At 38.1% G+C, this 120,421-nt stretch overlaps 4 protein-coding genes, 1 long non-coding RNA gene and 1 pseudogene across 11 annotated transcripts; 5 read left to right on the forward strand and 1 right to left on the reverse strand.

Moving 5' to 3' along the window:
• Nucleotides 1-19,239: 19,239 nt before the first annotated feature.
• Nucleotides 19,240-22,156, forward strand: LOC118804072. Its single transcript, XR_005006959.1, has 2 exons — nucleotides 19,240-19,305; nucleotides 22,060-22,156. It is a non-coding gene; the product is annotated as an uncharacterized LOC118804072 (long non-coding RNA).
• Nucleotides 22,157-25,143: 2,987 nt separating this feature from the next.
• On the forward strand, nucleotides 25,144-34,615 carry fbxo45 (F-box protein 45). 2 transcript variants are annotated; one of them, XM_036564689.1, is made up of 3 exons: nucleotides 25,144-26,193; nucleotides 29,182-29,538; nucleotides 33,679-34,615. In XM_036564689.1, the coding sequence occupies exons 1-3, from the start codon at nucleotides 25,906-25,908 to the stop codon at nucleotides 33,862-33,864; spliced, it is 831 nt and encodes a 276-aa protein (XP_036420582.1). In that variant the 5' UTR covers nucleotides 25,144-25,905; the 3' UTR covers nucleotides 33,865-34,615. The 2 variants fall into 2 exon arrangements, with proteins under 2 accessions (XP_036420582.1, XP_036420583.1); XM_036564690.1 differs by lacking the exon at nucleotides 33,679-34,615 and adding an exon at nucleotides 29,799-30,595.
• A 6,183-nt stretch (nucleotides 34,616-40,798) lies between these two features.
• Nucleotides 40,799-48,522, forward strand: nrros (negative regulator of reactive oxygen species). The gene is made up of 3 exons (XM_036564695.1): nucleotides 40,799-40,930; nucleotides 42,480-42,588; nucleotides 44,887-48,522. Exons 2-3 carry the CDS (start codon nucleotides 42,493-42,495, stop codon nucleotides 46,840-46,842), a joined length of 2,052 nt encoding a protein of 683 aa, XP_036420588.1. The 5' UTR covers nucleotides 40,799-40,930; nucleotides 42,480-42,492; the 3' UTR covers nucleotides 46,843-48,522.
• An 8,574-nt stretch (nucleotides 48,523-57,096) lies between these two features.
• LOC118804065 lies at nucleotides 57,097-104,357 on the reverse strand (annotated as a pseudogene).
• On the forward strand, nucleotides 90,130-92,253 carry LOC118804081. The gene is made up of 2 exons (XM_036564699.1): nucleotides 90,130-91,162; nucleotides 91,335-92,253. Exons 1-2 carry the CDS (start codon nucleotides 91,036-91,038, stop codon nucleotides 92,219-92,221), a joined length of 1,014 nt encoding a protein of 337 aa, XP_036420592.1. The 5' UTR covers nucleotides 90,130-91,035; the 3' UTR covers nucleotides 92,222-92,253.
• Nucleotides 104,358-108,912: 4,555 nt separating the features above from the next.
• uba5 (ubiquitin-like modifier activating enzyme 5) lies at nucleotides 108,913-117,047 on the forward strand. 6 transcript variants are annotated; one of them, XM_036564684.1, is made up of 12 exons: nucleotides 108,914-109,203; nucleotides 109,357-109,402; nucleotides 109,485-109,574; nucleotides 110,166-110,215; nucleotides 110,388-110,474; nucleotides 111,244-111,328; nucleotides 112,037-112,141; nucleotides 112,678-112,805; nucleotides 114,400-114,535; nucleotides 114,729-114,807; nucleotides 115,729-115,835; nucleotides 116,610-117,047. In XM_036564684.1, the coding sequence occupies exons 1-12, from the start codon at nucleotides 109,052-109,054 to the stop codon at nucleotides 116,685-116,687; spliced, it is 1,143 nt and encodes a 380-aa protein (XP_036420577.1). In that variant the 5' UTR covers nucleotides 108,914-109,051; the 3' UTR covers nucleotides 116,688-117,047. The 6 variants fall into 6 exon arrangements, with proteins under 6 accessions (XP_036420578.1, XP_036420577.1, XP_036420576.1 ...); XM_036564682.1 differs by having other exon boundaries at nucleotides 108,916-109,203; nucleotides 110,106-110,215; XM_036564686.1 differs by having other exon boundaries at nucleotides 108,919-109,203; nucleotides 109,485-109,569; nucleotides 110,106-110,215.
• Nucleotides 117,048-120,421: the final 3,374 nt, after the last annotated feature.

Genomic DNA, 120,421 nt, shown 5'->3' on the forward strand with positions numbered 1-120,421 from the left:
GAGCAAAAATGTTTTCAATTTTAATATTTTAATGTAAGTAAATACAATGTGGTTTTATTCCAAGCAATTTTGAAGCAGTTCTATCAGTCCAGTCTTCCTGAATGTTTCACACAATGTAAAGGCCAGCTGCAGAGTTCCGCAGAAAAATAAAATTTGTAAAAAATGGAGATACTTGTTTTATTATGCATGTAGTTTCTCATTAAAATGAATTTATGCTGAATATTTGTTATGTAGCTCACAATAGTCCTAACACAGCACATTATTTACTGTTGAAATCTCTCATAGGGAACACTTGTTTTTTTTTTTTTTTACTTATATGACATATCCAAAATGTGAAAATATTAAATTAGCGTTACTTGCCTTTACCTACATGCTCTCATACACTGTTCATACCTTTTACTTGAAATATATAAAATGTATCACACAGACCAAATAATGTCAGTATTCATAACTTTTATTGTACATGCATGTGATGTCAGACAACATATACATCTATATTCATATTCATTCAAAAGCATAAAGGCACAACTGCAGAAAGTTTACCAAAAAAAAAAAGAACCCTAAGTAGATTATTAAAACTTCAAAAAGCTTGATGACATTACATATCAAATGACTACATAAACAAATATAAATTATATTATGGACACCTATATAATACCTTTATATTGCACTTAAACTCTTATGTTATATGTGGTCATAATAGAAAATACAAAACCCTGATTTGTTATAGTAAACTGTGGTCATATGGGTCTGTCTTGTGTTAGTCTACTGTAGTGATTTTAATATGTGGTAGTAAAGGTCAGTCTTGTGCTACAGTACAGTAGTGATATTAATATGTGGTAGTAAAGGTCTGTTGTGCCACTGTACTGTAGTGATATTAATATGTGGTAGTAAAGGTCAGTCTTGTGCTACTGTACTGTAGTGATATTAATGTGTTAGTAAAGGTCTGTCTTGTGTAAGTCTACTGTAGTGATATTAATATGTGGTAATATTAATGGTCTGTCTTGTGCTTGTATGTTTCAGTGCTATAAACATGTTATAGTAAAATTTACAATAGGGCCATATAAACATCTAAAACAAAGTATTAGTCTTTTAAGCTGAGCTCTATGGAAAATAATTACACAATGCAAGTGTCATCATCATCTGAGCTTTGAGAACTACTATCATAATGCTCATCGCTTGAAGTCTGCAGCAAGAAGTTGCTGCCATCATCTGATTCAGAAAAAATTTGCAGATATGAGTCTCTCACATGCTTCTGAACAATTTTAGTTTTCCACAGCCTTCTCCGGATGACACACAGAAGTCCTTTGGAACCTTCCTCTGTCAGACTCCACTGGGAATCTTAATAGCAACAAAACATACATCACACTGTGTAACACAAACAAATTTATATTCAACTGAATTTCCTGAGCATTGAAATGGCAGTTGCAGTAGTTAACTTTATGAAGTCATGTATGTATGCTGTATAATATTAGAATACACTGTCTTACTTTTCATTGTGTGATCAGAAACCAGGAGGAATGACAGCTCCTTCAGGATGGCTGCACGAGCTGTTAGAAACTTCCAATGTTGATCCATCTCCCTCACCAATATCTGCTTCTCTTCATTCAGTCTTCTCACAGCTATGATGTTGTCAAACACCATTTTCTTTGTCCTTAAATCAACAGAATCTAAAACGCATAAATGCAGGTGCAAATAAACTCACTGACAAAAAAAAAAAAAAAAAAACAAGCTTGTAACAGGGTTAGAGCAAGCGTTGCCCATCTTATCCACAAAGTGCCGATGTGATTGCAGAATTTCATTTCAACCAATAAGGAGCACACCCCATATAACAAATGAACTGTTTAGTATCTACCGATTAAATAAATGGAATCAGATATGCTTCTGCTTGATTACAATTAACTTTAACTTATCTGCCATCACACTGACATTTTGTGAATAAGAAGTGTCAGGGTTGGAAAAAAGTACAATGCATCTCTACTTGAGTAAAAGCTTATAGAAGTATATCTATATTTCTAATATAGTTCTATAAAAATACTTGCTTGGAAATATACCCAACTATCAAAAGTAAAAGTATTTTGAGTTATTACACACACTGTATAGTATTACTTTTATGAACAAGTTCTATAAAGGAGACTTGGGTGGGTGCAGACCTAAAAAACCGACTTAGCTGTTTGTGTATGCAGTCAGAAATCTCCTTAATGGAACATGTCAATCAAAATATTACACAGTAGCTACATTAAGGCAAAGTGCTTTCACATAAGTACATTCATAATCAAGTACTTTTGTATGTACTTTTAAATGAAGTATTATATTTTAGAAAATCTAGCCCACATGCTAGGACTGTCCAATCTTATCTGCCAGTTTTATTCCAATCAAGGAAGAGCACGTGATTCCTTTTGCTCATCATTTAGTCTTCAAACACTGATCTTGTGTGCTCTTAAGCTGCTGGAATGAAAACTCATAGCCGCAATTGCCCTTTGTGGATAAGACCGGACACCCTGAACACCCCTGCCATATGCTGTCTTACCACTGCATGGTAGTTGCCAAGGCCATGGTGTTTCTTGGTGGAAAACGGCATTCAGGCACACTGTTAGGTTAGATGGCACAAGGCTGTTGTACTGCTCCACAAGGGCAGCCAGAGTCCTCTTCTCCTCCCTGATTTTTCGCCGTATTCTATGTCGACCCTTATTGCTGTCTGAAAAATATGCAGTGTCTTTTGGCAAAAGAGTGATTCTTTCTAATTACATAATGTAGTATATCACTTATGTTTTAACTCCAAAAGGTTTGCATAAATTTGTAATTTTAAGTTGAAATATACCTGCTTGTTTGTAAAGACGCTGTGAGCGTGTCTTTATGCTTGCTACCAGGGCTTCAATTTTACTGCACAATGACTGGGGTGTGGCATCTTGAGTGGCAGTTGTTGCTACCCAGAATTTTATCAGACTTTGTTATTATTTATCAGAATTTGCTGATTATTGTTTGGTGACAATTATTTTGTAGCAGACATTATCTCACCTTCAGCCCACTCCTTAACATCATTAACCCAGTCTTCTAGCTAGCTCTCTGCAACTCCCAAATGGGCTTTCAGGGATTCCAGATTCTCTAGTTGACTTTGGAGAGCTTTACAAGTCTGCAGTGACAATCAAGAAATGCTTCACAATTACCAGCTCTTATTGAAAAAAAATAATTAACTGTAGTCATTAGGCTTACAGATAAATTGGAATACATCAATTCCTACATATAGGAAACAGGAACGTTTCTTATACCTACACTTAGTGGCCATTAAATCAGGTACACCTACTATATAGGGGAGTTTTGTAGCTTTACAATTACTGACCATAGCCCATCTGCTGCTACACAATTTATCAGCCTCCCTCTACCCCATCCAATGGAAAGGGACCAGGACAGAACCACCACTGACCAGATATTATTTTTGTGTGGCAGACCATTCTCAAAATAGCAGTGACACTGACATGGCAGTGTGCGTGGTGCTAATATGAGTGTCAGGCATGGTAGTGTTGCTAGGCTCTTTACACAGGTCAGTGTCACAACTGGTTGAGCGTGGTCTACCACAAAGCAATATCCAGCAAAGGGATAGAAAATAATAAATTGCAGATGAACAGATCTCAACAGATCTCAAACTTCACAACTACAAGGTGTACAGACAAGATAGGTGTGTCTAATAAATTGATCGGTAAGTGTACACAGTGTTTAAAAGCTCCAGTAGCACTGCTGTAATAGATGCTCATAAGTACATATTAAGATTTTCACTGCAAAAGGTTTTTACATCCATTTGGTGTTTTGGAAATAAGAGGTCTGAAAAGAATATCAGCTGACAAAAATCACGCTTCAGTCAAAAACTATTATTTTCATAAATAAGGTGGCATTAATCATAACATAGGACTGATATTTCTTTTATGTGTAAAGCCTACTCCCAACAAACTATGTCATGACAGAAAAGATATGAAAGTGGCGTTTAATGTGTTACAGAATGAAATAACTGTTTAGTATTTAACCAAACCGGAAGCCTCAAACAGATATGCTTCTAATGCAGACCAATAAACATCTGCGCAAACATTACTAATGTCTTTACCTTCTGATATCTCTGGGTAAGTGAAGAGGCCATATTTTGAAACTTCTGCTTGCTCCAGTTCAATGACAAGAGCGTCAACATGTCTGCGCGTCCTGCAAACACATTATCATCATCTAGTCCTGTGGGAGTTAGCAACACTTGTGCTCTTTCTGGTACTGTACATACTGGTATCTCGCCTGCTTTTGACATGTGTTTTGTAGTCACAGCAATCCTGGAAAGGAACGCATTACACTGTTCTACCTCCTCACCTAGTGTAGAGCCAGCATTTGCCTGGTAAGCCACACTCCATTTAACCTAGTTTCAAAAACTGTCCAAAATTAGTGACGTTGGTAATGATTAGCACAATGTTATGGAAAGGTTTATAGACCATTTCATTTCTATCACAGAATAATGTTCACTTACCTCACATTTTAAGTCATGGGCTTTGGCGTGAAGGACTGATAAAAAGGGTCTCATGTTCTGAAGATGCTGGAGTTCTGGACAATCTTTACAGACTCTCTGAAGGTAAGGCCAATATTTGCAGGTGACATCAGTGCAGAGACTACTTGCTAGCTGTTTCTGCAGGAACAGTGGATAAGCAAAAATTTCTCCCCTGTACATGTCAAGGGCAGACAGAAGCACCCCGTGTCTGCAAACTGCAAGCTCCAGGCCCTCCTCATCCACCTTGCTGTTGGATTTGTGAGCGATCTCTCTGGCCGCCGTCCAATCCCCATCCACAAACACCTTTTCCGGATACCTACAGATAGTGAAAAAAAATTGCCCAAAGTAAAGGGCAACAACAGATGTTTTACTGACAGAAAAATATCTTTATATTAGCAACTTTATAAAGTATCTTGAGATTACTTCTTTGACTAAACAAGTATGAGTCTCTTGATCAGAAGGTTCAAATGAAAACTACAAATTTTACATGTTTAGTCCTTTGGTGAATGTAGTCCACAAAACTGGCCACGTCCTGATCTTTCGAAATGAAAACACCTTCAAAAAGTGCCTGGTCTTCTGTTCTTAGGAAAAAAAAGTATACAGCAGTTTTTAATATATCCATAAAATTGTACTAAATATATTCAAAGTGTTGTATAAATACAGGACATCCACGATTTTTGGGATACCTTGCTGTATTCCTACAACGATAATGCTTGCGGTTTCCATCCACACACACAGCAAGCATATGAGGGGTGCAGGCAGGACAGATAAAGTTATCCTCCTTGCAGATTTTGTCGACCTCATAACATACAGCAACCCATTCCATAAAACTCTTATGGAAACTGTCTGCAGAGATCTTGCCCGTCTATTTGAACACAGTGAAATTTATAAAAATGTGCAATGTTTACCATTTCACACTATAAACAGATTTACAATACTGTAGCCTGCAAAACAAGTTGTAATCACTTACACGGCCAAAGCGAACTGTTCTCCGATCAAGCATTTTTAAAAATGCTTGACAAGACAAGCCTGGTGCTGCCATTTTCATTTCTTGGAAAGAAGAAAAGACATCCACAGTATAAATGGTGGAGAAACTGATTGTGGCAGGCCAGTAACCACTTTTTCGCAGATCATCAACTCCAGTGGTGCAGACAGACTGGCATTTTTCACAGGTCAGCTCTGGCATGTTGAGATTATATCTTCCTACACAATAGCAAAAAGTATAACAAATGTTAGTTATGCTGTAGTTTCCTTATTTTTGTAATATGCTGTAAGACACATATTGCTCTATAAAGTGTCAGAGCAAAGTAGCTAAGCAGGTTAATGATGTGCAGCGTATCATATTTAATCAGCTGGAAGTTATTAGCTACACTTACTTTGTACTTACCTTGCACATACACTCATTAATCTTTTACCATATAGGTGCAAATAAACAACTGAACAGTTTCATTCCAAAACGCTGTATATCCGTTTGTAACAATTTTGCATATAATGAGTGAAAAGAATATTGAAAAGAATATCAGCTGATGTATAATGGAAAACACATTTTTATTTCTCTAATAAAGATGATATTAATCATAATATAGCATTAATATTTCTTACATGTGTAAAAGCCACTCTGAACAACTTCTAATACAAACAATTTAATTCTTAGAAGTGGTCTATAATGTGTAATGAAACAATTACTGACTGTAGCCCATTTCTTTCTGCACAATCCTTAAACAGAAAGGGACATCATAGGACAACTACTGACCAAGTATAATTTGGGTGGTGGACCATTCTCAGCACTGATCCTCTACCCAAATAATATCTGGTCAGTTGTGACCTTGTCACCTGATGGACAGAGTAGAGGGGTTAACAGTTAGTCCAACATACGAGCTACAGTTAGTAGTGGAACCCTATAAAGTTATTTTCTATAGTAGGTGTTTCTGATAGTCACTGAGAGTAGGTACAAGGAACATGTTTCTAAATAGTCAATTTTGTATATACAGAAAAAACAGGTACTGTGTTATAAAAGGTAGGTGATTAACACTATGGTAAATTGAATAATAAGCCTGAGATAGAAAACATTTAAATGTTTTGTAGAATAAAAATACAACTAATCTGTATCCTTACCATTCATTGTGATAAGAGTGACCATCTTTCCCGTATGGACTTTCAGCGCCTCTGGTGGGCAACCACAGATTTGGTAAGGCAATGCCACAGGTAAAGACCGCACTGAAAAAAATCACAACAAACTTCCAATTTAATGAAAAAGAATACATAAATAAGAGAAAATAATTATATTCTACTCTCAAACTAGAACTTACCACATTGAGAAAGATGTTGATTATTGACACAAGTGGTTGGAGCCAAAGGGTGGAAGAAGCCTGATATCAATGCATCTCTGTTATGAAGCACATATCTAGTGTGTACCTTGATGTCACATTCAGCACAGAAGCATGCATGTGGTAAGCAGTCTCGACATCGCATGACAGCTGGATTAAACCCACACTGTTGACAGATGTATGATGCCACATTCTCTTGAGCCAGCATGCTGTTTACCAGACGTGGTCTCTCTTCCCTCCACCTTTCAGAGAACAAACTATTGCGTGTGCTCCAGTCTGAGGAAGCTAGAAGAGATGATGTTGGTGCTGCTGCTTCTTGCTCGGCATCTGAACCCTCATTACTAAGTGAGTACTGAAGGTCCTGCAGAAGCGTTTCTGCCAAAATTATAGAGTACACAAAAACAATGTTTGTATTAAGCAACATTAATGACATTTCACCACAAACCTCACCAAAAGCAGTGCTTGTGAGAAACCTTGGAAACAGCGCCATAACCAGGATCAAAATTTTAGTGTCTATTTTGCAGAAATGTGACCTACATCTCATAGTGAACAAAATAACTGCAACCATATTACACCTTTACACCAACCATAAGCTACTTCTTTAAATCTTTTTTTAACACGATCATGGCTCCTTTTTACCCACTCATAACTGTTATGCATCTTCTTCTTTCATTTATTCCACCCTCATCCCATTCGTCTATAAACTACTGTTCCATAAACTGATTTGACTCCAACCCTGTTAGGTTTATTTAAATAATGTTGAAACCTAGACTAAATCAAGTAATATTTTCAAATTTATTTAATTTCATTTTCCTTTCTCTGCCTGCTTGTCTTTTTCATCTCTGTCCTCACTGAAAAAGCACACATTAAACATACGTTATAGAAGTCTGTGTCTACCAAAACACAGCTAACAGGAAAGGCAGCTACTCATACAGTTTATGAGACAAAATACAGTCTAATGTACCTTCTGATTTGTTAATGTTAGCCACATGATCATTAATATGCTGGTTAACAGTGAACTTTCTCATGTCAGTTGTATGTTATGAGTAGGTAAAGAAATTAGTTGACTCTGACTAGACCGTATTATCATAATGGAGCTGTTTCTACATTTATTTTAATAAACGGAGGAAAGTGAAAACCCTTCTGAAACTATCAAGGTCTGGACTTCAGTGTCCTCATAGCTAGTTACGGTCATGCTTAGAAATGTCCTGTACAAAACATAACATACATACCAAGAGGCTCAGGTGCTACGGCCACTCCACCATTTGTCTCATTAGAAGCATGAGATTGAACGTCATCATCAGGTGGCTTACTCCTGTGCCCATCTGTACCAAACAAAGTCAAATTACTTATTTTTACAACTTGTAATGACTTAAATAAATTGCAATATCACATGAATCCTGAATACTGACCATGTTTTGAGAGGTTTCTGGTTGACCTTGGCCTCTGATATACTTCATTCCCATTACTGTTTCTCTTTCTCCATCTGACTTTTTTCAGACTTCATTGGTTCACCAGTATGAAAGGGGCCCTAAATATTTTGATAAGGACCGTGTTAACTCCATTCCTCAACTTTGTGAACATTTTATTTTTTCTGCCAAGATATATCACAAATCATACATTAGTATGTATGATTAAGTTAGCATTAAATCTTAATTTAGTCTTATTAACATTTTTTGATTGTTGAAACGTTTACTCTATTACTGCATGTTAATGTGACTATGTATGTTTAAAGTGCATTTATTAAAACTTTTTATACTGTTATAAACAGTATAGGATACAACATCAGTGCAATTTAAGAAATTTAAATAAAAATGTGAAAATTACCACTCCTGCCTGAAGCTCTCCAAAGTCAGTAAGACTCTTAAGTTCAGAAGCAACTGCTTCTGCCTGCAGGTGCTCAAGCAGGTCATCAACACTCCTGAGCTCATTTTCTACTTCCAGCTTCCAATCACTCATTATGATAGAGTGACTGACAGAATATATAAAAAACACAGACTAACAGACTTAAAGACAAACAAACAGGAAGAAACAACAAAAACAACACAGATATAAATACATAGGGCATTTTCTAACAAATAGAACAAAAAGGAAAACACAGACACAAAAAACGGACTGACAGATAGACGGACAGATGGCTCTTAAAAGTGCCTTTGGGTTTGGATGACTTGAAGGACCTGTTCAGAGAATTTAAAGAACAAAAAACAAACATTAAACATTTAGAATATACAAACACGTAGACACTTCGAACGTGCAATCAGAGTTTGCTAGTCTCTCCACATTAACTACGACCCCCTCAAAACAACACGTGTTGTCTAACCCTAAGAATGGTCTATAACCTCCCATATGCAATCGTTATGTGGTACTGATTTCATTGCACGCCTTCATACGTTATTTACATGCGCTATCGTTCGATAGAACTCGTGATTTTTCAAGAAAAAAACTACTGCAGCACTAGCTGGAGCTAGCTTGCTAGGTGCTCTTACCGAAGCTCTCGACGAAATGTGCGTGTGATCGTCGCAGGGAATGACGTTAACACGTCCAACGTGTCGCTGTCCGGCTAATTAAAAAAGTCCTTATTTTTAAAAAGCGTTCCGATTTTATTGCACTAAATCTAAGTGCAGTATGACTATTTATAATCCTAGAGCTGGGCACTGTTATTACTAAAGACGTTGTTTGAAAGAAAAAAGGGACTGCAATCGATTCTGGATTTGGAAACTTGTTTGATTGGCCAACGTTATTTGACTTTAACTTTAGTTTCCGCAAAAACGGCAATGATTTTTACACATTAATTACAATAGTTTACAATATTTAATGTTTCAATTGTGTTTCAAGGGGTCTATATGTTTATGATGCATCATTTTATAATTTAAGTAGCAGTACAGTCCCAGGCTGGTCGAAACTACGACTTGGTTTAAAGCAATAGAAGTCTGTCAGCCTACCTTGCACGTCCAAATGTGACGCTAGGGGGCACCCCCCCCCGCGTCAAGTATCTTGACCAAGCTGCGAATATTGACGAGCTAGGAATGAGAATGTGTTGTTTCAGCACAACACAAGCGCTCACGTGAACTCATTATAATGATTGTAAACACATATATCAGCCAGAAAATATTGTTTATATGTAATGGAACAGACTTTAATTCACATGTTGTTAAGAAAAATAATGACTGCTTAAACTTTGTTGACTACATCTGTTCAATAATGAAGTCATTGTTGAAGACGTCTCTTCACACTGAAAAGGCGTTTCCAGCACTGCACAAGCGCTCAGACGCTTTAGAAAGGCTAGAAACGCTATGCAGTATGGTTTTAACGTGAACTCATTATTATGATTATAAACACATATGCCTCCCACATAATATTGTTCATTTGTATTGCAACAGGCAGTAAATCACATTTTGTTAAGAGAAAATATGACTGCTTCAACTTTGGTGACTGCACATGTACAATAATGTAGTCCTGGTCTTAGGCGTTTCTTCACCCTGAAACGTCGATTTCACCACTCCACAAGCGCGCAAACGCTGAAGAAAGGCTAGAAACGCTATGCAGTATTGTATTAACGTGAACTCATTACAATGATTATAATCAGATAAGTCTGCCATAAAATATTGTTTATATGTAATTGAACAGGCAGAAATTCACATTTTGTTAAGAAAAATGATGACTGCTTAAACTTTGTTGACTACCTCTGTACAATAAAGAATTCATGGTTGTAGACGTTCCTTTACACTGAAAAAGCGTTTTCAGCACTCTGCAAGGACGCACCCCCCTATAACTTTTTTTCTGTTGACACAACTTTGATACATTTTTAGTATTACATATTTTGGACCGATATGTGATACCTGTATAAGTTTCGTAGATGTAATTATAGTGTAGCAAGATTTAAGAGAGGGTGCATTTTCCGGCAGGTGGATTAAAATGCACCCCACTTAACTTTTTTTCTTTTCACACAACCATGATATGTTTTTAATCACACATATTTTAGACCAATATGTGACACCTATACGAGTATCACAGATACAACCCCCCAGCCAGATCTAACAGAGGGTTCTTTTCCTGACAGGTGGACTCACTTGAAAAGCATCCTCTTGTAACGTTTTTTTAATAGAACTATGAAATATATTAGTAAAATGATCTTGTACTGATATAGATTTTCAGCAGCATTATTGCAGTTTAAATCCACTCCAGCTGTAATATACAAGGGGAAACCACTTTTCTCAGAGCTCTGGTTGAAGATGTTCCCCCTGTATTCTCAGTGTAAAGATGGTACAGATTGACTAAAACTTACTGAGTAAAATGATCTTGTACTGATATAGATTTTCAGCAGCATTATTGCACTTTAAATCCACTCCAACTGTAATATACAAGGGAAACCACTTTTCTCAGGGCTCTGATTGAAGATGTTCCCCCTGTATTCTCAGTGTAAAGATGGTACAGATTGACTAAAACTTACTGAGTAAAATGATCTTGTACTGATATAGATTTTCAGCAGCATTATTGCACTTTAAATCCACTCCAGCTGTAATATACAAGGGGAAACCACTGTTCTCAGGGCTCTGATTGAAGATGTTCCCCCTGTATTCTCAGTGTAAAGATGGTACAGATTGACTAAAACTTACTGAGTAAAATGATCTTGTACTGATATAGATTTTCAGCAGCATTATTGCACTTTAAATCCACTCCAGCTGTAATATACAAGGGAAAACCACTTTTCTCAGGGCTCTGGTTAAAGATGTTCCCCCTGCATTCTCAGTGTAAAGATGGTATAATATGACTAAAACTTACTGAGTAAAATGATCTTGTACTGATATAGATTTTCAGCAGCATTATTGCAGTTTAAATCCACTCCAACTGTAATATACAAGGGGAAACCACTTTTCTCAGGGCTCTGGTTGAAGATGTTCCCCCTGCATTCTCAGTGTAAATGTGGTATAATATGAATAAAAGTTACTGTAAAGACAAGTCACATCAGTACCATAACAGTCAGCCTCAATGACAATAGAGAAACTAACCTCCTAGGTGCACTGAGATATGTAGTCTAACAATAATAACACAGACTAATTATTGTGCTGTGTAATGCAGTTTATTTATTTCAGCAACAAATGTTTCAAATCTATTTACAGAACTTGGCGAGACTGATGAGGATATGGGACATAAATACACCTTAAAGTCACTTTAAAAATCACTAAAAGTCTGAACTACAGAATGTGTCTGCATGTGCGGTTATTAAATCAGAAATGGCGCATTAAATCCAGTTTATGTTACTCAGAGTAGCTGGAAACGGGGCCAAAACTAGCATTAGCAAGATAACCCACGTAGTGTTTGAGCATTAAAACATCTGTAACAACACATTTTACACTTTAAAACATGTTTAACTACAAGCCATTTTACAAACAACATGATAATTCGCTTACCGCGAGGAACCGGACGGAATAAAGGCACAAACACAAACGAATTAAGCCTATCTAAGCCCCGCAGAGGAGCGGCGACTGAAGACGTCATGATTTCAACATGCGCAATGAGGGGGGAACAGGGGGAACTGAATTGACCGTAGCACCGGAATAACCGGGTGAGGAGTTTAATGGAGGCATAATAGTAAAAGGTTTCAGGTGTTTAAAAGCAATGATTAAAAATAATTCGGCTAGGCTAAAAACAAAACTCCCTCTCTCTGACGTGCTTACTGTCGCCCGCTCTCATAGACCTCCCGGATGTTGGGAAGAGGAATACAGAAACATGTGACCTGGGGCTGTGACGATTATGACAAAAAGATGCGATGTGCTACTCTCTTTGCTGACTTATCCAAAGCTTTTGATACTGTTGGTCATCCACTGCTGCTAGAAAGATTGCACAGCATTGGCTTTAACCACAATGCTATTAAGTGGTTTCAGAACTACCTTTCTGGTAGACGACAGCGTATTGCCCTGGGAAGCTGTCATTCTGGTCTTCTTCCAGTCAGTAAAGGCATCCCGCAGGGTTCAGTTTTAGGCCCGTTGTTATTTTCAGTTTACATTAATGATATTGTATCCACAGTGAAAGAATGTAATGTATCTGTATGCTGATGACACAGTTTTATGCTGTACCGCAAACTCAGCACGGGTAGCCATTAAAAGAAAGTGCTCTGGTAACTCCCTTCAAGTCACACTCCAAAGCCACAAATTAGCCCTAAATGCAGACAAAGCTAAGTTTATGCTGTTTTCCAGACCTGCTCATATTGAAAATATCTTTTTAAATGTTTCTACTCTACATGGACCCATTATTGAAAGAGTAAATGAGTATAAGTACCTTTGTCATCTGGCTTGATGTGAAACTTGATTTTAAAACTCACATCAGTAAACTTGCAAATAAACTGAGGCAGAAGCTCGGATTCTTTTACAGACACAAATCTTGTTTCCCTATGCCTAGCAGTAAAAATGGTCCTCTCTATCTCTAAGAAGGGAAACACACTGCCTATTGTTTTTCTATAAGGTTCTTGTCAGTCAGATGCCAGAGTATATTACCTCCATGCTCACTGTAAAGGATACACGTTACAAAACCCATTCAGATGATTTTATTTCACTTGAGGTTCCGTGAGTTTTACTGAGCTGGGTGAAACTGCCTTTAGCTATGGTGCACCAGTGAGTTGGAACAAGGTACTCTAAAGCTTGACTCACTCGTTTCTCCTAGGATTTTTAAATTTTACTTTCCAATTATTTTAGTTGTGTTTAACTGTTTTAGTTGAATATTTTATTTATCTATTTATTTTTAGCTTTATTTTTCTATTTTACACACTATTATTATTTTTATATACACTCCTGATCAAAATCTTAAGACCAGTTAAAAAATTGCAAGAATTTTCACTTTGCACTATTGGATCTTAAGAAGGTTCTAAGTAGAGCTTCACAATGCTAAAAGAGGAAATAGGAGCAAGAGACAAAAGATTTTGAGAAGCCAATTTATTAAAAACAACAAGTTAACTGAAATAGGCTGTTCATCAGCTGATCAAAAGTTTAAGACCATGTCTCAAAAAAACTTGAAACCCCCCCAAAAAACAAAAATTGAAATGTCTCAGTAGTGAGTTGGTCCACCATTGTGGTTGATCACTTCAAACAATCGTTTAGTCATGCTTGATGCAAGTGTTTCCAGGAGGCTAGTGGGAATGTTGCTCCAGTTGTTGAAGATGGCTTCACGAAGGGCATCCACTGTCTGGAACTGATGTCCATTTTTGTAAACTTCCCTTGCCATCCATCCCCAAATGTTCTCAATCGGATTTAGATCTGGGGAACATGCAGGATGGTCCAAAAAAAGTGACGTTATTCTCCTGGAAGAAGTCCTTTGTCAGTCAGCCATTGTGAACTGCAGCATTGTCCTGTTGAAAAACCGAGTCATTACCACACAGACGAGGGCCCCCGTCATCAGGGATGCCCGCTGCAACATCTCCACATAGCCAGCTGCTGTTTGACGCCCCTGTACAACTTGAAGCTCCATTGTTCCATTGAAGGAAAAAGCACCCCAAATCATGATGGTGCCCCCCCCCCCATTGTGCCGTGTAGAAAACATCTCAGGTGGGATTTCCTTGTCATGCCAGTAACATTGGAAGCCATCAGGACCATCAAGGTTAAATTTTTTCTCATCAGAGAATAAAACTTTCTTCCACCTTTCAGTGTCCTATGTTTGGTGCTCCCTTGCAAAGTCCAAACGGGCAATTTTGTGGCGTTGAAGGAGACGTGGCCTTTGAAGACGTTTTTTGTTTCTGAAGCCCTTCCCTCGCAGATGCCGTCTGATGGTTATTGAGCTGCAGTCAGCACCAGTAATGGCCTTAATTTGGGTCGAGGATCGGCCCGTGCCCGTGGCCCGTTAACTTGTTGTTTTTAATAAATTGGCTGCTCAAAATCTTTTGTCTCTTGCTCCTGTTTCTTCTTTTAGCATTGTGAAGCTCTACTTAGAACCTTCTTAAGATCCAATAGTGCAAAGTGAAAATTCTTGCAATTTTTTAACTGGTCTTAAGATTTTGATCAGGAGTGTATTTTTACTATTTGTATTTTAACAGTCTGAATTTGTTTTGTGTTTTTTTTTTTTAACTCTTTAAGTTGCAATTTGAGCTCTGTGGCTAAGGCAAAAGTCTAGTATCCAAGACCCAGCCCTTTAACCATGAAGGAATAAACTTTGAGATGTGCACTGGCACAGGTCTAAGGTCTATTAATCAAAACTCACCCCTTAGAATTGAGACTACATTATTGGTATGCATGCGCTGAGGTCCAGGCAATGGTCCAGTACCCAATACCAAGCCATTTTATTTGTAAAGAATATATTTGAAATATTTGAATGGTAGTTTGGAGGCCCGACCCAGGGTCTTTTAATCAAAAACTCAGAACTGTAGCCATGGTTGAAAAGAAGTTGCAGTGAAAGCTGTGTCCTAGAGAAGTGTTTTTAACCCAAAACCCAGCTATTTAGCCTCAGAAAAAAAAAAATTTGGAATGGGAGCTCTGAGGCACAGGACTAGCGTCTTCTCTTCAGCTGACAACCCCTATGAATAGGGCCAAGAAATTTGAATGGGAGATTTAGTATTATGATGTATTGTGTTAAAAGATCCTAGGCATCCAAACTACCACTGCAGTTTCTTTTCTAATTAGACGTTCAAAAATATTTTTGGAGATTTGAGGCTCTGGTCCACTAAACATGAGCCAACCCATTAGAATAGGGACAAAAAAGTAAAACAAAGGGAAGAATACAGACAAAGAAAGCTCTGAGTTTCAGGCAAGGGTCCAGAATCAAATTCTCTGCCATTTTACCTCTTACAGAAAAGGGTCCACTAAGCAAGAACCAACCCCTTCAACTAGGGACTATAAAATTGGGATGAAAGCTTTGAGGCTCAGGAAATGGCCCAGTACCAAATACCCAGCAATTTCATTTCTAAATTAAGAGATTAGGGATGGGTCTATAATGTTGGAACTTGGAGGCCCAAGATTTTTAAAAGAAAAACACTGAGCTCCATGCCCAGGGTCTACTAACCAAGAACTAGCCACTTAGAATAGGGATAAATTTTTTTGGTTGGAATCTCTGATGCCTAGGCCAAACAACTTTTAACCATGAGTCAGCAAAATAGCCTTAAAAAATAAAATCTGTGATGAGAGCTCTGAGGCAAAGTCCAAATGTCCACTAACCAAGAACCATCCACTTAGAATCAAGACAGTTTTTTTTTAACCAAATCCCTGAACTGACACAAAAAGGCCAAGTGTCAATTTACCAAGAACAATCCCATTAAAGGAGGTCAAGGCTCAGGGCCTTTTAATCAATGCCTTGACCTGTAGCCATGATTGGAAAGAAATTGTGAGGATAGCTTTGAGAGCCAGGCACGGTTGAGTTCTCAAGATGACGCCATTTAGCCTGTTCAGAATAAAATTTGGAATGGGAGCTCTGAGGCCAAGTACCAGCATCTTCTAACCAACTCACAACTCCTTTGAATAAGGCAAAGAAAACTGAATGGGACTTCTAAGGCCCAGGCCCAGAGCCTCATATTCAAGACCCAGCCATTTAGACTATAAAGAACAAATTCTGGGATCGGATGCACAGGTCCCAGGTCCACTAACTAGTCATGCTTCCTCTAAAGAATAAGACTTTATAAGATACTACAAGCGATTTAGAGGAGCTTGTCATGGAAAAGAACAATATGCAGAATATTATAACCAAATCCCTGAAATCCCTGAACTGGTTGAAAAAAATGCAATGGAAGCTCTGAGGCCCAGGCAAGGGTCTAGTACTCAATACCCTGTCATTTTATCTCTAAAGAATAAAATTAGGGATGGGAGCTCTGTGGTTCATGATCAGGTTCCTCTAACTGTGAACCAACAACGTAGAACAGGGATGACAAATCTAGATGGGAATTCTGAGGCTCAGGGTCTAATATCCATGACTCAGCCAAACAGCCTTGAAAAAAAAAAAAAATCTGGGATGTAAACTGAGAGGCAAAGGCCAAGGGTCCATTAACCAACACGCAAACACTTAGAATAAGGTTTATAATATTGGAATGGGAACCTGGAGGCAGGCCCAGGACTTTTTAACCAAAATTATGGGTTGTAGCCATGGTTGAAAAGAAATTGCAACAAGCTCTGAGGCTCAGGTCCAACATCTTCTAGTTGACATAAAACCTGTTAGAATAGATCCAAGAAATTTGGATGGGAGGTACAGGCCAAGGGCCTCATTCTGCTCTTATTCTGAAAACCCAGCCAAGTTACCTATAAAAATTCTGAGAGATGAGATCTGAAAAATTCTGTAATGTGTGTTCTGAGGCCCTGGACAGAAGTCCACTAACTAAGACCCAACTCTTTAGAATAGGGACAATATAATTAGAATGAAAGCTTTGAGGCTCTCAGTAACCAACACCCAGCCATTTTATCACTAAAGAATAGGATTTGGGGTGGGAGGTCCATGTGCAGGGTCCAACAAGACCCAACTTCTTTGAATAGAGATAAGAAATTTAAATGGGAGCTCTGGTGACCAGGCCAAAGGTCCTTTACCCACAGCCCAGCTGTTTATCTTTGACAGAATAAAATCTAAGATGTGAACTCTGAGGCAAAGGCAACGAGTGCCCTAACCAACACCCAGCCCTTTTAAATAGAGACTACAATATTTGAATGCTTATTTATAGACTCATTGTCTTTTTAACCAGCACCCTGAACTGTAGCTATGGTTGAAAAGAAACTGCAGTGAAAGCTATGAGGCCCAGGTAAGAGTCTAGTACCCAAGACCCAGCCACGTAGCATTCAATGAATAAAATTTGGAACGGGAGTTCTGAGACCCTGGACCATTGTCAGCTCCAACTCACAATCCCTTTGAACAGGGCCAAGACATTGAATGGGAGCTCTTGGGCCCAGGTCCCATATTCAAGACCTAGGCACTTGTACTTTAAGGAATTATTCCTAGGATGTGAGCTCTGAGGCTTTGGTCCGTGCATTATTGACCAAGAGTCACCCCAGAAGAATAGGGACAAAAAATTGGTATGAATGATCTGAAGTCCAAGCATTGGTCCACAACCCAATTCTCTGCCGTTTGCCTCTAAAGAAAAAAATATTTGCTATGGGAGCTCTGAGGCACAGGCCCAGAGGCTTCTATTCAAAGAACCAGCCAATCTGGACCAGAAATTTTGGTGGGAATTCTAAGGCCTAAGCCAAAAGGTTCTAGTACTCACGACCCAGCCACATAGCCTTGAAAGAATAAAATGTGATATGTGAGCTCCAAGACCAAGGGTACAAAAGGCAAAATCAACCCCCTTAGAATAGGGTCTATAACTAACTTTATAACTTTTTAAACTAACACTCTGACCTATGATCATGGTTGAAAAGAAATTGTGAGGATAGCTTTGAGGGCCATGCAGAGGTGTAGTACCATGGATCCTCCTGTCGGAACAGAACCCCTTAGAATAGGGCAAAGAAATTTGAAAGTGAGGTCTGAGGCCAAGGCCCAGAATCTCACACTCAAGGCCCAAACATTTAGCCTCTAAGAATAAGATTTGGGATGAGAACTCAGAGGCCCAGGGTTCTGTTACTAAGAAAAAACTCTTACAATAGGGACAGGAAATTTTGATTGGAGATCTAAGGCCCAGGCTCAAGGTCTATCATCTACAACCCAACCATTTACCCCTTTAAAAAATAAAATCTAAGATGTAAGCTCTGGGCTGCTTGTCCAAGGTCCTTTAACCAAGACCATTAGAAAAGTGACAGTAATATTGGAATGGGTGCTTGGAGGACCATTTACTGTGTCATTCAACCAAAACGAAATTGCGATGAAAGCTCCGAGGCCAAAATAGTGAATGAAATGCTGTCTGAATGGCGTATTGCTGCCATCTAGAGGGTAGAGTGGAGTAATAACATTTTCTATATATCTCGAGCTAATTAGCCCAACAAAATGTTCTTGAGACAATTATCTCTAGATAATTATATCGGGATATATGATCTTTAGATAATTATGCCAAGAAAGTTATCCCGAGAAATTTATTTTGGAATAATAATCGCAAGGTGAAAAAATAATAATGGACTATTTAAACAAGTCCACCATGTCCTGTGGTATGATTATCATTTACGCTTGTTGAAAGTTGTTTCAGAAAACAGAAAGAGGAGTTAATAGGAAGATTAACAGATTTGTTCAGTAAAACTACATTTATGAGCTATGTGAAATTTTACATACAAAGTGTATGTCTTTGACCTCATTGTGTACTAAAAAATCTAAGAGAATAGTTCCAAGTTTTTTTAATGTGATGTCAGGGCATGAAATTCTCCAACAAATATCTTCCCTGGGAGGACTATTAAACCCTAATATTAAAACATTTCTTCCTCTGTTATCCTTATTCCCACTTCAGTCAACCTTTCAACGAGGTTCAGTTGTTCAGTTCATATATACTGTAGGTGGCAACAACGAGTCCCTGCGTTCAGTGTGACATAACGCAGTAAAAGAAGAACCAATTTAGCACGTTTGCAGAGACCTCTTTGAGCTGTAAGTTACACATTGTCTTCTATTTTTCCTGTTTCTGCTTACATGTTTTTCTGACGTACAGCTCTAATGAGAACCGTGCCGTCAGTTTCTTAGCGTTTTGTTGTCAAATAGGCAGCTGTAAGCACAGTTGAGTAGAGTGGCCTAAAACTCTTCAAGTACTCAGTTCCCTATTGCAGTAACCTAGATTTCTAGTCCAGCATCTATCAGCATAGGAAGGGAGGTTTGTTGGGCACTTATTTGCTATTTTTGGATAATCTTGAACTAAAATAAAAAGTAAAACAGAACAAACAGCAAAACAGAATTGCATTAAAAGGGTCAGCGTAATCAGTAGGATTTTTTAAATGATTTTTTTCTCACAAAATACTTAATTATAAGTTTTACAAAGTTGGAATTTAAGTGCATTTAACTTAATGTAAATGAAACCAGTCACAACAGGAAAATGTCTTGTTCATGACAATCCTGTTAAAGCATTGTATCCAAAATGTCAATAATTTCATTGTGTCCCGTTTATGGCCCTGTATCTAATATGAAAAAAGTGATATCTCCAAATGTTAACTTTTAATCAATATTTCATTCGCAAACAAGTTTTTTAAAGGAAAGATTTCAAAGGTTTTCAAAGATTATTAAGAATTTTAATATTTTGTCTGATATTTATTTGCGTAAATTATATAAATTTCATTGTTCTAAAGGCACTTAATACATTTTTACTAAAAATATTTCTTATCTTGTCTCATCTTGTCCTGTAATGTGACATCATGTCATGTAGTGTGACATAATTAAAAAAAAAAAAATTAAATGGCTTTTATGAAGGTTCAGTTAATCCAATCCTCATGTGTTTTAACTATAAAAAGAAAATGGAGCATTTTCATCGGGATGTTATCGTTTATAAGATAGTTCGACTACTGTGAACGATAACAATGGCTACAAGTAACGAATGGAATTGGAAAAACAGCTATAAATAATGCACACATGCAAAGTATTTATTATAGTTTGCATAAAGGGATCCTTAAACTTTGAATACAAATATAGATATGTAAAATTATTGTTCTGTATATTTTTTTATTTTACTGCAATTTGATGACACACCACAGGACAATTTGTATCTGGGGCTGTGAGAAAAGCTTATAAAATGGTAGAAAAAGAAAAATTATCTGATGAACACTAGCAGTTAAGGACAATTCAGAACATTAGAATTTCATAAAATTCTTATAAAAATGAGAAGCTTGTTAAAAAAAATCTGTTTCACCTCCATTTGTCAAGTACCCCTAAACAGCTGACACTGACAAAGTGCAACAAGTCAGTAACAAAGTACTGAATTATAAAGTAGCAGAGGGGAACTGGATTAATGTTAAATACTCAAGAAGAGGATACCATATCTCATACAATTTACAAGTGGAGCTTCATAATGTAGTTCTCAATTTCTCAAGTTTAACAAAATATAAGAGATCTTGCAGCCAACAAAAAAACAGATGGTGGAGTAAGTGATTTCCACCTGAGTAAAATAAGCCTTCTAGCTAATAGAGTAGCAAATGCCATTAAAACCGTTCTGTAGCTTAGAATAGATGGCAACACTCCAAACAAGATGATTACAGAATCAACTGGTACTTTCAGAATCTTAGAAAGAACTTGGAGTATATCAGACCAAAATTTATGAAGAGAAGGACAAGATTAAAAACATATGGATTGAAGAGGCTGGGGCCTGTTGACAAGACAACTTATATATCACTGTTGTCGGAAGAAAACCTTGTATCTCCATTTTTGACGTTTTTCAGTTTTTGACATAATTTGAAAATACCTGTTGTCCTTTACATCATATGTACATTTCATGATGAATTAATGGACTAAAAGAAATTACCCAAAATGGAAAAAAGTCTGGTTCCATTGACTTACATTAAAAGTAGAGTAGGTTTTTTCCTTCTGCTATAACCTCTTATTCTCCAGGGTATATTTTGTTTTTTCCATCTGAATTTACATGCCCAAATTATAAGGGAAATTATTCAGTAACTGCATGAAATAAATGTAAATTTTTATTTTATTTATTTAATTTTTTTTTGCTATAAGCTTCCCCTTTAAATTAACAGAAAATGTGTTTTATGATCATACACATATTGTTATATGCTTACAATTTACTGCTGAAAGCCAAAAATCTAAGACGCTCTTTGTATCTTTTTATAAAAATAATTTTTACAGAGCATATCACTGAAGAGACACCATCTGGGATTCAGTTTATAGCTCAGATTTGTGGAAAATGGGTCAACTTTCAGTAGAAAAAAAATTGCGAGTTCAGCTTCTTTTATTGTAAGGGTTTAAAATTACATTACCCATCTATTTGACTGGAAAGAAGACAGTTACAGCTCTCATATGACACCCACCTTTTGAATGTAGCTTATGAAATATGAAAGTTATGAAGAATATGACGTGTTTTGGAACCACCGGTGCTCCCACAGAGTTGAAAAGGGTAAAGTTGTCATTTTGGACATACAAGGTTTTCCTCTGACAATAGTGACATGGAATTTTTTTGAAAGCTTAACATTATTATCATTCCAGTGAGTATGATAAAGGATTTTGAATTGTATCAGGCCATGTCTGAGTTAAGAGGATAACTGAACACAATGCAAAATTGCTGCCCATATGTCATCCCCCAATTATTCATCAAGATCCTTTTCCCACTGGCTCTTAGTAGTACAGAGAGGATAATTATATACTGAAAATTTCTAGCGTACATATTTGATGTTACACCTTTCTCGTTTATAGCCGACCTTAGGAAAACGACAATGGTGGAGCTGTCTGGTTTAGTGAAGATGGCCTGCAAGAAAAGGACTAAGAAATATGTAAAACCTTAATTCTGTGGTCAGTGAATTATTTTTGTATTGATTTTGAGGTGTGCTTTTGATCATTGTCCTGCTGGAAGATCCAAACTATGGTCTAGTATAAGCTTCTTTTGAATTTATTTCTGCTGGCACTTAATGGTGTCTGTGGTAGCATGTGTCAGAATAATTTGTCCTGGGCTTTTGGAAGAAATACAGCCCCACAAACATCACAGATCCACCACCAGACTTCACAGTGGGGATGGAGTACTTTTCTGCATGGCTATCTTTGTCCGAGCCAAACTCAGCTCTGGTGTTTATTAAAGAAAACCTTTATTTTGATCTCATCTGATCATAGAACAGTTCCAGTAACATTTGGCTAACTGTAGGAGCTTGAGTTTGTTGGTCCTTGACAGTAGAGACTTTCTTCTGGTAAACCTCCCAGAAAACTTGTGGTTATATCCAGGGTGTTTGTGGTTTGAGAGATGTTCTAACCCCAAGAGCTAACTAATGTCTGCATCTGTGATCCTTGGCGATTCTTTGTCAACTCAAACCATCCTCTTCACTATGCGTGGGGTCAGTATAGACATACAACCTCTTCCAGGCAGATTCTTAACGTCTCCAGTTGTTTTAAGCTTTTTAATTTTCATTTTTAACTGTTTAGCTATTTTCTTGTAGCCATTTCTTGATTTCTGTAGGTCAGCAACTTTTTCTTGCACATCAATGCTGTGTTCTCTGGTCTTTCACATAACAATCGATGACTAAGAGAATTTGGCTTATGTTTGTATCTCATATATAGTCCCCAGTGACCATTGTTCCAATTCACTCAGGTGAACTTAAAAACATAAAATATGAATGGGAATAAACTTCAGTTAGATTTCACTTCAAAATAGTTGTGGCAGTTTAGGAAAAGTATTTTTTTTTAGGATTTAGTTTTTTTCTTTTAATAATTATATCTAAAATAGGTTAGATATTACAAATATTTTGAATGAAAGATCAAAAAGAATTACTAAGTAAGATTATTTTCTACATTTAGCTCATTAATTCCAGGGGTGCCAATATTTGTGGAGGGCACTGTATGTCAGATACCAGCATTAGCCAGCTAAAGTAGCTGTTTACACTCTGATGTTACTTGGTATTTGTTTGGTACCAATGTTTGGCAAGGTCATGTGCATACCTTCTAATGCTGCCATCTGGGTTTATGCTCCACCTTTCAGGAAAAATGGCTAAAAATAAACAGAAGGGCAAAAAACAGATGAATGTGTTTCAAATGGCTAACAAGCAGGTCAAGCCCAAGACCAAAACAAAGCCTATTAAGACTTCTTTAAAACATGTAAGTATTTCTCTGTTCAGGTGTGGATGTTTTGCTCTGTTGGTTTTCTTTGTAAGTGATAAATGAAATATGATAAATGAGAAATCATCTTACTCTCTTATCATTAGATAAACACCCTGAAGAGTGAAAAAGTGGAGAACCTGAATCAGCTCTTCTCAGCAATCCAAAGGAACGTAAAAAGTATTTCAAAATCTACAGCTCCAGAACCTAAAGAGAAAACAATGGTAACATGAAATCTTATTCCATTCATTGTGGCCTTTGATGAGGAGTTTGCTTTTGTGAGATTTTTTTCTGATATTCATGAATGACATAGTGTATTGCATAAATATGAATTATGTTTTTGAATGATTCCTAAATGTGGTAAGTAAACATTTTTTATGTGTGTACGTGCTTCTCTGATGTGCCTTGATTTTGCCAGGAAAAAATTATTTACAAAATTTATTTACTAAAATTTATAGTGTTGCTTTCTTGTCATTTTTGAACTTTATACTGACACAACAGGTAATATGTGAGGCATTCTTGGTCTGGCTCTGGAAGCCTAAGACTGAAATATTATTGAATTAAGGTTTTTAGATGAAGTCTGGTAACCAAACTGTAAAATTGCCTTACACAATTTTCCCGTGCATCCTTTAAGTAGTGGTATGAAAATACACTCAAAACCTCTTTAAAATGAACTTAACCCTTTATATTGACTGGCTGGAAGATAAGGGCCTAACTGTAATGAAAATTTTGAAACCAGTACTAATCTCAAGGAGCTAGAAACTCTAACAATAGTTAAAACCATATGATAAAATATATAGTATAAATAAATAAAATACACAAATAGTTTTTGTTAAACATTGTTTTACTGGCTATTAATGTCAGGTGACTGTGAACTCAACAGCAGAAACATATATAAATATGCCACATAGTCTTATAGCGTAACCCTATAACAGTTAAATAATACAAAATTTTGAAGAGACATCATTGTTGCATTATCAGTAGGATTTATTTCAGTGCAGATAAATCCAGGGAACCTTAATATTAGCCAGCTGTATTGGATAAACTGTCTGTTGGTTGAGCCCATCTGTGGTTTAACGTGCTAGTTCTAGTGAGGTATTTACTGATTAGTATTCATCCTGAAATGAGCTCTTATAATCCAGACAAATATCAGAGTTGGCTAAAAGTTTGTCTAAACATTTTTTTTCAGGTTGTTCGGGAGAAACCACAGGAAACTGTGAATATGGATGGTGCCATACAACTTTTTTCTAAACTGTAGGAAAATGAATGATTTTAAAGGGAAATGTTGCTCTGAGCAATATTTGCACAAAGAATGCAGGCAGTGGAAGAGCTGAACTGAAAGTGAGACCGGATATCCAGTTGAGTTGATGTACCAAAGAGCAACTGTGACATTTGGGCAAATACATTCAAATGTCATTGTAAATGTGTTAGGACACTGTAGGAAAAAACAAGGAGTGATATTAAGCAATTAGGGAGAAGTAAGCTGAATCTGTATTTAATACAATAAAATGTTAATGGCTGACAAATTAATTAATCTTCAGCTGCTGACAATAATTGTCATGTACGTTTAGAGAAAATTGGAATTGGGTTTCTCTTGCCAGGAAGTTCTGCTTAATAAGACTGTAATGGACATGTTAACTGAATAAAATATATAAGATAAGCTATTCTGCATGCAACTACTTTTTTGGGGGGGAGGGGGGTAATTTTTTGAAATGTGCATTTCTGTGAACCCTTGTACACACATCTGTTTTTGGTATAAATTAAGTGCACTGGTCTAATGTTGACCACATGCTGGTGTCGTTGGTGTACTGAGAAATACTGTTTGTTCATTAGTGGTCCTGTGGTCTGAAACTGATCAGTAAAAAATGGGGTAGGGGTGGCTGACGAAGTTTGCAAGACAACAGATGGGCTCTATTCTGTACCTGTACTGTTTATACAGTGGCCCCCAGTGAGCGGAAGTAAATGTCTTTCTAAGAAAGTGGGTGGTGACTGTATTATTTTTGATACATGGACAACTGCTTGTGAGAGTATCTCTGGCGCCATCTGTCGGTAAAAATGCCCCCAATAACAGGCGTAATTGTTAGGCAGGTCCTTACAGGCGAAACAAAACGTAAATAATGTTGCGAGCATTCTAAAGAATACTTGCCACGTGATGAATTTTCGTGATTACTAAAATTAGTAAGATATTAGTTGTTTTATTAGAGCATATGCAGATTATGTGGATTTAGACGCATTGATCACCGCATTTTCAATACAACACGTCCTGCCAAGACCTTTACAATAGTTACAGATTTGGTCGTCTGCCTGAAACCACACAACGTAATGAGCTCTGTTGTTTATTCTTGGTCCATTCATGTTTATTTTGAGCCGTAATTTGGCTTTGACTGGCTCCTAAAAGCCCGAGAGCAGTTGATGTTCGTGCTCTAAACGCTGTTAACAAGTCCCTCGCTGTCCGGCGACATGTCCGGCGTGGCTGGCGCTGGAGCGGCTGCCTCTGGCTGCGGTCCGACTATATTTGCCTCAGGCGGCTCGGGCATCGCGGCCAGGCTTCCCAGCCGAGTCCTAGAGCACATCTTCTCCTATCTGGACCTGTCGGACCTCACCAGGTGCTCTCTGGTTTGCTGGCACTGGAACAACTGCCTCGCCGACGAAAACAGCGAGGTGTGGCGGAGCCTGTGCGCCCGGTTGCTCAGCGAAGAGGCTCTACGCTCAGATATCCTCTGTAACCTGCCAACTTATAAAGGAAAGGTAAACACTGAATCCACTTTCTGTGGTGTAGTTGTCGAGCTTTGCATTGCCGCAAACAAAAAATGACTACTATATACATGGTCTAATAGATGTTAGCTATCTGGCTTGCTAGTCAGTATTGGGATGGTCACGTTGTCACAAGAAGACATGCCGTTCTTAAAAAACAAGTACTGCGCAGTGTATCGTTAACATGGTCTGCTTTGTTTTTGGCGTATTTGTGTTTTTTTAGCACGCTAGCTAGTAAGAACACTAGCCAGTGTGAATCTGCCTGTACTCAATTCAGCAGGAGTGGACAGTCCTGGTCTTGGAAATCTAGCTACCAGGCATGCAGAGTTTTTCTCCAGTCTTAATCCAACACCTGATCTAGATGATGAAGGCGTCTGGATATTAGAGCTAGGTGTGTTGGATCTCCAGGGCCAGGATTGGCAATAGGAGTTGGATCTCAGTCGTCATTATTGGGCAACTCTACAGTACAGTGTTTAACAGTCTTGGTCCGGGAGTACCTCTGTCCTGCACATTTTGGTAGTTCCTGCTCCAGACTCTTGATCCAACGAATCAGCTAATAAAGTAAGGGCTTTGTTTGTTTTAGAGAAAGAAAAATGTTTAGGACAGGAGTACTTCAGGACCAGGGTTGGGACACACTCATATAATGTATACCAAGGGTGCCCTGTCATGGTCCTGGAGATCTACCACCATGTAGTTGAGTTCAGGTGCAACCCAAAAAGCTCTAATATTCAGATGCACATGAAGGCCTTCACCGCTTTGATCAGGTCTATTAAATTAGGGTTGGAGCTTGACTCTGCAAGGTGGTAAATGTAAATAAAGAATGCATTTAAAAAAATATTCAGAAATATCTGTACAGCCATCCGTGTATCATTGCATGTATTATCTACAATATATTGTCATATCAATATTTTGAACACAGCCCTGCTGGTGTATAATGATGGACTAGATCAATCTTATCCGCAAAGAAGGACAGGTGTGGCTGTGGAACTACACTGTTAGAAATAAAGGTGCAGTGAAGGTACATTTCTTGTTCATCAAGATACAAACATTGTAAATGTACCCTCAAAGGTACAACAGTGGTTTTAAGGTCCAATTGTGTACCTTAAATATGTTTTTCCAAGTGAAAAGTACATATTTGTATATTTTCATAATCTGATGTTTTAAAACAGAACAATAAAATAAAAAGCCTGGAGATGGGACGGGGTGTGTGGAGTCAATACAGCTTAGAAAATATAATTTCAGTGGTTTATGGTACCAGTATGTTGCCTCACTAAAGGTACTGTGATGTACCCCTGAGGGAACCACCCAAGTGACCGTTTACTACATTTTTTCCTGAGAGTGTAAGCAGGAGCACACCTCTTGTAACTAATCATCTGGCCAATGAAGTGCGTCTCTACTTGAAAACCTACAGCCATACCAAGCCTTTGTGGACATCATTAGTGACCCTTGCATTGACTTTTACGTACACTGTACTCAGTCCAGTTAAAACAACTGCAGTTTTCATTAGCTTTAGCCCGCTACAAGTGATGCAAGCTAGGAATTCTGTTAAAGTTTCTGCAATCATTACTCTTAAAAGAAGGTTATATTTTTTTTCAAGTACTAACACGAAGTAATTTAACACTCTGAAAGATCATCATAATTGCAATCATGTGGTTTGAGTAGTGGTTAAGTTCTGGGAAGTCTGTGTTCAGCCAAGCACATTTTGCTCTCAAAGTACACAAACAATATTTTTGTATATTTAATGCTGCTGTTTTGCCCTTTTGATGCCTTAAACAGTGTCATAATTAGTCTTATAGGCCCCAGTGCAAATTATTCAATGACACCTTACAAAAATTACCTTCAGTAAATAAAATTACAATGTATGATAAGTTTATGCTCACAAGGTGTGCCACTCCACCATTAGCATCAAACAGTAACATAAATATTTGATTGACTTCCTATTTAAAATTGTAAACTTTAATTAAGGTATTATGTTGCAGGTTGTGAATGATCTATTTATTAACAGTTACAATGGATGGTATTCATTATAAAAAGAAGGAGATGAATCAAGGCTATCTGTTTAGTGTTTATGGATGCCAGCTGGTGAGATATTTTATTGAGAAATTGGGTCTTTCTCAGTCATGGATGTTCATTTGTGTAAGCATCTATTTGAGGGTCCTGGTTGCTGGAACACAAGTGTGCAGATTGGCACTTGCTCATTGTAATAAAATATTACATCATCAGATCTGTTGTTGCACTACTGTATCACAAAGATCTGTTATTTAAGCACATTTTTGTGGTATTTTATGGGTAGTTTTCTTGATATTTATGAATTCTAGAACTAAAATGTACACCTGGACCAGTGCAACATTGCAAGGATTTTAGAACACTGCTGTCTCTGCATAAAGTTAACGGTATAATAGTGATGATAGTGAAAACATATATTTTTTACCATTTCACAATGAATTGATGATTTAAAAATACGTTTTAGGCCAAAATCTTGTCTCAGATTTTTGCAAAACAATACCTCAGGCTTCAGACAGTGTTTTCCTAACCATTTCATGTAATAACTTTCTCTGACGGAGCATTTAGAGGCATGTGGACATCTGGTTCCCATCACCACTGCTGTGAAAATTCTGACTTAGTAAGAATGGAGCAGTTCACATCAAATCATTGTGAATGACTTTTTGACATCATAATTATTTCTGTGTGTAGAAATAAAAAAAATGGTTGAATTCCCCTTAGTCGTTCTCCACCTCAAGGTTTTAATAGCAGAATCAGAAAAAGTGGTATTGCACCATCTCTAGGCCCGCTACTAGCTTTTAGATGTAATCCTTAACAGGAAGATTAAGAAACGTCTTAGAATGTTCTGCATGCAGTCTTTATTGTCAATTGCTATTTGCTATATGCTGTTTCTAAATTAGAAGGATAATGTATGTGGATGTGTTTGCCTGGAAACCTGAGAACTATATCCTTTCCTGCTGTTTCTTTCTCTATGTACAGCTGAAGTCCTTCCAGCATGCTCTGAGCTCACATGACTGCTCTAGGAACGTGTATGTGAAGAAAAATGGTTTTACCCTCCACCGCAACCCTGTCGCCCAAAGTACAGATGGCGCTCGTGGTAAGATTGGCTTCACGGAGGGGAGGCATGCCTGGGAGATCTGGTGGGAGGGGCCGCTTGGCACTGTGGCAGTGATTGGCATTGCCACCAAGAGGGCGCCCATGCAGTGCCAAGGCTACGTAGCCCTGCTGGGCAGCGATGACCAGAGCTGGGGGTGGAATCTGGTGGATAATAACCTGCTTCACAACGGCGAAGTCAACGGCAACTTCCCACAGTGCAACAATGCGCCCAAATACCAGGTAAGGCAGTCTAATTGCCATACAGTAGGAATTTTTTAGATTTTCTTTTTTAGATTCTTAAAGAAGTTTATGGTATAACCCTTATAACTGCAGTGATAGGAAATTTAACGGGTGTTCCAGCCTTAACTACCATTTCATATGTTATTTGTAATGTTGTACAATATACTGTAGCACAGTGTTGCGCTCTTCAGGCTCATTGATTTTGACATGATTCACAGTTTTGTACAATTTTTGTATTTTTGTCTGTTCTCTCTCTACAGTGCCCAGCATGCACTAAACAAGTACATCATACAACCCATGGTGATAAAGAAATGCACTGATGCACTGACTAAGAAATTAAGATGTAACATGATGTGCGCTCATCAGCATTGTCCAATGAGAATATTGTGTGTATGGAGAACACATTACATGTAGTAAAAATTAACATTACTTCTTGCAAGGGCAAAACAGTTCCATTTAACTAGACTATGCTACACTGTTTTATGTATCAAGTTGTAAACAGTTGGTTTGTTAAACTACACTTATCATAAAACTGTTGGCAAACAAGACAAGACTTTTCAAGAATATTTGAATTTGAATTCTGAAGAATGAATGTAAGCTAATTATAGTGCTTCGCTAGCAATCTTGTTTCTCTTAAGTTATGGATTGTACTGTGGATGTTAAAGAGCATAATGTACAGGAATTTGGGGGTGGGTTTTAGTGGGGGTCTGGCCATGTTTACAGTGGGTTTCACTGGCACATGGTGTATCCTTGTTAAGAGGTTATGTTGGGTCCTGCAAGACTAGCACCCTAGCAGAAACATTAGCTGTCTTGCTTCCTTTTACATTCGCCAACTAGTGGGAAGAAAAGTCACAGCTTGCCCTTTTGTGTCCACCCAGAAGTACATGTTAAAAAAAAATTCTTCGACCTTCAAAATATATCATCAGAAAGGGTTTTTCTTAGTCTTTAACGAGAAAATCTCACTCTTAGGACCACTGTAGGAGGCAAATAGACATGTTTACAACAGATTTGTCCACCGTTTCAATACCAGTTTTAACAAGCCCTTGTCCACTTGTACTCGTCGGCCCAATCCCATTTCTTCTTTTTACCCCTACCCCTTGTTTTCGAGTGTCACCCTAACCCTGTGGAACTGAGTTACAAGGGGTAGTGGTTGAAATCTTGCTCTACGAAATGGGGAAACCCTCAAATTAAAAAAAAAAAAGAAATTGCTTCATTAACAGGCTGCTAACGGTGCTCTGTAGATGACCCAGCCTGTCTTCAGTGATAGCAGAGGAGGGAAAATTTCAGCGCCCTCGCTGCTGGGCTTGAGTTACATTTAGGGCATCATATGCTTCAAAGAGGACAATTATTTATTATTGCCCACTGCTAATTCTTTGGTGATACGAAGTCTATTCACCGGCTTCTTGTTCAGATTTTCCCGTTTCACCTTAAATGGTGCAGCATTTACATTCTGGCGCTTCAGGCGTCAATACTGCTGGACTATTTAAGGTGGAACGGGAAAGTTAGCTAGCTAGCTACTGAGACATTAGCATGCTAATAGCGATTTTTTATGCTTGTTATGAAGAAAAGGACCATAATACATTGAAACGCCATTAAACTAAGATAATACAATGATTATCGTGATTTTTTAACAGAGAAAATTCTCACATTTGTGGATTTCTTTGGTCGCTCGCTCAGCCATCTTGCCGGTTTTTATGTTTTTCCTCATAACACTCTGTTTGGAGTGTGCCTCTTAAAAAAAAAAAAACCTCCGTTTGGAGGGCCATGTAGCCCTAACACTTCGCCCTACCCCTCTACCTCAACAAAAATTGGGACACCCTAACCCTATACGTGAACGCGCAAAACAAAGGGCTAAGTGGTAGGGGCAAGGGGTGAAATGGGATTGGGCCATCGTTTCCCCTCAGGCAATCCCTTGCGTCATCTTAAGGACTGTTCTTTTACTTCTTTAGCTCAAGTAAAGGATGTCATCTTAAAAAAAAACATTTTGTTTTACAAAGTTTGCATAGCGAGCTCGTTTAGGCCGAACTGTCAAGGAGGAGTGCGTTTGTTTAAGTAATCCGCACCTCTCTGTCCCATCCTCTTCTTCTGCCACGAGAGGCCTTTTGTGTAATGTAGGTGTGATGCACATCTAAGTAGAGTGTTGAAGTGAGGGCAAGTTGAAAAAGAATCGAAACAGGGCTGTAGCCATTGTAAGATTTTTAATTTTGGCCAGAGTTCCCCTTTAAAGACTTTAAAGACTTTGGTGTGTTTTCTAGTCACTCTACCTTGGCTGATCATTTGCCACAGTTCTGTTGTCTTGTTTCTGAAAATGTTTTTTTCTAATTTATTCATACAGCATATAAAGAGTAAAAAAAATATGCAGAAATGTGTTGTCTGTTGAGGATGTGTTAACTTATTTTCACAAACATGTGAATTGACTAGGGATATCCAAACATTTTGCATACCACTGTAAATTCTTCTAATTAGCTCACAAAATATCAACTACATTTTCTAAGACAAAAAAAAATCTTTTTTTGCATTAATGTTTGTTTGCATTTATTCTGTTATATAGTGTTTTTACAAGTAGAAACACACTTACTGCCAAAATAGATGGTTTTAAGCAATTTGCTTAAGCATGTAGGACTTTTGCACAGTACTGTACAATGAAACACCTTGAAAATAATCATGTCACCTCCACAGTTGGCCAAAGCCAAGGGTGGGATGACACTACCAGATCTTATAGGTTATTTTCAGGCAGCACAATTTGGACCATTAATGAAATGGCATGATGAAAGCTATAGTGCAAAAGTGAAAAGGCATGGAGAAGACAGTAGAACAATTTCCTGTTCAGTCCTTTATCAGCAATATAAAACTTGCTTATAAAGCGAATAAAGTTATTACAAGATTTAATAGATCCAATAAGTTCCCATACACTATGTATGTGGTTTGATTTAATAAAACGGTATAAGTTTGAAAAGCAAATAATACTTACAAGCTGGTTTGCTTGTGATGAGAGATTTAAACCAAGCCTGACTGACCAGAGTTTCAGAAAATGGGGATCACTGCAGTATGTACAATTGTCAAGAATGGAAATGTGATGAGTTTCCCAGAATTAAAGAAGAATTACGGATTAGGAGAGAGAGATTTTTTTTTAGATATTTGCATCTAAGAACTTAAATACAAAACACACAGACTTTTAAGCCTTTAAATACAGTGGTAGATGCTGTAGTGAAGACATACAGTGGGACAAAATTTAAGGTGATGCCCCAGCTTTACTGCAGCCTGAGGGAATGTCAAACCTCTACCAGAGAGCTACGAATTTATATTACAGAGAAAGAACGGACAAAACTTGTGTAACACACTTGTGTAACACATCACACGACCACATATTTAAGGATATGGAAAGAATTGGAACAGAAAATTTTAACCTGCTGTTTTATAACACCTGAAATATGCTGGAGGATGTGTGGGAGTAAGGAGGCCAGTCATACACACATCTTTTGGAAATGTAATAAATTGGGAAAATGTATATGATGTGGTTAAAAACATTCTGGGCTATTCAGTTTCCCACGAATGCAAAGTTATATACCTTGGAGATTTAAATGATCATGTTATGGATAATCACAAATATTTAACAAGAATACTTCTGATAGACAGCAAAAAAGCAATAACACGAAATTGGTGTAAGATTAAACTTCCTTCTGCAGAACAGTGAATGAAAATTGTTTGACAAATTTATATACCAGAAAAATATATACTTAAGTGAGAGTATCAGTTACATTCTGGCACCTAAAATTAACTGCTGCACCATTTAAGGTGGGAACAAACAAGAAACAAGAAACTGGCGAATACAAAGCTGACTATAGCTTTGCAACATTTTTTCTTTGTTTGAATTAATTTATTGATGTCCAAATAAATCGTGTTCAGTGTATAAAGGACGTGGGTTTATGGCACTGGACTGGATTTAAATTAAAAAAAGGAAACCAGGAGACATCAGGTCACATGACCACAAATTCATTTTGTCCAATTACTGCTTTATGAATGTTGGTTTAATATCTGCAAATTGACAAGGCATCATCACGTGAATTTTTCATGGAATTCTCTTTTCAGGACCATGTAATATGAAACCTTGATGTTATGTGCTGTTCTTTTTTGTTGCAGATAGGGGAGAGAATACGTGTGATTCTTGATATGGATGACAAAACACTGGCTTTTGAGCGAGGGTTCGAGTTTCTGGGTGTGGCATTCCGGGGGCTTCCCAAGACCTGCCTTTTTCCTGCAGTTTCAGCTGTGTATGGTAACACTGAAGTTACTATGGTCTACCTGGGAAAACCTTTGGATGGCTGAAGAGCACCTCGGTGCTACATAGACATCACAAGTGCCAAGGAGATGTTCTACAGGGCATAAAAAATATCTCTGAGCAGTGAGTGAAAGTCAAGCCTTCTGAGTAGAAATCTGCATTTTTACGAAGGGCACAATGAATGAGGCTCTCCACAGCACGCATCCATGGATTCTGCAGGTCTTTGGATACTTTTCCTGATAGCTAAAGACAGTTGTTTTTAAAACTGATTTTAACCTAATTTGTGAAAAGACACTGGGCTCTCATAATCATTGTTAATCAACCAGATTAGATGGCAGGTACCCCTAGTCTTAATTCTAACTGTAATCCACAGTCACAGAATGCATTTGTAACACATTGGTGTTACAACACAGTGGTGATGGCCTGTAAGTACTCTGTTGATACAATGAGGGGACGGCTTTAGAATTTCACTGTGCGCCACAAACCCAACAGATGTGTAGGCAAATGACATGCCAAAATAATGTTATTATTACCTCTATACATTTTGACCATTTGGAACCTAAGAGCAAGGCTGCTTCACTAGAGGAGTTAGTATTTTGCATGCAGTATAGTCAAAGCTGTCTTTCACCATTGGTGTTTGTGCAGGAAATCCAAAAGAAACCTATTGTAATAATGTTACTGTACTGCTCAATTGTGATGTACTAGTGTATGATATTTATTTATTAGATTTTATCCTTCGTATGATTGAGATCATGGAACCTGTAAATAAACTGTATGGTGCCAGTCTGTAAAAGTGTACTAGACAGTTATACTTTTTGGGAACATATGCTTTTTTTTTAAGGCTACTTACAGAGGGACTTCATAACACGTACATAAGAGGCCTTATACTAAAGTACTGAACATTTGTTCCATTTGTAAGATGAAAAAGCCTTCTTAATATACTGCATTAGTTCCATGGAAGATCCTTCAAGCTAAAGTGATACAGAACATATACAGAAGATTAGCACTGAAAGTCATCACTTTATCTTGAGGGCATCAAATCTTCCATCATACACTATATGGACAAAAGTACGTGAAACCCCCTCCTAATTACTGAGTTCATGTTTTACAGCCACATCCATTGCTAACAGGTGTATCAAGCACATAGCTATGCAGTCTCCATAAACAAACATTGTAGAATGGGCTGTACTGAAGAGGTCAGTGACTATAAATGTGGCAGTTACTTAGGATGCCACCTCTGCTACAAGTCAGTTGTAAAATTTTGGCCTGCTAGATCTGCTTCAGTCAACTGTAAATGGAGTTATGAAATACATTTGGGAGAGGGACTTTGCTCAAAACTTTCACAAACCGACTTGTAACGTCCTCACCATGATCTTGGCATCTCATTTGTGAACTCTTGGTCAATTCCATCTGAAGATGCAAGAAGACTTTGTGTGAGACTCTGGATGACCAGTTATCATTCTTAGCTGCAAACCTAACTTGGTTATGCAGATTTTAGAAAAGCCACACAGGGGGTTGTTCAATCTCATGTCATCTCAAGCTTAACTACTGCAACTCACTTCTGGCTGTTCTTTTTATGCAGGCCATCAGGCCCTTGCAACTGATCCAGAATGCAGTAGCACAGCTGGTCTTCAGTGTTCTTAACTTCACTTATGTTACTCCATTGCTGTATTTCCTTCACTGGCTTGTAGCAGCCCCTATCAGATGTAAAACCTTGATGCTTGCCTACAAAGTCAAAAATGGAAATACCTTGAGCACTTCAAGATTCAAGTACGGCTCGCCTTGGCCCGCCATTCATCAAAATGCTAGGAAAACAAGCATCAAGAGTCTTTTCTGTCCTGGTACACAGGTGGTGGAGCGAACTTTCACTGGCTGTCTGAACGGCAGAGTCCCTCGCTGTCGTCAAATACAGACTGGACCCATCTCTTTGTAAAGTACTTAATACTTATCTCGCTCTTCTTGAAATGTATTGTTTTGCACTTGCACTTATGCTATGTTCTAATTCTGTCTTTAGCTCTCTTTCCTTGTCAGTAGTTTAGTTTCAGTTTAACACAGGTTCAGCTAAACCATTGACTTCAGGGATTTAACACGCAGCTGTGCATTAAATTAAACCTGACTGCTCTGTCAAAACAAGCCCAAGCATACCTGATCTTCCGCTTAACTTTCACTAAACCAAATGTACTTGTCATGATCAGCCAAACAAAAACAAAACACTCCATAAAAATGACATTTTGCTATATAAAAACTTGCAGTTTTGTCAGTATATATTGTCATGTTTTAATTGCACACACAATTAATTTCACCTTAATAAATATGAATAATTTAATATGAAAAAATTCAGGATTTTAAATATAAAGATCAAAAATTGTCTTTCTGCAGTTCATTTATACTTATAGCTCACAATAACTACTTTACAGCAGTGGAAATGACACAAACTCTGTGCCTGTCCCTTGGGCCTAACTGTGTATAACGCTGTGTCTTTTATTTCCTTTACTCACATTTAAAATACATCAACTACAACCAAGTAGATGTATCCATAGCCTTTTTTTTGTAAATGATTAATCGACAAGAGACTTGTACAGTACTCCACGATTTACCAATCGACTGGGCTAAGCCTGCACAACTGGCCCACTTTAATAGTACATGGATCCCACACTGAAGATATTATAGACAATGCATTCTGCTTAGCTGTCTTTGCAATTCATTGTGGTGTCTTGCTGAACTTCAAATGCCCTGACCTTCATTTCTCTGAGCTACTGACTGTTCCTGAGTTCCCTCTAGCCATCTCCATCTACTGTGACATCCTCTGTTCAGCCTTCCCTTCTAGGCGTCAGGAGTTACATGACTACCTCATGATCATTCTGGATCTAGCCGTCCACTTATATGAATATCACCACCCATTTTCAGCCTGCACTGAGAAGACCAAAGGCCTGTCCACTTCACTCGAGTTCTTAGCCATAATCTTGGGTTCCCTTTGACGACATCAAAGTCACCCAGAACACCTGCATAAGTTTCCTAGGGCTCCCCTTCTCTGTCTCAAGCTCAGTTTGGGGCATGGTCCGAACTCACAAAGTGCTACTATTGTGAAATGGAAGCGTCTAGGAACAACACTAGCATAGCCACGCAAACTCAGTGTAGGGCAGTACACGATAAAAGATATTTTAGACAATTATATCTTTCCAACTTTGTGGCAACAGAGGGCAACAGAGCCTTGTCCTGTTCGAACATGACTGTGTACAAAGTGAGGTCCATAAAGACATGGAGGAACTTCTGTGGCCTATGCAGTCCCCGACCTCAACCTCACTGAACAACTTTGAAATGAATTGGATCGTCAGTTGTAAACTAGGCCTTCTCATCTAATATGACCAACATGCCTGACCTCACAAATGTTCTTTTGACTGAGTGGGCACAAATTCCCATGGACATACTTCATACATTCCACTCCTTGTAGAAAGCCTTCCCAGAAGACTGGAGGCTGTTAGAGCTGCAAATGAGGGATCAACTCCATATTAATGCCCATGGGTTTGGAATGAGATGTGCAACAAACTTGTATGTGTAATTGTTAGGTGCCCACATTCTTTTGTTCATACAGTGTATATGATGTTTTTAATTAGGCTTCCCCTTGTAAATTCAATTATATAGGAATTATCCTTCAATAACAGTGTTAAAAATGGAACAGATATCATTCACTGAAGTTGTCTGCAATACAATTTACGTCATAAAACATCTGATGTCATCCTGTGAGTATTGATACAAGCTGTTAAAAAGTATTCTGTTTAAATTAATAATTCAGTGCACTTATATATGCAACAGAATTCCTATGTAGGTAGTCTTAACCATTTGTTACCTAGTTTTTCAGGTCTTCATTTTCTTTTTGCCTTTAGAAACATGGTTCAGGAACCAAGCTGCTAAGCAGATATATAGTGGAGCAGCTGTCTATGTCTCAACCACCACAAGGGGGTATCTACTGCCCATTCATCAAATGGCTTTTCTGACAGCTTGCTCCGTACAGCCACTGGGCAGCTTTACTTGTGGTCATTCAATGCATTCCATCAGTCTATGCTAAGAGAGGTGGAATTAATCATATTTAAGAAAACAAGTTAAGCATTGTTTAATCAACTAACTTTATAGGTAGGTGCAATGTATTCGGTTAATGTGCTGAAACTCTGCACTAGCACACTGAAAGGCAAAAGATTGATGGTCCATGTGCTGCTTTGGGGTTTTGCATTATTCATGATTTAGTGGTCAATATGTACACACTATTAATGAAAATAATATTTTTTTCTGTTAGATTGCTAAAAGTCAAGTGCAGATCACAGAAGAACAAAATAATGAACACCCTGGATTAAACCTGTTTACTTTCACAATCAACCAAATCTTTTTTTATTTCTATCATTTTTTGTCAAAGAAAGTTAGTTATAAAGCCATGCAGAACATATAAGCGGCAGCACTGGTATTCAATTTTCTTAACACTATAGGAAGTGGATGGTGGCATGTTATGTTTGGATTCATAGACAGAGCTCTAAGAGCAAGAACCGCATAAAGAATCACAATTAAAGGCTCCAGATGGTTTAGCAGTGTATTGTTTGTAAACAATGGAGCAAAAGCCTCTTTTGCATTGGCTCATAATTGCATTTTGAAAATGTGATACCTGAGCATGCCAAAAATTGAGAGTAAATAAAAAGGAGACCTTCAGAATTTTCTAAACTGCTGTTTTAAAAGCAAAAAGGAAGCATTTCAGCAGCATACTCCCATACTCTAGGCATGGCCTAATGATGGTGTTACACACATCAACAAGATCTTCAACAGGAACCCCACTTCTTGTCAAGAGTGTGAGGAAATGCAACCGCTTAAAAGCTTTTTTCACTGCCTCTTCAATATGAGAATCTCCACTGACTTGATTGTCGATTTGTTTTAATTTTGTTTTTTTATTGTGTGCTTAACAAAAATTTACCTCCTGGGGGCTTCCATGGGGACAGCAAAATGGCTTTAAGGTGTGCTAATTAGCACACCTTAAAGCCATTTTGCTGCCCAGTATTATCCAACAGTTGTGCTGTTTTCTATTTCCACATGGTAAGACCTGATAAACTACAAAATGTAACCTTATAACTTACCAGGGTCTACTGGTTGTGTTACTACCAACTGTTGCTTTCCACTTTACACTAAGTAAAACAAGTATGGCTAGCCATCAAGCTAATAGGTAAATAATATTTTTTTGACAAATATTTGGTGGTGAATGTTACAATATCCATTCACAATTCACACAGTAACCCAAGCACATGATGTTTTTGAGGTTGACTTAATTTAGTTGCAATAGCATCTAATCAATTCATTTATATTTATGTCCATTCTGATCATTCATATTATTTGGATGGTGTTTTCAATTAAATTAATGCATCAACTTATTTAATCTACACACTTAAAAATTATGATTTCTAAAGGGGTTCTTTAGTAAAGAATATAGTTCTATATTGAACCATGAACATTTTGCATGATTAAAACATCCTTTGCATTGTGAAAGTGTTCTTCAGATTGATGGAGAATGTGTTGTAGATGGTTCTATATCAAACCTTTTTGAACAGGGTTCCTCTATTGTGTTATCTTTGACATCATAACAATAGGAGAACCCTTTTTGGTGCTATATGGAACCTTGCAATGGGTTCTTCTATTGTTATGATGTCAAACTTAACATAATAGAAGAACCCTTTTCAAAAAAGGTTCCATATAACCATCTACGACATATTCTCTATCAATCTGAAGAACGCTTTAACACAAAATTTGTTGAAATATTTCTGTGCCCAATCATGGATAATACATTTTGTGTTTACTGAAACGCACAATGTGTTAAATCATAAAACAGTATGACACAAAAAAAGTGTTAAAACACAAGTGTGTTGTTATTCAAGTATAGAACCATCTTCTTTACTAAAGAACCCTCCAAGAACCATGTTTTTAAAGAGTGTACATTTTTGTTAAAAGTCTTCAAACGTGGAAAGCAATTTTTGCATTATATCTTACTTTAACAGCATGTATTGAAAACAATAATCAAAATCGTTTAACAGGTTCTCTGAAAGCAAAACAGAAAGGTTGTAATGGAAAAACATTGAACTCTTTCTCAGTAGCAGTTAATCACGTCTTCTATAACTGTAAATTCTATTTATTTATTTAGTTAGTGCACAACCGTCCATTCTAATAATCCTCATAATTCTAATAATAAAATTAAGCTTTGTTCCATCTACGTTTACTGTTACTGACAGGCCTTAAAATAGCTGATTTTCTTTTCAAAGCGTAGCGCGGACAAAGCTGCCTAAAAGACAAATTACTCAAGTACAGCGACAGAAATGTTCTTTGTTTGCACCATTGGTTAACACGGTAAAAACATGGTGCTGAACGCGACAAACGCGAATGTTTTCACGCCGCCTGAAATGTGCGATTACTGATGCACGAAGGCAGCAGAAAACAACCTCTTGTAAGCAAAGAGAGTGCAACTTTTCACAGGAAGGGTGTGAGCTCTCCGTGGTTTCCTCTTAAGTAGTATCTGATGAGCGAAACCAGTAGTGGGTGGTATGGGTGTGTTCCTTACGCAGGCTGTTGTGGTCTGCTAAGTAAAACAAAATTAAGAGTATAAGGATTTAAAAACAGAATTACGACTAAAGGAATTTAAGAGCTGTCTTTAATCTCTATTCTTTAAACGTTTTATAGCCATACTTTCTTCACCACTGCACGTTCATTCATGACCAACGTCATGACTGTCCAGTGTCTCACATGGCCCAGTATTTATAACCTTCATAACCTACATGCAGCGTTGATAGGCAAGACTGTTTTGTTGTGACACGCTCTAGCAGGCCCATTTGTGTAGAATGTGTTTCTCTCTGCATCTTTCTGACCGTGCATTGCGGAGCCTCTATCTCTGCAGGCCACATGTGACTCGGCTTCCGTTGCTTTCTTGCTTCCGCAAATAACTAAAAGGGGTTTGCTTGCAAGAGGTGCAGATGTTAAAGCACTTGGTTTGTCCGAGGGAGCTGGTCAAACGCACTATTTCGCGACGAGAACGGGGAAATGGTGTACAGGGAAAGGTGCAGCTGCGCGGACGACGCAAAGCAGCCCAGCGGGGTAAGAGCGCGCGCCTTCGGACTCCATTCACCTCCATTCAACCCACAGTACAGCAGTAGCGGTTAGAGAGGCGCGCAGGCGGCAGGGCACGCAAGCAGCCCCTACAGCAGGAGGCTAAAGCAGGGGCTGTCCGCCTGTAAAATGCATTTAAGTGTGACCGTTAGTAAACAGGCTAGTTAATAGACACTCTGGCAGTGTTGCAATACTGCTGTGAATCTTGGCTGTGTCATGCAAAAGACGTGGATTTAAAATTTGCCTCTTCAGACACATCTAGGTCGAGTTTAGCTTCTGAACACTTTTTGTTTGAGCTGTTTAGTCGTTGTGCTAAACGAGGTTTGCGCGATAAGATCTGCAGTGTGCTGGCTCTCCAGGGCTATTCCCGCAACCCTGGGCTAATAGCTTAACCCTGTGACGCATGCGCAGTAACGTTAAATGTACAGACGTTTGTGGTAATGTAGTTTAGCCTGGTCTTTTTGGGTATGAACGCCAGCTTAGTGATTGCATTGTGGTTAAAAAGTGAAAACAATAGTGTGACTGAAAATAGTTTTCCAATTTTCCAGTGGTATAACTTGTCATCTTTTCCATTGTGCCAGTCTTGTTTAGGGTAGCATTAAAATGTAGCCTACGTGTGCTACATCTAGTGAATTTGTACTTTTCTGTGATAAGTATACGATAATACTTTTATACTCAAGTGTATTCGTGAGGAACGAAATCTGACTCTTACTCGTCCATTTAGTAATTCACAGTTAGTTCCCATTTCATTTTTGGGGGTTATTTTCATTCTGTTGTGTCAGTTCAGCACTTGGACTGCTTTGCTCATAACCATCATATTCAAGTTACATTATTTTTTTTTATGCCAAAAGGACCCCATAAAGAGAAAAACAGAACTTCAGTTTGTAGCTGATAGCTGTTCAACTCCAGTTCTATAAGGAACTCTGTTGGACTGCCTTGAGTTTTTGACCACATACATTTTTTTTTACTTTTTTTTTTTTTATTCCTTTAAAGGTTATTTTGTTTTGTTTGTTTTAGTAGCTATTTTTACTTCTAATTGATTCATTATTTAACTAAAATAACATTTCTTGTTCATGAGTCTGGTTTAAGGCTGCTGAACTGTACTCTGAATGTGGTTAATTTAAAGAAATGTGCAATAAATTGGAATCTGTTGCCAATGCCAAGCTCAGTTATCGTACAGGTTTAAGAGGGAGGGATTTTGTCACTCACTTGGTATTAGGGCTGAATCTTAGCTAAAGGCTGACTCGCGATAATACTCTTAACAATAATAATAATAATAATAAGACTCTTAACATGTGTAATAAAAGCAGTGCTAACGTAGCCTAAATAAACAAGATGATCCTAACATGAGAAACTTTAAATAAATGGTTGTAGCGGGGAAAAAACTGGAAAAACAATGTGTGACTGCAAAATTAGATGCCTGCAAGACAAAACAGAAATGCTCCTTGCTATCTTTATTTGTTTGCCCCAAGTCTCTTGGGAAGCAGTTTGACTAGCATGAATACAGCTCTAATACTTTCTTGTTCCTTCTTCTTAGCGAGTATGATAAGATGCCGGTCCTCAGTGTTCTCTCCACGCTGTTGTACTTTATATCAATGCCTGTGCCTTGGGCCCTCGGCCATCCACACATCACCCCCTGCAGACTGGTAAGAAAAACATGGAAAATCAGACATAATGGTTTGATTTGACAAGAAAACAATAATGAAAACATCAAAATTAGACGTAATGGGAAATAAACAATGTGCAATATGACAATATAGTCATATGCATAAGTTTGGATGCTCCCGGTCAAAGTAAATGCTTTGTTAATTTTCTTATTACATGTTTTCTTGTTGGTTTTATTGATTTATGTTAAAAATGTTGATTACTGTTTATTTGCTGACTTTAACACACTGGAAAAACAGACAAAAAACATAAATATGGCCTGTAAAGTTTTTTTTTTTAATGATAAATATAAATAGAATTAAATAACTATACATAAATAGATATTGTGCTCTAAAATTGCAGAAAAGTGTCACATTTAAGTTTGTTCTATGTAGAGATGTTAAGTGTTAACTTATTTTCAGTTAGAAGATCAACAAAACATATAACTTTACCAGGGATTTGCAAACAGTTGTGCATTATGTATGTCATTTTGTCATTATAACAATAATTCATGATACACATTTCAGAATATGTTGTTGGTATATTCAGTACATCTAGAACACTGAACAAGAACACTGAGATCAATCATAGAGAGCCAGTAAACAAACACAACAAGTGTATATTAACTGTATAAGCGGAATTGTAACAAGAGGTTGAGGCCCATTATAATATAATTTTATTTTATTAATTTATTTCTACCAATTGTTTTTTTCCTTTATTCATCACTGTACTGTAAAATTGCAGTTCTACAATTTTGTTGGTGCATTTTGTCTGTTCCTGCTGGTTCACAAACTTCAGAAAAACAAAAAATCATGATACATTTTGTATATTTATTTATATTTTGGCCCTATTGTATCCTTGGAAATTAATAGAATAAAATCGATATATATACAATGCTATGCAAAGGTCAGAGACCACCCTTTTATTTCCAGTCAGAACATATTAAGTATTAAACATTTATTTATTTTTTTATTCAGCATCAGGGAAGCATGTATTCAACAGAATTTACACAAAAGCTTCAACACCTAAATATAACATTACATTTTTCAGTATTTATGCGACCACACTTTATTACAGCTTCCTTTCTTTTTTCCAGTCTTTTCTGAGAGATTTTTTTCACACCTCCAGTCTTAGAAAGTGGTTGTTGTAAGTTCTTAACCTTAAGTTATTAATCTCAGTTATTTAAATTACCTAAATTTAGATTCATCAGTCCATGAAACTTTACTCCATATTTCAGATGTCTTAGAAAGTGGTTGTTTTTCGGCTGTCAGTTCTTAACCTTCAGTTCTTAATCTCAGTTATTTAAATTACTTAAATTTAGATTCATCTGTCCATGAAGCTTTACTCTATATTTCAGATGTCCAGTTTCAGTGTTCTAGTGCAGATTTTCTTTTCTCAGTAATGGCTTCTTTACAGTCAGACACATACCAATGAGTTGTCTTCTCCTAGTGGAAGGTTTGACAGAAACACAGATTTTCTCCTATCTCCCAAAGACTGTTTCTCTGATGGTCACAGTTTTGGTCGTCTATCAGATTGTCTTTAATATTTTTATTTCCAACTGCAGTTTTGGAAACTGTTTTGGATTATCTTATATATGATTTCCTCAAAAATATCTCCATAAAATTAAAACTTGTATGTAATGCCCATTTTACTGGAAATTAACTAAATAAAGGGTAGCCTTTGACTTCTGCACAGTATACATATGTAATCAAGATATATGTTTGCTTAGGTTCTCAGATTTTGCAGTTAAACATCAGGTACAAAAAGTAGTGCATTTACATTTAAAATTCACTCTGGAATAAGAAATAATATAGAGAAAGTTTTGAGGCTTGAGTCATTGGTAAACATCACTGATGGCATTACAAAGTCAATTAATGTAAAAATGTAGCAAAATGTTTTCATGTTTTTCAGTTAGTGTTAGGGTTTCTTTATTTCTGTAGTTTTTTTGTTTTTTGTTTTTTTTTTATTTTTACCCAATTTTCTCCCCAATTTAGTCGTGTGCAATTCCACCCGCTAGTATTTCTGTAGTTTTAATTGTAATATTGTAAATACAAAGTAATTTAACTGTACATTGTGGTACAGTAAAACCAAGCAATATTTTGAAAAGTGTATTTAGAAGTAACTAGATGTGGAACAGTGACACTTACTAATAGTGTTACCTAAAACCTCTCTTAAAGTAATATTTCAACCAATGTATACTGGTTGAATTTGGTTACTTTTGATGTCTATTTTGAGATTAAGAGCCTTTCCATTGTTCATGTTGTCTCTCATTCTCTCTGTTTCTCTCTCTGTTCCTACAGAGTCAAAGCACAGCTCTATGTAACAGCTACGGGCTCTCTTCTGTTCCAAGTGACTTGCCACAACAAATAGAAGAGCTGTTTCTAAATCAAAACTTTGTCTTAACGTTACAGAATGATTGTCTCTCACGGTATGCTTCCCTTCGCCTCTTCAGCTGCGCAAGCAACAGTTTAAGGGCAGTTGAGGAGAAAGCTTTCTCCAGTTCCCCACTGATAGAGAGCCTCAATTTGGCCAATAATGAGCTCCACAATGGGCATAAGCAGTTTGCTCAGTCTCTGAGCTCTTTGACCAGGCTAAGAACTCTGGATTTATCTAGTAATGGACTCACAGAGGATATGGTTTCTGATCTGCTACAAAACCTCACGTCTCTTGAGTTTCTGTATCTTTCTGGGAACGTTCTGCTCAGGTTAGACGAATCCACATTTAGAGACCTTTACCAGCTGAAGGAACTGAATCTAGAGAGAAATCTGCTGTTTGAAATTGATGGGGCATTTGATCACCTAAAAAAGCTCCAGCGGCTTAACTTGGCCTTTAACTCTCTGCCATGTTTGGTGAAGTTTGAAATGACCCAGTTGGTGATGCTGAACGCCAGCCACAACCTTATTGAATGGTTCATAACCAATTCAGACCTCACAGAGATCTTTCAGCTGGAGACGCTGGATCTGTCCAACAACCGGCTCCTGTTTTTCCCCTTCCTTCCCACTCACAGTCGCATTAGGTCATTGCTACTGTCCAATAACCAGATTAACTTTTATAGTCATCTAGCAGTGAACAATTCTTCAAACTGGACCACTAATGTTGAGTACTATAACATGGGCAGAAATGCCAGCAACATTACAGCAGACCTCTGGGATGAGAGCCTTCATGGAGATATCTCATCGGTGCAACTGTTGGATCTCAGTGGGAACCAGCTGAGATACTTCCCTGAGGGATTCCTTCAGAAAATGCCTCACCTCTACTGGTTGAGGCTGAGAAGAAACTGCTTAGAATCCCTCAATCTAACAGCAGAGGGTATGCCAGCCACTCTATATGAGCTGGACGTAAGCAACAATAGACTTATGGAGCTTCACGCCCAGCCAAGTTCAGCCAGTGTACTTAATAACCTTACACATCTGAACTTGAGCTTAAATGACATTCAGAGGCTTCCCCCTAGAGTCTTCAATACCCTTCCCAGTCTCAGTACTGTGGACCTTAGTTATAACACAGTAGGTATATGTCATTCCGGAGAGGTCAGTGACTCTGACTCTTCAGCTTGTGCTGTTTGGACAAATCATTCTTCCTTGAAACAGCTCTACATTGCTGGATGTAGCATACAAAATCTGCCGCCTTTGGTTTTTGAGGGTACACCATTGACACACTTAGAACTATCTAACAACCCAGACTTGCTCATTGGCCAAGACTGTTTATCAGGTCTCAGTGGAACCTTGCAGCACCTGGGATTGAGCAACACAGGTCTGCAAAACTTTGACTTCTCACCATATAAACATTTGAAATTTCTCAACATCTCCAAAAACTCAATATGGGAGCTACCGAAATCTCTATTGATGTTGAACTTGAAGCTTCTGGACTTGAGGAATAACATGCTATCCACCATCCAATCTGAACATGCGACTGCGATTGCAGAAAGGGTTCAGATTGTCTATGTAAATGGAAATGCTTTTAATTGCTGCCAGTTAGAATGGTACAGGACGTTTGAGGAATCAAAAGCCCTCCGTGCTGTTGATCTCTCAGAGGTTACATGTATAGACCTACACCGCCAGAGCCGAAAAGCCATGTTTTTTGACTCTGTCGATTGTGGCAGCCACAGCACAGAGGAGTCAATTTTCTGGTACATTCTGCTCTTTTTATGTGTTTGCCTGTCCCTGGTGGGCATCTCTGTCATTTATTTACTCACATACAGGCCAAAAGTGCTGCCTCGTGCAATTAAAAAGAAATGTTGGAGGCCCACGCCATACTAAACAAACACAGCCAACACAGAACTGGTTGAGTAAAACTACAGATGTTGAAAGACCCTGACTTTTTGTAATAAAGCAATTGCAAGTTATGTTTTTAGCTAACATGAGAATATGATTGTTAGCCTTTGTTACCAAATGTAAACAGAACATATGAGTATGTCTTACATGCACTTTTTGTACATTTTATATTCATTAAAGTCATATTTTACACTCTAATAATTTTGTTTTAGGAACCACATTCATTAAGATTTGGTTTTAGGCCTACAATAATGTACCTATATGGTTTCCTAAGTAACACAAGACAAACTGGATAACATTAATAAGTCTCTTTTAAGAAATATGTGAATGGCAGATTAGAGTCAACATGACTCAGGAATTATAACATATTTTCCTCCATAACATGACGTGTTTCAGAGTGAAATGCGGTATAAGGGAGGGTCTCCGAGCTAAATGAGAATTTTACTCGATAATGAGGTGAAGGTAAAACACAATATTTTTAGTTAATATTATTTGTTCCCAGGTCAAAAAAGGCAGCGTCCCAACTTAGCCATCATCTTCATCAAAGTAAACCAAAGTTAATTGATCTGCACAAAATTCACTGAAATTAAGCTTTTCTTTCAATTCAAACTGTAATTATATCATGTAAGCACTGATTCTTATATTTGGTTGGAGTTATTACACACCATGTCGAGCCAAAATCAGATTTTTACTGGATCATATACAAACAAATAGTTAGCAAGAATAAAGTTAAATAAAGAAAATGTTCTTTACTTTAAGCAAGAAAAACATTGTCATTTGCATACCTGTGAACTATTTGTGTAGATCTGTACACCTCATTAAACAAGGTCTAATATATTGCATTCACAAAGGTTCATTAATATTGTTCTAAAAGTTTGATTATTCCAAGCCAGGGACTGCCAATTCCCCTTGCCTCTGGTCACAACATTTAAAATTTTGGACACTTAAAAATGCAGAGCCTGTGCTTGCTTTTTCACAAACTTTTTTCACACATACAGAATTTTTTTCACACATACAGAAACTTCTAATATTAAAAACAAAACAACTTTTCACTAGGCCTGGGCAACATCTAAAACTACTTGGCATAATATTGTTAAACACACAAACAGACTTCTTAAGCACACATGCTTATGCATATGCATTAAATGATTTAATAAAAACCGTTAGATAAATCATATTAAATATGCTGAATGCTTGTTAATTGTAAATACAATGTACATGTTTCTATAGTTCTGAATTTTGGCCCAATTAACCATTAGCTTGTTGTAGTGTTGTTGTTGCTGTGGGCCAGTGCCAATTTTTTTATTACCTTTGTTCTACCCTTGTTCCAAACATTTCTATATACTACTGAATTTTAGCTTTTTAAACACATACAAACCTACATTTATAACTGCAGTTAACCTGAAAGTAGCACAGAGAATTATAATTACTACAAATGGATGTTATGGTATTTTAAAATCTATATATACAAGTCAAGTCTTCCTAGTTTCTTTTACTGGTATAGCTGTAGGCCGCTAACTCAAATAAATAAGATTATTGCATTATCGCATGTAGTTTGCATTTTCATTTTTCTTCAGCCATTTCTGATGTCAGGTAAACCAAGGCCAGATGAGTCAGAATTGTACTGGGAGTTTAGATCACTTAGGTCATGCGTAACCATACACTGCGGTTTGATTCTTAACCAGTTAAAATTTGCCGTCAAATTGTCAGTGTTCTGACACTTGCACTACTTCATTGCTTTTGCATGCCAGAGAAAGGCACTGTGGCATGACTATATATATACTGTGTGTGTGTATATATATATATATATATATATATATATATATATATATATATATAATGTGTGTGTGTGTGTGTGTGTGTGTGTTTGTGTATATGTATATATATATATATATATATATATATATATATATATATATATATACACACACCGTATATGTGTCTACGTGTGAACGTTAAATCATATGTGCAGAAGTTGTGTGTCGCAAACAGTTGCTGAAAGCAGCAGAGGAAACATGAAATTTCCTGTTTTGATGAGATCTGTAGCAACTGCCCAGTTCTAGGTCTCACAAAAAGAGTGGTGGGGTTGAGGTTTTGCTCCATGCTGACTTCTCAAGTGGCAGCTGCAGTAGAAGGCTACTCTCCATCTTTTTCATCTTGTTACTTTAAACTTGTCACCAAAAGCTCTGTAGATTGCAGCTTGTATGGCTTACTCACTCAGCAGAAACATGCTTCTGTGTCTTTGGAATAGCACCTTCACGCAAAGCCTTTATCATTTATGTAGAGGTAGGCTGTGTGATATGTAATACCAACATATTTAGAAAGTATATATTTAAAAATTGCAATTTTTATTTCCTTTTTTTTGAAGTAGCACTTCTGATATATCAGTTGGCCAGAAAAATTAGGACATATAAACAACCCAGTATGAGATACTTATTTTATTTTACATTTAATTATATGACAGCAATACTGGTGACTTGAACATAAAACAACAACGTATCCAAACCTGAACCTCAGCATGAGAATGACTTGTTATAATACAAAAAAACACTTTTTTATAAACTACTTAAATATAGGAAAAATAAGAGGTAATAAACAGAAACCAAAAGTGCAAAGAAAATAGCTCCACCACCCTACAATATTAATTTTATTTAACCCTTGTGTGTCGTGTTCGGGTCTGTAGGACCCATTTTCAATGGTTACCAAAAGAAAAAAATATGCAATTTATTATCATTTCTACCTCAGATTCCTTGGCCTTTGCTCATTTCAGTGAAGAACATATAAAATAATACTTCTTTAATGACTTTACACTGTACACCCCCCTACACACATTTATATTACATGTGGTGGTCGGGTGAATAAAGGTGTGGGGGTGCTGTGTCACTAAACTCTCTTCTCTTCATACATGGTCTGCTGTCTGTGTCGTGTTTATATATGTGTGCATGTGTGAGGGTGGACAACATGGACAGGCTGCTGACTGGCTACAGCTGCAAAAGGAGAACCCTACGCTGGGCACTATTTTAAACTCCAGGTATTTTTACATAAATTGTTATGGCTCCAGGGAGTTAACAACTGTAAAGTGACAGTCATATTTGTCAGTCAGACACTGTTCAACTAAAAGTTCATATCCAGCGGGAATTTTTAGCACCCTAATATTGGTACCATATTAGCCACAAAATTGTCTTTTTTTTTTTTTGCTAAAGATCTCTGTAGTCATGCCTATATTAAGAATTTGTGGTCCTGTAGTAAACAAAAATGCCCCAAATCCAATGTATTTTATTATACATACAGTTTCACAAATCTTCCGAATTATGATGTCGTTTGGCTCTCTAAATACATACATGCATACATGTTACAACCAAGTTAACACACCTGTGCACCAAAATGATGAGAATCTAGAGATTTTCTGAGAAAACATTTACAGCAGGGTGTGATATTAGCAATTTTTCAGAAAAAAAGAGACTTTTTCTTATAGAGAAGTTAATTTTTGTTATAGAGAATACCAGCTTAAACCCTAAACCCCTGCGTTCCTGTGTGGGTATTACACCAACTACAGGATGACAACATGAATTGAGAGGCTATACCTTCAACGACATAGCCCATCTTTACACTCATGCTGTTCTGGTATTACATTTTAAATACAGTGCAAACCTTAGAGATCACCCTTTGTTTATTTAATTTCCAGTCAAAACAGCAATTAAGTACAAGCAATTTTTCATTGTCAGAAAGAAAAAGCAGAATACATATTTAACAGGAAATTACACAAAAGCCCGAACAACTAAATATAATGTCAAAATGTTCAGCATTTAGTGTGGACACCCATTACCTTTTTTTCTGTCAAGAGACTCGCTTTCAGTTTCCAACTGAAAACTGTAGCAGTATCATTCCACACCTCCAAAGTTCAATCTCAGAAGTTAACTGCATTTTCTAGAGTACTTCTACAATCCATGTAATACCAAACACATTCAATGATGGTGAAGTCTGGGCTCTGGGGTGGGCAGGCCATTGTTCTGAAAACACCAACAGCTTCTTTGTTTGATTTGTAAATGTTATTTTCTTTTTTCTCAGTAACAGCTTCTTGACAGCAACACATCCTTTCACTGAAGTGTAGCTTAAGTTTCTCCTATCTCTCAAAAATTAAAAAAGTTTGAGTATCAGTTTTTTTTGACTGGGAATTAAATAAATGAAGGGTGGTCTGACTACTGCACAATACTGTCTGGTTTTTTACTCATTACCTATACTGTCCTAGTAAAAGATATGTTGCTCAAAAGCCTGTTACTTAAAGGTGCAACAATGAATCAGGCCATGAAAACACTGCTTAAAAAAAAAAAGGATGTGACCTCTGTCCTGGTGGTGTGTCACACAAGGTGGTCCAATGTGGCCATGGCAAGTATCCACAGAGACCAAAGTGAGGCTGCAGTGTCAAATTAAACAAGGCCTCAAAGGTGATAAAAGAGGTTAAACCACTGAACCTAACCCATCTCCTTTCCCTATTCCCTCCTACACATCCTTTCCTGCTGTTTTTGTGGCTAATGTCAGATGAAAAGCAAAGAAATGTGACATAAAGAGGCCAAATTAAGCACACAGCCTTAAAGCATGGGAACACTCAATATAGTATGTGTGTTTACATTAAGCATCTTGAAAGCAGAGCGTGCAGGCTAAACCAGAGTGTAACCAGAATACCACTGTGGTGATACTCTGGGTCATGGCGGTTTGAGCAAAGAGAGAAAGAGAAACTGGAGTGCTCAGGCAGAGGCCGCAGCTGCCACCCACTGGGTTGAGCCCTTAATAGTGAGGGTTTATTTTGGGTCACTTTCAACAAAAAAAGTGACAGCCCCTGTATCTCACTGCTGACACCAGGAGTGGCTTCAGGCAGGTTCATAACATTAGAATGTGAAAAGTCATTTTCACAATATGCAGCACTGTACTTTTACAAAAGGCAGAAAAACAGTACAATGGCTTTTTAATTCAAAGTTTGCAACAATAAACTACTTAAGAAAGAACAGGAAGAAAACAATTCATGATTATTTATCATTGGAGATGATGCCATAATGGGCTAACATCAAGTCAGGTTCTTCAGCATGCAATTATTATACACTGGTTGTTGTTGTTTACAGGCTCAATGTAATTGGTCTGTATTATCACACACACAGTTGTTCACTGTTTAAGAAGTACCAATTCAGAACAAGCCTACTGCGATGTAATGTATCACAACATCATGATTATCTTGTCCACCCCTACTTCATATATTAATAGATCTATTGGGTGAAGACTTCATGAAACTTGTGACCCTTCTAGTTTATTCCTTTTAGAAACTGCACTGATAGCTCTCACAATAAAGTCACATGGAGTCATGAGATGTTGGTGGGAAACACAAACTGTTAAATGGTATAAAAAAAACTGCTGAAATGCAAACAAGCGGAAATGTAATTCCATTGGTGAAACTGAAACATGCTTTTGTTCAGGTTTGACTTTTCACTAAGAAAAAAAAAGGACGGATTTGAGTTCCACAGTCAGTATTTAGGATAATTTACACTGTGAACCAAGGCTCAGTGCCCTTGATTTTGGTTAACAGGGTCCTTAGTGCATCAGAAATAACAAGCAGTTCCTTTGTGACTTCAAAATGAGCTAAAGAGCCTCACCAAAGTGGCATAAAAATCTTATTTGAGCTGGATCTGGGGAGGTATTGTAATTGATGTAAGTGAACAGAAACACTTTCTGATGTAGGGGACATAAATTATATGATTATAATCATATACTGTAACTATTTACATATATTTTTGTTGTTATCTTCCACATTTGAAATATGATGATGTCTGGACATTATTTTTAGCACTTAATTCCCCACGCTACACAGCCTTCTGAGTAATTTTAGAATACACAGCTCTGTTCATAATTCTGGACACATCTAACACTCATCTTCTTAGTATCCAACTAACTGTTCTGAACAGGCAAATATGTCTCAGTCTGGTTTATCTGTGGGAATTTGGGGGAAAATATACCATAAAAACCATACAAATATACCATAAAAACTTAATTAAATGGATATTTTATCCTAGAGGTCACCATCCCTGGTTCTGGAGATCTCCCTTCCTGCAGCCACACCAGCTCCATCTAGTTAACTTATTCAGAATTCCTTAACTGGCAGGCTCAGATGTATCAGTATCAGGCGCTTGCCTTTTTAATTCAAAGTTTGCAGCTGCAGAGTTTGCAACTGCAGAGTTTTGTTCCAACCTGCATCTAACATGCTTATGTTAGATGCAGGTTGGAACAAAACTCTGCAGGAAAATAGATCTCCCGTGAGAGGGCTGCTGTCCACTGTCTTATCCTGTACGTCAAATGTCTCATAAATTACATTACAAATTCTCCTGGTAAAACTAGTCCAGCTTGAATAGTGCATGTGTTCACTGAATAGGTTTGCATAAGTAGTTGGTTTTCGGTTGGTTCAGACATGAGGAGAGAGTGTTCTGAGCGGAAGCTGACCAAGGCCTGCGCTCACATTAATATTTTCAGAAAGGAACTGAACGTGGCCCCCTCACCATGTGAGGCTGAGCAACAGACACCAGGGTTGGACGGCTTACAGAACCACAGCACAGGAAGTGAACAGCCTGCATAGCTCTACTTCCACTTAACCCTCTTCTTGCTGAAGGGCAGAGCCACAGGGAACTTATTCTGAATGCTATAGCCATGAGTCAGATGTTAAAAAGTTTAACCTCTGTTTTCAGCCACCATCTCTTTGAAGGTAAATTCTGATCTATACAGAATGATCTAAAATAGCATTTAAAATGCTACTGAAATTCTGGAAGATACATGTAAAAAAAACAAAATATACATGATACAAATAAAATTCTGAATGTGTGAATTAAAATGTTACATTATTATAAAGAATAATATAATGCATATGAATGAAAGGCCTGACATCTACTGGCTCATAAGGGAAACAACCAAACAATATGTGGGTCATTTCAAAACTACTGTTGAACTATCACCTTGACAATTTGAAATTCAGTCACACACAAGAAGCTGATCATTATTTCTTTAATCTATAATGATTTTTTAATTTCCTTTTTAATACTTTTAATACTTTAAAAATAAATTTTACAGTCTATTTAGGCCAAAAGATATTAGACAAAACAAATAAAACATTGGTGCACTCTTAAAGTAAACATACAGTTCATGCATGTACTGCAAGTGTAAACTTGCATATCAACCATACAGCCATGAACTAGTCAAATAAATTAGAAGAGTTTCTTAGTGCTCACTCAATCAGGAGTACAGCTTGGGAGTCAATCAAAAATAATTTCTCTGCATGCAGCAGTAATACATTCCATCTGTTTAACAGAAGTTGTTTTCAGACTGCATAGCAGAGTGGGATCATCTAGGAATCAGGACTAGGACAAGAAGCACTTTGTAGCCTACCTATTTTTAAAGGTCTATTTTAAAGACGTATTTTAAAGGTCTGACTGAAAAGGACGTCAAAAAATCCTGAAGAGTAAAAGTAGTAGGTAACACTAATTGAAGTTGTCCCAGATGAGACCAGACATAAGTAGACTGGGTTAGAAATTCAATACTTTTATGCTACCAACTGAATTCCAGCACTGCAGATTATTGAAAAGTTTCTTGTCATTTAATACTAAATTTAAGACCCTAAATAGTTGGTTTTATCAGCATCCGTGAGCCAATAAACATGTTTTTTTCCACAATTCTCCCAGTAGTTTTCAACCTGTGGGCCGTTGGGTGTCTTTTATATATTTTTTAAACTGCATGACATCCTTAATATATAGACATTTAACCAAACCAAAAATGTTAAATATGACAAATATTAATGAAGTGATAATATTTGAGCTCAGTGATTGGTCTGGCAAAATAATGCATAACCAACATGGCTATCTAGATACAATATATGGACAAAAGTAATGGGACACTTACAGGAGCTTTCATAATATCCTGTTCTATAACCTCATTTCCAAAGAAACTGGGACACTGTGCAAAATGTAAATAAAAACAAAATACAATGATGTGCAAATCATTTAAACTCTAGATTTCATTGAAAATAGTACAAAGACAACATATCAAATGTTGAAACTGAGAAATTTTATTGTTTTTTGATAAATATATGCCCATTTTGAATTTGATGCCAATAACACGTTCCAAAAAGTTGGGGTGGGGCAAAAAAAGCCTGGTAAAGTTGTGTAATGCTAAAAAACCAACTGGTGTTTAATTGGCAACAGGTCAGTAACATGATTGAGTACAAAAAGAGCATTCTAGAGAGGCTGTGTCTTTCAGAAGTAAAGATGAGGAGGGGTTCACCACTCTGTGGAACAATCAAATAGTGCAACAGTTCAAGAATAATGTTTCTCAATGTAAAACAGCAAAGAATTCTTGCTTTTCATTATTTACGGTACATAATAACATTAAAAGATTCAGAGAACCTGGAGAAAGCTCTATGCAAGGGACAAGGCCAAAAAACAGTATTTGCTGGCAATGACTTTTGGGCCCTCAGGCAGCACTGCATTAAAAACATGATTCTCCAGTGGAAATCACTGCATGGGTTTAGGAACACTTCTGAGAACCACTGTCTGTGAAAACAGTTCATCACTACATCCACAAATGCAAGTTAAAACTCTAAAACGCAAAGAAGAAATCATATATAAACAGGATCCAGGAATGCTGCCACCTTCTCTGGGCCCGAGCTCATTTAAAATGGACTGAGGCGAAGTGGAAAAGTGTCCTGTGGTCTGACAAACTTTGTTTTTGGAAATCAGCTTGTTATCAGTGCACAGTTCAAAAGCCAGTATCCATGATGTTATGGGGGGGCATTAGTGCACATAGCACCGGTGACATGCACATCTGTGAAGGCAACATTGATGCTGAACAACAGATACACATTTTGGCAACATATGCTGTCATCCAGACAACGCCTTTTTCAGAGAAGGCCCTGTTTATTTCAGCAAGACAATGCCAAACCACATTCTGTGTGTATTACTGCAGCATGGCTCTGTATTAAAAGAGTCTGGGTGCTAAACTGGTCTGCCTACAGTCCAGACCTGTCACCCACTGAACATTTTACGCATTATGAAATGAAAAATACTGCAAATGAGACCATGAACTGTTGAGCAGCTGAAAAGAATGAGAAAACATTTCACTTTTCACAGCAACTGGACTCCTCAGTTCCCAAAAGCTGTGTTGTTAAAAGAAGAGATGATGAAGCATAGTGGTAAACATGCCCCCATCCCAACTTTTTTGGAATGTGTTGTTGGCATCAAATTCAAAATGGGCATATGTTTTTTCAAAAAAAAAAAAAAAAATTCTCAGTTTCAACATTTGATATCTTGTCTTTGTAGTAGTTTCCTTTAAAAATATGGTTTACTTGATTTTCACATCATTGCATTCTATTTTTATTTCCATGAGTTGCAAAAGGCTGAGAACCCCTAATCTAGACTGCTGATTGGTGCAAATTGCATTCTGTGCATGTTATTCATTTCAGCACTTCTTCAATAGTCTACAATCTGTTGCAGTCAGTAAATATACCTGATTTTAGCACCTCAGTCTCAGTTCTGGTTTAAGTCACACCCACTTCTAATTTGTAATTTAAAAGAAGGTATAAAAAAAAACGCATTGTTCAGGAATCAGTGCTGAAGTGAAGGTATCGTATTAGTTGAAAAATTCTGAACAATACCCAGCCGGAATAATGTAGCCTCTGAGCTGAGGCTCTTTAAACTAATACAATTCTAATACTAATACTATAGAAGTCTCGGAAGTTTAAAATAATAGTTGCCATTGAGTTCACTAAACCCTAGTCAGAACACAAAGAGTGAACTAAATTAAAAATTTAACATTAACACTTATTATTGGGGGGTTGTGTCTATAGCTGAATTTACCCTCAAATGCTGTCCAGCTGGTTGTTTTAGCTTTCAAAGTAAAAAGAAATTACAGTCTAGTACACTGTACAGTCCTAATGCTAGTATTGAAAGCTAATACTGATAGACCACTATGTCCTGCTTTACATACCTGAAAAGCACCACTTGTAAGGCACAAATTTTAAGACACACAAAACTGGAACTTATGGTACTCAAAAACCATAACTGTATAATAATAAAAGTCTCAGATGTGCTTTCTTAAAATAAGGTCAAGCATTAAATGCTTAGGATCTAAATAGGTCCATTCTCTTCACCTCTTTATCACAAAAGGTCTATGAAATGTATCGATTCAAGATCTGTTGATCTGAACTACGAACTAAAAGCAGTGGGTAATGGTAATATGTTTTCTTTGTGACTTTTAAAAGTAGCAGAAGAGATCAGATGAGATATGCCATAAAAAAAATATGAGGCAATGTGGATACTATGGCTATTACGAACCAGACTGAATAATCACTTCACATTCCAACCCCACTTGCCAGCTGAAAGAATTTCTTTGAAATGCTCTAGACCTGATAGTCATCCTTATGACTCTAGAGAGAAGTTAAAATAGAGTGTTGGCAGTAATTGGAAGCACTTGCAAACATAAGCACTCTTACCTTGCTGGGGATTAATATTCATGACATACTGTTGGCACATAAGCAGTTCAAACATAATTGCATACATGCATTAAATATGGTACAATCACATCTGAATTATATGCAAGGTTGTTTTTTGCTGCTGCTATTTAGTTCCTAGTTCAGCATCTCTAAATAGGTTATTGGCACTTTGCCCTTTTGATTCCCACGCTCTCCCATCAGTCCATGCCTGGGACGCTACTCACTGTGATCACCTGAGGAAGATAAGAGAGAGACTGTCACCACCACAACTATTGATTGACATACTGAGTCATTTTGTGGTTCACTTCATGTAACACAGTGGTATTCAGAAACTTTAGTGTTTGTTATTTAATTCCATAGCACATATCCACTTAAAAAAGACCTTAAACATCCCAGTCAGTACAAGCGACACACAGAAGCTCCTTCCGGCAGCATGCACAATGTATTTTGACTTTGTACTCATCAGTATGAACATAAACATATTTATTCAAAAGCATAAACAAAGATATGCTAAAAAATGTATATGGAAAAAAAGTATTCAGGCACTACAAATTAAAGGAAGACTGTCGAAAAATCAAACTTACATGATTTCTAAGTACCCCAAATGTAGTCGATCAGCCAAGACATGTTTGGTGTCCAAATTTTGTTTCTTTAGTTCATAACTGGATCCTCTAGACCAACAATGCTAGCAAACACTGGAAGGAAATAATCACCAAACGTGTTTCTGCACTACCGTGATGTGTCTGTTTTGTGAATTTCCTGGGTTTGTTGTCTTGCTGAAATGTCCATCTTCTCCCCTTTTGTGGCTTCTCACATTAATTTCTCCTCTAATATGTCCTGGTACATCAGTCCTTTTATATTCCCTTTCTATGTTGTGTAATGCCAAAGTACCATTTGCATACAGCAACCCCATATCATGATACTCCCAACTTCACACTTCTTGGGGCCATACACTACATTGTTCTAAAAGAGGTCAATTTGTCTAAATGCAAATTATGTGCAAATTTGGGGTCTAGAAACATGAGGTTTTACTTAAGGGCTGGGTATTCACTCTTTGGATCCAGAAGTTCAACAGTGATATCTGCTTAAATTCTGACATCAAGGTCTGATCAGATGATAAATCAAGCAACTTCTCTTGTCCAGCACAGGTCAAATCCTCAGGCATTCTTATGATGTCAAGAGTGAAGGAGTTCCTGATCCACCTTGGTGTGGTCTCAACAAGAAAATCCTCCAAGAACTGTTCTTACAGTGAGACAAGGTGCACAAGAATCACATAACAAATAGCAGAATCAAGTTGCATGTTGTGTGATCAATGGGTTTTCCAAAGTAGGGAAAGCAGAGGTATCATTTTCCTTGACTTTATTAACAAAAATCTGCAACTTTTTTAATACCACTGATTTTGTCAGACACTTCAAAGCGTGTTAAAGACAGACCCTGCATTCCCAGGTTAAACTCATTCAAGCGTGAGAATATATCAGCCAGATACGCTAATTTTGCCAGCCACACTGGATCTTTCAACAGATTTGCCAAACGAGACTGCTGGTCATGCAGAAACGTGTGCCTCAGAGTGCAGTTCGAAGAGCCTTGTGAGCACTTTGCCTCTTGATAACCATCTTACTTCAGTTTGTAGCAAAAGCTGCACATGTTCGCTGCACATTTTGTCACAAAGTGTACTAACCAGATGTGAACTCTCTGGTCTAGCCTTTATAAAATTCACAATTTTTAAAGCAGAGTCTAGAACAGATTTTAAATCCTCAGGCATTTTCTTGACTGCAACTGGTAGCAGCTTACAGAACAAAAAGTCTTTGTGCGACATGCCTTCAAACTCATATCTCATGTAAACAAGCTAACTGGCTAAATCTGCAACATCTGCAGACTCATATAACTGCAGTAAAAAGTATCTGCTCATTTTAATGCCCTCTATCAGCGTTTGTCTGACACTATCTGCCATATCAGCAATTCTGCAAGTGACTGGGTCATTTGAAAGGTCGAGCTGTTTAGCAGCATTTTTTCCGCACATAATATGTGTCATCTCTGTTGCCAGTGGTAAAACTTCACCAATTGTGTGGGACTTACCCGCTTTTGCAATCCTCAAGCTTGCATGGTAGGATGATTCTTGGGCTTTGGAAACTGAGGTGGCAGTATTCCTTAATATAGAGTTGCGCTGCTTCATCAGATCTATAAGTTTCCTTTTAAAAAAATGTACAGGTTTATCCTTTAAGTGTACAGGTTTAGTGTTCAAATGCTGTCTTAAATGTGCTGGTTTCATGCTCTCATTGCTGAGCACACAACGCACAATGCATTGTGGTCTTGGTTCTTCCTCCGTCCCACTATAAGTAAATCCCAAACCTAGATATCTTGTGTCGTACCATCTTGTAGTTGTTTTCACTAGTAGTGCTGTCTGTGTCTAAATTAGCATCCATGAATTATCCTCCTCATGCTCAACAGGTGTGTTTGATTTACCAGGGTTGGGGTCATTGTTCCTGGAATCTGCTATCTTCAGCCATGACATAATAGGTGATTTATTCGAGGTATTCCCCCCGCTACACAGCTGCACAACATGAGACCAGTCAGCCTAAAGGGGGCGCTGTTACGCAGCACTTGGCTTTGAATCCTGATTCCTTGGGTCAAATCAAACTAATTTGTAATTTGGAACTTTTTGCTCCGCCCACTTAGATTTCTTGCAAAACTACATATGTGAAACTAGTCCTTTGCGAACTAGTCCTAGGATTTTCACTCGATTCTCATGTAAACAACATGGCTGCCATATGTTAATGTGACCTTCTAATGCCTATGATTCAAAATAATTGATAATTATTTGGAAATTCTCTAACCCGAGAATCCTTCATCCAAAAAATTTTAGACTTGAGACTTATTCAGTAGGAGATTATGAGGTAGTGTATCAATTTTGGCGCACATACATCGCTGTAACAGATGAATAACTGTTTCTCAGCCTCAGTCCATCCAATCAAGCTCAACTTTTGCGTGTGGCATCTTTTAGACAGGCTATAAGTAAATCCAAAGACAATTTGATAAATTTAAATTTACGCTCACCATCAGCCAATCGGCTTTCAGCAGGCTTTTGACAAGGTTAACTTTGACCAATCATTACAAAACTTGAGTGGTGTCACTATGCAGGCACTTTCTAACAGCCAGTGAAGTTTCAAAAGATTTGGCCACTGGGGGCGCTATTCATGAAAATCAATTAATTATTACATGTTACATGTACATATTATTTTTGGTCAAAAACTATGTTACTCTAATGTATTACAGTGTTCTGAACAAATTTCCAATTACAAGTTCATTAAAAATGCATAGTGTTTTTTGTAATCACTAACTGTTTGAAAACTATACTTTTCAAATTAGTCTCTGGATTTTGATCATTAACTTTTTGAAATTGGTCTAGAAATACTCTGGGGACTCTTGAGGTAAATAATTCTCAAAAAATGAAAACTTTTTTTACTCAACATCGTGTCGCTCTATCTACTAATTGCTGCGGCTATGGCATTGCTAGCTTAAATTGCTATAACTCCTCAGTCATTCGTCGGAACAATTCAAAACTGTAAGTAATTGAATATAGTGAGACTATGATGGGGTCTGCAAAATTTTGTCCAGATTGGCCTTTAGGGGGCGCTTTAGCACTCAAAAACACAAAGTCATTACAAATGCTATTAGAATGTTATTACAAAGTCTACAGATAGACACTTGGTATCTTTTGATTCAGTTCAATAACCCAAATAACTTTGTAATTACATTTTATGTCAGAAATTGGACTGCTTGTCTGGTATTTTGGTTTATTTGTTCACAACTACAGCTTATTATACAAAGGTAAAAAGGTCAACCTGAAAAAAAACTTTCTTTGTTGAAGGTTCCTGATTAATAATCATCCCATATCTCTTGGATGTTCTACAAACCATTGTAGATCACTACATATGAATATAACATATTGTGTTTAAATATCACTGCTCATTGTTTATGGCAAATTAAGGCCTTTTGATAAACTGACCTTCTTTCAGTTTTTTTTCTCTCTGCAAATAAATAAGGCCCAAACAGTATTAGGCCTTGGTGAACCCACTCATCGCCACTTGCGGATGTATTTCTTTGCTAGTTAGGAGTGAGATGGTTAGGGTAAGAATATCGAGGTCAGGGTCAATCTTATCAGAGGCAGAGTAGGGGTGGGTCTTATTGTGGGTGGAAAAATGTAGTCCAGCAAAATAAAAGTCTTTCTGAACTGATACTGTTGGTCATCATTTACAGATTTTTTTTTTTATTTTAAGACCCTGTTCTTTGCTGATTGACTGCATTTATGTTAAATGGATAATTGTGTAAATTTGATTTTTGGTTAAAAATTGCAAGGTATGAGAAGTGAGAGCACCTTCCGAGCTGCTTCTGGAGGTCAACCATGTACCGAAAACACTGTGCATAATATGTGGTCTGGGCCTCCACAAAGTCATTCAAGCAGCGAAGGTGGTGGGCCTGTGTAGGATAAACACAAAGCTACAACACTGGGACACAAAATAATCTTTTACTTTCAATACAAGCCTTGTGTTTTGAGTCACAAAGGGACTGAGTGAAATTGTGCTTGGAAGAGAAACACACAACAAAAGCTGAGCCTCTGGGTCATGGGTGCAGCACGTACATGTGTGCTGCTGACTCCCTCCATGAGAAGCCTTGTTATCTCGGCCTGCCTGTCAAACTCACTCTGTGTCATCTTCAAATCTAGCTCTGCCTGAGAGAGAGAGGGAGAGAGAGAGAGAGAGAGAAAGAGAGAGAGAGAGAGAGAGAGAGAGAGAGGGAGAAAGAGGGAGAGAGATAGAGATAGAGAAATGAAGTCAGATGAAAAGTAAAATAAGACCACAATAATGCATGCATTATACAAAGAAAGAACACCTTACCACATATTACTCACATGCCAAACTGTATATATAGTGATATAATAGCAAATGTAATTACATAAACAGTAAGGCTGCAAACTATATCATTAAACAACAAACATGATTTTTACATGGTTAAATGTATAACATGATTACACAGATTGGTATTTTGGGTATTCATGTGAAGGAGATGGCTTTTTGTTATGTCATCTTATACTATGATTACATTGCCATTTGCAGTGGCAAACCATGGCTATTACAGCTAGGCCTTCAATCTGCACTCTATATGTGAAAACTCCCTTAAAAGACAGAGGAAAAAAACACTTCTTCAATAATGCTAACTTCTATTTGTGGCCCAGTGGGTTTCTTGTTGTTGCCATTGAGCTAACGGTGATTCACATCAGCATTTTCTGGCCATTCTTTGAAGCTTCTAAACAACATTCTATGTTTTATTTTAAGCTTGTGAAAGAATACATACTAAGATGTCTGTGTAGCAGTTTGACTGTAAATCTTTCAGTAGAGAAATCAAATATAGTCCTGCTGCCACCGTTTTTCATTTCTAACAACCCACTTACTGAAGTTTTGTATTCATGGTCAGTAACATATCTAGGACTTACCATAGATATGTCCTAGGTTGCTTTTATTTTCCCCCTCACAAAACTGGTTCCACCCTTTGGATATCAAAACATGATTGGTTCATTCTTCTATCACTTCATAATTAAGCTGGCGGTTAATCTAAGGCAGCTGTCTCCAACCCTGGCCCTGGAGAGCTACTTTTCTGCAGAGTTTAGTTTCAACCTGTATCTAATAAGCTTCCCCACCTATTACTTAACTCCAATACATCTGATCCAGCCAATCAGGGACTTGAGAAGACATTGATTAGCTAGAGCAGGCGTGGCAAATTGTCAAGTCAAGTCAAAGTTTATTTATATAGCGCTTTTTACAACAGGAGTTGTCACAAAGCAGCTTCGCGGAAAAATCTGGGTCCAAGACCCCATGAGCAAGCCAATGGCGACAGTTGCAAGAAAAAACTCCCTAAGAGCAAGAGGAAGAAACATTGAGAGGAACGAAGACTCAAAAGGGGAACCCATCTGCCTCTGGTTGACACAGGATAGGAAACAGTGTTAGTATAAAATATTAAAATACAGAAACGGGAAAAATAGGTGAAGCAACGGTTATAATTAGATAGCTTGAGTCTGTGCAGCAGCAGCAGCATCAGAAGTGTCAGTTCACGCAAGTGAGGTTTGTGCATTGTACAGTGAGAAGCTCCATGGTATTCAAACTGGTCCAGAAGGCTGATGAGCAGTGGGCACCCGATCAAGGCAGAAGAAGCACAGACCGCACAAGATGGGCAGCTGTTCAACTCGGCAAAGAAAAAGAAAAACACACAGAGAGTTAGTTCTGTAAAGAGTGACTGATCACAGTTTACAGGGTTAACAGAGTGCAGCAGAGGCTCCGGCAGATCTAGTTATTACAGCCTGAAACTGAACAGCTGCCCATCCTGTGTGGTCTGTGCTTCTTCTGCCTTGATCAGGTGCCCATTGCTCGTCAGCCTTCTGGACCGGTTTGAATAACATGGAGCTTCTTGCTGTACAATGCTGTGCAAACATCAACTGTGTGAACTGACCGGCAGGTCTAGTTATTTCAGTCTAACTAAAAGGGAGAGCCAGAAGGTAACAGAGACATGAGGGATCCCTGTGATGTCAGTGCCCCTCCGCTCCACCGTCAGCAAACCTGAGTGAACATGTGAGAGCAGTGGGACGACAGCACCAACACTCCCAGTTTACCATAATACTCTATGGCTGCGTTTACACAGCAGGTAAAAGTGGCCCAAATCCGATCTTTTTACTCATATGTGACACAGATGTGTCATTTGTGTGGCAGTGTGAACAGCAAAAAATGCATTGAATCTGACATTTTCAGACGCAATTTGAGACGCTTTCATATGTGGTACTGAAATCCGATACGTATCCGATCTGCGGCAATGCGACTCAGTCTGAACAAAAAGTTGGACTAAACAAGTGGGTTTTTAGCCTGGACTTTAAAGACTGAGGCTGTGTCTGAGTCCCGAACACTGACTAGAACATTATTCCAAAGTTGGGGGTACTTTGTATGAGAAGGCTCTACCCCCTGATGTAACTTTACTAATTGTAGGTACTAATAGTAAGCCAGCACCTTGTGATCTAAGTAAGCGTGATGGTTCATAATAAGAGAGAAGTTCACTTAGATACTAAGGGGCAAGGCTATTTAGACCTTTATATGTTAGTAAAAGAATTTTGTAATCAATGCGAAATTTAACTGGCAACCAGTAGTGGTGCAAAGATTATTCGACTTAGTTAACTAAAATCAATGACCAAATTAGTTGGCAACTAATTTAGTAGTCGATTAGTTGGTGACGTCATTACGTGTCTTTCTCATGCTCACTAGGAACATTTTGACATTACCGCTCACTGGAGAGTTAACAACAGCACGATGGCAGCCTCAAGAACAAAATCCTCAAAAGTGTGGGAGCTAAACTCTGAAAAAAAGGTTGCCAGATGTGCTATTTGTAAAGCCGATCTTACAAGCAGGAGCACATCCTCCATGTTGGAGCATCTGAAGAGGAACCTCTTCGGCTCACTGAATGAAAAAGATTCATCTTGGTAAGATACGCCATGTCCCAAACCGCATATTAACACACTAAATAGTGTGTAAAAATAGCACATATTCAATTCAACTCATTAGTGTAGTGTGTGAAGTACAGTGTGAAGTGTGTGGTTTGGTATCGCAGATAGTTGTGCTAGCGAGCTAGTTAACGCTAATGTTAAATTCTGTCTTCATGTTATGAGCTGAGCTGTAACATCTATTGTAATGAATGTATGTTCTCTGGAATCGTTAATGACTCTCACAGGAGCACAGAGAGATGCTGACTTTCCTCCGTTTCAATAAAGACCTGTGACTGTAGAATTTAGTTTTAGCTGAGCGTAGACAGACAGCAGAATGCACAAAACACTGTTAAAATGTAACATTTAAATTTAGATTTATTTTTTTATTTACTTGATTAAAGAAAAACGGATTCAGTTTTGTTATATTTTATTGCTGCTATTTTGCACATCCTTGGTTATAAATGTTGACAGGAAAAATATATTGGAGTTTTTTTTGTATCTTTTGTATTAGCAGGAAAGTTTATTAAAACAGTGAATTCTTGAATGGTATTCCTCTTCATTGTCTTCATTGTTAGTTAGCAAATGCATAAAACAACCTCAAGCTAAATTTAAAAGCTAATAGCTACATAAAAGTTAATTGGTAATGTAATGATTCATAATCAGAATAATCGATTATTCGTTTCAGTAATCAATCGATTATTCGATTATCAAATTAATCGTTTGTTTCAGCCCTAGCAACCAGTGTAGCGTTGATAAAACTGGACTGATATGGTCAAACTTTCTAGTTCTTGTGAGAACTCTGGCTGCAGTGGACTAAATTAAGCTTGTTAAGGCTTTTGCTGAAACATCCAGACAGCAGAACATTACAGTAATCCAGCCTTGAGGTAATAAATGAACTAGCTTTTCTGCATCCTGTAGAGACAGTGCATTTTTTAATACAGCAATATTGCGAAGATGCAGGAAAGCTATTCTAGTAATATTTGTTATATGTGCATCGAAGGACAGGTCAGGATCTATCGTCACACAAAGATTTTTTACAGATGTACCTGATGCAACTAAAAAAACTATTAAGTTTAAGTGTTAAATTAGATTTGTTTCTAGCAGCTTTTGGACCAAGAAGAAGAACCTCTGTTTTATCTGAGTTGGGTAGGAAAATGTTACACGACATCCAGTCTTTTATGTCTTTTATACAGTCTTCAATCTTGTTAAGTTGAAGTTTAGCATCTGCCTTGGCTGATACAGCGGGTGAAATAAGTATTGAACACGTCACCAATTTTCTAAGTAAATATATTTCTAAAGGTGCTATTGACATGAAATTCTCACCAGATGTTTGTAACAACCCATCCAATCCACACATGCAAAGAAATCAAACCATAGATATCCATAAATTAAGTTATGTGTAATAATGTGAAATGACACAGGGAAAAAGTATTGAACACATGAAGAAAGAGAGGTGCAAAAAGCCATGGAGTAGCCATCAGTAATTAGAAAGCAATCCTGCAACTTTGCAAATTAATATCAGCTGGTTCAACTGATGGCCTATAAAAAGGTGTCTCATTACCAAGGAGCCACACAAGAAACATCTCATAATGGGTAAAAACAGTGAGCTCTCTCAATACCTTCGCAACCTTACTGTTGCAAAACATACTGATGGCATTGGTTACAGAAGAATTTCTAAACTACTGAAGGTTCCAGTGAGCACTGTTGGGGAACGCGGAAGTGGAAAGAACATCACTTCACCATAAACCGGCCACGACCAGGTGCTCCCCGCAAGATTTCAGACAGAGGAGTGAAAAAGATTATCAGAAGAGTTGTCCAAGAGCCAAGGAGCACTTGTGGAGAGCTACAGAAAGACCTGGAATCAGCAGTAACAATTGTTTCAAAGAAAACAATAAGTAATGCACTCAACCACCATGGCCTGTATGCACGCTCACCACGCAAAAAATTTAACTCTTTGGATGCCATAATACACACCATGTTTGGAGGTCAAAAGGCACTGCATATCACCCCAGAAACACCATACCAACAGTGAAGTTTGGAGGTGGGAACAGCATGGTGTGGGGCTGTTTTTCAGCATACGGCACTGGCACGCTTCATATAATTGAAAGAAGGATGAATGGACAAATGTACAGAGACATTCTTGATAAAAATCTGCTGTCATCTACCAGGATGATGAAGATGAAACGAGGGGGGACATTTCAGCAAGACAATGATCCCAAACCCACAGCCAAGGAAACTCTCAATTGGTTTCAGAGAAAGAAAATAAAGCTGCTAGAATGGCCCAGCCAATCACCTGACCTAAATCCAATTGAAAATCTATGGAAGGAACTAAAGCTCAGAGTTCATAGAAGGAGCCCATGGAATCTTGAGGATTTGTAGAGTGTTTGTGTGGAACAATGGGCCAAAATCACACCTGAGCAATGCATGCGACTAGTTTCTCCATACAAGAGGCGTCTTGAAGCTGTCATCACCAACAAAGGCTTTTGTACGAAGTATTAAATAAATTTCAGTAAGCATGTTCAATACTTTTTCCCTGTGTCATTTCTCATTATTACACATATATTTAATTTATGGACATCTATGGTTTGATTTCTTTGCATGTGTGGATTGGATGGGTTGTTACCGACATCTGGTGAGAATTTCATGTCAATAGCGCCTTTAGAAATATATTTACTTAGAAAATTGGTGACATGTTCAATACTTATTTCACTCGCTGTATATATAACTGTGTGTCATTGGCGTAGCAGTGGAAATTGATGCCGTGTTTACTGATAATGGTACCCAGTGGTAGCATATATAATGTGAATAATATAGGTCCTAAAACAGAGCCTTGTGGAACACCATTCTTTACTTTTGCAACAACGGACGATTCACTGTTTATATTTACAAACTGGTAGCGATCAGTGAAGTAAGAGCTGAACCAGGAAAGAGCTATTCCTGTTACCCCTACAAGGTTTTCTATTCTATCTAGTAAAATAGATTGGTCTATCGTATCAAATGCCGCACTAAGATCAAGGAGGACTAGCAAAGATACAGTTCCTTGGTCAGAGAATAATAAGATACAAATTTAACTAGTGCTGTCTCTGTACTATGATGTGGCCTAAAACCAGACTGGAAGTTTTCATGTATATGATTCCAAATGCAAATAGGAAAAAGATTTGAGATCTATAATTGATAGCTTGCAGGGATCAAGATTAGCTTTCTTAATCAAAAGTCTAATTTCTGCTAGTTTAAGAGTTTTTGGAATATAGCCAAGGCAAAGAAAGGAGTTTATTATTGACAGAATAGGCTTGGTTATTTCTGGCCAAATTTCTTTAAGCAAACCTGTAGGAATTGGATCTAACATGCAAGTAGAAAATTTTGCAGAGGAAATAATTTTAACTAGCTCAGTTTGTTGAAGTAAGGTAAACGATTCCAGCCTCTCTGCAGTGGCTTCAGTGTACTCAAGATCTGGATTAGCTTTGTAAGGCAGCAGGTTTGTAGAGGTAACTGTGTGTTCTAATTTTTTTGCCAGATTTTTTCAATTTTATTACTGAAGAAATTCATAAAATTGTTGCTGCTGTAGGCTGATGGCATCTGGGGTTCAGTAACTGTTTGGTTCTTAGTCAATTTAGAAATAGTGCTGACTAATAATCTAGGATTATTCTTATTATTTTCAATGAGAGAGGAGAGATAGGTTGAGCATGCTGCAGTAAGTGCTCTTCTATAGTCTATAAGGCTATCCCTCCGGGCGAACTGGAATACTTCTAGTTTAGTCAGGCGCCGTTTTCGCTCTAGCTGTCTGACACTACAGGCAATACCATGCTCAACTGCTGCAAGTTATGATAGGTTCAGTATCACCATCACTGCTATTTCGAGGCCAAGATAAATGTTTGAGTAAATTGTGGGGAAACCGTTTATAGACGCATGTGATTTAAAGAGCCTTAAAATGAAAAACAGGTGATACACTGTTACAATGTAGGAACGTTCGGTATGCACATAATGAGACGATACCTCACAAAGAAGATACACTAAAGCCCGAGCTTGAATACTAAACTAACAAATACATGCAATGAGGAACAGGTGTGTGTGATCAGAAGTCCAGTGAAGCTGAGCGCTGATAGGTTGACCGTTTGGAGGCAGCAAGGGGTTCTGGGATTTGCAGTTTGAGGCGGCTGTGTCAACTGTAGTTCCAGCCGTGCCGGAGGGAGGCATGACTTGGACAATTAGCTACACAATATACATTAGTCCATTTTATAGAAAAACAACATTTGCTGGTTAAAAGTTTGCTTGTTTGAATGTTGTTTTTTGATGTGTCCAGAATGAACAGATCAGTAGGAAACTGTAACACTGAGAGCTGTCAAGAACGTTGAGAACTATGTTATAATTAAAACAATATCCAGAATTCATCATATTTCAAAAGTAAATATCAACTCATGGCAGATATTTTGACAAAAATGAATGTAAATAGATAATTATAGCATATTTATTATCTAATTCACTTCTTGTTCACATCTAAAGATATCTTTTAACGATGATTTTGTAATATTTAAATCTGAAATGCTTTTGTGTAGGGGAACATTATAACGTCCTTATAATGCTCATATTAAACATTACTAAACTAGTAGTTGATAAGTAACTAGCCGCTTAGTTCTATGTTATTAAGCCATAACTAGGGTGAATTAAGCATTTTCCAGAGCACCTGAAATGCACTGATTAAGACTTATCAAGCAAGAAGTTGGTAATTAACCATAATCAAGATGCATAGTTGAACCAAGACAGGTTGATATGTTAATATTATGTATTAATTTCTATATGTTTATGTACACATGTAATTTGAAAGAAATTATAAATCTTTATCTACCCTTGGTCTTGACTTAATAAGAGCTTGAGACAATGCTTAATTCACCCTAGTTACCACTTAATAATGTAGAACTGGGGAACCATTTAATGAGTAGCAATCAGCTTGTTAAATTAGTTACCAGATTGTAGTTTGTTAAGGCTTGATAAAGGGATAATAATAATGGACATCTAAAAATGTTGCACAAAAAATTATCTATAATACACAATATTATAGATAATAATGCTTAATAATGCAGTGATCAGCAGCCAGTTAACTACCAACTACTGGCTTAATAAAGCTTACCCAGTGAAAGTGTTCTGGAAACTGTTTAATTCTCCCTAGTTACTGCTAATAATGTAGTAATAAGCAGCCAGATAATTACCAACTTCTGGCTTGTTAAGGCTTAATTCGAGCATTACAAGTGCTCTGGAAAATGCTAATTCGCCATAGTTATTGCTTGATAATATCCCCTTATAATTATGCGTTTGTTACCTTTAAATCCACACTGTATAGGCTACTACTGTATATGACTGACTAGACTTGGGGAAAGTAAAAAGTGTCCACTTAGTAGGCTAAACTATTGTTTTAATCTGAACTCCAATGGCAGTAAAGGAGGGAAGTAATGGTGGAGACCATCACATCAATTGGAAAAGCAGTTTCACTACCAAAAAGCAGCTTGTTAAGTTGATCTCTGGAACTTCACAAGGAACTAGACAGTATTTCAATTGCAGAAGTGTGTGTGATGTTTGATGTGCCCTGAAGTTCTGCATGTCCTGGTCATGAGGAGATCATCTTCAAACTGTGCTTACTTCTGTTTTGAAAGTGGAACACAAGCAAACGTTCAGTTTTGAAATGGCTTGGAGCTGTTGAGCAAACATGGAAATCCGCTAAAGCCTTGCAGGCAAAACAAAAAAAGAGGAACCTGGTAACAAGCTTGCCAATCATACTCAAAACAAGGTTTTAAAAGGAGCTTAATCAGCAGCTTAAAATAGGGAACCTAAATGCCCTTATGTTGGCTTGAGCAAAAGACAAGCTGAGTTGTGGACAAAGGCAACTAACCTTCAATGATTTTACGTGAAGAAAGTTCATGTTAGAAATTTTGGCTGCATAGCCACATAGCCACATCTCCTGGTGAGGGAGTGGCACTAAAAGGCTAGAATGTAGGGCAAATCAAAAGCATAACACTTGAGAGTTGCATTTCATTTGTTCAAAGGAAAAAGGCTATCACACTGAGTTTATCATCCAATAGACTGTCCATATGACTGGTGATTTCAGGTCTCAAATATGACAAGAGGATCCTTAAAAAATGGATCGTTCCAGTTCTAAAATCCGATTGGCTAAGCCATGTTCACGTCACAGTGAAATACTTGATATACAAAGACCTACAGTCACCTCACCACATCTGAATTCTTTATTAATGCACCAAGTTATAAAAAGAGCTGGCCTGAGCTGGTATTCAAACATTTTTATTTGGATAACTGTGTGGACAAAAAAACGCGGTAAACAGTTAATCTTATTAAGTAATTATTTTCCCACTTTATTTAACCTTTTATTTGGCAGTGATGAATCTCCAACCCACATGCTATTTCTGGGTTTGCCCCTGTATCCACTTGAGAGTTAACTGTCTATAAATTTCCGGAAAAAATGTTGCTATTATTATTATTTGCTAACGCTTTCAGGAACATCACTGATAATGTGTCCAGAAGCTTTAGCATATACACTACTACATTTAGTACTACCTTTTACTACTACTAATAATAATAACAACAACAACAATAAAATTAAAAGCAACTCTTTTTTTTTTACTGGTAATTTGAGACAGTCCCTACCTGCAGAGCATATGCAGGAACTAGAAAACCGATTGTTAGGGATATTCTTTGATCAATTTCTTAAATATTTTTCTTTAATTAATTTCTTTAATCATGCGCATGAGGGTGCCAGAGTGCAACTTGTTCCAGTAGCCCTACTTAATCCTGCTGCTGGAGTCTATGGCGTTGACTCCTCGACTGTACTTAATTTTAACCGGTTGCGCCAGAGCCGTTGATAAAGGGATATAGCACAGATTAAACCATTTTAAATATAGTTTACACAATTTTTGAGTAGCTACAGATTACAGTGCTATGAAGTAAATCCATGTTTTAGTTGACCCTGACACCCAGACGTTGGAGTCACAGACTGCCCCCTTGCTCATGTGAATATATTGGTATTTTCAACAACAATTACTAGGAGGCCACCTGACACAGTGCTAAAGCAGGCTACAACTGACTAATTTTTTAAATGTCATACTGCTTTTGTTGAGTGTAGCCTAGTTAGTCCCATAAAAAAGCTCAAAAGCTGCAAGCTACCGACTTTATGTTGATTGTTGTTTAAACTATGCACATGAAATTTAAGCTAGCTCCAGTTAGGATATATATGTTTGTTTAACTTTGGTTAATAATATGTGGTAAACCTACATATTAGACTATGTTATGTTACTGTCATCTGTGTTAAATTAGACTGTGTTTTTTCATTAAATAAAGCCTGAAGCCTTGTTTATATAAAATGCAGTGCTGTGTTTTATTTTTTTTATGGGTCATGTCCATGATTATAGTATTGTAGCTTTACAGTGAATCACCAACTAATAATATTCAGCTGTTGATAAAAAGATTTAACTAAAATTTGCATCCCTCAGAGCAAAACCCAAACCCCAGCAGGTGAGCTGCTGTAATCCTCCCAAATTGGAGACATGATCTGCTGCCAGTGGGAATATGTGTGGTGGTAGCCATTTTAGCTGCCACCCATTTGCACAAAACATCAGACTAAGCAACAAGTTCTTCATCCATAAAGAGTAGGAAGATGATTCGTCTCCCTCTCCTGTTCAGCTAGTGGCTATACAGTCACTGGCATGGTGCAGCGGAGCGAGTTCTCTGGGCGCTCATTTCACATTAACACCTGGTCCACCCCAAAGCAGTAGGCCCACCACTCCACGCAACCACCATCATACATTACTTTAGGGCTGGCTCAGCTCACCTCACCATGCCGCCGGATCCTGTCGGTCCACCGACACCCCCGCTCCCCTTCAACCACCCTAATAACAGATGACTATTATCAGGAACATTAAACACTACTCAGCTGTCACCCACTCCTTCTCAGACACTAAGGTCTGTGATATCACGCAGCAGCTCCCCAGCCTTTTAGGTAAGTACCATTCTGTCCATAATATTGTTATACATATTGGTTATAATGATGCCACAGATCAAACCTGTCTCTCCACTAATATGACTTATTGACAAATGTATTTTTTTCTGCAATCCTCCCAGTCTACATATATGATGGATCCACCACAACAGACTCGGTTCACAGATTTTAAGCCACAATGTATTCTATGCTGTTCTTAACACTTGTGTAATGTTTGGGTAAAACAATGGGGAATAAAAGTGTGGAGGTGCTGTGTTCCTTCACTCTGTTCTCCGACACGGCCTGCTGTTAGTGTGTGTGTGTGTTTGTATGTGTATGTGTTTGTATATGCGGATGTGTGTGAGGGTGGACAACATGGACAGGCTGCTGACAGGCTACAGCTACTAAAGGAGAACTGGTCACTTCTGATATTTTAAACATATGGTAGTTTTACATAAATTGTTATGGCTATATTGATTTACAATAATGCGGTGGGTCCACCAGACCCACTGAGTGACAAAAACATGAACACCATACAAGGGTTAACTTTGGATAATTATACAGTCCTAGCAACGCCTGCTAAAATATTGCTGTAATTATCAGTAGTCAGCATTGGATCAGCAACACAATTATAAAAAAAATGCTATGCAAACAAAACATTTCGACTTTTATATAAACCCAGACAACCTTATCCCCAATGAGCCATCTTTGCTATGTCTCTGTGGAGAAGGGGGCGTGGCCGAGCGTCAAATGCGGGACGGAGAAGCCGGTCGGGCTGAACCAGCGGGCTAAGTAGCTGATAATGTTCACCTGTGCTTTGTTTCTGCCGCCTACTGAAGGAAGAGATCGCCTATAAGTAGGCTGGCAGAAACAAGGCACAGGTGAACATTATCAGCTACTTAGCCCGCTGGTTCAGCCCGACCGGCTTCTCCGTCCCGCATTCGACGCTCGGCCACGCCCCCTTCTCCAGAGTCGTAGACCTTGCAAGTCATAAAAAAGTTGATGTAGCTCTTATAATTTATGAAGAATTGACAGAAAAAGAGTTGCTATCTACCCAAGAGATAATATACAAGCTAAAATTCTTATTCAGTCTCTAAAAAAATACTTCCCTCTATGAGAGATGAATTATTGTCTTAGGCAAATGTTTAACACTAGGAATTCAAATTCCTAGCCCTGAAAGAGTGCCTAAGACAGAATAATTCATATGTCATAGTGGGGATCTACAGGCCTCCACCTGCTCCTTTTTCTGCAATTGACGATAAAGCTAAACTGCTACAGAAATGCTGATCCTTGGCGATTTTAATCCCAACTGGTTGACTAATGCATTCAAAGTTCACCTTGATCAACCTAATCTCATCTAAGTGACACAATTACCGCCTCTGTGTTTTCAATCTTGGTTTTAGTGACCACTGCCCTATTGGATGCATTAGAAACACTAGCATGAAAGACATCGACATGGCACTAAACCATTTTAGTGAAACATTCCTTAAAATAGTTGTTAAGCTTGCTCCTTTTTAAAAAAATTCAGAATTAAAGACCAATGTAGTCCGTGGCCCCTGGACAGTCCTGAAATTTCTACCCTGCTTAAAACAAAGCTTGGATCTTTGCCAAACGAATTTGGGATCAAGCCTACTGGCTTACCAAGTTTCTCCCCCCCAACTGTCAGAATTATTGTATGAATTACTGACACAGAGCAACAGAGGCTAGAATAGAGGAGTTTATTTCTGCCAGGCTCCTAAACTAATATCTGACTCTTTTCATATTATCAAGACCACTTTTTTTTATTATGATGTCTCTGTGGAGAGCTGCAAGGTTTTGAAGGACTCACAGATTTGCTAGCATTTGCTCATTTAGTGCTTATGTTGCAAATGAGACAGTCGTTACTGCTGTGAATACAAAGGTTTGAGGGAATCAAATCCTGAGATTTCGAGCTTTCTAACGGTCTACTGCAGTACTATATTTCTAGATGTTTTGATGTATAAAAATGATGCTACAAAGGATCAGCCATTGCCACCACAGACCAGCAGAGGGCAACTGCAATCCTAGGAACTCCAATTCTGAGAAGCCTGTGGGCAGCTTGGCGCCATCAAGGCACACATGCATTGTCAAACTTAAACTAATGGCAAACGGCATTGCACCTTTGTAGAGAGGTGACCGGTAAGGTACTCGCTGCCTTTCTCTGAATGAAAAGAGAAGAAAAAAAAAGAGGGCTAAAAAGAGAAACTGCAAAACTGCACAAAAAGAAAGACAGCTATAAAGGCAAACTGCCCCAAAACTACTAAGACAAAAGGAGAGCGTAAACAAAAAATGACTCATTTGAGATCTGCCTTTGCTTGAGCACACAATTTCAGCGTCTCCTTTGTTTGGTTTTCCCCGCCGTTTTCCCACTCCAAGTCTTAGGGTGGTAACGCTTTGGGCTGCCATTAATCACGTCCACAGTTCAGTCTCAGCTAACTGCATATAAATTTCATCTACACCCATCATTATTACTTATGCCATTTATATTCCAATAATCAGTTTAAAATAACTATATTAATAATTTAAAACGAACCATTCATTCTTAGTTAATTTAAACCCTTTCTCATGGGGTTTCCTCTCTGTGCTTAGGTACGCTCTCTTACCAACCTGTGACAGATATATAAAAAATGGAAGTGAACACTTCGACGGAAGTGTGCTGGTACCGGTACAGTGATCTAAGAAAAGGTTAACCCTCTGCAAACTACAGGAGAGGATACATTGGACCCCTTCTTTTAACGCCTGGTGGCACCAGTCATTTTCATACGTTACATACATTTTTAATCTTTCCATTTTAACTGGCAAAACAGATGTCATTCTGCTAGACTAATTAATTTGTCTAATTTGTAATTGTAGCCAAAATCTTAGAAGCCCTAGTAAATTATCAACTCAAGTTATAAGGCAATCTCTGTCCTGTGCAGTTATCAATCTGGTTTTAGAGAAAAACACAGCACCTTATCTGCTGTCACACTTGTTTAAATTGCATTTTTACTGTCATAGACAGAGAGAAGCATTATGCTACCCTTTTCATTTTTCCCAATTTTTCAACAAAGTTGGCCATTCCCCACTTTTTTAAAAACACTACAAAACATTGACTTTGATGCCAAAGCTACAAGCTTCGCCCAGAATTATCTTTCTGCTAGGCACCAGTGTGTGGCCCTTGGACACCATAAATCTGATCTATTGCCGGTAACTTAAGGTGTTCCACAAGGCTCAATTCTAGATTGTAAAACGTTACATCCAACAACGTATTGTTTAAATGTCTTTCTTTACTCTCTTTTGCATACACTTCCGCTTTCTTCAGCTCCTTGCTCTCCTGTCTATAATAACCTTCAGGTGTTGCTGCTGATGGAGGTGCAATGGCGTATGCTGATTGGCTCTGCTGAGATTGGGGCAAAAGCTCATAAGCCTGGTGGCCAGCTTCCTCGAGGCTCCTCCATCTTCCCTTGATGTTGTCGCCTGACCAGCCAGACCAACAGTTCCAAACAGTTGGGCCTACTCTCCGTGTAGCTCTTGTTGCTGTCTATTGGAGAGATCAAAACCAATGTTTTGTAGACTTTTTTAATAGTAGGGAATGATCAACTGTATCAATGGCTTTAGAGAAGTCAATGAAAATGGCTGCACAATGTTTCTTTTTATCGATGGCCCTGAAAAGATCGTCTAAGACGAGAGTAGCTGCAGAGATTGTACTGTGCTTTTCTCTAAAACCAGATTGGTACTCTGATAAGATTGAATTTCTATGCAGAAATGCCTTGAGTTGATCATTTACTACGGTTTGTAAGATCTTGGCAAAGCATGACAGTTTTGAGATGGGTCTATAGTTATTAAGATCAGCAGCATCACCTCCTTTGTGAAGTGGAGTTATATGTGTTGTTTTCCAGATACTGGGAATTCTGCTTGATAAAATAGATAGATTAAAAATATGTAATATGTGCAATATGTTCTAAAATAATCGGGGTCTCAAGCCTTAGAAAAAAGGGGTCCAAACTGTCCTCTCCTGTACTTTTTTTAGTATTGATGGTATTAAGTGCTTTGGCCACTAAGTGAGGAGAAAAAGGGTGAATTGTAAAGAGACCATGCCTTACAGCAGAGGGTGTATCTATTTCATTGAAAGGTGCTTCCATGTTAATATTATCAAATAAATGTCCAGCGGCTGCAAAGTGAGTATTAAATGCTTGGCAAATCTCTCTCTGATCAGTAAGCTGTTGATCGTTAATTACAATATGATTCGGAATGGGCATTGACTTGTTATTGAGCAAATTAATTGTCTTCCGGAATTTAGAGGAATTTGTAGCTGAGTTTATAAATATCTGGAGGTAGAATTCTGCTTTAACTTTTCTGATGTAAGAAGTACATTTATTCCTCAGCTGCCTGAAGGTAAGCCAATGGTCTCTGTCACCATTTTGTCTAGCCTGGGCCCATGCTTTATTTCTTGTATTGAGCAAGGAAGATATATATGAATTGAACCAGGGGTTTGATCTATCTCTGATTCTCATGTTTTATAGGGAGCATGCTTATTTACCACTGACAGGAAAGTTTTGCAAAAATGGTCTAGCACTACATCGATATCCGGGATTTCAGAAGTGTAGTGGATGTCGCTGAGCACCAGATTATTTAAAAAGGCTTGATCATTAAAATGTTTAAAATTTCTTCTAACCACCATCTGAGAGCCTGACTTTATTGAACTGGTGCTTCTAATGCATCTGATAGGGCAGTGGTCACTAAAACCACTAAAAACACCTATAGAAGTAATTTTTTCAGGTCTGTTGGATAAAATTAAGTCTATTAGTGTTGACTTGCTGGGATCATGGAAGTTAGGTCATGTTGGCTCTGTAATTAGTTGTGTTAGACACACTTCCTTCAGGTGATCGGATGCATTAGTTAACCAGTTTAAGTTAAAATCACCTAGGTTTAGCATTTCTGAGTTGATGTATGGATTTACAAGCTCAGCTAAGTCATCAACCGTGTATGAGGGTGTGGAAGGAGGTCTACAGATCCCAGCTACCACGAAACTGTTATTGCGTCCTATGCACACTTTTAGAGCTAAGAACTCAAAACATTTATCTTTGGATAATGAGAAGTTTTTACTTGAATGACAGATTTGGTGTAAATAGCCACTCTGCCACCCCTTGCGTTCCTGTCAGCTCTATGTAGATTATAACCAGATAGAGATAGTTCTGAATTAGATACAAATTGTTTAGCCAGGATTCTGTCAACACTACAAAATCAGGATCGGCTTGTAAAATCAAAATTTTCGAATTATCCAGTTTACTGAGCTGACGAAGGCTTCTAATGTTTAAATGAATTATGCCCATGCCTTTTCTGTGTTTTAAACTAATAGGATCTGTTAGTAATTATGTTGTAAGCATTGGGGGATCTGTGAGGTGATTTGGGGATGGAGGGGTGACAGGAATGGCTTAATGCTGATAAGATTAGCTGGGTTAACAAAGTAGTTGCCTTTCCGCTTTATTCCCTTGTCTGAATGTCTAATCCTAGGTCGAGTGCTAATAACTACAGAGATAGCTGAGTGATTATATCTAATTTCAGGTTGTCATTTCAGGTTAAGAACAGAGTAAAACACATTGTGGCTTAAAATTTGCGAGCCAAGCCTGCTGGGGTGAATCCCATCGTTCCTATAAAAGGATAGACGGTTCCAGAAAAGATTAAAATTGTCAATAAAACACAATTTATTTGCTAGACAAGCTTCCTGGAGCCAGCTGTGCAGGTTTAACAAGCGGCTAAAACGACCACTGCCTCTGCCCAGGGAGGGGATTGGACCAGAGATAAAAATCCTTTTGCCACAGTTTTTGAGGGTATTAAATAGCTGTGAAAAGTCTTTCTTCAGGAGCTCAGTTTTTTCATCTTTGATGTTGTTACATCAAATGCCTTTCCTTTATACCTGTGAAGAACATCTGTTACAGTTAACATGTTGCATTGTCAGAAGTGAATCGATAAATCCCTGCCAAAGGGAATTAATACCAAACTCTCTACCCTATACTCTATTATACTCTAGTAGTTATTTTGATTCTTGAATTGTAACCCTGTTTCATTGATCTAGGTTATTGTGTTGATCTTTGATCATCCACAAGTGTGTTCATTTCACCCATTTTATTAATTTTTCTTTTTCTTTTGTCTGAGAAACATGCAATCCATATGTTTTGTAATCACAGTTAATCTTATATATCTGCTTTTCTTGCCAGTCTTCTTGTAGTGATATTAGAAGTAAGATTATAAAGTTTGTAGCTTGTGTGACTGTATACTTTAATCATAGTTTCTGCCAACATATCAACAGAAATATTGATGATAACGTACTCACTTATTTTACTCTGAGCCATTATGTAACTGTTCATTTAAGCATTGTTTAGAAATAGTAGTGTAACGTATAACCTCAAAATTGTCTTTTAACAGTGTAATTCTTTTGTCTAAATAGTTCAACAGGCAGGAAAACAAAGAAAAGTTGATCCTGAAGGGAGCGAGACAGCCAACATGTAACTTTAAAGAAACTACAAGTAAAGGCGCCTGCTCTGCTCTTTTTGCACTTTAGCTAAGTTCTGCAGATCTTAAATGTTAGTTGTTTGTCTTGTCTTAGTTCGTTTTGTTTCATCTACTCAGTAATCTTAAAGTGTTGTAACTATAAGGTTAGACTATTGAAAGCTGCATCTAGCTGCGTTTGTTTTTCAAGTTTCGTTAATTCATTTTGAATTGTCTAATTGGCAACGACAGGTTGCTACGAACCTAGTTTAAGAACAGAAACAGAAAAAAAACCACTGAAATCCACCTCAAGAGCCTGCTCCAGCCACTGCCTGCCTCCATCACCAAGCAGAAGACCTGCGTTCCTCACCGGAAAGAGGCCCCACACATTACGGGAAGCCTGCCTTGCCAGCGTGGTCCGGTCCAAAGCGTCTGCCAAGGGCTCGCACCTTCAGCAGCCTCGCTTTTTGACCTGCAGACCCTTCCCAGCCAACAAGAGCCGAGGCTTTGCCCTTTGACCTGCGGTCCCATCTCCAGCCCATGCCAGCAGCGGCCTCTCTTCCTCAACACGACACGCGCATAACCACAGCCCTGAGGCATCCAGGTCGTAGATTCACTCGCACTGCCCTTTGGTGGTCTCAGTCTCACTGTGATTTTGTTTTTTCATTATTCACACTTAGGCCAGTTTTACGCCAGTGTTAGTGTTGTTCTGCTCGCTGCTCAAAAACCACATAATAATGAGTCATGGTCATTAGGCTTACTGTGAAGTAACTTCTCCATACGCCACTCATTCCTAGTAAGCCCAAAGCAAGAATTAAGCAAGGTTTACCACTCTGTGAAAAACAGGTTGTCCATGATCTCTGGGCACTGCATTAAAAACAGACTCTCTGTGTTGGAAATCACTGTATGGGCTCAGAAACACTTCTGAAAACCACTGTCTGTGAAAACAGTTCATTGCTGCATCCACAAATGTTAGTTAAAACTCTAAAACGCAAAAATCATGTATAGAAAAAACATATAAACAGGATCCAGAAACACTGACACCTTCTCTGGGCCTGAGCTCATTTAAAATGGACTGAGGGGGAAATGGAAAAGTGTCCTATGGTCCGACAATTCCAAAAATAATTTCAAATTTGGTATCATGTACACTGCATCCTCCGGGCTAAAGACCACTCAGCTTGTTATCAGCACACAATTCAAAAGTCAGTACTCATGATGGTATATGAGTGCATTAGTGCACATGGCATGGGTGACTTGCACATCTGTGAAGGCACCCTTAATGCTGAAGGATATATACATGTTTTGGTAACACATGTTGCCATTCAGACGATGTCTTTTTCAGGAAAGGCCTTGCTTATTTCTGCAAGACAATGCGAAACCACATTCTGCATGTATTACAACAGCATTGCTCCGAATTAAAAGTCCGAGTGCCAAACTAGCCCGTCTGAAGTCCAGACCTATATGGGTCAGAATCTCTAGGCACCTCAAGATTCGATTACGATTCAGAGGGCTGCAATGTGATTACAAAATGATTATCAATGCATCTTGATGCCTCTTTTTTTATACAGGATTTCTTTTTTTTCACTGTGTGACACCTTGGAACTTTTAAAGCAAAGTATTTGTAATAGTTCATAATTAATTTATAAAATGCGCCACTACGGTAAAATAAGATCCTGTGGCAATGGGTGCCCACGCAGATTACAGCTATTCTACCTGTTTTCTTCAGTGATTCTATAACTTCTGTTTTGGTCTTGTAGAGAGTGGGGATTGCTGTGTCAGTAAAATACCTTCGAGACGGGACGCTGTATCTCAGCTCCAAAGTGTGCAACAGAGTGCGAAAGCCCTGGTTCTCAACAACTGAGCACAGATGCAAATCCTTGGCAATAAAAGTTGCGATAGAGTTTGGAGTTCACTTCGTCCTTTCCGACTTGAGTGGAAGCTTTGACATCGCTTGATGGTCCTCTTGTTGGCAGCAACTACAACGGGCGGAAAATGGGTGTAAACATGTAATATGGTTTTCCCCCTCAACTCCATAGAAGCCAAAGTGCTTCCATACGCTAGCTCAAGGGTCAGCAACCTGCGTCTCTTATACCGGCCGGTTGCAGTTCCACATCAGAATTAGATTTCTAGGTAAAAATAAAATAATCCTCCTTTGCAGTAAATAAAGCTCTGCTGATCGTTCAAACACACTTTTAACAATAAATGATCTTAAACGCTGGAATTAATGTAGCCTATAACTGCTAGTTCACCTAGCTAGTAGCTAACGAAAAGGCAAAGAGAAAGATTTAAGATTAACATTAATAAATGGGAGACAAATAGACTTATTTGCATTTATAAGCACTCCAGCTGGTTTCCTGGTACATTTAATCTGCAACGAGAAACTGTCAAACACTAAAAAAACGTGCAAAATGAAGTCAGTTTCTCGTTCTCCAGCTTCTTGTTTGAATTTTCCCGTTCCACCTTAAATGGTGCAGCAGTTACATTCTGGCGGCTCAGGCACCATTTAAGGTGGAAGGGGAAAATTCGAACGAGAAGCTGAGTTCAGCCTCTTAAAAAGTAGAACATTAAGAGACATTTTACAAGAAACTGTTCTACTTTTGTGGAAGAGTTTCCAGCTGGTGATGCAAAAAAAGTTGAGCTAAAGCTTGAAGCAGAGCAAAGTAAGTCTGTGTTTTTGTTTGTATTATATTCTTAGCCTAAACTAGGATATTAGCATGTACTGAGACACATGTACAGCCAAGACGGTAAAATGGACTCACAATGTTGTGGCTCCCAAGGTGGTTTGATTTTTGTTGAAAGGACAAAATGACTTAACATTTGGGTTGCCGACCCTTGCACTAGCTTTTAATGTAGTGTGCAGGCCACAGACTGCAAGTTTCGTCTTTTGCGTTGCGTCAACGTTACGTTACGTCTATTAAAATTTAGAAAATTTTTGACATTTGTGAATTGATTCAGAATCGTCCATGTCCGCACTGCGATGCATCTAAGAATCGCCCCCACCCCACCCCTACAGACCTATTACCCACTAAAAATATTTGGTGCATTATGAAATGAAAAATACGGCAAAGGAGACCCCGAACTGTTGGGCAGGTGAAATCCTAAGTTAAGCAAGAACAGGAAAACATATGACTTTCAAAACTACAGTAATTGGTCTCCTCAGTTCTCAAAAGCTTACAGAGTGTTTTTAAAAGAAGAGGTGATGAAGCACGTTGGTAAATATGTCCCCGTCCCAACTTTTTTGGAACGTGTTGTTGGCATCAAATTCAAAATGGGCCTATGTCTTTCAAAACACAATAAAATTTACTAGTTTCAACAGTTCATATGTTGTCTTTGTAGTATTTTAATTTAAATATAGGGTTTACATGATTTGCACACCATTGCATTCTGTTTTTATTTACATTCTGCACAGTGTCCCAACTTTTTTGGAAATGGGGTTGGACTAGTATGACTCGTAGCTTTTCAGGTTGTTCATAACCTTAGTGTACGTAAAAATACTTCCATATGTGACTTGCCATTTCTTTATATCATCCTCCCATCCTTCTGTGATAGACCTTAGTTAAACATTGTGCTCAAACACTTTTGTTATTAGCGAGCCTAGGATTTAGTGCATATGTGTACGGATTGCTGAAAGTTTTGCACATATTTCGCGCAAGGCACAATGGGGCTTAGGAAGACTGTGAATTAGAAAGTGCATACGTAGACACACCGTTCAAGTTTCATGATGATTCAAGTTCAAGAGTTTTATTGTCATATGCACAGCAGAAACAGGCAGTTACACTGTACAATGAAATTCTTACTTTGCTGTTCCTCCATTCACCAAATATAATCTTAATATAATCTTAGAAAAAGAAAAATAGAAAAAAATAGAAAATATAAGAATAACACTAAAAACAACAGTAAAAAGTACAGTTTTATGTGCAAAGTTACATGTGCAGCGGTTCATAAAGTGGTTGGTAAATGGTAAGCCATTCAAATGCTTGGTAATTGGCAAATGGTAGGTTTTGCATATTACGCAAATAGGCGGAGTAGGCGGAGATAATAAATCCAAAAAAATTTGGTCTCTAAAAATTGATTTAGGAGTTAAAAGGCCAAATGCCTCACACTGAACTACAGTGCCCCCTTACCCCGACTGAGCTCATGCCATGAGTAGCAAAAGGGACTAATACCTGCTGGCCAAGTTATATGTCTGTATGACTTCTGATCTGGGTGATTCGTTTTAGTGCAGAATCAGAATAATAAGAAAAATCCTACATTTCTAAAAAAAAATCCTATACATTTCCAATAGAGTCCAAGCACATATATAATAATATGTGCATATATAATAATAACAACAACAAATAATAATAATAATAATAATAATAATAATAATAATATCAACCTACGAGCTACAGTAATAGCAAAGAAAACCTAAAATAACAGTAGCCTACAAAAGCTTGATTTTTTTTAATGGAAAAAAGTGTAAGAACAAGGCTAATTACAGAAAAATTACAGAAATGATTAATTGTAGTTAAACCATACAACATTTATTGTTCTCCCTATGACTAAGAGACACTAATATCTGCTGGCAGCTTTTGAAATGAGAAAAGTTAACCTAATGTAACGTAGTGTACTCAGCCCGAAAATAATTTGAGGCCGCAAATTATGGGTGGTGGTCTTACTTGGATTTGGCTGCAGTATCACTTCGGTCTGCTTCAAAATCTTCTCTGTCCAGTGTTTGGTGTATTCTGCTCTGGTGAGAAGATTTTCCAAACGCGCATCCAACTCACAGTTTTTCTTCTGTAAACTAGAAGAGTAAAAACAAACGTTAAAACATATACATCTGCCTGTGTTGCTAATGACTGTGAAATTTTGTTGCTCTCCACTAAAACAAGCACTGGTGGAAATGATTCTAGGCCTGTCACAATTACTACAAATTGGACTAATCACAATTGTCTAAAATGATTGTTATTATTGGAGACTGTCGCAATCATTTAAACTGACTGCGATGCTTTTCTACAGCTGTTAGATTTCATTCATATGCTGCAACAAGCAAATTGTGAATTGGGTGCGTTGGGTGGAGGCAAATAAATGTTACAAAAAAAACAAAACAAAAAAAGAAAGCAGTAAATGCATTCATAGAGACACATCAAGGGACTTCTCAAAACAAAAAAAGTTCTAACTTCTAACCAGATGCTCTAACAATTTTAGAGGGCAACAGTGAGTACCATTTGTTTATGTAGCTAATTCTAACATTTTAGCATGTAAACTAGCAGAATGAGTGGATTTATTATTTTATTTATATTAACACTCTCAGAAAAAAAAACAAAAAAACATAGCTTTTCTTAACTATAAAAAATAATTCTGTGCAATGTAATTTGTGTGATTGTGAGTATGTGCACAACAGTATAGTGTATCATTTTGAAAAGACAATCCATTAGCTACTAAGTAAACATGGCTAGGAAGCAAGTTGGCAAATCTTGCCTCTTTTGGCCACTTTAGGCTTGTACATTAATAGTTGTGTACAATAAAAAAGTAAAGAAAATTAAATCTTTAACTGCAATTATGTATAACACAATTACACAATTACTCCACCCCTAAAATTTCATGATCGTGACCTTTCAATTCCAATTTCTACTCCATTTCTATTTAGATTTCTTTACAACAAAACTGGTAAACTGCTGATTTTTACATTTATTTATTTATTTATTTATTTATTTGTTTATCTACTTATTTATTGTTACTGCAAACAATACAGTTTAATGCCCTCTTTACATACTTTAGTGTTATTCAGACAGGACTGGTGGAGCTCTTGCATCAGCAAAGATTCTAGCATTTTTAGAAATAACCCCACGGTGGGAACCAATGAATTTTTGTTCACCTATAAATTATGTAAGCCATTAGTAATCTACACCACACCTCTGAGCAAATCTATTACACATGCATATGCAAAGCAATATTTATCCATGTATTGACATTAGGGGTGCAACGATTATTCGCCTTAGTCTACTAAAATCGATGACCAAATTAGTTGGTAGCTAATTTAGTAGTCGATTAGTTGGCGACATCATTACGCGTCTTTCTCGCGCTCACTAAAAACGTTTTCACATTACCGCTTACTGGAGACTTAACAACAGCACGATGGCAGCGTCAAGAACAAAGTCCTCAAGTGTGGGAGCTAAACTTAGGAAAAAAGTTGTCAGTTGTGCTATTTGTAAAGCCGACCTTAGCTGGCACGGGAGCACATCCTCCATGTTGGAGCATCTGAAAAGGAAACTTGTCGGCTCACTGGACAAAGAAGATTCATCTCGACAAGATACGCCCTGTCCCAAATCGCATACTAGCACACTAAATAATGTGTAAAAATAGCGCATATACCACTAGAAGTGCACTCATTAGTGTAGTGTGTGAAGTCCAGAAGTGTGTGGGACGCGGCGATAGTTGTGCCAGCGAGCTGGTTAGTTAATGCTCATGTTAAAAGCCGTCCTGCTTCATGTTATGAGCTAAGCTTTAACATTTTCTTTTTCGAAATGCATGTTCTCTGGAATTGTTAATGGAGTTGGAACAGAGAAGCAAGTAACTATTATTCACAGCGACCCTATTCACATTCCAAATAAAGTTTACAGTTTTAAACACTGCATCGTTGTCTTAACGTCGAGAGCACCGGTGCATTCAAATTCGGTGAACACAAGAGAGTGTTTGAAAAGAGTTCTCTGTTCTCTGCGAACGTTTAGCACCACTCGTTAACAGTTTAAGGAGGTAGTTCTCCGTGAACACACAGGGTAGCTGGACGAAAGGTTACCGATGAAATGAAGCGTTTACACAAAATCGTTAAAAGTTAACCGTTTATAAAGAACAACTCTGCCACAAACATTCGCCACTTTCCCATCCGCTCCATCAGAGCGCATCTTCTCTGCAGCGGAACACTCGAGACACTCACAGGAGCACGGAGAGATGCTCACTTTACTCTGTTTCAATAAAGACCTGTGATTGTAAAATTTAGTTGCAGCAAAGTGTAGACAGACAACAAGATTGCACAGATCACAGACTGCACAGTTTAAATTTAAAATTTAAAATAGATTTTTTTATTTACTTGATTAAAGAAAAACTGATTTAGTTTTGTTATATTTTATTGCTGCTATTTTGCGTTTGACAGGAAAAATACATTGGAGTTTAATTTTTTAATCTTTTGTATTAGTAGGAAAGTTCATTAAAACAGTGAATTCTTGAATGGTATTCATCTTTATTATCTTCGTTGTTAGTTAGCAAATGCATAAAAGAACCTCAAGCTAAATTTAAAAGCTAACAGCTACATAAAAGTTAATTGGTAATGTAGTGATTCATAATCCAAATAAATGATTATTCGCTTCGGTAATCGATAGATTATTCAACTATGAAATTAGTTGTTTGTTCCAGCCCGATTCACAACAAATAAAAAACAAAATTCCACCTAGTGCACCATTATAGTAAAAATAGTATATTAAAATAAAAAAAACAGAAATCTCAATTCCAATGAAGTGGTATAGCAGTTTAACTTGAACATGTAAAAAACAATATATGTTTCTACTTATTAGAGTAACAGCATTACAGTAAAAACTGAATATCAAAATAATAAAGTTGCTTTGTACTTTTTGTTATCAAGGAAGGCCAGTTCTTAAAGTGCTTTTATTGGAGCTGCAACAGTTTTTCCTTTCTCTCATTCAGTTATCTACACTCTCACTTCAAAATGAAGTAATGACATCGGGGAAACATAAGCTCACTATGTCTGTAGTAAAGCTAATAGCACTCACATCTGATAGAAGACCTCATATGTAGTCATGAACCTTGTTATAAAGCTTCAGTATGGCTGTGTCTGAAATGTAGTGTCGAGAAGGTAGGGCGTAGTGTGGCTCCAAAAGACGGCAAAAACCTGTGTTTTCTACCACAGCGATAGGCTGGTAATCCAAAGCGATGAATTTGATTACTCTAATCTTTTTGGCCACTTCGCTGTCTCGATAAAACCTCTCTGTTCTTTTAAAAATTTGCTCTAGTGTGTGTTGCTTTGGTGCAGCCTTTGCCTGAGTTACCCAAGTAAACTCACCTTATTCCACTTTTTAAGTAAGTGTTTACTTTTTAGGTTCCATATCAAATTGGTAGTATTGAACGTAGCTCTGTTACTACCACCCTGCGAAATGCTCACATTGCATACATTACACAGGGCTGTTGGACAGGTTTCGTTCTCCACTTTAAAATATTTCCACAAGGCAGATTTTAACAGCGTCCTGCCACAAACTGTGCTCTCCGCTACGACACCCATGTGACCGCTGACGTAAAACAAAGGATTGGGCATAGATTCACGCTCAGTAAAGTGGATACCGATTAAAAATGCTTGATCAGCCCCAATACCAATCTTTGAGATCAGATTGGGACATCCTTAAATTTGGTTGAAAAGCAATTGAAATAAAAAAAAAAATCTAAATTAGTTATTTGATTACATCCATGTTATTTTATTAGATGAATATAAAAGTTTAAATGAATATAAAATATTATACTATAGTGTTATTCATTCCAAGGGAACTGCAGTTGTGCTATTATTTTTCCAAGAACACTTTTAGCTACCATTAATTAAATGTCCTTTTGTGGTGTGCAATTCTCACCATAGATCAAAGTAAACAAAACAATTTACCAGATTTGTATAGACACAGTGGTTATGGAGCTACTGACCTTTTTTGGCCCGATGGAATCTATTGTTAAAGGAAACAATAAAATATGTTTTTAAAAGCACTGAAACGATTTGGAGGAAAACAAATACGTGTAAACAGATGTAGGTGTGGTCTAGAAACGCATAATTTTTTTTTCAGATTGGAAATCCTGTCTCAGTTTTTCAGTATTAACACAAAAAGAGGGGGTACGATAAATGTCACCCTAACCGCAAAAGACAAGGTGTGCATCACTCTCTGTGGTCGTACTGTCGTGAATACGTCTTTACTAACTTCTATAGTCTGTTCAAATGTTATTAGCACCGAAAAATAAAACTAACTTTACTGTGTTGTAGGGCACAGGCATCGATTCTACACTCATATAGACCCATTTGATCTCCCAAGACCCCGTTAAGTCCACTGATGTCTGGTAGAAGTAGGGATTTAGCGCTATCGTAAGTAATTACAGCACGCGATGGAAGTGTTGACTTCTGCTGGCAAAATTGTTGGTTTCTTGAATAACAGGAGTGGAGACTTTGTCCAGGAAAAAGAAGTTTAATACGCGCATCTTCGTATCAAGCAAGTCTAACTAAGATTACAAAACGATGGACTTATAGTCAACCATGTAAACCACACCTTCTTGTTGTCCCTTTGTCTAAACGACCCAGAAGCCCCCTACTTGATGGGTGACTTGCTCTACCTTTGTGATTAAAATAGAGGTGTTGAGGCCCATCCAGGAATTTACAGTCCCCCCATCTAGGAGCCAGGATGTCTCAGAGATATCCCTACAACAAATGGCATTGCTAGATTGGGGAGCTATAGATAACCAGATGTAAAATAGGCTAACCATTGGAGGTTATTACATGACAAAGTGACTACTCTCCACAGCCCCCACACATCACCCAAGAGAGACATACAAAATGCAAACGAGATTAACACAAAAGGCAAGGGAACAAGAAGAAAGTTCAAGAGAAGTTACAAAGTTAATAAAAATAAAGGAAAAGACAAAGTTAATAAAAAATAAAAGGAAATAATATTTAACAGAAGGTTTGATTTACTTTTTCCATCTATTGTTTCAAATTGTTTATTTCAAAAAATCGAACGTCAGATTCAACAATTAACTGTCAAATTAACTTAATTGTGTACTTTAAATACAGCAAGAATCAAATCAGCAAACAGGTCTGCTACTCACTCTAACCACTCACTAATGGAGTGGTATAAGTTACGTGGATTTGTGTTTTGTGGTGCATAAAACACAAGTAGGGCTAACAGAAAATTAGAAGCCGGCTGCAATCTACTCACATGGTTGCTTATAATATTGTATTTTATGTCATGATTTTGTGATGCTTTCATTTTGAAATGTCATTAGACTACAACATGTAAACATTGTGAGGATGCTACAACAAGTTTGCTTCATCTGGAATTCACTTGAATTGGTTTGATTGATTTTTCTGAACCATGTCTCTTGATGTCTCTTGCAAAAGTCGTTATACTTCTTAGACAGCTAAAGCTAACTTTGTACAGCAGCTAATACTGCCAGAGATTAGTTCAAGTTGTCGTGTGACACAAAATATCAGCTAACTTCAAATAATCCCACGTTAGTAAACTGTCACTAAGCAGACAGATCCGTAGGCAATTGTTTACATAGGTATACATACCTAGAAATGAAGTGAGTGATTCTCTGAGGCAATACGTCTGCGTGTCCACCATGTTGGAGCGGTCAAGGTCCGCTTGTGAACAAATTCACTTGTATTGAGAGGTGATGAGTTCTCAGGATTAAATTGGCCACAATGTCCTTACTTACTGATTTTCACCAAATTAGTTTTGTCCTCAGACATATATTGATAGAGGTTAGTAGTTATTAACCCCGGTAAATGTCAAAATGATTTATGAGTTATGCATGACGTCACATGTGAAATGTGTAAAGTATTTTCCCAGGGGTATGGTGTGTGTGTGTGTGTGTGTGTGAATGCTTTTTGATAACTACCCGAGGTTTGCCCGGTATGATGCGTGGGAATAATTTTCAAAAGATTCCCAGGATGTGTTTTGGAAAAAAAAGATTCCCAGGATGTGTTTTGGGAAGATTCCCAGGATGTAATGGTATGACGTAGTTGTTGTGTTTTTGAGTGACAGTAGCAAGTGGGGGGGCCCGTTCTGCTAAGCGTGACTAATAATTGAACAGGTGTCGTGGTGTTTTTCTCCTCACAATACTATAAAAACTGGCCGTAAAAGAGACAGATTGGTGCGGAGAGTGACTTTTCTGCAAAACCATCGTCATGGATTCTCCAGACAGATCGTCTAAGGCTCAAGCCGGATCTCCGATCTTGAATTCCTTGAGCAAATGGCGCTATCGCACATTCATTCGGGACAACTTACAAAAGCGTGGAATACCTTATTTCGTGTGGCCAAACAGCCTAAAACGACTGAAACTGAAGGAGCAACCCCAGTCAAATTTTGAGCGCGAGGAAGGCCTTCGTTCGCAATGACATACCTAAACACTGCTGGCCCCGTTCGATTCGGGAAGAAAACGATGTTACACCTTCGCAGAAGAAAAAGCAGGAAATCGACAGATTCAGAGCGGACGACAGTCTGTTTAAACCGAGCATAAAGAGGAGATGTCTTTCGATTACGTATTTGACAATTTTGCCGAAAGAAACCCGGCTGAACAATCGCTACATCGTTTTCCGTCAGAGCAGACTGTTTCACAGTGACAAGCCGACTGAAGTCTCCATTTCTGAAAAGGAGTTGTACCTGTTAAACCAGACCGTCCCGAAAACGAATGAAGTGGGGGAATTGCATGCTATGATCTTACAGGCCAGAAACAGGTCATGCACGGTTCGCGACACAAAACACAAGAGCGAACTGTCCAGGTCAGCCACAATCACACTGAAGGTCAGATCCGCGCATTATTTGCGTCAAATCACCCTGACCATCACAGGGCTCAAGACCCCTGAGTTTACCTACAGAGTTCGACTGGAAGTATGCACGTCACATGTGATAAGGCACGAAAACGTGTGCTCCAGCGATGACGACCAGTGGATTTTTTTATTTTGCCCCTACTGAAAAAGAAGAGCACGTCCAGCTGATTGAAATAACTTTGCGGGAGAGCGAACTACTGGATATTTATCACGCGGTCAAACATGTTCTGACAGGTAAGAAAAACGCTTTTTTTCTTAAGAATTCATTTTGACCGTTTGAGGTACCGTAGTTTGTGAATATAAGCCGTGAAAAGGGTTATACCGTTTCAAGTTGCAGCGTGAGGCCGAAGAGTAAGCATGTACGAGCCCGTTAAACCTTTTAACGATTTTCTCTCTCTATCACCAGCCAGCGTAATATGCGGTTGCGACAGCTGTCATATTCCACGCCCGACGAGTCTGATGTCTAAATACCAAGATGACAAAACAGCGATGCGCATGTGCGAGGACATGCCCAGCGGGAGAGATTCTGATCTAGACCTCGTGGAACGTAAAAAAAGCGGCGAAAATGACATTTCAGATTCGACCAGCGCCAGCGAGGTAGAAGAAGAGGAAGAGGAAGTCTCCGGCGTGACCGATCTGGACAGCGATGAATTTATCGTGGTGGACGAGGACGGCTTACAAAGCCGACCTTCTTCGCCGGCTGACATCGAGCAGCGTGAGAGAGAGAACGCGAGCGCTTTCTCAGGAACGGGGTCAAAAGGTCAATGCGAGGAACCTCTTGACGCCAGCTCGGAAAGTCAGAGCGAGAAGCCTTCGGACCTCAGTCTGAAGGACCGAGCCACGAAAATTGTGGAATTTATCTGGGCAAGAGCGATCATCCTGGCTGTTCGTCAATGGGTTACGAGAGATTGCGGTGGGTGTCAAATTGAACACCCATCACAGAGACAGCACAGTTGCGTGGAAGGCGTCCCCGTAAGATTTCTGGACAACGAGTTAAAGCAGAAGTGGCTGAATCTCATTCCCGCTTGTGAATTGGAAATAAAAGAGTCTCTAAAGCAACACTTTGAATTAAAAGAACCTCATGATGGTTTTGTAATAAACATTTTGCGTAGAATTTACACGCTGACGCAGGAAAAATTGAGTGAATATAACCCGCTGTCCGAGTACCTGAGCAGAGATCCGTCCGAAATTCTGAGCCGGTTCTACATGCGGCCGGATGAACCTCTGAACAGCGCTGCGGAATCAACGGCCGCCGACGTGTGTAAAATTCTGATGGGGTCTGAGGATGTGTAGTGATTCGCGAGAGAGAGAGAGATTGTGTATTTGTACATAAGACATTTGTGACACCGATGTTTTTTTGCTGCTAGTAAGTTTATACATTGTATATTTTTTTTATTAGACAAACCATAAACATTATTATTATTATTAGAAAAAACTGGGACCTTTTTGTTTTATTAAAAAACACCACGTTTTTCATTTAATATTTTAGTCGTTTGAGTTTGTGTAATTGTTTATAGCACCTTTATGACATCTTTTGATCGCTGCTAGTAGTTTACATATTTTTTGAACCCCTTTTGTGCATGTTTATTAGACAAACTGTATAGTCTTTTCATTTTAATATTTTAAACCATGTAATCATTTTCATTTAATATTTTAATCATGTAATCATTTTAATTTTTAATATTTTAAATCATGTAACCATTTTTCATTTTCATATATTTAATAGTGTAATCATTTTTCATTTTCATATATTTAATAGTGTAATCATTTTAATATTTTTAACAGTGTAATCATTTTAATTTTTAAAATCATGTAACCATTTTTCTTTTCATATTTTAAGTGTGATCATTTTAAATCATGTAACCATTTTTTTTTCATATTTTAAGTGTAATCATTTTAATATTTTTGTAATATTTGAAATCATGTAACCATTTTTCTTTTCATATTTTAAGTGTAATCATTTTTCATTTTCATATATTTAGTAGTGTAATCATTTTTATTTTCATATTTTATACTTCAGTGTTCATCACATTTAGTTTGAAACTAATTTAAATATATCTCAAACTAACGGTTTGTCAGTAGATTAGATACTAACACCCAAAAAAATTATAAAAGAAATAAACCGTTTTAACAAAAAAATAAAAAAACACATAAAAACCTTTAAACAAAAAAATAAAAAAACATAAAAACCTTTTGAAGTCGTTTTCTGTCATCAGTTTGTTTTCTCCACATTTTATTTTAGACCGTGTTTTACCCAGAAGAAAATATAAAAACCCTGACGTGTTTCACACCTCGACCATTTGGACATGTCTCAGACGGCGCTGCAAGAGTTGTACCATAAACCCGGGTCGGAAGGCGGTCTGTGTGGTAGGGAGCCCTTTATCAAAAGCGTAAGGGAGGTGGGGTTGGCTAATAAAAACAAAGATGAAACTGATAGGTTTTTACAAAGTTCAGACACTTACACGCTACACAAACCCCGAAGAATAAACTTTAAAAGGAGTTTCGTACTAGCGTGCGAAAAAGATTCACAATGGCAGTTAGACTTGGCAGATTTATCCTCTTTATCAGAACACAACGATGGGAAAAAGTTTATTTTAACCTGCATAGATGTGTTTTCAAAATATGCGTGGGTGGAGGCGTTGGAAAATAAGAACGCCAAGAGCGTAACGAAGGCCTTTGAACAAATACTTTTACGAGGTAGAAAACCCGTCACTCTTCAAAGTGACAAGGGGCGAGAATTTTGTAATCATTTATTTAAAAAACTTTTAAACAAATATAAAATAAGACATTTTACTACGGCTAGCGAATTGAAGGCCTCTGTGGTGGAGCGATTTAGCAAAACCCTCAAAACGCGGATGTTCAGATATTTTACAGGTTTTAACACCTTGAGATATTTAGATGTGCTTCAGGAACTAGTGAGCGCTTACAATCGCGCTTTTCACAGATCTATTAAAATGCGTCCCGAAGAAGTGAACGAGTGCAATCAGATACAGGTGTTTCATCATCTGTACGGGAAAAGAATGAGAGGGGAATTACCCCGACCCAAGTTTAAAATAGGTGACGCGGTTCGGATTTCGAAAGAGCGCAGGGTCTTCGCGAAAGGTTACGAACAGTCTTTCACGGATGAATATTTTTTTGTGGATAAAATTATTAAATGAGACCCGCCGATGTATAAACTAAAAGACCTCGATAATGAAATAATAGAAGGTTCTTTTTATGAAGAAGAAATGCAGAAAATTATTGTACCTGAAAATAAAGTCTATCGTGTAGAAAAAATACTGGCTAGGAAAAAAACTAAATCCGAGGTTCTCGTTAAGGTGAGATGGAAAGGTTGGGATAAAAAATTTGACTCCTGGGTAAACGAAAATTCTATCCAGGACGCTCGATAAAAACCCCGTGAGAGAGCGGCGCGAGCCCCTATTCGGCGGGCGACAGGAAACGGACTTTTGGGTGTGCGAAGGGCCGGATCTCAGTAAACAGGTGGCTTTTAAAGTAAAATGCGGTTATTATACTTACATCGCTGACATTTTGACCGAAATGAACAAATATTTTAGAACCACCAAAACCCACGTCGAATTATATTTGGATAAGGTCACGAGACGGGTAAAATTAGGGGTCACACCGGAGGAGATTATACGACTGACCTCGCTGAACAGATGGCCTATTCGGATTCGAACGCACGGACAGTTGGCGCACATTCTGGGCTTCGAGGTACAGAAGTGGACTGACCCGACCGAAACTAAATTCCCTGCCCATATTAAAGGCGGAACGTTTTATTTGTTTCTTTATTCGGATATTTCTTCGCATCAGATTGTAGCCGATACCTTAGCACCTCTTTTGCGAACCGTTCAAATACCCAAAGCGCATCTGGATTTCGTCACGCTAAACTTTGACAAGGTGCACTACAACCCGGTCAGCAAACACGTGTTTGATGAAATTTTAATAGAGTTAAAGACGGATCAAAACCGAAACGTCAAATTCGAATTTGGAAAAGTGATCGTGAAGCTACATTTTAGACCGATCCGATAAAAAATGTTTGCTTATCACGCCGAAAGGCGGGGCCCGTTATAGAAGGTTTCAGCGGAGCGCCCGTGCAGTACGGAAGAGGGATCGGCAACGTTTTTCGGGGTTTGTTTAGACTGGCGGTGCCTCTGCTAAAATCGGGTTTCAACTTGGTCAGACCGCACCTCAAGACCGCTGCTAAAAATATCGCGAAAGACGTGATTTCCGCAGCGGCGGGGAAATTACTGGGAAACGCGTCGGAAAGGCGGCAGGAGGGGGAAGGCCTGGTGGTTTTGAGCCGCGCGAATCGACGCATGCGCCCGCCGGGGCGTCGCGGTTCCGTACCTTTTAAAAATAAAAGCGTTTTTTCAAAAGGCCTCAGTCTGAACAGGAAGCTGGCGGGTGCGCTCGTCCGCGCCTCTCGTTTAAGGAATAGGAAGAAAAAAAAGAGCGAGCGGAAAACCGGTGCGGGTCCCGACATATTTTAAAAGATGTCTCTCATACACAGCGCCTCGGCGGAATGCATGAAGTCCGAGCTGGACCTATTTACGATCCCTATGACGCAACACAGTATAGAATCCTACAAATATGTAGAAACGCCACCAATCACGGCCATCACCGAAAACGGCCCCCTGGAATTTTTATAGCGGGGTCGGGGGACACCTACGTCGATCTGAACCGTTCGCTTTTGTACCTCACGCGCAAAGTTACCAACTACAGGGCCGTTCTGGAGTGTTTGCTTAACTATTCCGAACCTACTCTGAATTCGCAATTCGCAGCGGGGCTGTTTCGCAAAGACACGGCGGGGTGCATAACGACTTTGCATTTCAGGAAAAGCTTCTTTTAAATTCCGTCGACGTGAGAATCAAGTTAGTTCGTAATAAAAACGAGTTTGTTTTAATGTCATCGGATCCGAACCCGGGCTATAAACTTCACATTTTAACGGCCCTTTTGTACGTGAAAAGAATACACGTGTCACCCAGTGTGAAACTGGGGCACGCGTCAGCTTTGCTTCAGTCTAACGCGAGGTACCCATTAGCACGAGTTAACGTTAAAGTGTTAAGCGTGCCTGCGGGGGGTCGCGTGTCAAACCAGTATAATCTATTTTTGGGCCAAGTGCCAAAATTCATCGCTATAGGTTTTGTTCATAACGAAGCTTTCAGCGGATCTTACGCGCGAAATCCTTTTAATTTTCATCATTACGACGTGGAATCTTTAAATCTCAGCGTGGACGGTGTGTCCTACCCGTCCACGCCTTTTCGACCCCTTTTTCCCTGGCAGCGCTGTCTGCGAGAATACTTCAGCCTGGTCGAGGCTACGGACAGAGGGTTGAGGGACCAGCCTTTGGCCATCTCTCGTGAAGATTTTTCTCAGAGCTACTGTTTATTCGCGTTCAACTTGACCCCCGACGAAAGCTCGGGCGAACACGTTTCCTTAATACAGTCGGGGTACGTCAGACTGGACCTCCGGTTTCGAGCGCCTTTGCCCAACACCATAAACATCATCGTGTTTGCGGTTTTTGACAACGTGTTAGAAATTAATCACAAACGTGAAGTGCTTATGAACTATTTTTGAAAAAAAAAATGGACACCAGACAGATCGCTAAAGCCATGCGATGCACCCTCGGTTTCAGAGGCGTATTCCCCTGCGATCAACTGCCTCGGGTGTTTAAACACACACCTCCGTCCTGTTACGTCATCAACACGCATCCTCACAACCTGGACAGCATTGGTTGGCTGTTTTAATACTGTCAGATGGAAATGCAGAGTTTTTTTATTCCTACGGGTTTCCGCCGGACTCTGAATTTTTCCCCAGTTACATCATGCTTTTTCTAAAAAATAATTCACGACGAGTTTTGTGTAACGCTAGACAAGTTCAAGACCATAGGTCGGACGCCTGCGGTCATCACTGCGTGTATTTTCTAAAACAGCGTATGAAGGGTCTTACGTTTTCTCAGGTTCTAAATTCTTATTCCACCGATTTACGAGAAAATGATCGCTCTGTTAAAAAATATGTAAAAAGTTTGCTGCGGATAGATTCTTACTGTCATATTGTACACGGCGTGCAAAGTTGTGTTTACCGTTGTGATTTTATCAATAAATGATCTTTTAACGTCTGTGTGATTATATATTTCAATAAAATCGCTACGCTTTAAAAAAAATGTTTACTTTATTCAAACACACACACAAGAAAAAACATATTAAAAGAGTTGAAAAATATGAGACTATGTTTTAATGAAAAAAAAACAAAAGCATAAAATGTACTTTGAATCAGATATAAATGATGTGGTTATTTAAACATACGAATGAAAGCATTTTGGTTTTAATAAAAATGTGAAAAGATTCAAACATACACATTACCGGTTGGTTTAAAAATGACACGATTATAAAAAGCATAAAATGTACTTTGATTCAGATATAAATAAAAGCATTTTGGTTTTAATAAAAATGTAAAGATTCAAACATCCACATTACCCGTTGGTTTAAAAAAATGACACGATTATAAAAAGCATAAAATGTACTTTGATTCAGATATAAATGAAAACATTTTGGTTTTAATAAAAATGTAAAAAAAGATTCATTCACATTATCCGTTGGTTTAAAAAATGACACGATTATAAAAAGCATAAAATGTACTTTGATTCAGATATAAATGATGTGGTTATTTAAGCATACGAATGAAAACATTTCTTAATACAACATCCACCCTGGAGGTTCAAAGTGTGTTTTTCTATTTCTTTTTTTTTTTAACCCGCGAGGGCGTACTCGCAGGCGTGCTAAACGTTAAAGAATCATCAACGGACCCTTTGATGTGTTTGTATTTTTCCATCTCTCGCCTTACAGAAGAATTACCCAAGGCCCCCGAAGGAACGTTGGCGTCCGCCAAGCTGCGAAGGAAACTGCTCCACCCGACGGGTTTGTAATTCAGCTTCTGATAACAGGTTGCCGTTTTTAACAAATCAAATATATGACTCCCTTCCACGACATCCCCTCTGTACACGAATTCGCCGGGAGCCGTCCACGCGTTTTCCAGCGCGTCCATAATCAGTCGGGCTTTGTTTCTCGAACGAGCGGGCAAGTGTTCCAGAACCTTTGTGGAGAAGCCGTCCGGTGTTTTACTTTCTCGTTTTTCTTCTTCTTCTTCTTTAGGAGGAGGAGGTAAACTTAAAGTCAGTTCTTTTTTTTTCCAAAGATTTTTGTTTGACCAGAGTCAGATATTTCCGCAAAAGTTGAGAATACAAATCCAGTTTGGTGTCCGCGGATAAATCCTTTCTCTCCAAAAGGGATTTAATCTTCCGCTCCAGTTCATTCTCGCTGTTTTCCCTAATGTCGCCTTTAGAGGAGGAGGAGGGTGTGAGTTTTTGCAATTGGTCGGCAGAGACTAGGTACAGTTTTCGCGCGTGGTTCTGCCTGGGGGTTAGCATTTGTAACACAAAAGGCAGGGCCGCGGCTATTAACGGGCCGATAAAACCCCCCTTCTGAATGAGTTTACGCTTGCGCCCAAACGGATAACTTTTGTCAGCCAGATGTCTTAAGCAGCGTCGCCTTTTCTTAAACTGTTTATGCTGAGAGTCAGTCAGCGGAACGTTGCCTTTTAAAACGTTTAGAACGACTTCGCATATGGCCAAAATCACGTATTTGGGTAAATTTTTTTGTCGGCTTTATTTTTTCTCTTGGCGTTTATCCAAGCGCTTAGAAAAGGAAGAGCTTTTCTTAAACGGGCTGACGTCATTTTTTAAAAAAAAATCTATGTTTCAGGTACGTACACCGCAGATTCTTGTCCGGGTAACAGCACGCTCCGCAACCTAAATCTTTCTGGCGTTTCGGCTTTAAGAGCCACAATTAAATAACCGAAAGGTTTACTCGTAGCGTCCTGGAACGATTCCAGGAAATATTTCGATTGTCCGGGATACATTTGTTTGTTTTGAAATATTTAACCGATTTAAAAGTAATAGAGCTTCCTTTTTACATCCGCTTTGGGTCAAACCCGGTTTCATCACACCCGTCAAACTACACGCGAAGCAGGAATTTTGGTAAGCGTTTAAAAATATGACTAAATGCCTACTTTTTTTGTAAGTATTTCTGATGACAAAATACTGTTTATCATTCTGGAATAACCTATTCCGCCTCGAAAGTTTCTCACTATCTGAACGTTCAGTGTGAGTGATTTGTCGCTTAACAGTTTTTTATTTGATTGAACAACCGATTCTACGTAATTCAGAAAATGTTCAGCGTTCAGCTCCTCTGCGTTAGTTTGAAATATCACGGGCGAGAACAGGCTTTCACCTTTCAAACTTATTTGGATAATGTCATCCCCTTGTGAAACCTGTCTGGCTTTTTGTAACAAACGATCTACTCGATTGTGCAGAGCCTGTGTGAACTGAATTAAATTCAAACCTGTACCTAGATCCGATAAATTTATTTGATAATTGTATTCACTGTGATTAAACATGGGTCTGTGTCTCTCCCTCACCCCATCCCCCTGCCCGCTTGTGGAGGGCCTGCTGATCGAAAGGTCTTCTGCGTGAATTTCAGGGTCTGCCGCCTGACACCTCCGTTCACACCCCGTCGAAGCGCTCCCATTTGCTCCATCGTTAACGTGTGACGCGTGTCCTTCGCTCTGCGGTGGTAACTCCCCCAAAGTCGATGCGTTGATATGCTGCATAAAAACATCCTGATTCGCTCCATCGTCAGCATGTGAGGTAAAATCCGATAAATCCCATTCGTTCTGCGACGGTAATCCATCCTCAGCTTCGGTCAATATTCCTGTATCGTTTTGCTGAGCGACACTCATTCTATTGAATGAAGTCGCAGCGAAAAGTTCTGTCCACTAAAGTTTCAAGTTCAAACAAATCGACCGGATCTTCGACGTTTAGAAAGTTCACACCTCCGTTTGTCGCAACATGGTCAAATTCGTCGTTCTGTATCCTGTCATCAAAAAAAGATACAGCGTTGTCGTTAAATAAAACAGATCTCATCGTTGACGTCAAATTAGCAGAAACTCTCGACTCATCAACTCGCTCCTCGTAATCGGAGACCGGGCTGTAATCTGCGATCGACGGTCCGTCACCTGTGTTGGCACCGACTTTCGGCGTGTTGCAAACACGGTCGCCGGGTCGTGGCTGACAAACCCCCGGAATCTCTTCCTCCTCCTCCTCCTCCTGGTCCGGTCGCGGCGGCGAGCAGACCGTGGCGGTGATACAGTTGACACAGTTGGTGACGTTGCAAACGATCACGCTGGGTCTTTCTTGAACCGCCGCTGAGTTGCTCGCACCTTTTTCAGGGGTGATACAAATAACTTCATCCACCGCCCCCGCTCTGAGTGATTCGTCTGAACCTGTGCCGCTGAAAGATCGCCACACGATCACGCTGGGTCTTTCCTGAACGACAGCTGAGTTTGGCGCGTCCTTTTCTGGGGTGTTGCGAACAACACCATCCTCCGCTGTGGATGATTCGCCAGAATCTGTGAGAACCATCGTACTTCTCGCAGATTCGGTGTCAGACTCGTACTTGGAGTCGGTCGATAAGTTTATCACCTCAGCTTCACCCCCAGCAGGGGTATTGTAATTGCTCGCAAACTGGTCCATAATGAGTAACTTTTACAACTATTATGGCTCTCGGCCAGTTTTTATAGTATTGTGAGGAGAAAAACACCACGACACCTGTTCAATTATTAGTCACGCTTAGCAGAACGGGGCCCCCCCACTTGCTACTGTCACTCAAAAACACAACAACAACTGCCTCATACCATTACATCCTGGGAATCTTCCCAAAACACATCCTGGGAATCTTTTTTTTTCCAAAACACATCCTGGGAATCTTTTGAAAATTATTCCCACGCATCATACCGGGCAAACCTCGGGTAGTTATCAAAAAGCATTCACACACACACACACACACACACACCATACCCCAACCCAACCACCCCACCCCACCACACCCCACCGACGGTAAGTCCTCGCATCTTTTTTTTTTTTCATCCTTACTCTTAATTTTTCACACCCCTTTAAACTTTTACACAAAATTCACATCATTTTTTTCATTAACACTTCTCAAGGGGGAAAATTTGCTCACGCTTGCCACCCCTCCCAACACGCACCCTGGGGAAAATTGAACATTTTATCACCGGAAAAAAAATTCTTTACAACCTACAATAGTTGTTCACATTTTTTACACACATTACCTCCTGGGAAAATTAGTTGCAATTTTCACACGTGACGTCATACAACTGATGTTTACATTTTACACACACCAACCCCTGGGAAATTTTTTACATATTTCACACGTGATGTCATACCACTGATGTTTACATTTTTATACACATCAACCCCCTGGGAAAATACTTTACATATTTCACATGTGACGTCACGCATAACTCATAAATCATTTTGACATTTACCGGGGTTAATAACTACTTAGGTTGCATGGACTGCTCTCGGTAGCTTTTAATTCTTTAATAAGTGTGATCGTGCTAATTAGCTGTCCGGACAAGCAGGAAGATATGCAGTCTGCACCTGACGTTAAAAACAGTTTGGCGCGAGCTCCGGTAGAAACATAATCTCACACACATCAATCCATCAATATGTGAATCACTCCCACTCTTACTACACATAAAACATAAAATACCCCCGTCCCCACACACACAAAACACAGTAACATTTGTTAAGATGGTCGAAGCACAAGTTGGCTTCCTATTCGAATTCAAACAAGAAGGTGGCTGATGAACCACTTAACGTGAAACGGCAAAATTTGAACAAGAAGCTGGCTGATGAACCATTTAAGGTGGAACGGGAAAATTCGAACAAGAAGCTGGCAAATAAGAAGCTAAGTTCAGCTTCGAGTAAGAATGTGCTAATGGTAATCTATTAAGAATACACGGACAAAGAAAAGCTATAACTTACCTAGCTACAATGCATTAACCATCACTGTAAATAAATAACTAGGTTACCACCAGAAGTGTAAGTAATGAATTACATTTACTCTCGTTACTGTGATTGAGTACAGTTTTCCCTGTAACGGTACTTTTTGGAGTAGAATTAAATCTTAGTACTTTTACTCATATTTGAGTTCATTTTTAATTAAATACTTTTACTTCGGTTCTTTAATTATCATAACGTTACAGAGTAAAAATAAATTATGAGCAAATCAGTTCAGACACCAATACGAATGAAGGGCGGTTAAATTTAAAAGATTCACCAATCAAAAAACAGCAGCTCTGGCAGGAAAAACACTACAGAGATGTCCTGTTTTGTGAAGAAGGACAGAGGAGAACTGAACCAGCACACGCGAGGAAAAGACCGCGTCCAAGCGGTCATCTGTATTCATTTTCAAACGAACTAAAGAAAACGGCGTTATTATCAGCGGCCAAACACGAAACCTGCTGAGATCCGCCAACTCGACTCCAGCCTGAGGCAGCGTTAGCGGAGCCAGCTGATCCGAGCTAAACAGGTACCATGTTTACGGGTTTCTTCTTTCTTATATAATGATTCTGTTTATTACACTGAAAATCTGCTGTGTATATTTTATTACAATGTCTGTCAGCTACTTTAGTTAACAGGCGTCGCCCACAGCCCACAGGTTACCGTTTATACAGCCTGGTTAAGCTGCTGTTTTGGAGATTAACGGTCGTGAACGTCTGTGAGACAAGAAATCTAGTCTAATACAGGATCTTTATCAACTCTGAGCAGTGATTCTGTCGGCCTGATCTGATCCCCCTGCCTTCCCTCTATCTCTTTCTCTCTCTCTCTGTCTCTTCCTCTCTCTCTCTGTCTCTTCCTCTCTCTCTCTGTCTGTCTCTGCCTTGGTGTTTGTCTATAACTGTGAGAGGCTGTGTAGCTGTTTAACTGTGAAAAATGCAGTAACAATGTCTGATTCTGTATGAAGTGATCAGCATGATTAGTGAAATAAATCAAAGCTGGGTAAATTGCTGATGTTGCTGTTGATTTTAATGGTGTAAAAGTTCTGAACAGATATCAGTGAAAATATACAGTTTGAAGGCTGTGAGAGGTTCACACCTATTAACGTAAGCTAGAGTCCAGGGAGCTGATGGGCAGCAGGACTGTCACTAAAATCTTTTAATTAAGCAATTTACTCATAATTTTACTTGGTAGAGTACTTTTTTCCTCTTAAATGTACTTATTGAAACAGTAACATCCTCTGCACAGTCTTTTCAGGGATTCTGAAATACTTTACTGGAAACAGATAAACTAGGACATCTTATATAATCATCTAACCATGAAATGCATGCAGTTTAATGTAAACCTCGTTTCTTACACAGCTCACAGAAAGCTGTGTAAATATTCAGTAGCAGAGCGAACTGTGATCAGTCTCAGCTCTCAGAACTTTAGCTTTAGTCTTTTTCTGTACAGATTATTTCCAGTGATGTTTTTCAGCGAAGTACTTATTTACTTATTTACTCTTACTTGAGTTATTTTATTTACTAATACTTTTTTTAATTTGTACTTGAGTAAATTATCACTACAGTACATGTACTTGTGTAGGGATTTTCAGTACTCTTTACACCTCTGGTTGCCACATCTAGTTAAGATCCCCCTGAATAGACTATCAAATGAAATAAGCTTAATATAAAAGTTCTCTGTGTCTCACCAACCACACAGCCATATCTACACAAACATCACACAGACAATACGCATCACACAAAGATGAGCGTGGATCGCTGCGTTCCCTCCGTTATAGAACCCTGTCCCACTTTCCGAGTGCAGTAATCTTGAACATCTTTCTTACACTGCCGCTCTGTAACGGTACTGAATGCAGAATTCAGACCGCCCAAAAACGGCGGCGCCGTTGACGTGCCTGGCTGGACCCAACGCGGCATCTAGGTATGTATATCTATGGTCGTTTACTGTCTGATATCGCTGGCACAGCTACAGCGGATGTGCTGAGCTTGCTGTACATAACTTTTGGTAGCTAGCTTAACTTAGCTAGCGTAGACAGCCACTGTTAAAAGATAAACACAGCTAGGTTAACAAGGATGAAAGTACTAAAACTGTTATATGTCACTCAGTCACTCTGTTCACTGAAATCGAGACAAAAAAGTTTACTGTCGTCTTAAAATGTGGCAACAGCAATTGTGAAATCATACAATGATTTATTAATCATCATTACAAGACTTCAAGCAAAGTTGACTAACTACGAAGGCTAGCTAGGTAGGTTAGTTAGCTAAATAATGCATGTAGATTACAATACCGTTTTGCACGTTAATATTTCCCTAATAGCTGGCTAACTAGCAAGCTAGTCGCTCCCTGCCAGCACGATGGCAGTCGTCAAACACAGCTCACGTTGCACCTTGAACACAAAAGTCAAAATATTGACAATTCAGTACTTAAACGTTAACTTTAAGTTACCTGTACCGCCCGACTAAGAAAGGTTCCCGCGTCCGCTGCTAATCTTTTAACGTTGAAATCCATGTTTTCTTGAAACCATAAAACCGCTAAGAATGTATCGTTATAGTGCGCAAGTAGACACGCATTGGTATCAGCCACAGGGTATCACGGCCAGACAGAACCGCCAGAGCTGGCGTTATGCAGAATTCGGCACACCCGCCAGGAGAAACACCCCCTATCGGGAGCGCGCGCTCAGCATCTTTTACTCGAAAGCGGAGGTAATCCGCTTTTGCTTTACTTGTAGCGACTAGAAGAACGCGCGAAGGATCATTTCGGTCAACATTAAAGTAAATCGTTGTTTTTGCACAGTCACACAGCCCAGGTGTTGTTCTACTACGGTGGGTCGTAAATAAGAGGATAAATATACATATGAATCTCGCGTGCTAATTGCATTGCAGTCGCATTTCTCACCAATCTGGTTTGGGATCTTTAGATTTTGCACTGTTATAACTAAGAAATTTTGATAGACATCTTGCAACAAAGTCAGTGACTTGTAAAGAAGCAACGTTGTAAAACTAATAATAAAAACTAGTAATTTTACACATCTAATGCGTTTAGAATCAGACACTGGTCACCTGTTAAACCATTAGGATCATTTACATTGTGACATCAACCCATTAAAAAGCCAAAACACATTACAAAACCATCAGGAACCAACAGAAACATTTAAGGGTTTCTATGGGTTTTGTCAGCAGGGATGGCAGACCTCTTGCCAGGAAATGCACTGCCTCACAGTTTTTGCTAAATTGTTGTTACAGCCATGAGAATTTATTGCAGAAAACACATGCTGGCACTAAATGTATATTACTAAATCATTACAAAACTGTGTGCATAGAAAGAAAGTTACACAAGGTTGTTTTAAGGCAGTCCATCTGCCAAGAAAAGCACTCTCTCTCAGATCTGGCCATGGTGTTGTTGCATCTATGAAACTTGCGTAGGTATTACATATTGGTTACAAATATGTATCACTAAAATGTATTTCGTGGTGTAAACAGAAAGAAAGTTACAGGGGGGTGCCTTTTAAGGCAGTCTACCTGCTACAAAATATACCCACTCTTAAATCCAGCCCTGGTCAAAGCTGTTATAGTTTTATGCAAATTACATGTAAATAAGACAATCTACACATACAATTGCTGATTTATCATTACAAATCAAAACTATTATAATGGCTTGGGTTGGTTCAAAATATGTATATGTAATTAATATAATTATATTGTATCTGTTTATCTCTCTCTCTATCTATCTATCTATCTATCTATATAGATAGATAGTGTGTGTGTCTATATAAATACTGTATTTCTTCAATCGCATTTACACCATCCATTTGAGCAAGTCTAGTGCGATCCCTAAAAGTACGATTGCAGTTCAAAAGAAAGTTATGCAAAGCCATTTTTAAAACATGATTCCTCTGATTCCTCCTGATTCACTCCCTTTATAAATTTAAGTGTATTGGCTCTTCCTTAAAAGGTATGTTACTGTTACATCATTTCCCCTGTCTGATGAGGTAGTCTTAGTGTAGCCATTGGTAAGCGCTCAGCTCATCATGGATAATCTTAATGAAACAAAGGGTCTACATAAAACCACATTACAACCAGCAATGAAAGTTTAATGAAAGTTTTGTTGTTGGTTGTAATGTGAAAGTAATTCTTATTATCAATATGCACGTATGTCCGGAGTTGAGGCCTCGCATTGGCAGAGACCTTAAAAACGTGTAAATGAGTTTTTTTGGTCATGTTATTCCGGCTAAATTTTGTGTTAACATGCAAAATTTTGTTAACATGTTAACATGCATGTTTAAACACGTTTTGAGCCCAAAGGCCTTCCATATACAGAAGGACTGCGCGTTTGCACTATGTTGGCTAAGCGCTGTCATTTGCATTGATGAACTTGCATTGAGTATGTTTCTGGCCCAACGCTGTTGCTTGATGACTGTGAGTCAGCATAACGACTCTGACGTCACAGTCTTTCAACACCAACCCTGCTCTGGGCCAGCGCTGTTTGCTGACTGCAACTGTGAGCTGAGCGATAACGACTCAAAGCCAACTTCGGGCCAGAGTCGTTGGCTGTCTGAGAAGGATGAGGCCGAAGTTGTCTTCCTATTAACCAGCTTCTTGTTTGAATTTTCACGTTCCACCTTAAGTGGTGAAGCAGTTACTTTCTGGTGCCGAGGCTGCACCACTTAAGGTGGAACGGGAAATTTCAAACAAGAAGATGTTGAATAAGAAGGCCTTATCCATATAGAAATATACACAAACACTAAACATCACACAAAAATGAGCATCAATCGAGCATCGAGCATGATCGTTCTCTCTATTACATAATCTTATCCCACTTTCTGAGTGCAATATTCTTAAAATAATATAATGTTGGTCAGTGCCTTTCTTAAACTGCTGCTCTGTAATGGTACTGAACGCAGTCCAGCAGCAAAGTTGACTTGTCTGGCTCGACTCAACACAGCATCTATGTATGTAAATCTATGGTCTTCAACCAGAGACGGTTTATGAGGAGCTTGGTCTCTTTCTATTTTCCCCGTTATATCAAAAACAGGACTGCAAACGCCAGAGGGCGCTCGTAAGCGAGTCCTCAATGAATGGGGGTGGATGGAGCTAAACAGCTAAAAACTAACAGTTAAAATAGTTTCTAATCACTTGCTGAGAAACTTCCTTTAATTTTAGAAAGTAGAAGGATGTATTTCACTAGAACAACTAAGAAAACTAACCTATATGGTTCCTTTTTCTACAGCAAATGAGTTTTGGGCAGCAGGACGCTAGGAGTACCACTTCACCACTAACTGTTACTGAGCGCTCATTGACTGCGCTCAATGACATCATGGACGTACATGAGGCACCGTTTTAAGCTTCAATAACTCTTTAAGGTATCCATTGATATAAGATGTACTTTTTGTGGCCTATACCCAAAAACTCTTTCTTCTATTTTGGCTTTGTGATCAAACTCAAAGACTATGGCAAAATATTTGTGGCTTTATCGTGGAATTTATTTACAGTTAATTTGAACTTTATTTGGACAATGTTTTATTTGGGTTTACAAATTACCAAAATTATCTGAAAAATTAAAAATTTTTTATGTAATATACTTATTTTGCTGGCAAAGTATTATATTCATAAATGTAAGGTGCAAAAGAGTACACCCCTTTTTTCTCATTATAACAAAGATGTCAAATACTATATGAAAACCTTATCTTTTTCCTGTAATAAGAAAGCTATGAAAACCTGGAACCTATGCTCTGACATATTTAATAATATTGGCATATTATGCGAATAGTCCTTCTTATAATTTTGTATTATATTTTTGAATTAAGTGATAATTTATTCATTTTCTCATTTTCTGATTGATTATTTGTATGTTTATTTCTCATCTTTCTCCCCTGGCTGTAGCTGTTTCTCAAAAAAAATAATAAAATAAAATAAAATAAATGAAAAAATAAATAAATTTCAACAACTCGAGTTCAAAAGTTCTTAAAAATAATTGTGTTGTGATGTGTTCAGGAAATGAATGTATTATTTTATATTTAAAACGTTATAAACAATGATTTTGCTCAAATGCGCCATCTTAACTTATTCATTCTGGACGCGCTCGGGAGCGCCCTCTAGCGATCAAGAAACCCGGAAAACATTAGAGAGTGGTATTTCTAGAAAACTTAAATATATAAATCGTAAATATATAAATCATAAATCGGCTCTGGTATTTCTCCTCACAAGTTTTCTGATCACTAACGAGACATGCTGACACGCCCCGTGGAGCTTGTTCTGCCCATTTGGAGCTGGCTCCAGGCTGCAGAGAAACCAATCTCCAGGGTCGCCGTAAGAACCATACATACACACAAACATATGTATACATTTATATTTAAGGTGAGAAATATTTCAGAGATCCACAAACGGGTGCAGGCGGTTTGAACACGTGCTGCCTGATGTAAAAATGCACTTGGAGCGATCCACAAATGAGCACAGGCGATTCTACAAATAAATGATTTGGGGGTGGGGAAGTGTTTGTGAATTCCAAACACATTTGTGAAGCGATTATTTGTGAAATGCAAAAATATTTTTGTTGTATGTGTTGTGTTGTATTTGTTTGTGGATTTCGTTTTCTTTTGTGAATCAAATACTATTAAACTCGTTTTATTTTTGTGGATCTTGTGTTGCTTATTTTCAAATTATGAATCAAATATCACCCCATATAAAACGGTTATCTTTGTGCTGTAGATATCGCAGTCCCTATCAACACCTATCCTATCCTATTCTATTTCTTTCCTATCACAAAATAAATCAGAGTCGGTACGTTTCTCTGCAATTAACCATTTCACATCAGACCACTCTGAACGACTGTTCATATCTCTACTGTTTATATATTGCTCTTAATACTATATCAATGATTGGCTTGGGATTTAATATATCACATACTTGTAAATATCTAAGGTCTGCATACTTAATTATTTTATATATGCTATGTAATCTAATAGTAAACCATTACATTTGATTTTTAAGATTCAAAAATGTACGGCCGGAGAAGAACCGTTTAGTTAAAGCTAACTTGTGAAGGCACAAACAACCGAGATCGTGGTTTCTACTCGGACAAGTTACTGTGCAACACTATGGCCTAGCTTATTGCAGAGTCGTAGACGTGTACATTCAGTCCAGAAAAATCTGTTTGTCATTCAGTTTATATTGTCATTTTCAGTGTAGTATCAACTTTCGGGAGCAATGGCCACAGTTGAAGAACTAAAACTTCGTGTTCGCGAGTTAGAAAACGAACTTATAAAGTGCAAGCAAAGACGAAGCAGCGAGGAGCAAGTGCATGGAAGAGCGAAGATTGAAAAAATGAGCGCTGAGGTGGTGGACTCAAACCCGTACAGGTAGGACTGTTTTAGACACGAAACCTTACTTCACGATAGGCAGGCAGGGACAGGTTGTCATTTTTTTCTTTGCTGTCTCATATGGTGACGCTACATGATAAATTTGCCAGCTTACTGATTTATGTGCTGTTTAACGTTAAATTTGGTTTGCAGTCGACTGATGGCTTTGAAGCGAATGGGTATAGTGGACAACTATGAGGTGTGTTGGTAATTTCATTGTATATAAAAAAAGGGGAAACGTGGAAAGCGTGAGGGTCACCGTGTTTTGTTTATGACTGTAGAAAATCCGCTCTTTTGCCGTGGCTGTGGTGGGAGTGGGAGGAGTGGGCAGCGTCACTGCAGAAATGCTCGCAAGGTGTGGCATTGGTAAGGTAATGTAGCTTTATTCTTTCCACTTCATTGTACGCACACAGCCATACAGTGGAAGGTACTGTACTTTCCTCAATTCTGTCTACCTAACTATCGTAACATTGGCCACTCATCTGTACCGTTACGTTTAATTTCCAGTCAAAAGTTATTAATTTTTCAGCGTCAGAACAAAAGCAGAAAGCATACATAGAAAGCATACAGGAAATTACACAGACGCCTCCAGCACATCAAATCTGTTAGTATTTAATTTGTCTTTTTACTTTTGTGCACTCTACTGACCCTTTTAACTTTTCCATTCTTCCAGTCAGACACAAGTTACAGTTGTGTCTTCCCAACAAAAGCTGTTTCCAAGTGTCACTGACATTAAATATAAGAGTCGTAATGTTATACTCCTGTTTTTTCACTTAGTTTAATTTGACTTTCTCCTTCCTTATACAGTCCTACTCAATAATGAGGCTTAGCTGTACTCTGCAGTTTTGACTGGATTTGCCCTCTTTCTTTTCTGCTGTGTCTACTGTGATTATCTTCTGCAGTTACTGCTGTTCGACTATGACAAAGTGGAGCTGGCTAACATGAACCGCCTCTTCTTCCAGCCACACCAGGCAGGGCTCAGCAAAGTGGAAGCAGCAGAACACACTCTGAGGTGAGGGAAACCACACACACTGTTAAATCTGTTTCACACTCTTTGTTTAAAACAACATGATTTTTGTGGCCTTTTACAGTTAATAATTGTCTGAACCTAACATACATAGCACCTGGAGAAGAAAAAACGTTCTATTTTACACAAAATTATGCTAATCACCTTTAACCTGCAGGAACATCAATCCGGATGTTGTATTTGAGACTCACAATTACAACATCACAACCATGGACAACTTCACACATTTAATGGACCGCATCAGGTGTGTTTCTTGATCCATCATAAGTATCTGTGTAAGTGGTTACCAACCCTACTTCTTGAGATCTACTTTCCTGCAGAGTTTAGTTCCAGCCTACTCCAAACCACCTCCTCCTTACCCAACATTAATGTGTCTGATCCAGCCAATCAAGGACTTCTTAAGATGTTAATTAGCTGGGGCAGGTGTGGCAGATTGTGGTGGGAACAGCACTGTGCAGGAAGGTAGATCTTGGTGACTACTGATCTATCAGTGTGTCCCAATTCAGGGGCTTGATCCTTTGAAGGACGCGGTCTATGAAGCCGTGTCCTTCGAAGGCTGCTTAGACCCACAAAGTCTGAACCGAAATGAGACGGTCTGCCTGACAGCGGATTTTCTGTTTGCATCACAGCACCGCTGTTCCCGTCCTCACCGTTGCGCCACAAAACACCGCTCTTGTCAAGATCTTTTAAAGTTCTTTAAAGACAGAGCCAGAAGCTTTGATTTTAATTGTTTATTTTTTCATTTATTAGAGCTGGAGATGCTTTACCGCCAGCTACTGACGAGATTGTGTTTATTTTTATTTTATTTTATTTTTTTTACATTTGTGTCGTTAGCCATTTGCCTAAGTTTAAACCCGATACTTATATATATAACTTGTATATAAGAGTGTACTCTACTAGTCTACGCGCGACACTGTGACGCAGTCGGCCTTCAAATGCAGCCCCTGAATTGAGACACACAATATGTTTCTTTCTTCCCTGTGTTCACATTTGCCCTTGATTTGTGATTTCAGTAATGGCGGACTGGAGGAGGGAAAGCCTGTGGACTTGGTGTTGAGTTGTGTTGACAATTTTGAGGCACGAATGGCTATTAACACAGTGGGTATTTCATCATAATACACTTTACACTGTTAATGCATTTAACACTGACAGTAAACATATTGGAAGTTTAAGCTCAGTTCTGGTCTGTTTACAATAGAGAATATATACAAGCAACTAAGTCTATATTCTTGATGAACCCAACCATGTGGAGTGTTTGAATTTGATCCAATTTTACATTAAGAGCCTTTTTGACTGTATACCCAGTTGTATTTGTTATGATGGTAGACAGATGACAGCAAACTGGATGTTCCATATCTTTCAGTGTAGCAATGATGAAAAATTCTGCCACCATCAGCAACAGCAGCTAGTGAACGTTCTTTCAGGTGGAATAAACTGCATGTTGATTTTTCTGGAAACAGAGATATTGAGTGCTCACAGCTGAAGTCCAAGTGTATGACAAAACCTGAACTTTAGGTGTACTGGAAAACGAAACACTACATTGTACATAGATAGACACCTTCACCTCACTGAGACGCTATTGTCCCCTGTCATCGTTAATTTTGCTGTTTTTTTTGTAAAGCAGCATTAGACTCATTAGATACTGAAAACAGGTGTTCATTGCCTGTTCATCAAGGCATTTCTGCTTGTTGCACCTCCGTTGGTGCTGGTCCAGTTTCCGGTCCTGGATTTTGCAGTCACTGGTCCTAATCTTTAATTTAAAATATATATATACACTGTGTGTGTATGTTTTATTCTGTGTCCTAGGCATGTAATGAGCTGGGTCAGGTCTGGATGGAATCTGGAGTGAGTGAAAATGCTGTGTCTGGACACATACAACTCATCATTCCAGGGGAAACTGCTTGCTTTGCTGTACGTTCACTACACACCTAAAGCAGTTCAAGTACTCTGCGTATTTTAGCATTCTGGCTCACTTGTCTCACATAATGTTCTTGAAAAAATGTTGAGTTGAATCAAATGTGTTAGATTGGAACAAACACAGAAATCTACAGAATGTGCAGCTTCCAGGAGTGGCCCAATTAACTGTGATTGGTGTGTAATTACAAACTGGATATTTGTTTTCGGTCTTGCCTTTCAATTAATATTTGTTCTTTTGGATACCATTTAAGCCAAGTTTACCTTCCTTACCTGCTAAGACACCAATAATTCATTGTCTTTTAAAGACATTTTGTCATCACAATTGACCAAGGGCAATTGCCATTTTTCAAGTTGTATAGAAAAACAAAGCAGGAAAACCCTAAAATGGGGAGGTTCAGGGTTGAGGAACCTGTGCTTTATGGAACACCCTGTTGTGACTGACTTTGGAAGGGAGTAATTCATTTATGATCTGCCCACTGCTGGTGAGATTAACAGTTTGCACATTCAGCCCTTTTTCTGTTGTGTTGTAGTGTGCCCCTCCCCTTGTAGTAGCAGCCAGCATTGATGAGAAAACTCTGAAGAAGGATGGAGTTTGTGCTGCCAGTCTACCCACCACCATGGGTGTCGTCGCTGGGATCCTTGTGCAAAATGTCTTAAAGTAAGAGCCAGTCTCAATTCAGACAGTTCTAGTGAACAGTTGGTCGCGTCCAAATGAATAATATGGCCAGAACCTGAAGGGCAATTTATGTGAAATCACAGAAGGTCTCCCAATTGTCTGATTGACTAAATCAGATTTGCATAATAATGTCAGGAAATATTGCCATTGTGTCTGACAGACAGTGTAAATTTTTTTTGGCCTGTATCTTCATCAGGTTCTGAGATGTAGAAGCTTTAATAGGTTGTAGTCTTCATGCTTGCTTAATAATAAGTGCTGGAAAAATCTTGGAATTTCCTGGACTTTTCTCGCATATGGTTTGTCATCTTTTCACACTGGAAGCACTAAAGAGTCTGGATTACAAAAAGCACTGAGACCCGAGTCTAATGTATCTGCACATTGTTAGCTTTACTATCGTTGTTAATATGAATCTCGGCTAGCTAAGGTTTAACATTTTAGGACGTGTGTTGTGGAAGATGTTTTGACAGTAGAACACTGAAGAAGACAAATTAACAAGCCAGATGTAAAAGGAAAGCTGCTGCTTTGCACACCAAGACCTGTGTGACTAGCTTCTTACTGTGAGTCACAGCGCTCGGTCTGCACCGCAGTGGCAGTTGTGAACTATTGTTACATCCTTCTCCTAAATACTGTAAAAACTGTGTCAAAAGTAACTGACATTGTGGATGAGACTAAAATCACTGAGAAACTTTTGTAGCCTAATCAATACATTACCTCCTCAGACCGTGTAAAACTAATACCTACCAAATTGAACTTAAATAAGATAATTAATTCCGCAGCTTACATAAACGTCTTTGTTATTGGTAACCCATTAGCTTCAGAGCTAAATATAATGAAATGGAGAACGACGTCCACCTAATCATGACACGTGTCTATGTTGTCACAGGACACGAAACCACTGTTTACAAACGAGACTGATGAACATGTTTACACGAGACTACGGGATAACTTTCTATAGGCTCTGAAATTATGAACTTACTGACAAAATTCTGTATCATGGTGTTTTCAAACATATCACAGTATCATGCTATCAGGTGATAAAATTGATGAACATCAATAAAGTTAATGGACTTGTGCTTCCTGGGTTTCCTTATTTTTATGGATTTTATGGAAACGAGTTAAGTGTAAGCCCTCAAGGCCTGCAACAAAAAAGCACAAAATGAAATGGTCATTACCTATTAACTATATTGCTTAAAAATATCACTTTAAAAAACTTTATGCAGGCCATACAGCTGGTCATCAAGTAAAAAATATGTTACATCTAGTCACTGCGTAAAATATTTTCCCAGCTCAAGAAACCCCTATTCACCTCATTGTGAACCTCTGCTTTCAGCACTAAGTAACATTTCACACCTTGATGTTTCCTGGTAAGTTTATAAATAGTTATCTCAGCACTTTAGTGGAAAATGCTACCAGTTGTTCACCCCAGTTGCTGGCTCATTGAAACAGAACAGGATAAGCCACAAGAGAGTTAACTGTGGGCTTCAAAAAAACTTCCTTTCTCTTTAGTGTTTTTGTTTCTGTGGTAAGGGCTTTTGTTAACAAGGAGTTATTTTAATGTACTAATTGAATATTGTAGGTATCTACTTGGCTTTGGAACGGTCAGCTATTACCTAGGCTACAATGCCATGCAGGACTTCTTCCCTACCATGGCCATGAAAGCTAACCCGCAGTGTGATGACAAACACTGCAGGAGGCAACAGGAAGAGTACAAGGTTGCATCTCATTTGTTCTGTCTTTTTAAAATTATTAGCATGATTGTCTTAAGTAACATATTGCCAAAATATAGAAAGTAGCAAAACATGAAAATGTAGAGTTAGGGATATTTTAGCATGTCTGCATTCAATAATATAAAAGGTTGACATGCTTCTAACCAAGTCGCAATGCCAATGTTGTTCTTTCAAACAGTCAAAAGAAACGGAGCACCCAAAACAGGAAGCAGTGGAGGAGGAGGAAGAAGTGGTAGTACATGAAGAGAATGAATGGGGTGAGTGTGCCCACAGTCAGTCTGGCACACTTTTTTTGCCAACCTGTTCCTGTCTGCTTTTTGCTTGGGATTTGGCCCTTTAGCTGGGTTGGTGGTCAGAAGAAACAGGCACAGTTTTGACATTTGTTTAGCTCATGTCAAGAGAACAAGAAATCAGCAGAGTTCAGCTATAGTGATGGTTAAGGTAATTTTTTGGTAAATAATCAGGTCATAGTTTTGACTGCCCCTATGCTGAACACCAAAAATGCATCAAAACAATTCTGACAATTTTCATGACACCATTGTATACACACAGACACCATTGTATACGCACAGGCACATATTTATAAACCTTTCATTGTAGGAGTACTGATCTGCGAAAGGTCTTTGTAAATAATACAGAAATTTGATCCTAGATCAGCATTCCAACTCAGAGAAGCTTGATGAATATGATTCCAAAAAAGACAAAAAAAAAAGATAATGGTATTTCAAGGCTATCCTTGGTTTAGGCTAAATTTAACATATTTTTAACCCAAGCTGTATCACAGGTTAAGACCATTAGCACAGCAGGCTTCATAGGCCTTCCCAGAGTTTTTTTTTTTTTGTTTGTTATTATTATTATTTTTTTAATCCAGCTTAGTGCCTGCCAGCCAACTGTTGATGAATTTGCAGTTCACCTTGTAGACATATTCACGGCAAGTTGGTGAAGATTGGGAGGAAAAAAGGCTTGGGGCTTGTTTCTATTTTGTACTGTTAGACCTGAAGGAAGAAATTTCAAGATGTTTTATTTAAATTGAAAGAAATTCAAATACTTTGTGTAATGGAGACACAAATCAAAGTAACATTATTACACACACAAAATGTGGCCTACAGAAGAAACAAATGTTATTACTGTATAAATGCTGTTTATTTGTCTAACCTGCTCCTGCTGTGCTCTGATAGGTATAGAATTGGTGTCTGAGGTGACTGAGGCAGAGCTTCAGGCTGCATCAGGACCAGAACCAGATTTACCAGAGGGTATAACCATAGCATACACCATACCTGAGAAGGTACACAGCAACATTACATTGCTTTAGCTAGGGTTGCCAAGTTGGTTTTAATGTGAGACTCTCTGAATTTTGGGTCTTTTCTTAAACTCCTGCTGAGCAAAGAAATCTTAAGCCAGTGAACAGCCAGTCAGCCAGCACGCTCAGAACATGCAAGCGATTTGTATTCTATCTGTATGATGATACCTGATTGGTCATATCAAAGCCTGTTGAACAGACTTTGGCTAAATCTCCCACAGCTCCACCTTTTTTAAAATCGTGTTAACGTGAGGAGCTACTTTTGAAAGCCGCGCTGTCTGGGTTCTCTCTCGCTCCAAGATTACTGTGATGTCGCTTCGTCCCAGGAGCATCATGCGTGCCAAGTTCCTCTGCTCAGCTACTTGTACATCTGTATGGTTTCATTTTGTCTCCCCCTCATCTGCAGTTGCATTACTGTCATGTGTGTATATGTGTATATATATATATATATATATATATATATATATATATATATATATATATAATGTGTGTGTGTGTGTGTATATATGTGTGTGTGTGTGTGTGTGTGTGTGTGTGTGTGTGTGTGTGTGTGTGTATATATATATATATATATATATAACATAAAAGAAGGGGCTTAAATTAATGATCTTAAATTTAAGATGAAAATGCATAACTGAAAATCTCACTCCAGTGAGTTGGCAAAGTTGGCAACCCTGTTGTAGTTTATGTAGTACATGTGCCTAAAAAAGAATATATAACATTAATATTTTCTGTTCATTGCTTTTTTAATTCCACCAGGAAGAGACCTCGGGACAGACAGTAGAGGAGACTGACCGGAGTCTAGAGGAGCTGATGGCTCAGATGAGGAAGATGTAGAAGACAATTCTACCTATACTCTGTGCTTTCTATACAAATATATGTAATTATATTATGATGGGGTCTACAATACATGAACATTCTGTTTTCTTGGATAGATTCCAGAGTTTCCTTACCATCACAAGAATAAACAAATAAAAAAAATCTTTCTCACACAACATTAGTGCTGAAACTAACAGCAAGCACTAAATTTCAGATTTTTATTTGTTTTGAACTGGAGTCTGTTCAGAGTCTGGATTGGTGTTCTTCATATTAGAACACTAAATGAAAATGTGTATTAATAAGACATTTCATTGTTTTCTCTTTAGTACTCTATAATGGTGACTGTACTCAACATAAAGCAAATTACTTTGCACCAAGGACTTGTATGGATTTGTTTTTTCGCCACTTATGAACTGGATGTCAGCACTGTTTGCAGCTGCATTTGCAGAAAGATCTCAGAATACTTGCTGTTCTTTCATGTTAAATAAGGTATTTACAGCCATTCAAGATAAATATACACATTTAATATTAATTTGTTAATACTTGTACATGCCTGGTAATTGTACCTTTTATTTTGTAACATTTATTTTTAATAGCTGGGCTTTACCTTTATAAGTTGTGTGGAGCAACACATTTTCTTTCACTTCCAGGAAGAGTATTAATTCAGTGCTTTATGTTAGCAGCTCTTTGTTAATGCTACATTTACTGTATTATAAAGATAGTAGCCAACACTGATACAGAATGACTAGTAGGAATCACACTTTATTAAAGGCTCCAAACATGTACGTACACAATAACAGTAAGAACAAACAGCTTCTGGGTAATTGTGCTCAATGTTTTTACATGACACAGTATGTAAAAATACTACATGCATCATGATATACATGTACATAGAATATTGTGCAATAATATGCTTACATAGAAAGTGTAGTAGTGTTAACAGACAGCAACATCTACATATCACTCATACTAGAGCCTGACTGATACATTGGTTGGTTAATACTGATGATACTGCAGGTTTATCAGTATCGGGAAACATATTGCCAATACTGCAGCAATAATTGATTACTTTTTTGGTCACTGCATTACCAGAACTTGTGCTACTTATGAACCCAAAAAGGTAAACCCCTGTTCAATATACCTATATATGTAAGCTGTAAGTATTTGTATTATTTATATCAGGTACAAATGTTAAGGCCTGATTTCATACTAAAAAAAGTTTCCTGTGTACACATAACACTTAACCTCTCGACCACAAAAAAAATCACATTAGGACATTGCATATCATGAAATGACTGCACTCAGCCTCTTTCTATAGTTTTTAACGAGGCTGGAGAACACTGGAGGGATCTTGGACGACTCTTCCAAGCAGACCGTTTCCAACTCACTGAAAGTTTTTGGGTTTCTCTTGTGAACCACCCTTTTAAGCTGAGACCCCAGATTTTCAATTGGGTTCAAGTCTGGACACTGAGAGGGCCATTGCAAAACTTGACTTTAGCCCAAAGGACCACAGAGCCACCACCATATTTTACTTGAGCAGCCATTCTTTGTACTTTGTCCCCTTTTCCTGCCAAACATGACTATATGTACATGGCAATTTTTGTCTCATCTGACCACAACACTTGATTCCTGTTGTAATTCCAATGTTGCCTGGCAAAGTTCAGATGTTGGGGTCTGTTTCTTGATTTTAGGAAGGAAGGGCTTCTTTCGTGGAACTTGTCCAAAAAGCTCCTTGTCATGGAGGTGGCATCTCACTGTTAATTTTTTTTAAACTGCTGGACATTTATTTTATAATTCTACTATGGAAGCACCTCTCAATGAAATAGATACAGCCCCTGCTGTAAGATGGTCTCTTTACAATTCATCCTTTCTCTCCTCGCTTAGTAGGCAAAGCCCTCCACACCATCAACACTAAAAAAAAAGTGTAGGAACTTTGGACCCCTTCTTTCTGAGGCTTACAACCCTGATTATTTTAAACACATTACATACATTTTTGATTTATCTATTTTATCAAGCAGAATTCCCAGTATCTGAAAAACAGCACATGTAATTCCACTTCACAAAAGAGGTGTTGACTCAGACCTCAATAACTAAAGACCCATCTGAAAATTGTCATGCTTAGCCAAAATCAGTGAATGATCAACTTGAGACATTTCCTCACAGAAATTCAGTCTTGTCTATTGGTTACTGTATAATTTTTATTATTGTGTTCTTATTTTAAATGTTATATATATTTTTTATTTAACCCTATTTATTAAGTTACTATATTGTAATTTTAATGATTTATTGATGTCATTTTTTAAATTTACTACTATGATTATTATTACTTTTTAGCATTTGTTAAATCTGATCTCTGTATTGGCTCTCCTACATTGTAAATAAGGGTCTCCCTTTTAAATTTAAATAAAGATCGATTGATTGATTGATTGATTGATTGATTGATTGATTGAAATCCCAAAATACAACTAAACTTTGCAGGTATGAATCTGTAATCTTTGTAATCCTCTAGCAACCTCACACTTTTCCAAATTGACAAGAAGTCTAGCCTGATGTAACTCCTGTAAATGATGCGTGTGTTCCTGCCAGGAGTCACTATAGATGACCCCATCATCAATGTACAACCCCATTTCCAAAAAAGTTGGAACATTGCGTGGAATGGAAATAAAAACAGGATGCAATGATGTGCAAAACATGTAAACCATATTTTTAAATTAAAATACTACAAAGAGAAGAACTCAAATGTTGTAACTGAAAAATGTTATTGTTTTTTGAAAAATATATGCCTATTTTCAATTTGATGCCAACAACACATTCCAAAAAAGTGGGCAGGGGCATGTTTACCACTGTGTTCCATCACCTCTTCTTTTAACAGCATTCTGTCAGCATTTGGGAACTGAGGAGACCAACTGCTATTGTTTTTAAAGTGAAATTTGAAAAATTCTAGTTTGATATAGGATTTCAGCTGCTCAACAGTTGAGGGTCTCCTTTGTCATATTTTTCATTTCTTGTTTAATTATATTTTTATTAGGAAATAGCTGTTTAATTTCACAGAAATATGTTGACAAATCGCATCAATACTACCTTAACATATAGAAAAGTGAGTATACAATGAAATCCTCAGTGCACCAAGTCCAGTCTGTGACACAGCTTTTCCAGTATTTTTAGAATAGGTTCCTTTAAAACAAAACTATTTACAGCAGAACATAATAACGGGAGCTTACATTCTAAAGAGCTTACATAGCACATCTTCATATATTGTTCAGTCCAGCAGGAAAAAAAGATCTGGCCTTATGGGTTTTACATACTCAATCCATTTTGCCCATATCTGGTTAAAGAATTCCTTTTGCATATTGAGGGAGGCGAGAGAGCTTTTCCATTATATAAATATGTTCCTTTAAAACAACACTATTTACAGCAGAACATAATAAGGGGAACTTACATTCTAAAGATCTTACATAGCACATCTTCACATATTGTTCAGTCCAGCAGGAAAAAAAGATCTGGCTTATGCGTTTTACATACTCAATCCATTTTGCCCATATCTGGTTAAACAATTCCTTTTGCATATTGAGGGAGGCGGAGAGCTTTTCCATTATATAAATAACATGTATTACATCCATCCATTCATTCACAGTAGGTGGGTCTGGTTTTAACCATTTTCTAGTGATAGCCTTTTTACTAGCTATTAAAAGTACGAGAGCCAATGTCTTATCCTTGCTGTTCCACATCTTGAAAGGAATATTACCCAAATA

This window comes from Colossoma macropomum, unplaced genomic scaffold (genome assembly GCF_904425465.1).
Source record: "Colossoma macropomum unplaced genomic scaffold, Colossoma_macropomum, whole genome shotgun sequence".
Classification (NCBI taxonomy): domain Eukaryota; kingdom Metazoa; phylum Chordata; class Actinopteri; order Characiformes; family Serrasalmidae; genus Colossoma; species Colossoma macropomum.

Excerpts from the sequence above, each read along its gene's own strand:
- fbxo45 (XM_036564689.1), top strand. The coding sequence starts at position 25,906 with ATGTCCGGCGTGGCTGGCGCTGGAGCGGCTGCCTCTGGCTGCGGTCCG. Across the intron at positions 26,194-29,181 it reads TGCCAACTTATAAAGGAAAG|CTGAAGTCCTTCCAGCATGC; the intron begins GTAAACACTGAA and ends CTCTATGTACAG. Across the intron at positions 29,539-33,678 it reads ACAATGCGCCCAAATACCAG|ATAGGGGAGAGAATACGTGT; the intron begins GTAAGGCAGTCT and ends TTTTTGTTGCAG.
- nrros (XM_036564695.1), top strand. The coding sequence starts at position 42,493 with ATGCCGGTCCTCAGTGTTCTCTCCACGCTGTTGTACTTTATATCAATG. Across the intron at positions 42,589-44,886 it reads ACATCACCCCCTGCAGACTG|AGTCAAAGCACAGCTCTATG; the intron begins GTAAGAAAAACA and ends CTGTTCCTACAG.
- LOC118804081 (XM_036564699.1), top strand. The coding sequence starts at position 91,036 with ATGACGACCAGTGGATTTTTTTATTTTGCCCCTACTGAAAAAGAAGAG. Across the intron at positions 91,163-91,334 it reads GGTCAAACATGTTCTGACAG|CCAGCGTAATATGCGGTTGC; the intron begins GTAAGAAAAACG and ends CTCTATCACCAG.
- uba5 (XM_036564682.1), top strand. The coding sequence starts at position 109,052 with ATGGCCACAGTTGAAGAACTAAAACTTCGTGTTCGCGAGTTAGAAAAC. Across the intron at positions 112,142-112,677 it reads GGGAAACTGCTTGCTTTGCT|TGTGCCCCTCCCCTTGTAGT; the intron begins GTACGTTCACTA and ends GTTGTGTTGTAG. Across the intron at positions 114,808-115,728 it reads ACATGAAGAGAATGAATGGG|GTATAGAATTGGTGTCTGAG; the intron begins GTGAGTGTGCCC and ends GTGCTCTGATAG.